Here is a 144179-nt window from a genome sequence, read left to right as displayed (position 1 = left end):
TTCTTTACCAAGTGTGTTTACCTGTGGTCCCCAGGGCAGAGGATCACTTGTAATTGCTTATAGCCTAGACACCCAGCTCATCAGGGCTCCACAGTCCTTAGAGGCAGTGCCCACTTCTGGTTCATACTGGGATCCCACTCGCAGCTCCATCAGTGCACCTTAGTTCACACACTCCAAGCCCTCAGCCGTGCCAGTGCCAGGAACCTCTCATACATGATGTCTGCCCCAGCACCTCAGCTCTTCCAGTCAGTACACTCTGCTGCTCCAGTAGCGGGACCTCATGCGCAGCTCCATCAGTGCACCTCAGTTCTACCACGGCAAAGTCACTTTCTTTCCTATACTGGGACCCCGCTCACATACATTTCCATTACAGCAGCTCAATTCTAATATTCAGTCCCAGTGGCAAGCCAATACTGGACTCAAAAGAGCAAAACACAGCTCAGCCAGTGCACCTCAAGCCTAACATCCAACGCCACTGTTGATGGGAACCACCACAGCTCCACCAGAAACCATCAATTCTAACATTCAGTGCACATTTCTTCTCAGTATTAAGGCTCACGCACTTCAGGTCTCCTCGCCTCTGTGGTACAGAGGCAATGCCCCTCCCATACTGGGCGCCCCTCGCAGCTTCACCAGGGCACCGCCACGGTAACACTCAGCAACACACCAATACTAGGTTCCACACATAGCTCCATTAAAATACCTCAGTTCTGACCTGCCCGTTACTATTCCAGTCCTGCAGCCGACAAACAACTCTGTCAGTGACCCTCAACCCTGACCTGCAGCGCCCCATTATTCCAATACACGGAATTTCCACGCTTTCCATTTCTCACTCCTCACCCGCTGCCTTTCTGTTATTCCAACACTGGGCCAGGACACAGCTCTGCCTATACCCCCAATCTTGATCTGAAGCACCCCAATATTGCTGTATTGGGGGTTCACATATGACTCTACTAATGCACCTCCTGCTGCTCTGCAGTGCCCCCTGCTGTTCCACACTCTGACTTCTGTTTGAGGATGTGGGGGAGCCAATTAAATCTATTCTTAGTTGCCATCTTTATTTGGGAGGGTCTGTTTCACCTATCTCACATCGTTCTTTGCTTTAGTCTGTTTACTCTCAATGTTTTCTTTCTCCCTCACTTTTCTCTTTCCACTTCTTAAAATCCACACATTAACAGTTTCGCTCTTTCTTTCAACTGTTTATTTCTACTCGTCTCTCTTTTTTAATTTCTCTCTTCCTCTTGCTTCCTCCTCTTTCAAACTCACAAAAACTTGGTTATTCCTTCCTTGTTTCATTCGTCTCTTTTTTCTTCACCAGGCGTTCTTTCACGATTTTTTCTCTTCCTTTCATTCTTTCTTTATCTTTATTATTTGCTCCTTCCTTTGACTCGACATGCGTCCTTTCACTTTTTTTTAGATCTTTCGTCCTTCCTTTCTCTGGTGTTTTTCTTATCTTTATCCGTCAATTCACGTTTTAGTATAAATCCCTTTTTTTTGCATCTGTGTATGGAAGCCACAAGTTACTTGTCGGGACCCGAAGTGTCAGTGGTTTTCCCATTCTGTGTCTCTGGGAAATGTGTCAGTAAGTCCATCCCTGGTTCTTTCGCTGCATGTTTCTCTCACCATCTATCTTTTTTTTCTCTAATATTCATTTGTCTCTTTCTTCTCACACCTCTTTCATTATTTTTTCCACTATCTTTCGTTGGTTAGCTTTCTTCCCTTTTTTCTCTTGTCTCACACATTTGCTCTATTTCTTCTCTTAGTTGTGTGTTCATTTTCTCATTCTTTCTTTCCCTTCTTTCTTTTATTTCTTTGCAACCCCTTCTCTTTCTTCCTTTTGTCCGTTGTATTCCTTTTGCTTCTCTTTTTCTGCCCCATCTGCTTTCTCTCCTGTAGGAAGGTAGCCTCTTTCTAACATGGTTACCCCCACTTTGGGGCTGTTTGTGAGTGTATGTCAGTGTATTTTACTGTTTCACTGGGATCCTGCTAGCCAGGGCCCAGTGCCCATAGTAAAAACCCTATGTTGTCAGTGTGTTTTTGCCTGTGTCACTGGGATCCTGCTAGCCAGGACCCCAGTGTTCATAAGTTTGTGGCCTGTATGTGTTCCCTGTGTGGTGCCTAACTGTATCACTGAGGCTCTGCTAACCAGAACCTCAGTGGTTATGCTCTCTCTGCTTTAAAATTTGTCCCTGCAGGCTAGTGACCACTTTCACCAATTTCAATTGGTATACTGGACCCCTCTTATAAGTCCCTAGTATATAGTACCTAGGTACCCAGGGCGTTGGGGTTCCAGGAGATTCATATGGGCTGCAGTATTTCTTTTGCCACCCATACTAAGTGTGAGAGCATCCTTGCACTAGCAAAGGTGCCCAACATAGTTCAGGGCCATTTCCCCGGACTTTGTGAGTGAGGGGAAACCATTACACGCGTGCACTACATATAGATGAATACCTATATGTAGCTTCACAATGGTAACTCCGAATATGGCCATGTAACATGTCTAAGATCATGGAATTGTTCCCCCATTCTAAATCTGGCATTGGGGAGCCAATTCCATGCATCCTGGGGGCTCCACCATTGACCCCCAGTACTGCCAAACCAGCTCTCTGAGGCTTGCACTGCAGCTACAACTGCTGCCACCTCACAGACAGGGTTCTGCCCTCCTGGGGTCTGGGCAGCTCAGTCCGAGGAAGGCATAACATAGCATTTCCTCTGAGACCCTCTCCCTTTGGAAATAGGTGTTACAGGCTGGGGAGGGGTAGCCTCCCCCAGCCTCTGGAAATGCTTTGAAGGGCACAGATGGTGCCCTCCTTGCATAAACCAGTCTACACCAGTTCAGGGACTTGTCCCCTGCTCTAGTGGGAAACTGGACAAGGGAAAGGGTAGTGGTCACTCCCCTCTCCATCACCACCCCAGGGGTGGTGCCCAGAGCTCCTCCAATGTGTCCCAGGCTTCAGCCATCTTGCTTTGCAAGGTCTGGGGGCACTCTGGAGGGCTCTGGGTGGCCAGTGCCAGCAGGTGATGTCAAAGACCCCTCCTGATAGGTCCATACCTGATAAGGTAGCCAATCCCCCTCTTAGGGCTATTTAGGGTCTCTCTTGTGGGTTCTCTTCAGATTCTGCTTGTAAGTTTCACTTCAGGAATCCTCTGCAACAACTTCAGACTCTTCGGACCATGGATCAACCTCAGTCTGCTCCAAGAAACTTTGTCTACAAGAGATACTTTTCTTCAGCAACCTCAGCTCCAAGTCAGCAACTGCAACAGTTTCCATGGTGTGCATGCTCTGGGGACTCCCTGTCTTCATCCTGCACCAGAAGAACCAAATAAATCTCCCATGGAGTGACAGAGTCACTCCCCTGCTCCAAGCAGACACCTTCCAAGACGATGACCCGTACCCTCGGACTCCTCTACGGCGATGAGCGTGCTCCTAAGGACACAGAGGGTGGACATCATCGACATAGACAGTCCTCAATCAATCAAAAAATGTGTAGAGCGCGCTACTCACCCGTCTCAAGGCGCTGGGGGGGGTAGAGAAATCAAAGGGGGGGGCAGGGAGGGTCACAGTTCGAACAACCATGTCTTGAGGCTCTTTCTGAAGAGCAGGAGGTCTTTGGTTTTGCGAAGGTTGGTGGGGAGGGAGTTCTAGGTTTTGGGGGTGAGATAGGAGAAGGACATGCCTCCTGTGGTGGTGCGTAGGATGCGGGGGACTGTGGCTAGGGCGAGGTCGGCTGACCGGAGGTTGCGTGTGGGAGTGTGGAAGTTCACTCTTTCGTTGAGGTAGGTTGGGCTGGTGTTGTGGAGGGATTTGTGTGCGTGGATGAGGATCTTCAATGTGATTCTATTGTCTATGGGGAGCCAGTGAAGGGATTTGAGGTGTGGTGAGATTCGTTCGTGGAGGGTGAGTCCAAGGACGAGGCGTGCGGCTGTGTTCTGGATTCTCTGGAGTTTGCGTTTGAGTGTGGTGCCGGCGTAGAGGGCGTTACCGTAGTCCAGTCTGCAGCTGATGAGTGCGTGGGTGACTGTCTTCCTGGTCTCTGGGGAAATCCATTTGAAGGATTGTTTTAGAGTACGGAGTGTGTGGAAGCAGGAGGAGGTTAGAGCATTGATTTGCTGTGTCATGGAGAGGGAGGGGCCAGGATGATGCAGATGTTGCGTGCGTGGTTTGCGGGGGTGGGTGCGGGACCTAGGGCGGTGGGCCACCAGGAGTCATCCCATGTGGTTTTGTTGGAGCCGAAGATGATGATCTCGGTTTTGTTGGAGTTGAGCTTGAGGTGGTTAGTGGTCATCCAGTTGGCGGTGTCGAGGAGAGCAGCGTGTAGGTTGGTTTTGGCGGTGGTGGGGTTGCGAGTGAGGGAGAGGATGAGTTGTGTGTCATCTGAATAGGAGAGGATAGTGATTCCGTGTGTTTGGAGGATGTTGGCTAGGGGGATCATGTAGATGTTGAAGAGTGTGGGGCTGGGGGAGGAACCCTGGCGGACTCCGCAGGTGATCTTGGTGGAGTTGGATTGGAATGGCGGAAGGCGGACTCTCTGGGTCCGATCGGTGAGGTAGGAGGTGAGCCAGTCTAAGGCTGTGTGGCGAATTCCTATGTTGTGGAGGCATGTGCGGAGTGTGTGGTGGCAGACGGTGTCAAAGGCTGCGGAGAGGTCTAGGAGGATGAGTGCGACGGTCTCGCCTTTGTCGACTTTGGTCCTGATGTCATCAGTGCATGCGATGAGGGCGGTTTCCGTGCTGTGGTTCTTGCAGAACCCGGATTGTGAGGAGTCAAGAGTGTTGTTTGCTTCGAGGAAGTGGGATAGGCGGGCGCTGACTAGTTTCTCAGCAACCTTGGTGGGTAAAGGGAGGAGGGAGATGGGGTGGTAGTTGGAGAGGATCTCCGGGTCGGCTTGGGGTTTTTTGAGGCGAGCGGTGATTTCCGTGTGCTTCCAGGGGTCTGGGTAGGTGGCGGAGTCGAAGGAGGAGTTGATTATGTTGCAGAGTATGGGGGCAATGGTTGGGCTGGCTTTGTTGTAGATGCGATGTGGGCAGGGGTTGGAGGGGGATCCGGAGTGGATGGAGTTCATGGTTTTTTCGGTTTCTTCGTGTGTGGTGGGGTTCCAGGTGGAGAGTGTGGTGGGGGGGTCAAGAGTGGGGGTAGGGTTGGGTGAGTGGGGGGTGTGTGTGTGGTGGGTGTGTGTGGTATGAAGCTGTTGTGGATGTCCAGGATTTTGTGGAGGAAGTGGTTGGAATGGGCGTCACATAGGGGCTGTGTGTGTGAGGGGTCTATGTTGCTGGCTTTGGGTTTGGCAAGTTCATTAATGATGGTGAAGAGTTCTTTGCTGTTTTGAGAGTTGTTGTCAAGGCGTGTCTTGTAGTGATCTCTTTTGGCGGTGCGTATGAGTTGGTGATGGGTGCGAATGGTGGTTTTGAGGGTGAAGAAGTTGGTTGTAGAGGGTTCTAGTCGCCATATTTTCTCAGCTTGGCAGCATTTGTGTTTGGAGTCTTGGAGTTCAGTGGTGAACCATGGGGCTTTCTTGATGTTGCGATGTGTTTTCTGAGGGGGGCTAGTGTGTCTGCGCAGGTGGTGATCCATTTGGGGAGGTTGTGTGCTCTTGTGTTGGGGTCGTTGGTGTGGAGGGGAGGTTGTGGGCCAGTTGGGAGTTTAGTTATTCTGTGGTGATCTAGTCCCACATGCGGTAGGGTGTGGTGTGTTGATGGTAGTGTGTGGGGGGTTTGGTGAAGGAGAAGTGGACGCAGCGGTGGTCAGTCCAGAGGAGTTCGGTGGTGTGGGTGTAGGCTATGTGTTGGCTTGCGGTAAAAATTGAGTCAAGCGTGTGTCCTGCTGAGTGGGTGGGTGCGGTGACCAGTTGTTTGAGTCTGAGATTGGTGAGGTTGTCTATGAGGGAGGTAGAGTTGTGGTCTTGTAGGTTTTCTAAGTGAAAGTTGAAATCACCGAGGAGGATGTAGTCTGTGGAGGTGAGGGCGTGCGAGCTGATGGTGTTGGCGATGGTGTCGCAGAAGGCGGGGCATGGTCCTGGTGGTCTGTAGAGTAGTGTACCTCTGAGGGTGGAGTTGTTGTTAATGAGGATTAGGAAGTGCATGTGTTCTGTGTTGTCGATAGTGTCTTGGGAGCTGGTGGTGACTTTGATGGTGTCCCTTTGTAAGATGGCGATGCCTATGAATTTGTATCCCTTGGGGGTGGCGATGGCTATGTCGGGTTCCAAGGAGGGGTTGGTCCAGGTTTCCGTGAGGAAGGCTATGTCAGGTGAGTGTGATGTGATGAGGTCCCAGAGTTCTACGGCATGTTTGTGAAGGGAGCAGGTGTTGAGGAGCAGGCATTTGAGGCGGTTGTGGTGGGTGGTGTTGGTGTTGTGTGTGAGGGTGTTGTTGTGGGGTGTGTTCTGGTTGTGGGCTGGTGTGCGACGGGGTTGGTTGGTGGGGGCAGAGCGGGTGAGTCTTGCGTTGGGGGTGTTGTGTTTGTTGAAGGTGGGGTCGCTATGGTTGGTGTGTGGTGTGAGGAGCAGGAGAAATGACAGGTGTGGCAGGTGAAGGGGCCATGAGTGTTTGTGGAGTTGGAAAGGGTGCAGGTGGGGCGAGGGCCTGGGTGGAGAGAGTGGAGGGTGAGGGGGGAGTAAGTGTGTCTGAGAGGGCCAGGGGGACTGGCGCTGGGTGTGGTCTTGGCACGGATGGGCACAGCCGCGGCTGCCATAAAAGGAGGGGAGGGTGGGAGTGGCAGCTGGGAGGAGGGAGGGCTTGTCGAATGGGAAGGCTGGGGGGGCGGGGCCGCAGGGGATGCAGCAGCGGGAAAATGCTTTAAGGAAAAGACGGTGAGGAGGAGGAGAGGGGAGGCGGAAGGGGCCACATGGGACTCAGCGGAGGGGAAATGCTTTAAGGAAAAGACAGTGAGGAGGAGGAGGGGGGAGGCGGGAGGGGCCGCAGGGGATGCAGCAGCGGGAAAATGCTTTAAGGAAAAGACGATGAGGAGGAGGAGGAGGGAGGAGGCGGGAGGGGCCGCAGGGGACGCAGCGGTGGGAAAATGTTTTAAGGAAAAGACGGTGAGGAGGAGGAGGGGGGAGGGGACGCAGGGGACGCAGCGGCGGGAAAATGCTTTAAGGAAAAGACGATGAGGAGGAGGAGGGAGGAGGCGGGAGGGGCCGCAGGGGACGCAGCGGTGGGAAAATGCTTTAAGGAAAAGATGGTGAGGAGGAGGCGGGAGGGGCCGCAGGGGACGCAGTGGGGGGAAAATGGAGTAGGAAAAAAGGAAATGGAGGTGGCGCGGATGGCGGAGCGGGGAGCGACCTGCCTGCAGAAGCAGGGTCAAGGGTTGCGAGGGTCCTGAGGTCCTGCTGACGCAATTTGGATGAGGTAAGACCTTGCCTTCCCTGAGAACTATGGTACCCCTGTGTACTGTGTCTTCTTCACCTCCTGAGGCCTCTGTGCAAAATTCCTTCATGCACAGCCTGGCCGAGGTCCCCAGCAGTCCACCCTGAGATGCTCAGCTCACTGAGTTGTTCTCCGGCGATGTGGGACCTTCTTTTGTTGTGCTGCATCAACCGCATTTTGCACCTCCTTTGAACCTGGATCCTGCAGCTTCTGGGGGTGCTGGCTGGCATCCTGAGGGCTCTCTAAGGTGCTGAGAGTACCCTCTCCTCCCTCACACAGAGTTGAGGCCCCCAGGTGCCTCCTGGGTCCATCCAGCGCCATGTTGACGAAAAATACACTGTTGTCATAGCCAATGCTTGTTGGTGACTTCCAACACAAAATCTCATCTGCAACAATCTTCACATCGTGGGACATCCTTTGCATCATGCAGGAACCCGCTGGCATCTTCCTTGGGTGCATTTCTGCAGTCTTTGACTAACTATGGGCTCTTCTTTTGCACCCTCTTCTGGGTTGGCAGGGGCTCCTGTCCTTCCTGGAACTTCTTTCGACTTCTGGACTTGGTCCCCTTCCTTTGCAGGTCTTCAGGTCCAATAATCCAGCAGTTGTTCTTTGCAGACTTGGTTGGTTACTGCAAAATCCCAATCACAAGGTGTAGTATGTCCTAAGGGAAACTTGCAGTACTTTACTCCTGCTTTTCTGGGCCCTGGGGTTGGGTCATTTACTTACCTTTGCTGTATTCTTACTCTCCCAGCCATTCTGCACACACTACACTTGTCTAGGGGGCAATTCGTGATTCATATCCCACTTTTTTAGTATATGGTTTGTGTTGCCCCTAGACTTATTTTCTCCCATTGCATTCTACAGCATTTCCTATTGTTTGCATTGTTCTATGACTATTTACTTGTCTGATTTTGGTGTCTAGTGTATAATACTTACCTCCAGAAGGAGTATTGTCTCTAGGATATTTTTGGTACTGTGTCACCCAAATAAATTCCTTTATTTTTGGTAACACTGAGTATTGTCTTTACTTGTGTATAAGTACTGTGTAACTATAAGTGGTATTGCATGAGCTTTGGATGTCTCCTGGTTCAGCCTAAGCTGCTCTGCTACAGCTACCTCTAGACAGCCTAAGCTGCTAGAACATCACTACATTTACTTACAAGGTATAACCGGACCTGGTGTAAGGTCTAAGTACCCAAGGTACCCACTATAAACCAGGCCAGCCTCCTACATCTCCTGAGGCCTAGTTATCAATGGAGCAACAAGTGCAGTGGCACCGGGGCCCAGAGACCTATGGACCTCACTCAACTCTAATTACTACTGTATTCTCCTACCGAAAATTGCAGTCAACCATTTTCCTTTCTTACTCCAGGGCCTGTGGCACCGTTACTACGCCACTTGTCCTCTCCATCTTTACTCCCGACTCCCTCTTTCCTTTCACCCTCCAGTCCGTCCCTAATGATATTTTTATGATGGTGTTTGGGGAGTTGCATTCTAATGCCAAACGTTTATTTCTGATGAAGCTTTATATGATAATTGTATACGTTTTAAGATAGAGGAAGAAGAAGTAAATGGGAGTGTTTTAGTTAAATGCTGGGCCACAAGAATTATATGGCAGGAGACGACGAAATTATGAGGCACAGTTACCAATTTGTGTGGCAAGAAAAGTCTAGTTATGAATTTACAACGCCAATAGCTCTTACTCAAGAAAATGCGAGACCTATTGCATTGCAAATGCTTGTTGGCTTTAGCAGTGCTTGTTTCTTCAGGTGGTCAGTCTCCGTGAGGGTGCATGTGTTTCCCATCTGTCCCCCTTGTTTTTCCTTCCTTTAGCTACACGCACTACCCTGACCGAGCTCGTATCTAGGATCCCTCTGCTCTGCCTTGCTTCAGTTGCGTGAACTATACTCGTGTGTTGTCAGCAACAGTTGTAACCTTTGTGCCTCTATTGCCTCCTTTTAACAAACTGAGGCCGCTTTGCGTTTTACGCAGGTTTACTCCCTTTACAATGCCCAGCGAGCTCCAGGCTCCAGGGCAGCCCCGTCTTCGCCCTTCGTTCCAGGACATTTCAGGACCTGTGGCCCTTCTCTTACTTGCCTGGAGTCACGCTGCCACCTAGTGTCCGCCTTGACAATTACATTGTTGTAGTTTACTTGTAATACTGGCAAGTTATTAGGCGTCTCTTTAATATTGAAAGACTCTTTCTGTGTGGCTCCTCGCCTTGCACCTGCATTTCTTGTGACATTCTGGCACATTAGTAGTTTACTCTTTCTTAACGCTGGGTGTCCCTTTTCCCGCTTCCTGTTACATAACCCTTTGTACCTGATTTCTTTAAACCGTTTTCTTCCACAACCCGCAGCGCACTTTCTCCCTCCAATGTTTATTTTTTTCTGTTGAGTGTGATTTCTTCAGGTGTTTTTTCCCCGCTTCTTCCTTTCTCCCTCAGCCCTCACATATCATTTTTGAATCTACGTTAATACAATTTCCTCTCCCGTTTCCACTCTTTATCCTGCGTTTTCACCCCAGTTTTTAGCTTCCTGGAACTAAAAATGCGCCCTTCTTGCTTGAGCTCTGCCCTCCGGTCCATCCTTCGTTCGTGTCTCCTCCCGTCCTGGTCCCTTTACCTCCCGCGCGACCATCGGAGTCTGGGCGGAACCTCCGGCGCCCCTGTGTGTACTTCTCGCCCTTCCAGTCTCCACCCCTCTCCACCCCTCTCCACCTCACTCGTTCTAATGAAACAAAACTCCTTCCCAGGCACGGCCCCGCTCCTTTTCTCCAAAGTAAACCTCGCTGTGCGTCCATCGTCTTCTCTCCCAAAGCGCCACTGGAGGCCCATGCTTTGCTGGCAGCGCCTAGAAGCACCATGAATGGAGAGATGTGAGAGACAGACCCGCACCTTATAATTGTAATCTGTTACCACCCTCTACCGCCCGCGCAGGGCCCTCTGTGTGTTGTGAATGCAGCATGGTCTCTGCAGATGTCCACACCGGGGTCTTACTAGCCTGCCTGGGCATGAGTGGGAGGGGATCAGCGATCAGATGGGATCCACTGGATTACAGACATCCTTCTATCAATGTAATCAGAAGAGATCCCGGGGTTGTTTCCGCCTGTGGTTAGCCAGGACCAGCAGGGAGACCTATGTGAGACTCACCTGGTGACCAGCAGTGAGTGGCCACTCTCGTCAGTCGCCCCCGCCAGCCCAGGTGGAGGGTAAGTAGGGTGTCCAGGTGGTGGGTAAGTAGGGTGCCCAGGTGGTGGGTAAGTAGGGTGCCCTGTCGCCCACTCCTGCCCAGGTGGTGGGTAAGCAGGGTGCCCAGGTGGTGGGTAAGTAGGCTGCCCATGTGGTGGGTAAGTAGGGTGCCCTGTTGCCCACGCCAGCCCAGGTGGTGGGTAAGTAGGGTGTCCTGTCGCCCACGCCAGCCCAGGTGGTGGGTAAGTAGGGTGCCCTGTCGCCCACGCCAGGCCAGGTGATGGGTAAGTAGGGTGCCCTGTCGCCCACGCCAGCCCAGGGGGTGGGTAAGTAGGGTGCCCTGTAGGCCCAGGTGGTGGGTAGGTAGGGTGTCCAGGTGGTGGGTAAGTAGAGTGTCCAGGTGGTGGGTAAGTAGGGTACCCTGTCGGCCCAGGTTGTGGGTAAGTAGGGTGTCCAGGTGGTGGGTAAGTAGGTTACCCTGTCGCCCTTCCTGTCCAGGTAGTGGGTAAGTAGGGTGTCCAGGTGGTGGGTAAGTAGGCTGCCCATGTGGTGGGTAAGTAGGGTGCCCTGTCGCCCACGCCAGCCCAGGGGGTGGGTAAGTAGGGTGCGCTGTCGCCCACGCCAGGCCAGGTGGTGGGTAAGTAGGGTGCCCTGTCGCCCACGCCAGGCCAGGTGGTGGGTAAGTAGGGTGCCCTGTCGCCCCCGCCAGCCCAGGGGGTGGGTAAGTAGGGTGCCCTCCTAGGGTACAGACCGTGGCATGGCCTTTAGTGGCACTTCCACAGAAGGCACGGCTTGCAGCATCACTGGTGACTGGGTCAGCCGTGAGCACCTCGGCCATCAGGGCCTTGCCCCAAGAGGTGAGCCGGACCAGTGGTCTCCGCAGCCGGCTCGCCATTGAGCTGAGACCTCCCTCGCTCTAGGAGAGGTCCTCCGGTCACCTACATGGAAACTCAAAGGATGTTCATTGCAGAGCTCTGAGACAGTCACTCGAGAGGAACCTTCTGTCTCTGACCTCCAGTACACATCAGAGGAGGGAGGGCGAAGGACTTGCAGTTTGCACCAAAGGCTTGTAATTATCCCTGCGCTGAGCACCCCCAAGTGGTTCTGAAATAATTGTGGGTCCACCTGTGAGAGCAGCCATTCAGGGACTGGGGTCCGGTTGGGGGGAGGGGGCGAGCTCTTTGCACAGGACATATGATCTGATGAAATGTTAGGTGGGCCAGTGACCAAACCTCTGAGTATTGGCGGTATCGCGCCCCCAACCCTGCCGCTCCCCTTCCAAACCTCTGAGCGCTGGCGGTAACGCCCCCCCCAACCCTGCCGCTCCCCTTCCAAACCTCTGAGCATTGGCGGTATCGCGCCCCCAACCCTGCCGCTCCCCTTTCAAACCTCTGAACATTGGCGGTATCACCCCCCAACCCTGCCGCTCCCCTTCCAAACCTCTGAGCATTGGCGGTATCACCCCCCCAACCCTGCCGCTCCCCTTCCAAACCTCTGAGCATTCGCGGTATCACCCCCCAACCCTGCTGCTCCCCTTCCAAACCTCTGAACATTGGCGGTATCACCCCCCCAACCCTGCCGCTCCCCTTCCAAACCTCTGAACATTGGCGGTATCACCCCCCCAACCCTGCCGCTCCCCTTCCAAACCTCTGAGCATTGGCGGTATCACCCCCCAACCCTGCCGCTCCTGTTCCAAACCTCTGAGCGCTGGCGGTATCGCCCCCCCCAACCCTGCCGCTCCCCTTCCAAACCTCTGAACATTGGCGGTATCACCCCCCAACCCTGCCGCTCCCCTTCCAAACCTCTGAGCTTTGGCGGTATCACCCCCCAACCCTGCCGCTCCCCTTCCAAACCTCTGAGCATTGGCGGTATCACCCCCAACCCTGCCGCTCCCCTTCCAAACCTCTGAACATTGGCGGTATCACCCCCAACCCTGCCGCTCCTGTTCCAAACCTCTGAGTGCTGGCGGTATCGCCCCCCCCAACCCTGCCGCTCCCCTTCCAAACCTCTGAGCGTTGGCGGTATCACCCCCCAACCCTGCCGCTCCCCTTCCAAACCTCTGAGCGTTGGCGGTATCACCCCCCCAACCCTGCCGCTCCCCTTCCAAACCTCTGAGCGTTGGCGGTATCACCCCCCCAACACTGCCGCTCCCCTTCCAAACCTCTGAGCGCTGGCGGTATCGCCCCCCCAACCCTGCCGCTCCCCTTCCAAACCTCTGAACATTGGCGGTATCACCCCCCCAACCCTGCTGCTCCCCTTCCAAACCTCTGAGCATTGGCGGTATCACCCCCCAACCCTGCCGCTCCCCTTCCAAACCTCTGAGCGCTGGCGGTATCACCCCCCCCAACCCTGCCGCTCCCCTTCCAAACCTCTGAGCATTGGCGGTATCACCCCCCAACCCTGCAGCTCCCCTTCCAAACCTCTGAGCGCTGGCGGTATCGCCCCCCTCAACCCTGCCGCTCCCCTTCCAAACCTCTGAACATTGGCGGTAACGCCCCCACAACCCTGCCGCTCCTGTTCCAAACCTCTGAGCGCTGGCGGTATCGGCGCCCCAACCCTGCCGCTCCCCTTCCAAACCTCTGAACATTGGCGGTATCACCCCCCAACCCTGCCGCTCCCCTTCCAAACCTCTGAGCGTTGGCGGTATCGCCCCCACAGCCCTGCCGCTCCCCTTCCAAACCTCTGAGCGTTGGCGGTATCGCCCCCCCAACCCTGCCGCTCCCCTTCCAAACCTCTGAACATTGGCGGTATCACCCCCCCAACCCTGCCGCTCCCCTTCCAAACCTCTGAACATTGGCGGTAACGCCCCCACAACCCTGCCGCTCCTGTTCCAAACCTCTGAGCGCTGGCGGTATCGCCCCCCCAACCCTGCCGCTCCCCTTCCAAACCTCTGAACATTGGCGGTATCCCCCCCCAACCCTGCCGCTCCCCTTCCAAACCTCTGAGCGTTGGCGGTATCACCCCCCCCAACCCTGCGTCTCCCCTTCCAAAGCTCTGAGCGCTGGCGGTATCGCCCCCCCAACCCTGCCGCTCCCGTTCTAAACCTCTGAGCATTGGCGGTATCGCCCCCCCAACCCTGCCGCTCCCCTTCCAAACCTCTGAACATTGGCGGTATCACCCTCCCAACCCTGCCGCTCCCCTTCCAAACCTCTGAGCGTTGGCGGTATCGCCCCCAACCCTGCCGCTCCCCTTCCAAACCTCTAAACATTGGCGGTATCACCCCCCGCTCCCCTTCCAAACCTCTGAGCGTTGGCGGTATCACCCCCCCAACCCTGCCGCTCCCCTTCCAAACCTCTGAACATTGGCGGTATCACCCCCCAACCCTGCAGCTCCCCTTCCAAACCTCTGAACATTGGCGGTATCGCCCCCCCAACCCTGCTGCTCCCCTTCCAAACCTCTGAGCATTGGCGGTATCACCCCCAACCCTGCCCCTCCCCTTCCAAACCTCTGAACATTGGCGGTATCACCCCCCAACCCTGCAGCTCCCCTTCCAAACCTCGGAACATTGGCAGTATCACCCCCAACCCTGCCGCTCCCCTTCCAAACCTCTGAGCGTTTGGCGGTATCACCCCCCCAACCCTGCCGCTCCCCTTCCAAACCTCTGAGCGTTGGCGGTATCACCCCCCAACCCTGCCGCTCCCCTTCCAAACCTCTGAGCATTGGCGGTATCACCCCCCAACATTGCAGCTCCCCTTCTAAACCTCTGGGCATTGGCGGTATCGCCCCCCCAACCCTGCCGCTCCCCTTCCAAACCTCTGAACATTGGCGGTATCACCCCCAACCCTGCCGCTCCCCTTCCAAACCTCTGAGCGTTGGCGGTATCACCCCCAACCCTGCCGCTCCCCTTCCAAACCTCTGAGCGTTGGCGGTATCACCCCCCCAACCCTGCCGCTCCCGTTCTAAACTTCTGGGCATTGGCGGTATCACCCCCCCAACCCTGCAGCTCCCCTTCCAAAGCTCTGAACATTGGCGGTATCGCCCCCCCAACCCTGCAGCTCCCCTTCCAAAGCTCTGAGCATTGGCGGTATCACCCCCCAACCCTGCCGCTCCCCTTCCAAACCTCTGAGCATTGGCGGTATCACCCCCCCAACCCTGCCGCTCCCCTTCCGAACCTCTGAGCGCTGGCGGTATCACCCCCAACCCTGCCGCTCCCCTTCCAAACCTCTGAACATTGGCGGTATCACCCCCCAACCCTGCTGCTCCCCTTCCAAACCTTTGAGCATTGGCGGTATCGCCCCCCCAACCCTGCCGCTCCCCTTCCAAACCTCTGAACATTGGCGGTATCACCCCCCAACCCTGCCGCTCCCCTTCCAAACCTCTGAGCGTTGGCGGTATCACCCCCCCAACCCTGCCGCTCCCCTTCCAAAGCTCTGAGCGTTGGCGGTATCACCCCCCAACCCTGCCGCTCCCCTTCCAAACCTCTGAGCATTGGCGGTATCACTCCCCCAACCCTGCCGCTCCCCTTCCAAACCTCTGAACATTGGCGGTATCACCCCCCCAACCCTGCCGCTCCCCTTCCAAACCTCTGAACATTGGCGGTACCACCCCCCCAACATTGCAGCTCCCCTTCCAAACCTCTGAACATTGGCGGTATCGCCCCCCCAACCCTGCCGCTCCCCTTCCAAACCTCTGAGCATTGGCGGTATCACCCCCCCAACCCTGCCGCTCCCCTTCCAAACCTCTGAGCATTGGCGGTATCACCCCCAAACCCTGCAGCTCCCCTTCCAAACCTCTGAGCGCTGGCGGTATCGCCCCCCCAACCCTGCCGCTCCCCTTCCAAACCTCTGAACATTGGCGGTATCATCCCCCAACCCTGCCGCTCCCCTTCCATACCTCTGAGCATTGGCGGTATCGCCCCCCCAACCCTGCCGCTCCCCTTCCAAACCTCTGAGCGTTGGCGGTATCACCCCCCCAACCCTGCCGCTCCCCTTCCAAACCTCTGAGCGTGGGCGGTAACGCCCCCACAACCCTGCCGCTCCCCTTCCAAACCTCTGAACATTGGCGGTATCACCCCCAACCCTGCCGCTCCCCTTCCAAACCTCTGAGCGTTGGCGGTATCACCCCCAACCCTGCCGCTCCCCTTCCAAACCTCTGAACATTGGCGGTAACGCCCCCACAATCCTGCCGCTCCCCTTCCAAACCTCTGAGCATTGGCGGTATCGCCCCCCCAACCCTGCCGCTCCCCTTCCAAACCTCTGAGCGTGGGCGGTATCGCCCCACCAACCCTGCCGCTCCCCTTCCAAACCTCTGAGCGCTGGCGGTATCGCCCCCACAACCCTGCCGCTCCCCTTCCAAACCTCTGAGCGTGGGCGGTATCACCCCCCCAACCCTGCCGCTCCCCTTCCAAAGCTCTGAGCGTTGGCGGTATCACCCCCCCAACCCTGCCGCTCCCCTTCCAAACCTCTGAACATTGGCGGTATCACCCCCAACCCTGCCGCTCCCCTTCCAAACCTCTGAGCGTTGGCGGTATCACCCCCAACCCTGCCGCTCCCCTTCCAAACCTCTGATCCTTGGCAGTATCACCCCCCCAACCCTGCCACTCCCCTTCCAAACCTCTGAGCATTGGCGGTATCACCCCCCAACATTGCAGCTCCCCTTCCAAACCTCTGGGCGTTGGCGGTATCACCCCCCAACCCTGCAGCTCCCCTTCCAAACCTCTGAACATTGGCGGTATCACCCCCCAACCCTGCCGCTCCCCTTCCAAACCTCTGAACATTGGCGGTATCACCCCCAACCCTGCCGCTCCCCTTCCAAACCTCTGAGCGTTGGCGGTATCACCCCCCCAACCCTGCCGCTCCCCTTCCAAACCTCTGAGCATTGGCGGTATCACCCCCCCAACCCTGCCGCTCCCCTTCCAAACCTCTGAGCGTTGGCGGTATCACCCCCCCAACCCTGCCGCTCCCCTTCCAAACCTCTGAGCATTGGCGGTATCGCCCCCCCAACCGTGCCGCTCCCGTTCTAAACTTCTGGGCATTGGCGGTATCACCCCCCAACCCTGCCGCTCCCCTTCCAAACCTCTGAACATTGGCGGTATCGCCCCCCCAACCCTGCCGCTCCCCTTCCAAACCTCTGAACATTGGCGGTATCGCCCCCAACCCTGCCGCTCCCCTTCCAAACCTCTGAACGTTGGCGGTATCACCCCCCAACCCTGCCGCTCCCCTTCCAAACCTCTGAGCGTTGGCGGTATCACCCCCCCAACCCTGTCGCTCCCCTTCCAAACCTCTGAGCGTTGGCGGTATCACCCCCCCAACCCTGCCGCTCCCCTTCCAAACCTCTGAGCATTGGCGGTATCACCCCCCCAACCCTGCCGCTCCCCTTCCAAACCTCTGAACATTGGCGGTATCGCCCCCCCAACCCTGCAGCTCCCCTTCCAAACCTCTGAACATTGGCGGTATCACCCCCAACCCTGCCGCTCCCCTTCCAAACCTCTGAGTGTTGGCGGTATCACCCCCCCAACCCTTCCACTCCCCTTCCAAACCTCTGAGCATTGGCGGTATCACCCCCCAACTCTGCCGCTCCCCTTCCAAACCTCTGAGCAGTGGCGGTATCACCCCCCAACCCTGCCGCTCCCCTTCCAAACCTCTGAGCATTGGCGGTATCGCCCCCCAACCCTGCCGCTCCCCTTCCAAACCTTTGAGCGTTGGCGGTATCACCCCCCAACCCTGCCACTCCCCTTCCAAACCTCTGAACATTGGCGGTATCGCACCCCCCAACCCTGCCGCTCCCCTTCCAAACCTCTGAGCGCTGGCGGTAACGCCCCCCCAACCCTGCCGCTCCCCTTCCAAACCTCTGAGCGCTGGCGGTATCACCCCCAACCCTGCCGCTCCCCTTCCAAACCTCTGAGCGCTGGCGGTATCGCCCCCCAAACCTGCCGCTCCCCTTCCAAACCTCTGAACATTGGCGGTATCGCCCCCCCAACCCTGCCGCTCCCCTTCCAAACCTCTGAACATTGGCGGTATCGCCCCCCCAACCCTGCCGCTCCCCTTCCAAACCTCTGAGCGTGGGCGGTAACGCCCCCACAACCCTGTCGCTCCCCTTCCAAACCTTTGAGCGTTGGCGGTATCGCCCCCCCAACCCTGCCGCTCCCCTTCCAAACCTCTGAGCGTTGGCGGTATCACCCCCCCAACCCTGCAGCTCCCCTTCCAAACCTCTGAGCGCTGGCGGTATCACCCCCCCAACCCTGCCGCTCCCCTTCCAAACCTCTGAACATTGGCGGTATCGCCCCCAACCCTGCCGCTCCCCTTCCAAACCTCTGAACGTTGGCGGTATCACCCCCAACCCTGCCGCTCCCCTTCCAAACCTCTGAGCGTTGGCGGTATCACCCCCCAACCCTGCCGCTCCCCTTCCAAACCTCTGAACATTGGCGGTATCACCCCCAACCCTGCCGCTCCCCTTCCAAACCTCTGAGCGTTGGCGGTATCACCCCCCCAACCCTGCCGCTCCCCTTCCAAACCTCTGAACATTGGCGGTATCACCCCCAACCCTGCCGCTCCCCTTCCAAACCTCTGAACATTGGCGGTATCACCCCCAACCCTGCCGCTCCCCTTCCAAACCTCTGAGCATTGGCGGTATCGCCCCACCAACCCTGCCGCTCCCCTTCCAAACCTCTGAGCGTTGGCGGTAATGCCCCCACAACCCTGCCGCTCCCCTTCCAAACCTCTGAGCATTGGCGGTATCACCCCCCAACCCTGCCGCTCCCCTTCCAAACCTCTGAGCGTTGGCGGTATCACCCCACCAACCCTGCCGCTCCCCTTCCAAACCTCTGAACATTGGCGGTATCACCCCCCCAACCCTGCCGCTCCCCTTCCAAACCTCTGAACGTTGGCGGTATCACCCCCCAACCCTGCCGCTCCCCTTCCAAACCTCTGAGCGTTGGCGGTATCGCCCCCCCAACCCTGCCGCTCCCCTTCCAAACCTCTGAACGTTGGCGGTATCACCCCCCAACCCTGCCGCTCCCCTTCCAAACCTCTGAGCGTTGGCGGTATCACCCCCCCAACCCTGCCGCTCCCCTTCCAAACCTCTGAGTGAGGGCAGTAACGCCCCCACAACCCTGCAGCTCCCCTGCGAATCGTCTAGTTTTCCACTGGTGCAGGAGCCCCTTTCAGGTGAAAGTGTTTGCGCTGATGTGCAGGAAAGACTTTTGGCACAACACACAGTGCCCTGCTGCCCACCACGCTGGAATCTCTGAGCGGATGAACCTTTGCACAGTTGTTGGGTCTCAGCTAGACAGGACACTCTCTGTCTCTTTGAGGTGTTTTTCTTTTTACACACAGTGGGCTTACAGCCCGCCCATAGCTTTATCATTGGTTTGCTTCCGCGTCGCTCTCAGCTCCTGCGTTCTGGTTTGTGAAGGCAGGTCCTCTCCTTGGGTTTGGCCCTCCCTCTGGAGCATGACCTAGTACCTGCGTCCAGCCGCTGCTCCCGGTTTTGGAGTTACTTTTTTCTTTGTATTGAAGCACTCCATGTAAGTGGTTGTGTTTTCACGCCGCCTCCCATATACCAATACCACTGGTGTAGACCCAACTTTACCGTCTTTGGCAGACGAGTTACTCTGTCACAACGGTGAGGGATACCCTGCTTGCTGAAATATAAATCCCATAGGATATAATGGGATTTATATCTAGGCGGACTGGAAATCTGTTACTGTTGTAACTGGTCCGCCAAGATCTAAATCATCCCTTTAGCCTCACACCTTGTCCCCTTTACAAAGGGAGGACCAGTTCTTCTGCTGTCCTACCACATCATCTTTACAAGCTTCACCCTCCTTCCCGAGCATCCCAGCCCTCCAGCACCGGGACCAGTACCCCAGCTTTCTCCTGAAGCCCGGGTGCCAGTTCTGTTGCCCGTTTGCACTGCAGCGTGTTAGTGCATTAAACATGGGGCTGCCACCCACTTCAAACACCTCTTCTTCATCAAAATCCACAGCCAGTGCTCTCCGCCAGGCCAATCCTCTGTGCTCCCGGTGATATAGTCATGCTGAGCCCAGAAGCTGAGCAAATGCCCACTCTAGCGGCAACCCATCTGAGCTGCTTCTAGGAGCTCGCCGGGGCCAGACTCCCGACTGCAGCAGATCATCCATGGACGGGACGCGCAAGCAGAAGCACACCACTAGCGTGTCGTTATCACGGATGCTCCCCTCCCACAGACTAGCCGCTTCTCCGGTGGGGGGCAGATCCTTCCATTGTCATGTACGAAGAGCATGTCTGCTCCTTCCCCCACGTGCTCTCTAGGCTGCGATTCCTTTCGCTCTTATTAATGCTGTACATTGTCACCTCCACAGCAGGTTTCCTTTCTGTAGGAGACAGATATTTTTGATGTCATATAGTCCCCTTTGTCACGTTCCTTCTGCTGTCCGTTAGCATGCGTCGTAACGAGGGCAGTACCAGGGCCCGATACAAGCAACAAAGCGTGCACCTCTGTCCTGCGTTAGCAGCGATACAGCCATAGCTGAAGTGCATTGGATCCCTTACACTCCTGGGCTTCGGTAGCCGTGCTTGATTTCTGCAGTGTTATAGAGCAAATCCAACCTGAAGGTACCAAAGAGCTTTACATAAGCACCAGTTACATTGCAGAAGGACACATTCATTTCTAGGTCGTGGCTAGACAGTGCATGCGCTGCCTCTTTGAGGTATTTTGTTGACACGCAGTGGGCTTGCAGCCCACCCATAGCTTTATCATTGATCTGCTTCAGCGTTGTTCTGGTTTCTGGAAGAATGCCATACAATATTGCTAAAAGACATTGAAATTGACAAAGCCAATAGCCCTTGTATATGCTGAGACCTATTAGCTTTGCCAATGCATCCACTGAGAGTAGTCTTTCTTCCATGGAAAATGTAAATTCAGTGCCTTTGACGCGCTGTGAGCTTTCTCCCAGAGCTTGGAGCCAGGAGGCATGGTGGTCCAAGACAAGGAACGGTACATCTTATGCCATCAGAAGGCCCACCCTAAAGGGAGCTGTTTACTCAACCTGCAGACCAGTGCCAGAGGCTGTTTGTAGGAAAGTACCAATTTCTTGGCATGTTACCCCCAGTTTTACATGTATGTCAGTATGTTTGTCCCTGTCTCACTGGGATCCTGCTAGCCAGGACCCCAGTGCTCATACTTTGTGGCCTAAATGTGTATACCTATGTGGTGCCTAACTATGTCACTGAGGCTCTGCTAATCAGAACCTCTGTGCTCATGTTCTCTCTGCCTTTAAATTTGTCTCTATAGGCTAGTGACCACTTTCACCAATTCACATTGGCATACTGGAGCACTCTTATAATTCCCTAGTACATGGCACCTAGGTACCCACGGTATTGAAGTTCCAGGAGATCCATATGAGCTGCAGCATTTATTTTGCCACCCATAGGGAGCTCAGACAAACCCATGCACAGGCCTGCCAGTGCAGCCTGAGTGAAATAACGCACACGTTATTTCACAGCCATTTTCATTGCACTTAAGTAACTTATAAGTCACCTATATGTCTAACCATCACTTGCTGAAGGTTAGGTGCAAAGTTACTAAGTGTGAGGACACCCTTGCACTAGCAAAGGTGCCCCCACATAGTTCAGGGCCATTTCCCCGGACTTTGTGAGTGCGGGGACACCATTACACTTGTGCACTACAAATAGGTCAATACCTATATGTAGCTTCACAATGATAACTCCGAATATGGCCATGTAACATGTCTAAGATCATGGAATTGTCCCCCCATTCCAAATCTGGTATTGGGGAGCCAATTCCATGCATCATGGGGGCTCCACTATGGACCCCCAGTATTGCCAAACCAGCTCTCTGGGGGTTTCTCTGCAGCTACAGCTGCTGCCACCTCACAGACAGGGTTCTGCCCTCCTGGGGTCTGAGCAGCCCAGTCCCAGGGAGGCAGAACAAAGCATTTCAACTGAAAGAGGGTGTTACACCTTCTCCCTTTGGAAATAGGTGTCAGGGCTGGGGAGGAGTAGCCTCTCCCAGCCTCTGGAAATGCTTTGAAGGGCACAGATGGTGCCCTCCTTGCATAAGCCAGTCTACACCGGTTCAGGGAACCCCCAGTCCCTGCTCTGGCATGAAACTAGACAAAGGAAAGGGGAGTGACCACTCCCCTGTTCATCACCACCCCAGGGGTGGTGCCCAGAGCTCCTTCAGTGTGTCTCAGACCTCTGCCATCTTGTTTCCAGAGGTATGGGGACACTCTGGAGGCCTCTCAGTGGCCAGTGCCAGAAGGTGACGTCAGAGACCCCTCCTGATAGGTGCATACCTGACTAGGTGGCCAGTCCTCCTCTGAGGGCTATTTAGGGTCTCTCCAGTGGGCTTTTCCTCAGATTACGACTTGCAAGAATTCATCAGGGTTCCTCTGCACTTCTCTCTTCGACTTCTGCCAAGGATCGACCGCTGACTGCTCCAGGGTGCCTGCAAAAGAGCAACAAAGTAGCAAGAAGATTACCAGCAGCATTGTAGCGCCTAATCCTGCTGGCTCGACTGTTTCCTGGTGGTGCATGCTCTGGGGGCTGCCTGCCTTCACCCTGCACTGTAAGCCATGAAGAAATCTCCTGTGGGTCGACGGAATCTTCCCCCTGCTAATGCAGGCAACAAACTTCAGCTTCACCGGTACTCTGGGTCCCCTCTCATCCTGACGAGCGTAGCCCCTGGAACATAGGTGGTGGACCCAAGTGACCCAGACTGTCCAGTGGTCCAACTGTCCAAATTTGGAGGAGGTAAGTCCTTGCCTCCCATCCCCAGACAGTAATCCTGTGTACTGCGTGAACTGCAGCTACAAGGGCTTCTGTGCACATTTCCAAGAAATCCTGCATGCACAGCCGAGCGTACGTCCCCAGCACTCCGTCCTGCGATGCTCAGCTCCCTCCATTGGTCTCAGGTGTTGTGGGACCTCTCTTTGCAGTGTTGAGACGACCACCATGTTCAGACTTCTTGAGCCCGTGTTCAAGGACTTCTGTGGGTGCTTCCTTCTTGTCTGTGGGCTCTCTACGTTGCTGAGGGTCCCCACTGTCTCCTGTCCCAAGTGGCGACATCCTGGTCCTTCCTGGCCCCGGGCAGCACCCTTTTTCTCCAACCGCGACTCTTGCAGCTAGCATGGCTTATTTGCAATATTTTGCCAAGGAAACAACTCTGCATCCTCCAGCACGCCGTGGGACATCTTAAGCACGAAAAAGAACTTCCTACCTCCTGTTGTTGCAAAACCTGCAGCTTCTTCCAACCAGAGGCAGCCATTTTGCACCTTCATCCGGTGTTTAGTGGGCTCCTGCCCCCCTGGACACTTTAGCGACTCATGGACTTGGTCCCCTTCTTTTGCAGGTCTTCAGGTCCAGGAATCCATCTTCAGTGCTCAGCAGCATGTTGTGGTCCTTGCATTATCCTTTATCACGACTTTAGTGTGTTCTTGGGGAAATACTTTACTCCTACTTTCCAGGGTCGTGGGGTGTGGTCTCCTTTACACGCTGAGGGCCTCATTACGACCCTGGCGGCCGGCGGTAAGCTGGCAGTAACAACGCCAACAGGCTGGTGATGTTCCGCCAGCTATTATGACCGTGGCCCAATAGCCACGGCCATACCGCCGGCCCCTCCAACATACCGCCAGGCTTCTGCCTGGCGGTCATAATCCCCAACCGCCAGCCTGTCCACTGCGGTAAACACTGCCATGGAAATACTGGTGGTAAGGGGGACTTGGGGTGCCCCTTGGGCATGGGCAGTGTAGGGGCCCCCAGGCACAGCCCCATTGCGGATTTCACTCCCCGGCACCCGCTGCACATCAACATTGCAGCTGGCTCTATTATGAGCCAGCTGCAATGTTGATGCGGCTTTTCTGCTGGGCCAGCGGACGGAAACACTGTTACCGTCCGCCGGCCCAGAAGAAAAGTCATAATAGGGAGCCAGATATACCGCCAGCACTGGCGGTATACTGGAGCCCGCAGCTTCAGCGGTCTTTGTGAAAGACCGCCGAAGTTGTAATGAGGGCCTTACTGTTAGCAGGATCCCAGTGCACTCCTGTCCAAGTTGCATTCATAAACCAGGCAAAAAGTGGGGGGCGGGGTACTGCAACAAAGAGCCAGTCTCTCACACTTAACATAAGGAAAGACAAAAACATACCCATTTAATGGATGATTTGTACAAAGTGAAACCAAAACCGGAAGCCCTGGCTAAATGAAGGCTTCTTAGCTTAAATTGTGTGAATTTAGGCTTATATTTTATTTCATCAAACCTCCCTTTTCTTCATGATTGCGCATAAGATCACTTTCCAATGCGTGAGATCAGAACCCCATTGGTACAAAGACGATATTGTTGCTCAATAATAATCTGGGCCATGGTCAGGGATACATGACAATTGTCTTGTCTCTTAGCTTAATAATGGTTCATGATAAAAACTATCGGGAAACGTCTGGAACAACGACTCCGGAACAACGATTACGTTGTTAACGCAAGCAGAACCACGCTTGCGTAAACAACGTCTCCCTTTTTCTCTGGCTTAACCACGCATGTGCTGAACAACGCACATGCGTGGTTAAGGCAGAGGAAAAGGGAAAGTGCATCGGGGAGGACGCGGTCAGGCAAGCGGGGCTGGGGCAGGGTTGGCGGTAGTTTTTTAGGGGCGGGTTGGATTAAGGGCTTGGGGCAGGGGTGGGGGTCAGGGTAGTTCGTTTTTTGTGGAGGGATCAGAGTACTTCTGGTTTTTAGGGGCGGGAGATTGAGGCAGTTCTGTTTTTAGGGGTGGGGGGTTGAGGTAATTATTTTTGGGGGTGGAGGGGTCGGTGTACTTTTGTTTTTGTGGGGGGGTAGTTTGGTTTTTGGGGGTGGGGAATCGGAGTAGTTTGGTTTTTGGGGGTGGGGGATCAGGGTAGTTTGGCTTTCGGGGTGAGGGACCAGGGTAGTTAGGTTTTTTTGGAGGTGGGGTTTGGGGTAGTTTGATTTTTGGGGGGTTGGGGTACTTTTGTTTTTGGGGTGGGGTAGTTTGGTTTTTGGGTGTGAGGTGGGGGAATCGGGTAGTTTGTTTTTTGGGGGTGAGGATCGGGGTAGTTTGGTTTTTGGGAGTGGGGGTGGGAGGAACTGGGTAGTTTAGTTTTTATGGGTGGAAGTTTGGTTGTTTTTAGGGTGGGTGGGGGAGGTCGGGTGGGTGTTATCCAGGATAGTTTTGTTTTAGGGTGGGGGGTCGGGGTAGTTTTAGTATTAAGGGTGGGGTACTTCTGGGCCTTAGGGCAGGTGGGGGGGTCGCATGCTAGTACCATGCATGCCGTTCCCACACATGCCTTTACTAGGCATGCTTTTACAACAAAAAATCATTGTAAAGACATTCGTGGTAACAACACAGTTGTTGTTCTGACCGTGTTGTTCAGGCATGTGTGGTTCCGGCATTCGTTGTTCCATCATACATTCAAAACTATCACTTTTAATAAGCACTTCTCAGGGTGGTGCTATAATTAGAAGTATTAACAGCAAAGCTTCCACATGGTAAAGAAATACACTTTTTTTTACTTTTGAAGAGATTGTATCCTATTTTATGTGATGTTTGTTCTATAATTCACACAGAAAACATGTTCAGGGCTCGGCTCGTGCACGGGCTCTAAGAGCCCAGCCAGACCATTAGATCGGCTCCGGCTCTGCTCTCCTTGTTCATTTGTTGCCTCGCCCACCTCTCGGCAGACGGGAAGGCGGATGACACAATCGCCAACTTCTGGCAGTAGCCCTGTTACCGCCCAGCTGTACTGAACCCCATCACCTTAGGACCGCTGTGGGTTGTTTTCAGACCTTACCATCTCATCATCATCATCACCATCGTCACCACCATCACCACCCCTTCCAGCCCCGCCCCCCCGAGCTGCAGGAAGGACTCTGAGAACACAGTTTATTCTTTTATTCCACTTAGAACTTGGCAAATAAAGGGACATCTCCAAAATACCATGAGTACCAATGACAGAGCGAGGTGCGGCACCTGGTGTGAGAAGTGAAGCAGCTTCACAGGTGGGTACTGCGTGCCCAGGAGCGTGGCTTTCATTGGTGCAGCAGGAGCAGTGGCACCAGGGCCCTGAGGAGCCCACTGATCCCTGATTACTGCTGCATTTTACAAACCAAGCATCAGCCAGAGGTCCCACGCTTGCTTGCACTGGGGCCCCTGACACACGGGCTTTGCCACTGCGAGTGCCACCAGTGATGGGTTACAGGGAGTCACGCATAGGTCTGGAAGCCCTCGTGATACCTAAAAGGCAGAGACCCAGAAGTGCACTTTCCTTCCAGGAATTAAGGGTTCACCAAGGGCACTGTCTGACATGTGTCGGACTCTGCCCTCAGACCCACCAGCTTTTCGAAGACTCCAGACTACCTGGAGTTCCCATGACTTTGCCATAGGCCCCCTGGCCCACCCTTACTGAGAACGGAAAAGCACACGGCTCAAGAGTTTACTTCACCACACATGTGCACAGCATAGGATCCCGCACAGCATACGACCGCCTGGGCTTCAGTCCCAGCTATGGCACCCAGCTATGGCACCCACATATGGCACCCAGCTATGGCACCCTCCTATGGTACCCACATATGGCACCCACAGGCAGCATGCAGAGTCCATAGGGTCACCTGTGGTTCAGTCTCAGCTATGGCACCCACATATGGCACGCACATATGGCACCCAGCTATGGCACCCACGTACGGCACCCCCCTATGGCACCCACCTATGGCATCCACCATGGCATCCAAGTATGGCAACCACCTATGGCACCCACAGGCAGCATGCAGAGTCCATAGGATCACCTGTGCTTCACTCCCACCTATGGCACCCACGAATGGCTCCCAGCTATGACACTTACGTATGGCACCCACCTATGGCACGTATGACGTCACTGGAAGCACAAGCTGGGCAGAAGTCTATGACATACACCGCACCTCTGCACATTTAAACAAAAACAAACAATTCTATGCATTTTAAAATAAAGTACTATCAACCGCTGAACAATTTCAAATATTTTTCCATATTTTAAATAAGAATGCACATTTTTAAAACCATATTATTTTTTCATAAAAGTCTAGGCATTTTAACATGTTTTTTGTTATTTTTTTTACAAAACATACGAACATCTCTGTATTGTGTGGACCATAATTCTGTCACTTGACAAAACAAAATCTGTTTTTTTCAATGATATTTATGTTTGCTGAAGGTTAGAGATCTCACTCTAGCTTTAGAAATGTTCCCAATGCTGCCTATTTTTTTTATAAATGATTCTTCATTTGTCTATTTTGTTATACATGATTCTTCATTTGTCTATTTTTTTATACATGATTCTTCATTTGTGTTCGTAGGATTCACATTTTCAGTAACTGTCCCAAAGAAATTCCTTTGAATCTTTCGTCTTTGTTTCAACGATGGCCACAGTTAACTGGCAGAGAATGCCAAGGGGGCTCAGGTGTCATGGAGGAAGGCTCTGACCAATCGGAACTCGTAGATTACTTCCCTGGGGCAATGCCCCGGCTCCTGTTGGGTAACAGATACCACAGTTTAAAGCTGATGCCACTGCTTAAAGATGGCTGCCACTGCTTAAAGATGGCTGCCACTGCTTAAAGATGGCTGTTGCTGCCCAAAGATGGCTGCCACTGCTTAAAGATGGCTGCCACTGCTTAAAGGTGGCTGTTGCTGCCCAAAGATGGCTGCCACTGCTTAAAGATGGCTGCCACTGCTTACAGATTGCTGCAATGCTTCAAGATGGCTGCCATGGATTAAAGCAGATACCAAAACCTAAAAATGTGTGCTGTGGCTTAAAGATGGCTGCCACTGCTTAAAGATGGCTGCCACTGCTTAAAGATGGCTGTTGCTGCCCAAAGATGGCTGCCACTGCTTAAAGATGGCTGCCACTGCTTAAAGATGGCTGCCACTGCTTAAAGGTGGCTGTTGCTGCCCAAAGATGGCTGCCACTGCTTAAAGATGGCTGCCACTGCTTAAAGGTGGCTGTTGCTGCCCAAAGATGGCTGCCACTGCTTAAAGATGGCTGCCACTGCTTAAAGGTGGCTGTTGCTGCCTAAAGATGGCTGCCACTGCTTAAAGATGGCTGCCACTGCTTAAAGATGGCTGCCACTGCTTAAAGGTGGCTGTTGCTGCCCAAAGATGGCTGCCACTGCTTAAAGATGGCTGCCACTGCTTAAAGGTGGCTGTTGCTGCTTAAAGATGGCTGCCACTGCTTAAAGGTGGCTGTTGCTGCCTAAAGATGGCTGCCACTGCTTAAAGATGGCTGCCACTGCTTAAAGGTGGTCATCCTAGTTTTTTGCCCTCGGCTGTGCCCTCGGGGCAGAACTCTCTGAAAATCAAAATGACTAATTTTCCATCCTTTCTAACAATACTTGGGGAATTTATAATTTCCCCCAAATATTCCAGGGATGGGATTGGAACAGTAAATACACATTCTGGAATATACTTGTGGACATTTCTTCTTTCCCCGTATATTCTAGAACTGGAGTTAGAGTAGTAAATCTGAACTTTCAGTGTTCACCACGCCCACTGCTGGCCTGAAGGCGCAGTTGTTAAAGATGGAAGCAAAACGTAAAGATGGCTGCCACAACTAAAAGATGACCACCACAGCATACAAATGGCTGCCAGAGATTAAAAAAGGCTGCTATTGTTTACACATGGCTGCCATGCTTAAAGATTGCTACAACTGCTTAGCTATAGCCACTAAGTTTATAGAAAGGGGCCACAGTTTAATGATGGCTGCCATGGATTACAGGCAGCTGTCACAGCTTAGAGATGGCTGCCATGGTTTACAGGCAGCTGCCACAGCTTGGCTGCCATGGTTTACAGGCAGCTGTCACAGCTTAGAGATGGCTGCCATGGTTTACAGGCAGCTGTCACAGCTTGGCTGCCGTGGTTTACAGGCAGCTGCCACAGCTTAGAGATGGCTGCCATGGTTTACAGGCAGCTGTCACAGCTTGGCTGCCATGGTTTACAGGCAGCTGCCACAGCTTGGCTGCCATGGTTTACAGGCAGCTGTCACAGCTTAAAGATGGTTGCCATGGTTTACAGGCAGCTGTCACAGCTTGGCTGCCATGGTTTACAGGCAGCTGCCACAGCTTAGAGATGGCTGCCATGGTTTACAGGCAGCTGCCACAGCTTAGAGATGGCTGCCATGGTTTACAGGCAGCTGCCACATCTTAGAGATGGTTGCCATGGTTTACAGGCAGCTGCCACAGCTTGGCTGCCATGGTTTACAGGCAGCTGCCACAGCTTGAAGATGGCTGCCATGGTTTACAGGCAGCTGTCACAGCTTGGCTGCCATGGTTTACAGGCAGCTGCCACAGCTTAGAGATGGCTGCCATGGTTTACAGGCAGCTGCCACAGCTTGAAGATGGCTGCCATGGTTTACAGATGGCTAATACAGATAAAAGGTGGCTGCCATGTGCTCTTTGTGAGTGATCTCTCATCTGGCTCTGATGTTTTATGTGAGCTGTCATGACTTTCTCCATTGCCTACAGTTTAGAAGAAAGATACTATAATGATAATAAAAAATACTTGCTAATATAGTTGTTAATATGTTTGTTAATATATTTTAACATCTATGTACAAGTTTATCTACATCATATGTAAGGGGAGACTGCATCCCCCCCCCTTGGCCTCTTCCCAGTTCAGAAGCCTTGATTAATGAGACACAAGACTTTTGGTAACACTCAGGATGGCGCCCTAGAGAGGGTGGAGGTACAGTGCGCCCTGTGCCAGTCAGTGTCTTTGTAGGCTAAAGAGGGTAGGGTTTGTCTGAGCATCCTGGATACTTTACAGTGGCCATGAGATGTCAGAAGAAAAACATCCTTCAGCCCAAAAACATACATTCACGCCCTTACCTACATCTCTGGGCTTGTGACATATGTCTCCTTACTGGGAATTACTGACAAGCTCAAGGAGGCGGCAGGTCCTCTACTCTGAGGGGGGAGGTCCTCAAGGGCTCAAAGAGGCGGGAGGTCTTCAAAGGCTCAAGGAGGCAGGAGGCCCTCAAGGACTCACAGTCTGAGGTCCTCAATGACTCAGAGTCTGAGGTGGGAGGTCCTCAATGACTCAGAGTCTGAGGTGGGAGGTTCTCAAGGACTCACAGTCTGAGATGGGAGGTCCTCAAGGACTCACAGTTTGAGGCGGGAGGTCCTCAAGGACTCAAGGATGTGGGAGGTCTGCAAGGACTCACAGTCTGAGGCGGGAGGTCCTCAAGGACTCACAGTCTGAGGTGGGAGGTCCTCAATGACTCACAGTCTGAGGCGGGAGGTCCTCAAGGAATCAAGGATGTGGGAGGTCCGCAAGGACTCACACTCTGAGGCGGGAGGTCCTCAAGGACTCACAGTCTGAGGCGGGAGGTCCTCAAGGACTCACAGTCTGAGGCGGGAGGTCCTCAAGGACTCAAGGATGTGGGAGGTCTTCAAGGACTCACAGTCTGAAGCAGGAGGTCCTCAAGGACTCACAGTCTGAGGTGGGAGGTCCTCAAGGACTCACAGTCTGAGGCGGGAGGTTCTCAATGACTCACAGTCTGAGGTGGGAGGTTCTCAAGGACTCACAGTCTGAGGTGGGAGGTCCTCAATGACTCACAGTCTGAGGCAGGAGGTCCTCAAGGACTCAAGGATCTGGGAGGTCCTCAAGGACTCACAGTCTGAGGCGGGAGGTCCTCAAGGACTCACAGTCTGAGGCGGGAGGTCCTCAAGGACTCACAGTTTGCTAGAGTGAGGACCCCGGGGGTGGCAGAGGGGTAAGGACAGGGGGGGCAGGATAGACCTATGAAGACCTAGTGTCAACAGCTCTACCACATTAGGGCCAAGCCTCCTGCGTGGTGGACCAAAACCCTGGAACCCTGCCCTGGCCAAGGATGGACTGTGAGAGAAGAGGGGTCGGTGGTGTCATTCCCCAGACTCAAAGTGCTTTGATATCCCAGCGTTAGCGGAGTAGACCACATATAAAATAATACTTATTAAGAGTAGCAATGATTTTGTTTCAAAAAGTCGAGAAAATCTGGTTCTATAACAAAATACCTCTTTGGTGAAAAGCCTTTTGTTTGAAGGGGGAAGAATACAAAAACTGCACCTAAACCCAGGACATAGAGTGCTTGTGATGTTCTGTAGACAACAGCGTCATCAGGGGGAGACGGGGCGGCCTGAGATGTCCTCAACAGTGAGACAGCGTTTCCGACAATGTCAACAGGTGGTCTGTCCTTTGGGATCTTGTGGGTGGAGTTAATGCACCTTGTGATGTCATCTCTAGGGAGACTGGACTCCATGTGAGGTCATCATCAGGCTGGTGAGGCGATCTGTGACGTCATCAGCAGAGTTGAGGCTTCATGTGATGTCAGCAGCACAGGTGGATGGCTTCCTCCCAGCATGCCACACTTCTTGCCCCTGCCCAGGCACTGGGGGAAGATCCAGGACACAGAGGCGTGGCAGGTGCTGTGAGGCTTCCAGGACGTGTCAAGAAGGGGAACCAGGAGGAGGGCTGGGGTGAGACTCATGCGAAGAGCTGCAAGAAAAGACACAGTATTACCACATCAGGGGTCATCACTAAAGAGGTGAATGTCAACCTCCCCGTCCCTCCCCTCCAGCCAGGACACGTCCTAAAAAACAGAAGTGGGGGAACTAGCCCGGTTAGATAGTAAGCAAGTGACATCATGAAGTGCGACATCACAGCATGTCACATCACGGCACGTAGTATCACAGGAAGTGACATCACAGGAAGTGACATCTGATCTTAAGACTTCACACGTTTATCAGATCTATCAAGAGTACATTTAAATGCATTACAAGAGTCACAAATTCGATATTGCATCAGGGTTGTGCCAAAAGTTGTGATGAAACCTGAAAATCAAGGCCTTAACTTATACATTTAGGGGCGTATTTATGAAAAATTCACGCAGCACAGAGCAGCAAGTCACCTCGCTGTGCTGCATGCTAGGGAAAGGGCAGGAATGCACCACATTTAACATAATACCGTGCATTCCTGTCTTTTCCCTGCGCTGTGCAGGATTGTTTCTGGCAGGAAGGAGCACCTTCCAACTTCCTGCACAAGAACAATCCTCTCAGGCATCTTTCTCTTTCTATGTGTGCTGCAGTATGCAGCAGGCACAGAAAAGAGGAAAAAACTAGGACAAATAAAGATATTTCACATGTGTTTTACTGCATTCCCAGGTCTACCAGTCATGGTAAATGTGGGAAGGAGACAAAATGCATGGGCGGATGCCTGGGAGCACCCACGCTTTACTAATGGAACGCTTCCCTAGGGCAGAGGAGCAAGACGCAGTGATTTCTGCTGTGTTGCGTCACTCTAGATTTATCAGGCCATGCGTGCGTGATATATTCTAACATAAGAGTTGCGTCGCTCTTGCGCCCCATTGCTTGGTGCAAGGGAGACACAACTCTTCAATAAATATGTCCTTTATTTTTTAAAAACTCTGTCACAAAGAAATTGGCAACAAGGAGAAACGTGACAAAGGGGGTGATTCTAACATTGGCGGGCGGCGTAAGCCGCCCGCCAATGTTCCCCCGTCAAAATACCGCTCCGCGGTCGCAAGACCGCTGAGGGTATTTTGAGATTTGCCCTGGGCTGGCGGGCGGCCGCCAAAAGGGCGCCCGCCAGCCCAGGGCAAATCTACCTTCCCACGAGGACGCCGGCTCAGAATTGAGCCGGCGTAGTGGGAAGGTGCGACGGGTGCAGTTGCACCCGTCGCGTATTTCAGTGTCTGCTTTGCAGACACTGAAATACTTTGTGGGGCCCTCTTACGGGGGCCCCGCGGCACCCCCTACCGCCATCCTGTTCCTGGCGGGAGACCCGCCAGGAACAGGATGGCGGTAGGGGGTGTCAGAATCCCCATGGCGGCGGAGCGCGCTCCGCAGCCATGGAGGATTCTGTAGGGCAGTGGTAAACCGGCGGGAGACCGCCGGTTTATCCTTTCTGGCCGCGGCTGAACCGCCGCGGTCAGAATGCCCTTAGGAGCACCGCCAGCCTGTTGGCGGTGCTCCCGTGTGACCCCCAAAAAAGTCTCCATTTTAAAATGTCTTCTGCTGCAGGGATCTCTGTGTCCAGTAAATCTCAGGGAATAATAGCAATATAAGATAACTCTGGAGGTTAATGCACTTGCTGGAGAGATCTGGGGTGTGGCTAGTCCCAGTTTTGAGCCAGGTGGCGTGGAGGTGTGACGCATCTCCTGCTGAGCGCATCACCTCACATGCAGATGACCGGTTTTGATTTTATGTTGCTAGGTGAGTGGGTTACGGTTTTTAACACAGAGATCCTTTTGTTACTCGCAGTTCATACAGTGTAATCCCTCTGATCAGCACAGTGAGCCACGATGGACATTTGGCTCGTGCACCTTGTGACCCTCGCGGGTCTTATGTAACGCATCTTGTAGCGTGGTTTACACATATATCATTTATTGCAAGGCACACTGTGTACTTATGCTGTAAAACCCTCCGACACCCTCACTGGGCTGAGTACTGCTGTGAAAGAAACACAGCGAAACAGTGGTATTTAAATTGCTATCTGTGTGAATCCTGGGACAGATTATAGTGCACCTCTCTTATACACAGGGGCTGAACACAGTCAAAAGCATGTCACCCCAAGTACTTGTAAGTGACCACCAGCTGTGTGCCTTTGCCCCCACCACCCCTGCCAGGTGAGAGGCTCCAGGAAGCCCCCAGCCAGGATGCCGGAACAAAAGGAGGCCTGGTGGCCCCTTCATTTAGGCCTTTGTTTTGGGTCCAGCTGGAACTTAAAGTAACAGAGCCCCCGGCCGCCTGCACCCTGCTGCTTGGAAGGGCTGCTGACTGTGTCTGGGTCTGAACCTTACCCCGGGGCAAGGTGAGTAATAAGGCCCAAATCTTGTGAAAATAGTGCATGGTCACCTTCTACCTGCGTGTGGCCGCGACTTGTGCCATGCCTCTACCTCCAACATACTGCCTCACTGAGGCCCCCCTCAGCCCCTCATGGCACCACCCCTCACTGAGGCCCCCCTCAGCCCCTCATAGCACCTCCCCTCACCGAGGCCCCCCTCAGCCCCACCATCGCACTACAGCTCACTGAGGCCCTCCTCAGCCCCTCATAGCACCACCCCTCACTGAGGCACCCCGAGGGCTGTGGTGACATGAGAGCACTCCTCCCTCAGCCTCACCATAGCACTACAGCTCACTGAGACCCCCTCAGCCCTTCATAGCACCACCCCTCACTGAGGCCCCCCGAGGGCTGTGGTGACAAGAGGGCACTCCTCCTTCAGCCCCTCATGGCACCACCCCTCACTGAGGCCCCCGAGGGCTGTGGTGACATGAGAGCACTCCTCCCTCAGCCTCACCATAGCACTACAGCTCACTGAGACCCCCTCAGCCCTTCATAGCACCACCCCTCACTGAGGCCCCCGAGGGCTGTGGTGACAAGAGGGCACCCCTCCCTCAATCGCACCATACCACCACAGCTCACTGAGGCCCCCCTCAGCCCCTCATAGCACCACCCCTCACTGAGCCCCCCCCTCAGCCCCTCATAGCACCACCCCTCACTGAGGCCCCCCTCAGCCCCTCATGGCACCACCCCTCACTGAGGCCCCCCGAGGGCTGTGGTGACAAGAGGGCACTCCTCCTTCAGCCCCTCATGGCACCACCCCTCACTGAGGCCCCCCGAGGGCTGTGGTGACAAGAGGGCACTCCTCCTTCAGCCCCTCATGGCACCACCCCTCACTGAGGCCCCCCTCAGCCCCTCATAGCACCACCCCTCACTGAGGCCCCCCTCAGCCCCTCATAGCACCTCACTGAAGCGCTCGGAGGGCTGCCCTCCGCCCCTCATGGCACCACCCCTCACTGAAGCGCTTGGAAGGCCACAGCAGCACAGGAAAGGACCCACAAGAGACAGGCCGGAGAGATCCGCCATGTGCCCATCATTCATCCTGAATAATAATTTATGGATTATCTCCTGGGAACGACACCCCCCGCAGTGCCAGGCGTCGGCGCGGACCGCTCGGTGAATGTGTGACGAGGGTCGTTGCACCTGCGTCGCCGTCTCGATGCTCTAGCAACCGTATATAGCTCCCAGAGGCCACTTCAAGGAGCTACGCACGCTGGGTCTTCGTGGCACTTACCCTGCCGAGGCCGAAGAAGCATCCTGCGCACATCAGTAGCGCGAAGACCACCGCCACTCCGACGCCGATCCCGATGATGCCCCCGGACCCGAGCCCCGACTCGCTGGGGGGCCTCGAGGTGATCCCTGCGGGGGAGGGAGAGAGGGAGAGGTGAGCTAGACACGGGCCTGGTGATGACTGCACCTTCAGGTGAGCTACCGGGGCCCTCTCCCACCATCATCTACCGGGGCCCTCTCCCACCATCATCTACCGGGGCCCTCTCCCACCATCATCTACCGGGGCCCCCTCCCACCATCATCTACCGGGGCCCTCTCCCACCATCATCTACCGGGGCCCTCCCCCACCATCATCTACCGGGGCCCTCTCCCACCATCATCTACCGGGGCCCTCTCCCACCATCATCTACCGGGGCCCCCTCCCACCATCATCTACCGGGGCCCTCTCCCACCATCATCTACCGGGGCCCTCCCCCACCATCATCTACCGGGGCCCTCTCCCACCATCATCTACCGGGGCCCTCTCCCACCATCATCTACCGGGGCCCTCCCCCACCTTCATCTACCGGGGCCCTCCCCCACCATCATCTACCGGGGCCCTCCCCCACCATCATCTACCGGGGCCCTCTCCCACCATCATCTACCGGGGCCCTCCCCCACCTTCATCTACCGGGTCCTCTCTCCCAACATCTACCGGGCCCTCTCCCACCTTCATCTACCGGGTCCTCTCTCCCAACATCTACCGGGGCCCTCTCTCCCATCATCTACCAGGGCCCTCTCCCACCATCATCTACCGGGGCCCTCTCTCACCATCACCAACCAGTGCCCTCTCTCTTCATCAACAACCAGAGCCCTCTCTCACCATCACCAACCAGTGCCCTCTCTCCTCATCAACAACCAGTGCCCTCTCTCACCATCACCAACCAGTGCCCTCTCTCACCATCACCAACCAGTGCCCTCTCTCTTCATCAACAACCAGAGCCCTCTCTCACCATCACCAACCAGTGCCCTCTCTCCTCATCAACAACCAGTGCCCTCTCTCACCATCACCAACCAGTGCCCTCTCTCACCATCACCAACCAGTGCCCTCTCTCTTCATCAACAACCAGAGCCCTCTCTCACCATCACCAACCAGTGCCCTCTCTCCTCATCAACAACCAGTGCCCTCTCTCACCATCACCAACCAGTGCCCTCTCTCACCATCACCAACCAGTGCCCTCTCTCTTCATCAACAACCAGAGCCCTCTCTCACCATCACCAACCAGTGCCCTCTCTCCTCATCAACAACCAGTGCCCTCTCTCACCATCACCAACCAGTGCCCTCTCTCACCATCACCAACCAGTGCCCTCTCTCTTCATCAACAACCAGAGCCCTCTCTCACCATCACCAACCAGTGCCCTCTCTCCTCACCAACAACCAGTGCCCTCTCTCACCATCACCAACCAGGGCCCTCTCTCACCATCACCAGCCAGTGCCCTCTCCCACCATCACCAACCAGTGCCCTCTCTCCCATCATCTACCGGGGCCCTGTCTCACCATCACCAACCAGTGCCCTCTCTCACCATCACCAGCCAGTGCCCTCTCTCACCATCACCAACCAGTGCCCTCTCCCCCATCATCTACCGGGGCCCTCTCCCACCATCATCTACCGGTGCCCTCTCACCCTTCATCTACCGGGGCCCTCTCCCACCATCATCTACCGGTGCCCTCTCTCCCATCATCTACCGGGCCCTCTCTCCCATCATCTACCGGGGCCCTCTCCCACCATCATCTACCGGGGCCCTCTCTCCCATCACCTACTGGGGCCCTCTCCCACCATCATCTACCAGGCCCTCTCCCACCATCATCTACCGGGCCCTCTCCCCATCATCTACTGGGGCTCTCTCTCCCATCATCTACCGGGGCCCTCTCTCCCATCATCTACCGGGGCCCTCTCCCACCATCATCTACCGGGCCCTCTCTCCCATCATCTACCAGTGCCTCTCCCCCATCCTCTACCGGGGCCCTCTCCCACCATCATCTACCGGTGCCCTCTCTCCCATCATCTACCGGGCCCTCTCTCCCATCATCTACCGGGGCCCTCTCCCACCATCATCTACCGGGGCCCTCTCTCCCATCACCTACTGGGGCCCTCTCCCACCATCATCTACCGGGCCCTCTCCCACCATCATCTACCGGGCCCTCTCTCCCATCATCTACTGGGGCTCTCTCTCCCATCATCTACCGGGGCCCTCTCCCACCATCATCTACCAGGCCCTCTCTCCCATCATCTACCGGGGCCCTCTCTCCCATCATCTACCGGGGCCCTCTCCCACCATCATCTACCAGTGCCCCCTCTCCCATCATCTACCGGTGCCCTCTCTCCCATCATCTACCGGGGCCCTCTCCCACCATCATCTACCGGGGCCCTGTCCCACCATGATCTACCTCTCCCATCATCACCTACCGGGCCCTCTCTCCCATCATCTACTGGGCCCTCTCTCCCATCATCTACCGGGGCCCTCTCTCCCATCATCTACCGGGGCCCTCTCCCACCATCATCTACCGGGCCCTCTCTCCCATCATATACCGGGGCCTCTCCCCCATCCTCTACCGGGGCCCTCTCCCACCATCATCTACCGGGCCCTCTCTCCCATCATCTACCGGGACCTCTCTCCCATCATCTACCAGGGCCCCCTCCCACCATCATCTACCGGGGCCTCTCTCCCATCATCTACCGGGGCCCTCTCTCCCATCATCTACCGGGGCCCTCTCTCACTATCACCAACCAGTGCCTTCTCTCCCATCATCTACCGGGGCCTCTCTCCCACCATCTACCTGGGCCCTCTCTCCCATCACCTACCGGGGCCCTCTCCCCCATCACCTACCAGGGACCTCCCCCACCATCATCTACCGGGGCCCTCTCCCACCATCATCTTCCAGGGCCCTCCCCCCCATCATCTACCGGGCCCTCTCCCACCATCATCTACCGGGCCCTCTCTCCCATTACCTACTGGGGACCTCCCCCACCATCATCTACCGGGGCCCTCTCTCCCATCATCTACCGGGGCCCTCTCTCCCATCATCTACCGGGCCCTCTCCCACCATCATCTACCGGTGCCCTCTCTCCCATCATCTACCGGGGCCCTCTCCCACCATCATTTACGGGGCCCTCTCCCACTATCATCTACCGGGCTCTCTCTCCCATCATCTACCGGGCCCTCTCTCCCATCATCTACCGGGGCCCTCTCCCACCATCATCTACCGGGGCCTCTCTCCCAACATCTACCGAGGCCCTCTCCCACCATCATCTACTGGGGCCCTCTCCCACCATCATCTACCGGGGCCTCTCTCCCATCATCTACCGGGGCCCTCTCCCACCATCACCAACCATAGCCCTCTCTCACCATCACCAACCATTGCCTTCTCCCCCATCATCTACCGGGGCCTCTCTCCCATCATCTACCGGGGCCCTCTCCCACCATCATCTACCGGGGCCCTCTCCCACCATCATCTACCGGGCCCTCTCTCCCATCATCTACCGGGCCCTCTCTCCCATCATCTACCGGGGCCCTCTCTCCCATCATCTACCGGGGCTCTCTCTCCCATCATCTACCAGGGCCCTCTCCCACCATCATCTACCGGGGCCCTCTCCCACCATCATCTACCGGTGCCCTCTCACCAATCATCTACCGGGGCCCTCTCCCACCATCATCTACCGGTGCCCTCTCTCCCATCATCTACCGGGCCCTCTCTCCCATCATCTACCGGGGCCCTCTCTCCCATCATCTACCGGGGCCCTCTCTCCCACCATCATCTACTGGGCCCTCTCTCCCATCATCTACCGGGGCCCTCTCCCACCATCATCTACCAGGCCCTCTCTCCCATCATCTACCGGGGCCCTCTCTCCCATCATCTACCGGGGCCTTCTCCCACCATCATCTACCGGTGCCCTCTCTCCCATCATCTACCGGGGCCCTCTCCCACCATCATCTACCGGGGCCCTCTCCCACCATCATCTACCGGTGCCCTCTCACCCATCATCTACCGGGGCCCTCTCCCACCATCATCTACCGGTGCCCTCTCCCCCATCATCTACCGGGCCCTCTCTCCCATCATCTACCGGGGCCCTCTCCCACCATCATCTACCGGGGCCCTCTCTCCCATCACCTACTGGGGCCCTCTCCCACCATCATCTACCGGGCCCTCTCCCACCATCATCTACCGGGCCCTCTCTCCCATCATCTACTGGGGCTCTCTCTCCCATCATCTACCGGGGCCCTCTCTCCCATCATCTACCGGGGCCCTCTCCCACCATCATCTACCGGGCCCTCTCTCCCATCATATACCAGTGCCTCTCCCCCATCCTCTACCGGGGCCCTCTCCCACCATCATCTACCGGTGCCCTCTCTCCCATCATCTACCGGGCCCTCTCTCCCATCATCTACCGGTGCCCTCTCCCACCATCATCTACCGGGGCCCTCTCTCCCATCCCCTACTGGGGCCCTCTCCCACCTCATCTACCGGGCCCTCTCCCACCATCATCTACCGGGCCCTCTCTCCCATCATCTACTGGGGCTCTCTCTCCCATCATCTACCGGGGCCCTCTCCCACCATCATCTACCAGGCCCTCTCTCCCATCATCTACCGTGGCCCTCTCTCCCATCATCTACCGGGGCCCTCTCCCACCATCATCTACCAGTGCCCTCTCTCCCATCATCTACCGGTGCCCTCTCTCCCATCATCTACCGGGGCCCTCTCCCACCATCATCTACCGGGGCCCTGTCCCACCATGATCTACCTCTCCCATCATCACCTACCGGGCCCTCTCTCCCATCATCTACTGGGCCCTCTCTCCCATCATCTACCGGGGCCCTCTCTCCCATCATCTACCGGGGCCCTCTCCCACCATCATCTACCGGGCCCTCTCTCCCATCATATACCGGTGCCCTCTCTCCCATCATCTACTGGGGCCCTCTCTCACAATCACCAACCAGTGCCTTCTCTCCCATCATCTACCGGGGCCTCTCTCCCACCATCTACCTGGGCCCTCTCTCCCATCACCTACCGTGGCCCTCTCTCCCATCATCTACCGGGGCCCTCTCCCACCATCATCTACTGGGGCCCTCCCCCACCATCATCTACCGGGGCCCTCTCCCACCACCATCTACCGGGGCCCTCCTCCACCATCATCTACCGGGCCCTCTCTCCCATCATCTATCGGGGCCCTCCCCCACCATCATCTACCGGGCCCTCTCTCCCATCATCTACCAGGCCCTCTCTCCCATCACCTACCGGGGCCCTCTACCACCATCATCTACCGGGGCCCTCTCCCACCATCATCTACCGGGCCCTCTCTCCCATCACCTACCGGGGACCTCTCCCACCATCATCTACCGGGCCCTCTCTCCCATCACCTACCAGGGCCCTCTCCCACCATCATCTACTGGGCCCTCTCTCCCATCATCTACCGGGGCCCTTTCCCACCATCATCTACCGGTGCCCTCTCTCCCATCATCTACCGGGGCCCTCTCCCACCATCATCTACCGGGGCCCTCTCCCACCATCATCTACCGGGCCCTCTCTCCCATCATCTACCGGGCCCTCTCTCACCATCATCTACCGGACCCTCTCTCCCATTACCTACCGGGGACCTCCCCCACCATCATCTACCGGGGCCCTCTCTCCCGTCATCTACCGGGGCCCTCTCTCCCATCATCTCCTGGGGCCCTCTCACACCATCATCTACCGGTGCCCTCTCTCCCATCATCTACCGGGGCCCTCTCTCACCATCATCTTCCGGGCTCTCTCTCTCATCATCTACCGGGCCCTCTCGCCCATCATCTACCGGGGCCCTCTCCCACCATCATCTACCGGGGCCTCTCTCCCATCATCTACCGGGGCCCTCTCCCACCATCATCTACCGGGGCCCTCTCCCACCATCATCTACCGGGGCCTCTCTCCCATCATCATCTACCGGGGCCCTCTCCCACCATCATCTACCAGGGCCCTCTCCAACCAAAATCTACCGGGGCCTCTCTCCCATCATCTACCGGGGCCCTCTCCCACCATCATCTACCGGGGCCCTCTCCCACCATCATCTACCGGGGCCTCTCTCTCATCATCTACCGGCGCCCTCTCCCACCATCACCAACCAGTGCCTTTTCTCACCATCACCAACCAGTGCCCTCTCCCCCATCATCTACCGGAGCCTCTCTCCCATCATCTACCGGGGCCCTCTCCCACCATCATCTACCGGGGCCCTCTCCCACCATCATCTACCGGGCCCTCTCTCCCATCATCTACCGGGGCCCTCTCTCCCATCATCTACCGGGGCTCTCTCTCCCATCATCTACCGGGGCCCTCTCCCACCATCATCTACCGGGGCCCTCTCCCACCATCATCTACCGGTGCCCTCTCACCCATCATCTACCGGGGCCCTCTCCCACCATCATCTGCCGGTGCCCTCTCTCCCATCATCTACTGGGCCCTCTCTCCCATCATCTACCGGGCCCTCTCCCACCATCATCTACCGGGGCCCTCTCTCCCATCACCTACCGGGGCCCTCTCCCACCATCATCTACCGGGCCCTCTCCCACCATCATCTACCAGGCCCTCTCTCCCATCATCTACCGGGGCCCCCTCTCCCATCATCTACCGGGGCCCTCTCCCACCATCATCTACCAGTGCCCTCTCTCCCATCATCTACCGGGGCCCTCTCCCACCATCATCTACCCGGGCCCTCTCCCACCGTGATCTACCTCTCCCACCATCATCTACCAGGCCCTCTCCCCCATCATCTACTGGGCCCTCTCTCCCATCACCTACCGGGGCCCTCTCTCCCATCATCTACCGGGCCCTCTCTCCCATCATCTACCGGGGCCTCACAATCACCAACCAGTGCCTTCTCTCCCATCATCTACCGGGGCCTCTCTCCCACCATCTACCTGGGCCCTCTCTCCCATCACCTACCGTGGCCCTCTCTCCCATCATCTACCGGGGCCCTCTCCCACCATCATCTACCAGTGCCCTCTCTCCCATCATCTACCGGTGCCCTCTCTCCCATCATCTACCGGGGCCCTCTCTCCCATTACCTACCGGGGACCTCCCCCACCATCATCTACCGGGGCCCTCTCTCCCATCATCTACCGGGGCCCTCTCTCCCATCATCTACCAGGGCCCTCTCCCACCATCATCTACCGGTGCCCTCTCTCCCATCATCTACCAGTGCCCTCTCTCCTCATCAACAACCAGTGCCCTCTCTCCTCATCAACAACCACTGCCCTATCTCACCAACACCAACCAGTGCCCTCTCTCACCGTCACCAACCAGTGCCCTCTCTGCCATCATCTACCAGTGCCATCTCTCACCATCACTAACCAGTGCCCTCTCTCACCATCACCAACCAGTGCCCTCTCTCCCATCATCTACCGAGGCCCTCTCTCACCATCACTAACCAGTGTCCCCTCTCCTCATCAACAACCCGTGCCCTCTCTCACCATCACCAACAAGTGCCCTCTTTCATCACTAACCAGTGCCCTCTCTTCCATCATCTACCAGTGCCACCTCTCACCATCACTAACCAGTGCCCTCTCTCCCATCATCAACCAGTGCCCACTGTCCTCATCAACAACCAGTGCCCTCTCTCACCATCACTAACCAGCGCCCTCTCTCCTCATCTACAACCAATGCCCTCTCTCACCATCACCAACCAGTGCCCTCTCTCATCACCAACCAGTGCCCTCTCTCACCACCACTAACCAGCGCCCTCTCTCATCACCAACCAGTGCCCTTTCTCCTCATCAACAACCAGTGCCCTCTCTCACCATCACCAACCAGTGCCCTCTCTCATCACTAACCAGTGCCCTCTCTCACCATCACCAACCAGTGCCCTCTCTCCCATCACCAACCAGTGCCCTCTCTCCTCACCAACAACCAGTGCCCTCTCTCACCATCACCAACCAGTGCCCTTTCTCACCATCACCAACCAGTGCCCTCTCTCGCCATCTTCTACTAGTGCCCTCTCGCCCATCACCAACCAGTGCCCTCTCTCACCATCACTAACCAGCGCCCTCTGTCCCATCATCCACTGGGGCCCTCTCTCCCCATCACTAACCAGCTCCCTATCTCCCATCGCCAACCAGTGCCCTCTCTCCCATCACCAATCAGTGCCCTCTCTCACCATTATCTGCAGGGGCCCTCTCTCACCATCACTAACCAGCGTCCTCTGACCCCTCATCCACCGGGCCCTCTCTCACCATCACTAACCAGCGCTCTCTCTCCCCATCACCAACCAGTGCCCTCTCTCACCATCACTCAGAGCCCTCTCCCCCATCACCAATCAGTGCCCTCTCTCACCATCACCAACTAGTGCCCTCTTCACATCCCAAATGACTGCTGAGTATACAGGACTTTGCCAGCTCCGAGCTGGGCCATCTGAGAGTGAGGGAATCAGACACTCCGAGGATGGGATGGTCAGTCTCGCTTCAGTTTAGAGGCGCTCAGCCTTGGCTGTGCTGTCTAGACATTCCCTAGCATGGGTGTGGCACGTCGCAGACTGACAGACTGACCCACAGGTACTTGTCAGTGTCCCGGCCCAGTTCAGGAGGAGGGCTCGATCTGTCCCGGATGGGAGAGGGCGATTCATGCCAGACCGGTGGGGTGGGGGTCAGGGGGGCTGGTGTTAGCATAGGGGCACGTGTGGAGAAGGTGAGAGACCGGACCTGCCTAGCACCGGACATTATGGAACACTCTACAAACATGCCAGCTACATACATGGGTGTAGCGGTTTAATAATGGGTACCCCATCTCACATGTATCCCAGCCCACTCATGCACACGCTACAATCAGGTGAACGAGGGGGCCCAATGATGACATACCAATAACCATGCCTCACTTCCGGGCTGCAGGAATTCCCGCCTAAATGCAAGTTTAGACCTTAGTAATTGTGAATAACATGCAGGAATCTTTGCTCCCCCACCAGTGCTCACATGTTGGCACAAGCGTCTAGAGGCACGTCCCTTCCCAGTGGGCGCTCTGGAAGACCACGAATGACTTACCTAGCGTGGTGAGGGTGGTTGGCCTGGAGCTGCTGGTGGTGACGTTCGTTGGAGTGACTATGGATAAAACGTAGAGTCATAAATGATAGCATCAGTACTTCTTGACTAACAACCCACCTCACCTATTCTCCCCACCCCACACCTGCTCCAACCACCCGCCTTACCTCATGCTGCACAACCCACACCTGCTCCAACCACCCACCTTACCTCATGCTGCCCACCCCACACCTGCTCCAACCACCCACCTTACCTCATGCTGCCCACCCCACACCTGCTCCAACCACCCACCTTACCTCATGCTGCCCACCCCACACCTGCTCCAACCACCACCTTACCTCATGCTGCCTACCCACACCTGCTATAACCACCACCTTACCTCCTGCTGCCCACCCCACACCTGCTATAACCACCACCTTACCTCCTGCTGCCCACCCCATACCTGCTCCAACCACCCACCTTACCTCATGCTGCCCACCCCATACCTGTTCCAACCACCCACCTTACCTCATGCTGCACAACCCACACCTGCTCCAACCACCACCTTACCTCATGCTGCCCACCCCACACCTCCTCCAACCACCACCTTACCTCATGCTGCACACCCCATACCTGCTCTAACCACCACCTTACCACATGCTGCCCACCCACACCTGCTCCAACCACCCACCTTACCTCAAGCTGCCCACCTCATACCTTCTGTAACCACCCACATTACCTCATGCTGCCCACCCCACACCTGCTATAACCACCACCTTACCTCCTGCTGCTCACCCCATACCTGCCCCAACCACCCACCTTACCTCATGCTGCCCACCCCATACCTGCTCCAACCACCCACCTTTACCACATGCTGCGCAACCCACACCTGCTCCAAACACCACCTTACCTCCTGCTGCCCACCCCACTCCTGCTATAACCACCACCTTACCTCCTGCTGCCCACCCCACACCTGCTATAAACACCACCTTACCTCCTGCTGCCCACCCCATACCTGTTATCACCACCACCTTACCTCATGCTGCACACCCCATACCTGCTCTAACCACCACCTTACCACATGCTGCCCACCCACACCTGCTCCAACCTCCCACCTTACCTCAAGCTGCCCACCTCATACCTGCTGAAACCACCCACATTACCTCCTGCTGCCCACCCCACACCTGCTATAACCACCACCTTACCTCCTGCTGCCCACCCCATACCTGTTATCACCACCACCTTACCTCATGCTGCACACCCCATACCTGCTCTAACCACCACCTTACCACATGCTGCCCACCCACACCTGCTCCAAACCACCCACCTTACCTCAAGCTGCCCACCTCATACCTGCTGTAACCACCCACATTACCTCATGCTGCCCACCCCACACCTGCTGTAACCACCACCTTACCTCATTCTGCCTACCTCACACCTGCTCTAACCACCACCTTACCACCCACTCCACACCTGCTATAACCACCACCTTACCTCCTGCTGCCCACCCCACACCTGCTATAACCACCACCTTACCTCCTGCTGCCCCCATACCTGCTATCACCACCACCTTACCATCCACTTCACGCCTGCTATAACCACCCACCTTACCTCAGGCTGCCCACCCATACCTGCTCTAACCACCACCTTACCTCCTGCTGCCCACCCCACACCTGCTATAACCACCACCTTACCTCCTGCTGCCCACCCCACACCTGCTATAACCACCACCTTACCTCCTGCTGCCCACCCCATACCTGCTATCACCACCACCTTACCTCATGCTGCACACCCCATACCTGCTATAACCACCACCTTACCTCATGCTGCCCACCCCACACATGCTCCAACCACCCACCTGACCTCATGCTGCGACCCCACACCTGCTCCAACCACCCACCTTACCCCAGGCTGCCCACCCCATACCTGCTCCAACCACCACCTTACCTCAAGCTGCCCACCCCACACCTGCTCCAACCACCACCTTACCTCCTGCTGCCCACCCACACCTGCTATAACCACACCTTACCCCAAGCTGCTCATTCCACACCTGCTGTAACCACCACCTTACCTCCTGCTGCCCACCCCACACCTGCTGTAACAACCACCTCACCTCATGCTGCCCACTCCACACCTGCTCTAACCACCACCTTACCACCCACTCCACACCTGCTATAACCACCCACCTTACCTCAGGCTGCCCACCCACACCTGCTCTAACCACCACCTTACCTCATGCTGCCCACCCATACCTGCTCTAATCACCCTTACCTCATGGTGCCTACCCCACACCTGCTCTAACCACCCTTACCTCATGCTGCCCACCCCACACCTGCTCTAACCACCCACCTTACCTTATGCTGCCCAAACCACACCTGCTATAACCACCCACATTACCTCATGCTGCCAACCCACATGTGCTCTAACCACCCACATTACCTCAAGTGGCCAACCCCACACCTGCTATAACCACACACATTACCTCCTGCTGCCCACCCCACACCTGCTCTAACCGCCACCTTACCTCATGCTGCCCACCCCACACCTGCTGTCACCACCACCTTACCTCAGGCTGCTCACGCACACCTGCTATACCCACCCACCTTACCTCATGCTGCTCACGCACACCTGCTATAACCACCCACATTACCTCAAGCTGCCCACCCCACACCTGCTCCAATCACCACCTTACCTTTTACTGCCCACCCCACACCTGCTGTAACCACCCACCTTACCTCATGCTGCCCACCCCACACCTGCTATAACCACCCACCTTACCTCATGCTGCCCACCCCATACCTGCTATCACCACCACCTTACCTCATGCTGCCCACCCCACACCTGCTATAGCCACCCACCTTACCTCATGCTGCCCACCCCACACCTGCTCCAACCACCTACCTTACCTCATGCTGCCCACCCCACACCTGCTCTAACCACCACCTTACCTCATGCTGCCCACCCCACACCTGCTATAGCCACCCACCTTACCTCATGCTGCCCACCCCACACCTGCTCCAACCACCTACCTTACCTCATGCTGCCCACCCCACACCTGCTATAGCCACCCACCTTACCTCATGCTGCCCACCCCACACCTGCTCCAACCACCTACCTTACCTTATGCTGCCCACCCCACACCTGCTATAGCCACCCACCTTACCTCATGCTGCCCACCACACACCTGCTCCAACCACCACCTTACCTCATGCTGTCCACCCCACACCTGCTCCAACCACCCACCTTACCTCAAGCTGCCCACCCCACATCTGCTCTAACCACCACCTTACCTCATGGTGCCCACCCCATACCTGCTCCAACCACCTACTTACCTCAAGCTGCCCACACCACACCTGCTCCAACCACCACCATACCTCATGCTGCCCACCCCACACCTGCTCTAACCACCCACCTTACCTCAAGCTGCCCACCCCACATCTGCTCCTACCACCCACCTTACCTCATGCTGCCCACACACATCTGCCCCAATCTCCCACCTTACCTCATGCTGCCCACCCCACACCCGCTCTAACCACCACCTTACCTCATGCTGCCCACCACACATCTGCTCCAACCACCCACCTTACCTCAGGCTGCCCACCCACACCTGCCCCAATCTTCCACCTTACTTCATGCTGCCCACCCCACACCTGCTCCAACCACCCATCTTACCTCAAGCTGCCCACCCCACATCTGCTCTAACCACCACCTTACCTCATGCTGCCCACCCCACACCTGCTCTAACCACCACCTTACCTCAGGCTGCCCACCCCACACCTGCTATAACCACCCATCTTACCTCATGCTGCTCATGCACACCTGCTCTAACCACCACCTTACCTCAGGCTGCCCACCCCACACCTGCTATAACCACCCACCTTACCTCATGCTGCCCACCCACACCTGCTCTAACCATAGGCCCTTTGCTCTAACAACTGATGCTACAGTAACTATACATACTGGTGCACTTGGCTTGTCTCATCCCCTCCCTGGCTATCTTAGTGTTGGCCCTGCTTCCTCGGTCTTCACCGGCTCCCTCAGTCTTGGTCTCCCTCCCTCAGATGTGCCCTTTTCCCTCACTCTACACCACATTTCCTCAGTGTGCACCCTGCTCCCTCAGTCTTAGCCTCCCTCACTCAGATTGTGCCTGCTCCCTCATTCTTGGTCTCCCTCCCTCGGTTAGTGTCAGTGCCCTCTTCCCTCACTCTACACAATCCCTCAGAGTGCACCCTGCTCCCTCAGTCTTGGTCTCCCTCCCTCAGCCTGTGCACTCTTCCCTCACTCTACACAACATTCTCTCAGTGTGCACCCTGCTCCCTCAGCCTCGGTCTCTCTCCCTCGGATACTGCTCTTGTCCCTTACTCTACACATTCCCTCAGTGTGCACTCTGCTCCATCCCTCAGTGTGTGCCCTCTTCCCTTACTCTATACATTCGCTCAGTGTGTACCCTGCTCGCTCAGTCTTGGCCTTCATCAGTTTGTGCCCTCTTCCCTCACTCTACACCACATTCCCTCATTGTGCACCCTGCTCGCTCAGTCTTGGCCTTCCTCAGATTGTGCCCTCTTACCTCACTCTACACCACATTCCCTCATTGTGCACCCTGCTCGCTCAGTCTTGGCCTTCCTCAGATTGTGCCCTCTTACCTCACTCTACACCACATTCCCTCAGTGTGCACCCTGCTCCCACAGTCTTGGTCTCACTATCTCAGTTTGTGCCCTCTTACCTCACACTACACCACATTCCCTCAGGGTGCATCATGCTCCCTCAGTCTTGATCGCCCTCCCTCTGTTTGTGCCCTCTCCCTTCACTCTACACATTCCCTCAGTGTGCGCTCTGCTCCCTCAGTCTTGGCCTCCCTCACTCAGTTTGTGCCCTCTTCCCTCACTGTACACAATCCATCAGTGTGCACCCTGCCCCCTCAGTCTTGGGGGCATATTTATACTCTGTTTGCGCCGAATTAGCGTCGTTTTTTTCGACGCAAATTCGACGCAAAACTAACTCCATATTTATACTTTGGCGTTAGACGCGTCTAGCGCCAAAGTTCATGGAGTTAGCGTCATTTTTTTGCGTGAACACCTTCCTTGCGTTAATGATATGCAAGGTAGGCGTTTCCGTCTTAAAAAATTACTCCGATGCATATGCGTCGTATTTATACTCCCGGGCAAAAATGACGCCCGGGAGTGGGCGGGTCTTAAAAACCCGCATTAGCGCCGGATTTTAACGCCTGGGTCAGGGCAGGCGTTAAGGGACCTGTGGGCTCAGAATGAGCCCAGAGGTGCCCTCCCCTGCCCCCAGGGACACCCCCTGCCACCCTTGCCCACCCCAGGAGGACACCCAAGGATGGAGGGACCCACCCCAGGGACATTAAGGTAAGTTCAGGTAAGTATTTTTTTAAAAAAAATGTTGTGGCATAGGGGGGCCTGATTTGTGCCCCCCTACATGCCACTATGCCCAATGACCATGCCCAGGGGACATATGTCCCCTGGGCATGCCCATTGGGCAAGGGGGCATGACTCCTGTCTTTGCTAAGACAGGAGTCCTGTCAATGGGGGTTGGGCGTCGTAAAAAAATGGCGCAAATCGGGTTGAGGCGATTTTTTTGCCTCAGCCTGACCTGCACCATTTCTGGACGCCCATACTCCATTTTCCCCCTACGCCGGCGCTGCCTGGTGTACGTCGTTTTTTTTCACGCACACCAGGCAGCGCCAGCGGCTAACGCCGGCTAACGTCATTGAATAAATACGGCGCCCGCATGGTGCTTCAGAATGGCGTTAGCCGGCGCTAATTTTTTTTACGCAAAACTGCGTTAGCGCAGTTTTGCGTCAAAAAGTATAAATATGGCCCTTGGTCTCCCTCACTCAGATTGTGCCCTCTTCCGTCACTCTACACCATATTCCCTCAGTGTGCGCTCTGCTCCCTCAGTGTTGGCCTCCCTCACTCAGATTGTGCCCTCTTCCCTCTCTGTACACAATCCCTCAGTGTGCACCCTGCTCCCTCAGTCTTGGTCTACCTCTCTTAGTTTGTGCCCTCTTCCCTCACTCTACACGATATTCCCTCAATGTGCACTCTGCTCCCTCAGTGTTGGCCTCCCTCACTCAGATTGTGCCCTTTACCCTCACTCTACACCACATTTCCTGAGTGTGCACCCTGCTCCCTCAGCCTCGGTCTCGCTCCCTCAGGCAGTGCTCTCGTCCCTTACTCTACACATTTCCTCAGTGTGCACTCTGCTCCCTCAGTCCTGGGCTTCCTCCTTCAGTTTGTGCCCTCTTCCCTCACTCTATACATTCTCTCGGTATGCACCCTGCTCCCTCAGTCTTGGTCTCCCTCACTCAGATTGTGCCCACTTCCCTCACCCTACATCACATTCCCTCATTGTGTGCTCTGTTCCCTCAGTCTTGGCCCCCCTCACTCAGTTTGTGCCCTCTTCCCTCACTGTACACAATCCCTCAGTGTGCACCCTGCTTCCTCAGTCTTGGTCTCCCTCACTCAGATGGTGCCCTCTTCCCTCACCCTACATCACATTCCCTCAGTGTGCGCTCTGCTCCCTAAGTGTTGGCCTCCCTCACTCAGTTTGTGCCCTCTTCCCTCACTGTACACAATCCCTCAGTGTGCACCCTGCTTCCTCAGTCTTGGTCTCCCTCACTCAGATGGTGCCCTCTTCCCTCACCCTACATCACATTCCCTCATTGTGCGCTCTGCTCCCTCAGTCTTGGCCCCTCTCACTCAGTTTGTGCCCTCTTCCCTCACTGTACACAATCCCTCAGTGTGCACCCTGCTTCCTCAGTCTTGGTCTCCCTCACTCAGATGGTGCCCTCTTCCCTCACCCTACATCACATTCCCTCAGTGTGCGCTCTGCTCCCTAAGTGCTGGCCTCCCTCACTCAGATTGTGCCCTCTTCCCTCACTGTACACAATCCCTCAGTGTGCGCTCTGCTCCCTCAGTGTTGGTCTCCCTCCCTTAGTTTGTGCCCTCTTCCCCCACTCTACACCACAATCCCTCAGTGTGCGCTCTGCTCCCTCAGTCCTGGTCTCCCTCCCTCAGTTTGTGCTCTCGTCCCTCACTCTACACCACATTCCCTCAGTGTGCGCTCTGCTCCCTCAATGTTGGTCTCCCTCACTCAAATGGTGCCCTCTTCCATCACCCTACATCACATTCCTTCAGTGTGCGCTCTGCTCCCTCAGTGTTGGCCTCCCTCACTCAGATTGTGCCCTCTTCCCTCACTGTACACAATCCTTAGTGTACACCCTGCTCCCTCAGTCTTGGTCTCCCTCACTCAGATTGTGCCCTCTTCCCTCACTCTACACCACATTCCCTCAGTGTGCGCTCTGCTCCCTCAGTGTTGGCCTCCCTCACTCAGATTGTGCCCTCTTCCCTCTCTGTACACAATCCCTCAGTGTGCACCCTGCTCCCTCAGTCTTGGTCTACCTCTCTTAGTTTGTGCCCTCTTCCCTCACTCTACACGATATTCCCTCAATGTGCACTCTGCTCCCTCAGTGTTGGCCTCCCTCACTCAGATTGTGCCCTTTACCCTCACTCTACACCACATTTCCTGAGTGTGCACCCTGCTCCCTCAGCCTCGGTCTCGCTCCCTCAGGCAGTGCTCTCGTCCCTTACTCTACACATTTCCTCAGTGTGCACTCTGCTCCCTCAGTCCTGGGCTTCCTCCTTCAGTTTGTGCCCTCTTCCCTCACTCTATACATTCTCTCGGTATGCACCCTGCTCCCTCAGTCTTGGTCTCCCTCACTCAGATTGTGCCCACTTCCCTCACCCTACATCACATTCCCTCATTGTGTGCTCTGTTCCCTCAGTCTTGGCCCCCCTCACTCAGTTTGTGCCCTCTTCCCTCACTGTACACAATCCCTCAGTGTGCACCCTGCTTCCTCAGTCTTGGTCTCCCTCACTCAGATGGTGCCCTCTTCCCTCACCCTACATCACATTCCCTCAGTGTGCGCTCTGCTCCCTAAGTGTTGGCCTCCCTCACTCAGTTTGTGCCCTCTTCCCTCACTGTACACAATCCCTCAGTGTGCACCCTGCTTCCTCAGTCTTGGTCTCCCTCACTCAGATGGTGCCCTCTTCCCTCACCCTACATCACATTCCCTCATTGTGCGCTCTGCTCCCTCAGTCTTGGCCCCTCTCACTCAGTTTGTGCCCTCTTCCCTCACTGTACACAATCCCTCAGTGTGCACCCTGCTTCCTCAGTCTTGGTCTCCCTCACTCAGATGGTGCCCTCTTCCCTCACCCTACATCACATTCCCTCAGTGTGCGCTCTGCTCCCTAAGTGCTGGCCTCCCTCACTCAGATTGTGCCCTCTTCCCTCACTGTACACAATCCCTCAGTGTGCGCTCTGCTCCCTCAGTGTTGGTCTCCCTCCCTTAGTTTGTGCCCTCTTCCCCCACTCTACACCACAATCCCTCAGTGTGCGCTCTGCTCCCTCAGTCCTGGTCTCCCTCCCTCAGTTTGTGCTCTCGTCCCTCACTCTACACCACATTCCCTCAGTGTGCGCTCTGCTCCCTCAATGTTGGTCTCCCTCACTCAAATGGTGCCCTCTTCCATCACCCTACATCACATTCCTTCAGTGTGCGCTCTGCTCCCTCAGTGTTGGCCTCCCTCACTCAGATTGTGCCCTCTTCCCTCACTGTACACAATCCTTAGTGTACACCCTGCTCCCTCAGTCTTGGTCTCCCTCACTCAGATTGTGCCCTCTTCCCTCACTCTACACCACATTCCCTCAGTGTGCGCTCTGCTCCCTCAGTCCTGGTCTCCCTCCCTCAGTTTGTGCCTTCTTCCCTCACTGTACACAATCCTTCAATGTGCACCCTGCTTCCTCAGTCTTGGTCTCCTTCCCTCAGCCTGTGCACTCTTCCCTCACTCTACACCACATTCTCTCAGTGTGCGCTCTGCTCCCTCAGTGTTGGACTCCCTCACTCAGATTGTGCCCTCTTCCCTCACTGTACACAATCCCTCAGTGTGCGCTCTGCTCCCTCAGTCTTGGCCCCCCTCACTCAGTTTGTGCCCTCTTCCCTCACTGTACACAAATCCCTCAGTGTGCACCCTGCTTCCTCAGTCTTGGTCTCCCTCACTCAGATTGTGCCCTCTTCCCTCACTCTACACCACATTCCCTCAGTGTGCGCTCTGCTCCGTCAGTCCTGGTCTCCCTCCCTCAGTTTGTGCCTTCTTCCCTCACTGTACACAATCCTTCAGTGTGCACCCTGCTTCCTCAGTCTTGGTCTCCTTCCCTCAGCCTGTGCACTCTTCCCTCACTCTACACCACATTCTCTCAGTGTGCGCTCTGCTCCCTAGGTGTTGGCCTCCCCCACTCAGATTGTGCCCTCTTCCCTCACTGTACACAATCCCTCAGTGTGCACCCTGCTCCCTCAGTCTTGGTCTCCCTCCCTTAGTTTGTGCCGTCTTACCTCACTCTACACCACATTCCCTCAGTGTGAACCCTGCTCCCTCAGCCTTGGTCTCTCTCCCTCAGATAGTGCTCTCGTCGCTTACTCTACACATTCCCTCGGTGTGCACTCTGCTCCCTCTGTCCTGGGTTCCCTCCCTCAGTTTGTGCCCTCTTACCCCACTCCATACATTCTCTCGGTGTGCACCCTGCTCCCTCAGTCTTGGTCTCCCTCACTCAGATTGTGCCCTCGTCCATCACCCTACATCACATTCCCTCAGAGTGCGCTCTGCTCCCTCAGTCTTGGCCTCCCTCACTCAGTTTGTGCCCTCTTCCCTCACTGTACACAATCCCTCAGTGTGCACCCTGCTCCCTCAGTCTTGGTCTCCCTCACTCAGATTGTGCCCTCTTCCCTCACTCTACACCACATTCCCTCAGTGTGCGCTCTGCTCCCTCAGTGTTGGTCTCCCTCCCTTAGTTTGTGCACTCTTCCCTCACTCTACACCACATTCTCTCAGTGTGCGCTCTGCTCCCTCAGTGTTGGACTCCCTCACTCAGATTGTGCCCTCTTCCCTCACTGTACACAATCCCTCAGTGTGCGCTCTGCTCCTCAGTCTTGACCCCCCTCACTCAGTTTGTGCCCTCTTCCCTCACTGTACACAAATCACTCAGTGTGCACCCTGCTTCCTCAGTCTTGGTCTCCCTCACTCAGATGGTGCTCTCTTCCCTCACCCTACATCACATTCCCTCACTGTGCGCTCTGCTCCCTAGGTGTTGGCCTCCCTCACTCAGATTGTGCCCTCTTCCCTCACTGTACACAATCCCTCAGTGTGCACCCTGCTCCCTCAGTCTTGGTCTCCCTCCCTTAGTTTGTGCCGTCTTCCCTCACTCTACACCACATTCCCTCAGTGTGAACCCTGCTCCCTCAGCCTCGTCTCTCTCCCTCAGATAGTGCTCTCGTCGCTTACTCTACACATTCCCTCGGTGTGCACTCTGCTCCCTCAGTCCTGGGTTCCCTCCCTCAGTTTGTGCCCTCTTACCCCACTCAATACATTCTTTCGGTGTGCACCCTGCTCCCTCACTCTTGGTCTCCCTCACTCAGATTGTGCCCTCTTCCATCACCCTACATCACATTCCCTCAGTGTGCGCTCTGCTCCCTCAGTCTTGGCCTTCCTCACTCAGTTTGTGCCCTCTTCCCTCACTGTACACAATCCCTCAGTGTGCACCCTGCTCCCTCACTCTTGGTCTCCCTCACTCAGATTGTGCCCTCTTCCATCACCCTACATCACATTCCCTCAGTGTGCGCTCTGCTCCCTCAGTGTTGGTCTCCCTCCCTTAGTTTGTGCCCTCTTCCCCCACTCTACACGCATTCCCTCAGTGTGCGCTCTGCTCCCTCAGTCCTGGTCTCCCTCCCTCAGTTTGTGCTCTCGCCCCTCACTCTACACCACTTTCCCTCAGTGTGCGCTCTGCTCCCTCAGTGTTGGCCTCCCTCACTCAGATTGTGCCCTCTTCCCTCACTGTACACAATCCCTCAGTGTACACCCTGCTCCCTCAGTCTTGGTCTCCCTCACTCAGATTGTGCCCTCTTCCCTCACTCTACACCACATTCCCTCAGTGTGCGCTCTGCTCCCTCAGTCCTGGTCTCCCTCACTCAGATTGTGCCCTCTTCCCTCACTGTACACAATCCCTCAGTGTGCGCTCTGCTCCCTCAGTCTTGGCCCCCCTCACTCAGTTTGTGCCCTCTTCCCTCACTGTACACAAATCCCTCAGTGTGCACCCTGCTTCCTCAGTCTTGGTCTCCCTCACTCAGATTGTGCCCTCTTCCCTCACTCTACACCACATTCCCTCAGTGTGCGCTCCACTCCCTCAGCGTTGGTCTCCCTCCCTTAGTTTGTGCCCTCTTCCCCCACTCTACACCACATTCCCTCAGTGTGCGCTCTGCTCCCTCAGTCCTGGTCTCCCTCCCTCAGTTTGTGCTCTCGCCCCTCACTCTACACCACTTTCCCTCAGTGTGCGCTCTGCTCCCTCAATGTTGGTCTCCCTCACTCAGATGGTGCCCTCTTCCCTCACCCTACATCACATTCCTTCAGTGTGCGCTCTGCTCCCTCAGTGTTGGCCTCCCTCATTCAGATTGTGCCCTCTTCCCTCACTGTACACAATCCCTCAGTGTACACCCTGCTCCCTCAGTCTTGGTCTCCCTCACTCAGATTGTGCCCTCTTCCCTCACTCTACACCACATTCCCTCAGTGTGCGCTCTGCTCCCTCAGTCCTGGTCTCCCTCCCTCAGTTTGTGCCTTCTTCCCTCACTGTACACAATCCTTCAGTGTGCACCCTGCTTCCTCAGTCTTGGTCTCCTTCCCTCAGCCTGTGCACTCTTCCCTCACTCTACACCACATTCTCTCAGTGTGCGCTCTGCTCCCTCAGTGTTGGACTCCCTCACTCAGATTGTGCCCTCTTTCCTCACTGTACACAATCCCTCAGTGTGCGCTCTGCTCCCTCAGTCTTGGCCCCCTCACTCAATTTGTGCCCTCTTCCCTCACTGTACACAAATCCCTCAGTGTGCACCCTGCTTCCTCAGTGTTGGTCTCCCTCACTCAGATTGTGCCCTCTTCCCTCACTCTACACCACATTCCCTCAGTGTGCGCTCTGATCCCTCAGTCCTGGTCTCCCTCCCTCAGTTTGTGCCTTCTTCCCTCACTGTACACAATCCTTCAGTGTGCACCCTGCTTCCTCAGTCTTGGTCTCCTTCCCTCAGCCTGTGCACTCTTCCCTCACTCTACACCACATTCTCTCAGTGTGCGCTCTGCTCCCTAGGTGTTGGCCTCCCTCACTCAGATTGTGCCCTCTTCCCTCACTGTACACAATCCCTTAGTGTGCACCCTGCTCCCTCAGTCTTGGTCTCCCTCCCTTAGTTTGTGCCGTCTTCCCTCACTCTACACCACATTCCCTCAGTGTGAACCCTGCTCCCTCAGCCTCGGTCTCTCTCCCTCAGCTAGTGCTCTTGTCGCTTACTCTACACATTCCCTCGGTGTGCACTCTGCTCCCTCAGTCCTGGGTTCCCTCCCTTAGTTTGTGTCCTCTTACCCCACTCCATACATTCTCTCGGTGTGCACCCTGCTCCCTCAGTCTTGGTCTCCCTCACTCAGATTGTGCCCTCTTCCATCACCCTATATCACATTCCCTCAGTGTGAGCTCTGCTCCCTCAGTCTTGGCCTCCCTCACTCAGTTTGTGCCCTCTTCCCTCACTGTACACAATCCCTCAGTGTGCACCCTGATCCCTCAATCTTGGTCTCCCTCACTCAGATTGTGCCCTCTTCCCTCACTCTACACCACATTCCCTCAGTGTGCGCTCTGCTCCCTCAGTGTTGGTCTCCCTCCCTTAGTTTGTGCACTCTTCCCTCACTCTACACCACATTCTCTCAGTGTGCGCTCTGCTCCCTCGGTGTTGGACTCCCTCACTCAGATTGTGCCCTCTTCCCTCACTGTACACAATCCCTCAGTGTGCGCTCTGCTCCATCAGTCTTGGCCCCTCTCACTCAGTTTGTGCCCTCTTCCCTCACTGTACACAAATCCCTCTGTGTGCACCCTGCTTCCTCAGTCTTGGTCTCCCTCACTCAGATGGTGCCCTCTTCCCTCACCCTACATCACATTCCCTCAGTGTGCGCTCTGCTCCCTAGGTGTTGGCCTCCCTCACTCAGATTGTGCCCTCTTCCCTCACTGTACACAATCCCTCAGTGTGCACCCTGCTCCCTCAGTCTTGGTCTCCCTCCCTTAGTTTGTGCCGTCTTCCCTCACTCTACACCACATTCCCTCAGTGTGAACCCTGCTCCCTCAGCCTCGGTCTCTCTCCCTCAGATAGTGCTCTCGTCGCTTACTCTACACATTCCCTCGGTGTGCACTCTGCTCCCTCAGTCCTGGGTTCCCTCCCTCAGTTTGTGCCCTCTTACCCCACTCCATACATTCTTTCGGTGTGCACCCTGATCCCTCACTCTTGGTCTCCCTCACTCAGATTGTGCCCTCTTCCCTCACTCTACACCACATTCCCTCAGTGTGCGCTCCGCTCCCTCAGTGTTGGTCTCCCTCCCTTAGTTTGTGCCCTCTTCCCCCACTCTACACCACATTCCCTCAGTGTGCGCTCTGCTCCCTCAGTCCTGGTCTCCCTCCCTCAGTTTGTGCTCTCGTCCCTCACTCTACACCACATTCCCTCAGTGTGCGCTCTGCTCCCTCAGTCCTGGTCTCCCTCCCTCAGTTTGTGCTCTCGTCCCTCACTCTACACCACATTCCCTCAGTGTGCGCTCTGCTCCCTCAATGTTGGTCTCCCTCACTCAGATGGTGCCCTCTTCCCTCACCCTGCATCACATTCCTTCAGTGTGCGCTCTGATCCCTCAGTGTTGGCCTCCCTCACTCAGATTGTGCCCTCTTCCCTCACTGTACACAATCCCTCAGTGTACACCCTGCTCCCTCAGTCTTGGTCTCCCTCACTCAGATTGTGCCCTCTTCCCTCACTCTACACCACATTCCCTCAGTGTGCGCTCTGCTCCCTCAGTCCTGGTCTCCCTCACTCAGATTGTGCCCTCTTCCCTCACTGTACACAATCCCTCAGTGTGCGCTCTGCTCCCTCAGTCTTGGCCCCCCTCACTCAGTTTGTGCCCTCTTCCCTCACTGTACACAAATCCCTCATTGTGCACCCTGCTTCCTCAGTCTTGGTCTCCCTCACTCAGATTGTGCCCTCTTCCCTCACTCTACACCACATTCCCTCAGTGTGCGCTCCACTCCCTCAGCGTTGGTCTCCCTCCCTTAGTTTGTGCCCTCTTCCCCCACTCTACACCACATTCCCTCAGTGTGCGCTCTGCTCCCTCAGTCCTGGTCTCCCTCCCTCAGTTTGTGCTCTCGCCCCTCACTCTACACCACTTTCCCTCAGTGTGCGCTCTGCTCCCTCAATGTTGGTCTCCCTCACTCAGATGGTGCCCTCTTCCCTCACCCTACATCACATTCCTTCAGTGTGCGCTCTGCTCCCTCAGTGTTGGCCTCCCTCATTCAGATTGTGCCCTCTTCCCTCACTGTACACAATCCCTCAGTGTACACCCTGCTCCCTCAGTCTTGGTCTCCCTCACTCAGATTGTGCCCTCTTCCCTCACTCTACACCACATTCCCTCAGTGTGCGCTCTGCTCCCTCAGTCCTGGTCTCCCTCCCTCAGTTTGTGCCTTCTTCCCTCACTGTACACAATCCTTCAGTGTGCACCCTGCTTCCTCAGTCTTGGTCTCCTTCCCTCAGCCTGTGCACTCTTCCCTCACTCTACACCACATTCTCTCAGTGTGCGCTCTGCTCCCTCAGTGTTGGACTCCCTCACTCAGATTGTGCCCTCTTTCCTCACTGTACAAAATCCCTCAGTGTGCGCTCTGCTCCCTCAGTCTTGGCCCCCTCACTCAATTTGTGCCCTCTTCCCTCACTGTACACAAATCCCTCAGTGTGCACCCTGCTTCCTCAGTGTTGGTCTCCCTCACTCAGATTGTGCCCTCTTCCCTCACTCTACACCACATTCCCTCAGTGTGCGCTCTGATCCCTCAGTCCTGGTCTCCCTCCCTCAGTTTGTGCCTTCTTCCCTCACTGTACACAATCCTTCAGTGTGCACCCTGCTTCCTCAGTCTTGGTCTCCTTCCCTCAGCCTGTGCTCTCTTCCCTCACTCTACACCACATTCTCTCAGTGTGCGCTCTGCTCCCTAGGTGTTGGCCTCCCTCACTCAGATTGTGCCCTCTTCCCTCACTGTACACAATCCCTTAGTGTGCACCCTGCTCCCTCAGTCTTGGTCTCCCTCCCTTAGTTTGTGCCGTCTTCCCTCACTCTACACCACATTCCCTCAGTGTGAACCCTGCTCCCTCAGCCTCGGTCTCTCTCCCTCAGCTAGTGCTCTTGTCGCTTACTCTACACATTCCCTCGGTGTGCACTCTGCTCCCTCAGTCCTGGGTTCCCTCCCTTAGTTTGTGTCCTCTTACCCCACTCCATACATTCTCTCGGTGTGCACCCTGCTCCCTCAGTCTTGGTCTCCCTCACTCAGATTGTGCCCTCTTCCATCACCCTATATCACATTCCCTCAGTGTGAGCTCTGCTCCCTCAGTCTTGGCCTCCCTCACTCAGTTTGTGCCCTCTTCCCTCACTGTACACAATCCCTCAGTGTGCACCCTGATCCCTCAATCTTGGTCTCCCTCACTCAGATTGTGCCCTCTTCCCTCACTCTACACCACATTCCCTCAGTGTGCGCTCTGCTCCCTCAGTGTTGGTCTCCCTCCCTTAGTTTGTGCACTCTTCCCTCACTCTACACCACATTCTCTCAGTGTGCGCTCTGCTCCCTCGGTGTTGGACTCCCTCACTCAGATTGTGCCCTCTTCCCTCACTGTACACAATCCCTCAGTGTGCGCTCTGCTCCATCAGTCTTGGCCCCCCTCACTCAGTTTGTGCCCTCTTCCCTCACTGTACACAAATCCCTCAGTGTGCACCCTGCTTCCTCAGTCTTGGTCTCCCTCACTCAGATGGTGCCCTCTTCCCTCACCCTACATCACATTCCCTCAGTGTGCGCTCTGCTCCCTAGGTGTTGGCCTCCCTCACTCAGATTGTGCCCTCTTCCCTCACTGTACACAATCCCTCAGTGTGCACCCTGCTCCCTCAGTCTTGGTCTCCCTCCCTTAGTTTGTGCCGTCTTCCCTCACTCTACACCACATTCCCTCAGTGTGAACCCTGCTCCCTCAGCCTCGGTCTCTCTCCCTCAGATAGTGCTCTCGTCGCTTACTCTACACATTCCCTCGGTGTGCACTCTGCTCCCTCAGTCCTGGGTTCCCTCCCTCAGTTTGTGCCCTCTTACCCCACTCCATACATTCTTTCGGTGTGCACCCTGATCCCTCACTCTTGGTCTCCCTCACTCAGATTGTGCCCTCTTCCCTCACTCTACACCACATTCCCTCAGTGTGCGCTCCGCTCCCTCAGTGTTGGTCTCCCTCCCTTAGTTTGTGCCCTCTTCCCCCACTCTACACCACATTCCCTCAGTGTGCGCTCTGCTCCCTCAGTCCTGGTCTCCCTCCCTCAGTTTGTGCTCTCGTCCCTCACTCTACACCACATTCCCTCAGTGTGCGCTCTGCTCCCTCAATGTTGGTCTCCCTCACTCAGATGGTGCCCTCTTCCCTCACCCTGCATCACATTCCTTCAGTGTGCGCTCTGATCCCTCAGTGTTGGCCTCCCTCACTCAGATTGTGCCCTCTTCCCTCACTGTACACAATCCCTCAGTGTACACCCTGCTCCCTCAGTCTTGGTCTCCCTCACTCAGATTGTGCACTCTTCCCTCACTCTACACCACATTCTTTCAGTGTGCGCTTTGCTCCCTCGGTGTTGGACTCCCTCACTCAGATTGTGCCCTCTTCCCTCACTGTACACAATCCCTCAGTGTGCGCTCTGCTCCCTCAGTCTTGACCCCCCTCACTTAGTTTGTGCCCTCTTCCCTCACTCTACACCACATTCCCTCAGTGTGCGCTCTGAGCCTCAGTCCTGGTCTCCCTCCCTCAGTTTGTGTCTCTTCCCTCACTGTACACAATCCTTCAGTGTGCACCCTGCTTCCTCAGTCTTGGTCTCCATCCCTCAGCCTGTGCACTCTTCCCTCACTCTACACCACATTCTCTCAGTGTGCGCTTTGCTCCCTCGGTGTTGGACTCCCTCACTCAGACTGTGCCCTCTTCCCTCACTGTACACAATCCCTCAGTGTGCGCTCTGCTCCCTCAGTCTTGGCCCCCCTCACTTAGTTTGTGCCCTCTTCCCTCACTCTACACCACATTCCCTCAGTGTGAACCCTGCTCCCTCAGCCTCGGTCTCTCTCCCTCAGATAGTGCTCTCGTCGCTTACTCTACACATTCCCTCGGTGTGCACTCTGCTCGCTCAGTCCTGGGTTCCCTCCCTCAGTTTGTGCCCTCTTACCCCACTCCATACATTCTCTCGGTGTGCACCCTGCTCCCTCAGTCTTGGTCTCCCTCACTCAGATGGTGCCCTCTTCCCTCACCCTACACCACATTCCCTCAGTGTGCGCTCTGCTCCCTCAGTGTTGGCCTCCCTCACTCAGATTGTGCCCTCTTCCCTCACTGTACACAATCCCTCAGTGTACACCCTGCTCCCTCAGTCTTGGTCTCCCTCACTCAGATTGTGCCCTCTTCCCTCACTCTACACCACATTCCCTAAGTGTGCGCTCTGCTCCCTCAGTCCTGGTCTCCCTCACTCATATTGTGCCCTCTTCCCTCACTGTACACAATCCTTCAGTGTGCACCCTGCTTCCTCAGTCTTGGTCTCCCTCACTCAGATGGTGCCCTCTTCCCTCACCCTACATCACATTCCCTCAGTGTGCGCTCTGCTCCCTAAGTCTTGGTCTCCCTCACTCAGATGGTGCCCTCTTCCCTCACCCTACATCACATTCCCTCAGTGTGCGCTCTGCTTCCTCAGTCTTGGTCTCCCTCACTCAGATGGTGCCCTCTTCCCTCACTGTACACAATCCTTCATTGTGCACCCTGCTTCCTCAGTCTTGGTCTCCCTCCCTCAGTTTGTGCCCTCTTCCATCACTGTACACAATCCTTCAGTGTGCACCTTGCTCCCACATGTTCCGGTCTCCTCCCTCAGTTTGTGTCCTCTTCCCTCACTCTACTGCACATTTCCTCAGTGTGTCCCCTCAGCCCCTCACTCCGTGCCCTGCTCCCCGTGTTTTGCGGCTTGAGCCCTCACCTGGGGTTGAGTTGGAGGTGGTGGTCGTGCCGTTCGCTGTTTGAGGGGTCCCACCTGTAAGAAGCACAAGGTCAGACTTGGAATGTGGGGGTGACATTCAGGGCTGCTCACACTTAGAGCTGGGACAGTCATCCGCCCCGTCACACATCCGCACACAGGATAAGGACGTCAGTGGTGCAGCAGGTGCAGTGGCACCGGGGCCAGAGGCATGAGGGGGGCCCTGAACTCTGATTATTTCTCTATTAAACAAGCGCACTGGGCCTCTGTTGCACCAGGACCCAAGACAGGTCGGGCCACCACTCTCCACGATAATGGACAGAAGCACCCTGGGGTCTGTCGCTCCCCCACACTTCCACACTATGGGGTACAGGGATAGGCGCAGGGACGGCCTGTCCTTTAGGGCGGAGGGGCCACCCCCCCCACCTTTTGCCCCCCATGAAGAGTGTCTGTCAGGCTGAGCAAAGGTCAGCCTGACAGACACTCTCCATGTTCAGCTCAGGCAGCCAGGAGCAGACATGTGCGATTTGCGCAGACTCCTGGCTGCCTGAGCTGAACTTTGCTGGGCTGAGGAGATCACAGCTCCTATGGGCGTGACCTCCTCGGCTCAGCAAAGGTGCCTCGAGGCCCTCCTCTGGGTGACGAGGAAAGCGTCACCCACTCACTTCGACCTGGGGACTTCAGGTTTAAGCCCTGAAGCGCCCAGGGTGAGTGTCAATCAGTGACACCTCGTGACAGAGTGGGGTGGGGTGGGGTCAGCAGTCTCACTGACCCCATCCCACTCTGTGACGAGGCTGGGACTGCTGCCTTCCCTCATTGGCTGACCTAAGGTCAGCCAATGAGGGAAGGCAGAAGTCCCAACCCTCCTGGGACCCCTGAGGCTGAAGGTAAGTGTGTGTGTGATCTTTTAAAATGAACGTTTGGTGCATGCGTGTATGTTTGAATGTTGAGTGTTTTTAATGGATGTGCGTGCGTGCTTGTGTGAAAGTGTGAGTGTGCTTCCCGCCCCCTCCGTCCTAAAACTGCCACTGGATAGGCAAACCCAAAGCTGAGCTCACCTTCCTCCCCCACCTGGGGTCAGACTCTGCAGCCAAACGTCGCACATTCCTCTAGTTGTGTTAGACAGTTATAGAGAGGCGCAACCTTGAAACTTAAAGCAGCTTTTAATTATTTCAAGGTGAAGCGGGGAGGGGGGTGGGCAGAATAAGCATCAAACAGAACCGAGAGGTCCTGTCACAATATGGTGGAGCGTAAATCACAGAGGTGCACAAATTGTACAATCAGACAAGAGCAGGCACGTGGCAGCAGAGGAATGACCACTCCAGCCGGATGTCACCCGAACCCTGACCTCTTCACGTGCTTCTGTAAAGGTAATGGGTCTGCACCAATAATGTGACCGCGTTAGGGTTATACCTACTAGAACTGCACATCCCTAAAGTTCATCTGCCTGCACCACTTCTGTAAAGTTTATACATCTGCACCATTAATGAGCTTCTGTAAAGTTTACACATCTGGCACCATTAATGCGCTTCTGTAAAGTTTATATATCTGCACCATTAATGCGCTTCTGTAAAGTTTATACATCTACACCATTAATGTGCTTCTGCAAAGTTTACACATCTGCACCATTAATGAGCTTCTGTAAAGTTTATACATCTGCACCATTAATGCGCTTCTGCAAAGTTTATACATCTGCACCATTAATGTGCTTCTGCAAAGTTTACACATCTGCACCATTAATGAGCTTCTGTAAAGTTTACACATCTGCACCATTAATGTGCTTCTGTAAAGTTTATCTGCCGGCAACGTTAATGCACTTCTGTAAACTTTATACATCTGCACCATTAATGTGCTTCTGTAAAGTTTATACATCTGCACCATTAATGTGCTTCAGTGAAGTTTATCTGCTGGCACCGTTAATGCGCTTCTGTAAAGTTTATACATCTGCACCATTAATGCAATTCTGTAAAGTTTATCTGCTGGCAACGTTAATGCACTTCTGTAAAGTTTATACATCTGCACCATTAGTGTGCTTCTGTAAAGTTTATACATCAGCACCATTAATGAGTTTCTGTAAAGTTTATACATCTGCACCATTAATGCCCTTCTGTAAAGTTTATCTGCTGGCACTGTTAATGCGCTTCTGTAAAGTTTATACATCTGCACCATTAATGCGCTTCTGTGAAGTTTATCTGCTGGCACCGTTAATGCACTTCTGTAAAGTTTATACATCTGCACCATTAATGTGCTTCTGTAAAGTTTATACATCTGCACCATTATTGCGCTTCTGTAAAGTTTATACATCTGCACCATTACTGGGCTTCTGTAAAGTTTATGTGCTGGCAACGTTAAAGCGCTTCTGTAAAGCTTATACATCTGCACCATTAATACGCTTCTGTACAGTTTATGTGCCAGCACCATTAATGCACCTCTGTAAAATCTATACATCTGCACCATTAATGTGCTTCTCTAAAGTTTATGTGCCGGCACCGTTAATGTGCATCTGTAAAGTGTATGTGTCTGCACCTTTAATATGATTCTGTAAAGTTTATGTATCTGCACCTTTAGTGTGCTCATGTACAGTTTATGTGTCTGCACCTTTAATGAGCTTCTGTAAAGTGTATGTGTCTGCACCTTTAATGTGCTTCTGTACAGGTGTGTGTCTGCCCCTTTAACGTGCTTCTGTACAGTTTGTGTGTCTGCACCTTAAATGTGCTTCTGTACAGTTTGTGTGTCTGCACCTTTAATCTGCTTCTTTAAATTTTATATGTCTGCACATTTAATGTGCTTTAATGTGTTTCTGTAAAGTGTGTGTCTGTATCTTTAATGTGTTTCTGTACAATTGTGTGCCTGCACCTTAAATGTGCTTCTGTACAGTTTATGTGTCTGCACCTTTCATATGCTTCTGTAAAGTTGTGTGTCTGTCCCTTTAATGTGCTTCTGTAACGTTTATGTGTCTGCACAATTAATGTGCTTCTGTGAAGTGTATGTGTCTGCCCCTTTAGTGTGCCTATGTACAGTTTGTGTCTGCATGCACGAAAATGCCTCTGATGGCATGGTTACCCCCTAACTTTTTGCCCTTTGTTGATGCCAGCTTTGATTGAAAGTGTGCTGGGACCCTGCTAACCAGGCCCCAGCACCAGTGTTCTTTCCCTAAAATTGTACCTTTGTCTCCACATGTGGCACAGCCCTGGCACTCAGGTAAGTTCCATGTAAAATGTTCCCCTGGTACCAAGGGCCCTGTGGCCAGGGAAGGTCTCTAAGGGCTGCAGCATGTACTATGCCACCATGGGGACCCCTTACTCAGCACATGCACACTGCCTCACAGCTTGTGTGTGCTGGTGGGGAGAAAAAGACTAAGTCGACATGGCACTCCCCTCAGAGTGCCATGCCAACCTCACACTGCCTGTGGCATAGGTAAGCCACCCCTCTAGCAGGCCTTACAGCCCTAAGGCAGGGTGCACTATACCACAGGTGAGGGCATAGCTGCATGGCTGCATGAGCAATATGCCTCTACAGTGTCTAAGCCAATTCTTAGACATTGTAGGTGCAGGGTACCATAAAGAATATATGGTCTGGGAGTTTGACAAACACGAACTCCACAGTTCCATAATGGCTACACTGAGTACTGGGAAGTTTGGTATCAAACTTCTCAACACAATAAATCCACACTGATGCCAGTGTGGGATTTATTGAGAAATGCACATAGAGGGCATCTTAGAGATGCATGCCAGTCCAACTGCTAGTGCCAGGGTGACCAGTCTCTGCCAGCCTGCCACTTCCAGGCTAGTTTCTGGCCACATGGGGTGAGGGCCTTTGCACAATCTGTGGTCGGAAACAAAGCCTGCTCTGGGTGGAGGTGCTTCTCACCTCCCCTTGCAGGAACTGTAACACCTGGCGGTGAGCCTCAAAGGCTCAATCCTGGTGTTACAGTGCCCCAGGGCACTCCAGCTAGTGGAGATGCCCCCCTCTGGACACAGCCCCCACTTTTGGCAGCAATTCTGGAGGAGATAATGAGAAAAACAAGGAGGAGTCACCCTCCAGCCAGGACAGCCCCTAAAGTGTCCAGAGCTGAGGGTACCCTCTCCTTAGAAAATCCTCCATCTTGCTTTGGAGGATTTAGCCCAGTGGGATTACGGATGTGTCCCTCTCCCCAAAGGGAGGAGGCACAAGGAGGGGGTAGCCACCCTCAGGGACAGTAGCCATTGGCTACTGCCCTCCAGCCCTAAACACACCCCTAAATCTAGTATTTAGGGGTGACCCTGAACCCAGGAAATCAGATTCCTGATGACCTAACAAGAAGAAGGACTGCTGACCTGAAAGCCCCGCAGAGAAGAAGGAGACGACAACTGCTTTGATCCCAGCCCTACCGGCTGGACCACCAGGTGACTTTCACGATGTGTCCACCCTAAGACGACCTCCCTGCAGCCCCACTGCGACGCCTGCAGAGAGAATCCAGAGGATCCCCCTGACGGTGACTGCCCGTAACAAGCAACCTGACGCCTGGAAGAAGTACTGCACCTGCAAGTTGTGAAGTCTCAGTAACTCTGGTGCCACAGGTTGTGAGGTCTCAGCAGCTCCAGTGCTACAGCTTGTTGTCTCAGAAGCTTCAGTGCCACAGGTTGTGCAGTCTCAGCAGCTCCAGGGCCACAGGTTGTGAAGTCCCAGCAGCTTTGATGCCTGACTGTCCTTTAAAGAGGGTCCCGCAGACTCCTCAAAGAAGCTCTGGAGGCGGTGCGTACTCCAGTCACCTGGAGGTTGGTTGGAGGGGGTGGTGTGTCTGGCAGAGAAGGGTCCCCTCAAGTCACCTGGAGGTTGGGTGAGGGGTGTCTGGCAGAGAAGGGTCCCCTCAGCAGGCTCGGTGGGCTTCACTCCAGCAGACAGACCTCAAGAGGGTGGACAGGCTGGAATTAAATCATCAAATGCTGTGGATCCTCAGCTGAATATGCCTTTTAGCTTTTGTACCGGAAGTTGTAAAATATCTTCCACACAGATGCCAGCTGAGGTGGCACAGGTTTCAAAGCATCTCTTTCACTGGAACCACAGGTTGTGAAGTCTCAGCAGCTCCGGTGCCACATGTCGTGCACTCAGCAGCTCTGGTGCCACAGCTTGTGAAGTCTCAGCAGCTCCAGTGCCACAGGTTGTGAGGTCCCAGCAGCTTTGATGCCACAGGTTGTGAAGTCTCAGCAGGTCCAGTGCCACAGCTTGTGAAGTTTCAGCAGCTCCAGTGCCACTGGTTGTGAAGTCTCAGCAGCTCCAGTGCCACAGGTTGTGAAGTCTCAGCAGCTCCGGTGCCACAGCTTGTGAAGTCTCAGCAGCTCCAGTGCCACAGCTTGTGAAGTCTCAGCAGTTCAAGTGCCACAGCTTAGTCTCAGCAGCTCCGGTGCCACAGGTTGTGAAGTCTCAGCAGCTTTGGTGCCACAGGTTGTGAAGTCTCAGCAGCTCCGGAGCCACAGGTTGTGAAGTCTCAGCAGCTCTGGTGCTACAGGTTGTGAAGTCCCAGCAGCTCCAGTTCCACAGCTTAGTCTCAGCAGCTCTGGTGCCACAGCTTGTGAAGTCCCAGCAGCTCCGGTGCCACAGCTTGTGAAGTCTCAGCAGCTCTGGTGCCACAGCTTGTGAAGTCCCAGCAGCTCCGGTGCCACAGCTTGTGAAGTCTCAGCAGCTCTGGTGCCACAGCTTGTGAAGTCCCAGCAGCTCTGGCGCCCAGGGGTGCCTGCACCTCTTCTTCGGTGGTTCTCCAGAGGTGCTCGTGAGTCAGCCCTCGCCCCAACCATCCATCCTTCCAATCGGCATCAGGGACTGGTTTCTTCTGGTGTTTTCCTTCCACTGGGAAGTCCCTGGACGTCCGCACGCTGCGGGTGAGGTCACGGGCGGCCCAGATCGTGTCCGAGGAGGAAATCCTTGGGCAGTGGAAGGGATGGAGGCTGGAAACCCACCGCTCCCTTGTTCCGAGGTGGAGGCCCCCGGAGCCCTGGGGCCAGTGCACCGGACAGGGGCCCCCGGAGCCCGTGGGACCAGTGCACCTGACAGGGGTCAGCAGAGCCTTTGGGCCCCTGGAGCCCTGGGGCCAGTGCACCGGAAAGGGGTCAGCAGAGCCTTCGGGCCCCCGGAGCCCTGGGACCAGTGCACGGACAGGGGCCCCTGGAGCCCTGGGACCAGTGGACGGACAGGGGTCAGCAGAGCCTTCAGGCCCCCGGAGCCCTGGGACCAGTGCACGGACAGGGGTCAGCAGAGCCTTCGGGCCCCCAGAGCCCTCGGACCAGTGCACCGGACAGGGGCCCCCGGAGCCCTGGGACCAGTGCACCGGACAGGGGCCCCCAGAGCCCTGGGACCAGTGCACCAGACAGGGGCCCCCGGAGCCCATGGGGCCAGTGCACGGACAGGGGTCAGCAGAGCCTTTGGGCCCCCGGAGCCCTGTGGCCAGTGCACCGGACAGGGGCCCCCGGAGCCCATGGGGCCAGTGCACGGACAGGTGTCAGCAGAGCCTACAGGCCCCCGATGCACTGGTAGGGGGCAACAGAGCCTTCGGGCCCCCGGAGCCCTGGGGCCAGTGCACCGGACAGGGCTCAGCAGAGCCTTCGGGCCCCCGGAGCCCTATGACCAGTGCACTGGACAGGGCTCAGCAGAGGGGTCAGCAGAGCCTTTGGGCCCCCGGAGCCCATGGGGCCAGTGCACGGACAGGGGTCAGCAGAGCCTTCGGGCCCCCGGAGCCCTGGGACCAGTGCACCTGACAGGGGTCAGCAGAGCCTTTGGGCCCCCGGAGCCCTGGGCCCAGTGCACCGGACAGGGGTCAGCAGAGCCTTCGGGCCCCCGGAGCCCTGGGACCAGTGCACCAGACAGGGGCCCCCGGAGCCCATGGGACCAGTGGACGGACAGGGGTCAGCAGAGCCTTTGGGCCCCCGGAGCCCATGGGACCAGTGCACGGACAGGGGTCAGCAGAGCCTTTGGGCCCCCGGGGCCCTGGGACCAGGGCACCGGAGCCTTCGGGCCCCCAGAGCTCTGGGACCAGTGCACCGGACAGGGGTCAGCAGAGCCTTCGGGCCCCCGGAGCCCATGGGACCAGTGCACGGACAGGGGTCAGCAGAGCCTTTGGGCCCCCGGGGTCCTGGGACCAGGGCACCGGAGCCTTCGGGCCCCCAGAGCTCTGGGGCCAGTGCACCGGACAGGGGTCAGCAGAGCCTTCGGGTCCCCGGAGCCCTGGGACCAGTGCACGGACAGGGGTCAGCAGAGCCTTCGGGCCCCCAGAGCCCTGGGGCCAGTGCACCAGACAGGGGCCCCGGACCCCATGGGGCCAGTGCACAGACAGGGGTCAGCAGAGCCTTTGGGCCCCCGGAGCCCTGGGGCCAGTGCACCGGACAGGGGTCCCCGGAGCCCATGGGGCCAGTGCACGGACAGGGGTCAGCAGAGCCTTCGGGCCCCCGGAGCCCTGGGGCCAGTGCACAGGACAGGGCTCAGCAGAGCCTTCGGGCCCCCGGAGCCCTATGACCAGTGCACTGGACAGGGCTCAGCAGAGGGGTCAGCAGAGCCTTCGGGCCCCCGGAGCCCATGGGGCCAGTGCACGGACAGGGGTCAGCAGAGCCTTCGGGCCCCCGGAGCCCTGGGACCAGTGCACCTGACAGGGGTCAGCAGAGCCTTTGGGCCCCCGGAGCCCTGGGACAAGTGCACCGGACAGGGGCCCCCAGAGCCCTGGGACCAGTGCTCCAGACAGGGGCCCCCGGAGCCCATGGGGCCACTGCACGGACAGGGGTCAGCAGAGCCTGCGGGCCCCCGGAGCCCTGGGGCCAGAGCACCGGACAGGGGCCAGCAGAGCCTTCGGGCCCCCGGAGCCCTGGGGCCAGTGCACCGGACAGGGGTCAGCAGAGCCTTCGGGCCCCCGGAGCCCTGGGACCAGTGCACCAGACAGGGGTCCCCGGAGCCCATGGGACCAGTGGACGGACAGGGGTCAGCAGAGCCTTTGGGCCCCCGGAGCCCATGGGACCAGTGCACGGACAGGGGTCAGCAGAGCCTTCGGGCCCCCGGAGCCCATGGGACCAGTGCACGGACAGGGGTCACTACAGCCTTTGGGCCCCCGGGGCCCTGGGACCAGGGCACCGGAGCTTTCGGGCCCCCAGAGCTCTGGGACCAGTGCACCGGACAGGGGTCAGCAGAGCCTTTGGGCCCCCGGAGCCCATGGGACCAGTGCACGGACAGGGGTCAGTACAGCCTTCGGGCCCCCGGGGCCCTGGGACCAGGGCACCAGAGCCTTCAGGCCCCCGGAGCCCATGGGACCAGTGCACGGACAGGGGTCAGCAGAGCCTTTGGGCCCCCGGAGCCCTGGGACCAGTGCGCTGGACAGGGGCCCTTAGAGCCCATGGGGCCAGTGCATTGGACAGGGGTCAACAGAGCCTTTGGGCCCCCGGAGCCCTGGGACCAGTGCACCGGACAGGGGTCAGCAGAGCCTTCGGGCCCCTGGAGCCCTGGGGCCAGTGCACCGGACAGGGGTCAGCAGAGCCTTCGGGCCCCTGGAGCCCTGGGACCAGTGCACGGACAGGGGTCAGCAGAGCCTTTGGGCCCCCGGAGCCCTGGGACCAGTGCACCGGACAGGGGCCCCCGGAGCCCTGGGACCAGTGCACCGGACAGGGGCCCCCGGAGCCCATGGGGCCACTGCACGGACAGGGGTCAGCAGAGCCTTCGGGCCCCCGGAGCCCTAGGGCCAGAGCACCGGACAGGGGCCAACAGAGCCTTCGGGACCCCAGAGCCCTGGGACAAGTGCGCCGGACAGGGGCCCCCAGAGCCCATGGGGCCAGTGCATTGGACAGGGGTCAGCAGAGCCTTCGGGCCCCCGGAGCCCTGGGACCAGTGCACCGGACAGGGGCCCCCGGAGCCCTGGGACCAGTGCACCGGACAGGGGCCCCCGGAGCCCATGGGGCCACTGCACGGACAGGGGTCAGCAGAGCCTTCGGGCCCCCGGAGCCCTGGGGCCAGAGCACCGGACAGGGGCCAACAGAGCCTTCGGGACCCCAGAGCCCTGGGACAAGTGCGCCGGACAGGGGCCCCCAGAGCCCATGGGGCCAGTGCATTGGACAGGGGTCAGCAGAGCCTTCGGGCCCCCGGAGCCCTGGGACCAGTGCACCGGACAGGGGCCAGCAGAGCCTTCGGGCCCCCGGATGCACCGGACAGGGCCCAGCAGAGCCTCCTGCTCTGGCCCCCGAGAGTGACAGCCGCGTGTAGTGTCACAGATCTGGTGTGGGGCGATGGTCAGTCCCGGACAGCGCTGCCGGGGGCGCCTAGACACGGCGTCAAGACTGTGGAGCCCAGCGGGGCGCTCAGGGCCCCGCCCCAGGGGTCTGTGCCCGCATCTAAGGGTCCGTCTCCGCCTCTCCTGCGGGCCTCGGGTATGGGGACATCTCTCCGTGGTTTGGAGACTGAGCTGAACGTGTCTGGGCAGCTAACCCGCAACCTGGGTGAACTGCCCAATACTCAGAGATTTATTTTTACCAAATGTTAGAGAATTTCACAGAATCGTTGGCAAATGGCTTTGACGCCAAATGTTGTCCGTTACTTGTCAATACCAGATTTCAGTAAATATTTACAAGAACACAAAATAGGAAAGTATTCGGTCACTTCATAGATTCAATTCAATTGAGTTCAATTCGGTTGTCTTTTGTGTAGCGCACAGATGCCCGGCCGGCTTCTCAGCGCTGAGAGCACCACCACCATGAGCTACCTGTGTGACCTCCGGGCTACTGCCGGACCTCAGAAGAGATGCAAAGAGACTGCTGGAAGCTGGGGGGTCCACAGACGAGGAACAAGGCACCCAAGCAGCGGCCGCCCTTTCCAGCCCTGTTACCCCTGGGGTCCGCCTGGAGCCCTCGGCCTACACTGAGCACCGGCGACGAGTGACTTCTGCACGGTGAGTGTATCACCCGATGAGTGATGCAAAGCGGTGGAAATTCATTCTCTTCTCAACCTGCGGCCAGTGCAGGGGATCCAGGACTGGACAGGCTGATCGAAGCTCGGGAACTTACTCTCAGTACCTCCCTCAGCCCACCTTACCCTCTCAGTACTCACTCTCAGCCCACCTTACCCTCTCAGTACTCACTCTCAGCCCACCTTACCCTCTCAGTACTCTCCCTCAGCCCACCTTACCCTCTCAGTACTCACTCTCAGCCCACCTTACCCTCTCAGTACTGTCCCTCAGCCTACCTTACCCTCTCAGTACTCACTCTCAGCCCACCTTACTCTCTCAGTACTCACTCTCAGCCCACCTTACCCTCTCAGTACTGTCCCTCAGCCTACCTTACCCTCTCAGTACTGTCCCTCAGCCTACCTTACCCTCTCAGTACTCACTCTCAGCCCACCTTACCCTCTCAGTACTCACTCTCAGCCCACCTTACCCTCTCAGTACTGTCCCTCAGCCTACCTTACCCTCTCAGTACTCACTCTCAGCCCACCTTACCCTCTCAGTACTCTCCATCAGCCCACCTTAACCTCTCAGTACTCTCTGTCAGCCCACCTTACCCTCTCAGTACTCTCCATCAGCCCACCTTACCCTCTCAGTACTCTCCCACAGCCCACCTTACTCTCTCAGTACTCTCCCTCAGCCCACCTAACCCTCTCAGTACTGTCCCTCAGCCTACCTTACCCTCTCAGTACTCACTCTCAGCCCACCTTACCCTCTCAGTACTCTCCGTCAGCCCACCTTAACCTCTCAGTACTCTCCCTCTGCCCACCTTACCCTCTCAGTACTCTCCGTCAGCCCACCTTACCCTCTCAGTACTGTCCCACAGCCCACCTTACCCTCTCAGTACTCTCCGTCAGCCCACCTTACCCTCTCAGAACTCTCCCTCAACCCACCCTACCCTCTCAGAACTCTCCCTCAGCCTACCTTACCCTCTCAGTACTCACTCTCAGCCCACCTTACCCTCTCAGTACTCTCCGTCAGCCCACCTTACCGTCTCAGTACTCTCCGTCAGCCCACCTTACCCTCTCAGAACTCTCCCTCAGCCCACCTCAACCTCTCAGTACTCTCTCTAGGAGGCTGGACTGGCTTGTAGTGAGTACCAAGGGGTACTTACACCTTGCACCAGGTCCAGTTATCCCTTATTAGTGTATAGGGTGTCTAGCAGCTTAGGCTGATAGATAATGGTAGTTTAGCAGAGCAGCTTAGGCTGAACTAGGAGACGTGTGAAGCTACTACAGTACCACAAGTGTCACTTGCACAATATCATAAGAAAACACAATACACAGTTATACTAAAAATAAAGGTACTTTATTTTTATGACAATATGCCAAAGTATCTCAGTGAGTACCCTCAGTATGAGGATAGCAAATATACACAAGATATATGTACACAATAACGAAATATGCAGTAATAGCAATAGAAAACAGTGCAAACAATGTATAGTTACAATAGGATGCAATGGGGAGCACATAGGGATAGGGGCAACACAAACCATATACTCTAGAAGTGGAATGCGAACCACAAATGGACCCCAAACCTATGTGACCTTGTAGAGGGTTGCTGGGACTGTAAGAAAACAGTGAGGGTTAGAAAAATAGCCCACCCCAAGACCCTGAAAAGTGAGTGCAAAGTACACTGAAGTTCCCCAAAGAGCACAGAAGTCATGATAGGGGAATTCTGCAGGAAAGACCAACACCAGCAATGCAACAACGATGGATTTCCAGTCGAGAGTACCTGTGGAACAAGGGGACCAAGTCCAAAAGTCACGATCAAGTCGAGAGTGGGCAGATGCCCAGGAAATGCCAGCTGTGGGTGCAAAGAAGCTGCAACTGGATGGTAGAAGCTGAGGATTCTGCAAGAACGACAAGGGCTAGAAACTTCCCCTTTGGAGGATGGATGTCCCACGTCGTGAAGAGTTGTGCAGAACTGTTTTCCTGAAGAAAGACCACAAACAAGCTTTGCTAGCGGCAAAGCTCACGGTTAGAGTTTTTGGATGCTGCTATGGCCCAGGAGGGACCAGGATGTCACCAATTGCGTGAGGAGACAGAGGGGGTGTCCAGCAAGACAAGGAGCCCTCTCAGAAGCAAGCAGCACCCGGAGAAGTGCCGGAACAGACATTACAAAGTGGAGTGAAACAGTGCTCACCCGAAGTTGCACAAGAGAGTCCCACGCCGCCGGAGGACAACTCAGGAGGTCGTGCAATGCAGGTTAGAGTGCCGTGGATCCAGGCTTGGCTGTGCACAAAGGAAATCCTGGAAAAGTGCACAGGAGCCAGAGTAGCTGCAAAACACGCGGTTCTCAGCAATGCAGTCTGGCGTGGGGAGGCAAGGACTTACCTCCACCAAACTTGGACTGAAGAGTCACTGGACTGTGGGAGTCACTTGGACAGAGTTGCTGAGTTCAAGGGACCTCGCTCGTCGTGCTGAGAGGAGACCCACAGGACCGGTGATGCAGTTCTTTGGTGCCTGCGGTTGCAGGGGGAAGATTCCGTCGACCCACGGGAGATTTCTTCGGAGCTTCTAGTGCAGAGAGGAGGCAGACTACCCCCACAGCATGCACCACCAGGAAAACAGTTGAGAAGGCGTCAGGATCAGCGTTACAAGGTCGCAGTAGTCGTCTTTGCTACTTTGTTGCAGTTTTTCAGGCTTCCAGCGCGGTCAGCAGTCGATTCCTTGGTGAAAGGTGAAGAGAGAGATGCAGAGGAACTCTGATGAGCTCTTGCATTCGTTATCTAAGGAATTCCCCAAAGCAGAGACCCTAAATAGCCAGAAAAGAGGGTTTGGCTACTTAGGAGAGAGGATAGGCTAGCAACACCTGAAGGAGCTTATCAGAAGGAGTCTCTGACGTCACCTGCTGGCACTGGCCACTCAGAGCAGTCCAGTGTGCCAGCAGCACCTCTGTTTCCAAGATGGCAGAGGTCTGGAGCACACTGGAGGAGCTGCGGGCACCTCCCAGGGGAGGTGCAGGTCAGGGGAGTGGTCAATCCCCTTTCCTTTGTCCAGTTTCGCGCCAGAGCAGGGCTGAGGGATCCCTGAACCAGTGCAGACTGGCTTATGCAGAGATGGGCACCATCTGTGCCCATCAAAGCATTTCCAGAGGCTGGGGAAGGCTACTCCTCCCCTGCCTTAACACCTTTTTCCAAAGGGAGAGGGTGTAACACCCTCTCTCTGAGGAAGTCCTTTGTTCTGCCTTCCTGAGACAGGCCTGGCTGGACCCCAGGAGGGCAGAAACCTGTCTGAGGGGTTGGCAGCAGCTGCAGTGAAACCCCGGGAAAGGTAGTTTGGCAGTACCCGGGTCTGTGCTAGAGACCCGTGGGATCATGGGATTGTGCCAACAATGCCAGGATGGCATTGAGGGGGCAATTCCATGATCATAGACATGTTACATGGCCATATTCGGAGTTACCATTGTGAAGCTATACATAGGTAGTGACCTATGTATAGTGCACACGTGTAATGGTGTCCCCGCACTCACAAAGTCCGGGGAATTTGCCCTGAACAATGTGGGAGCACCTTGGCTAGTGCCAGGGTGCCCACACACTGAGGGGCATATTTATAGTCTGTTTGCGCCGAATGTGCGTCAAAATGTTTGACGCACATTTGGCGCAAACACTGCCCCATATTTATACTTTGACGTCCGATGCAGCGAGCGTCAAAGTTCCACCATGTGCGCCATTTTTTGGAAGGGGGAACCTGCCTTGCGTTAATTATATGCAAGGTAGGCATTCCCTTCCAAAAAATGACTTTAAGGCCTGTGCCCCATATTTATACTGTGACGTCATTTTGACGCACAAGAGGGGGCAGGCCTTAAAAAACGGCGCCCAGCCTGATGGGCGCCTTTTTTTAACGCCTGAGTCAGGGCAGGCGTTAAGGGACCTGTGGGCTCAGAAGGAGCCCAGAGGTGCCCTCCCATGCCCCCAGGGACACCCCCTGCCACCCTTGCCCACCCCAGAAGGACACCCAAGGATGGAGGGACCCATCCCAGGGAAGTTGAGGTAAGTTGGGGTAAGTATTTTTTTTCGTATTTTTTTTGTGGCATAGGGGGGCCTGATTTGTGCCCCCCTACATGCCACTATGCCCAATGACCATGCCCAGGGGACATAAGTCCCCTGGGCATGGCCATTGGGCAAGGGGGCATGACTCCTGTCTTTGCTAAGACAGGAGTCATTTCAATGGAGGTTGGGCGTAAAAAAAAATGGCGCAAATCGGGTTGAGGCCAAAATTTTGCCTCAGCCTGACTTGCCCCATTTTTTGACGCCCAAGCTCCATTTTCTCCTACTCCGGCGCTGCCTGGTGTGAGTCATTTTTTTTTACGCACACCAGTCCGCAGCACCGGCTAACGTCATTCAATAAATAAGGCGCCCGCATGGCGCTTTGGAATGGCGTAGGCCGGCGTCAAACAGTATAAATATGGGCCTTAGGGCCATATTTATACTCTGTTTGCGCCGAATGTGCTTCAAAAATTTTGACGCACATTCGCGCAAACACTGCCCCAAATTTATACTTTGACGTCCGACGCAGCGGGCGTCAAAGTTCCACCATGTGCGCCATTTTTTAGAAGGGGGGACCTGCCTTGCGTTGATTATATGCAAGGTAGGCGTTCCCTTCTAAAAAATGACTTTAAGGCCTGTGCGCCTTATTTACACTGTGACGTCATTTTGACGCACAGGAGGGGGCAGGCCTTAAAAAACGGCGCCCATCAGGCTGGGCGCCGTTTTTTAACGCCTGGGTCAGGGCAGGCGTTAAGGGACCTGTGGGCTCGGAAGGAGCCCAGAGGTGCCCTCCCATGCCCTCAGGGGCACCCCCTGCCACCCTTGCCCACCCCAGGAGGACACCCAAGGATGGAGGGACCCATCCCAGGGAAAGAAAGGTAAGTGCAGGTAGGTATTTTTTTTCGTATTTTTTTTGTGGCATAGTGGGGCCTGATTTGTGCCCCCCTACATGCCACTATGCCCAATGACCATGCCCAGGGGACATAAGTCCCCTGGGCATGGCCATTGGGCAAGGGGGCATGACTCCTGTCTTTGCTAAGACAGGAGTCATTTAAATGGGGGTTGGGCGTCGAAAAAAATGGCGCAAATCGGGTTGAGGCCAAAATTTTGCCTCAGCCTGACTTGCCCCATTTTTTGACGCCCAAGCTCCATTTTCCCCTACGCCGGCGCTGGCTGGTGTGAGTCATTTTTTTTGACGCACACCAGTCCGCAGCGCCGGCTAACGTCATTCAATAAATACGGCGCCCGCATGGCGCTTTGGAATGGCGTTAGCCGGCGGTAAATTTTTTGACGCACAACTGCATTGGCGCAGTTGTGCGTCAAAAAGTATAAATATGGGCCTAAGTAACTTAGCACCCAACCTTTACTAGGTAGAGGTTAGACATATAGGTGACTTATAAGTTACTTAAGTGCAGTGAAAAATGGCTGTGAAATAATGTTGGCATTATTTCACTCAGGCTGCAGTGGCAGGCCTGTGTAAGAATTGTCAGAGCTCCCTATGGGTGGCATAAGAAATGCTGCAGCCCATAGGGATCTCCTGGAACCCCAATACCCTGGGTACCTCAGTACCGTATACTAGGGAATTATAAGGGTGTTCCAGTGTGCCAATGTAAATTGGTGAAATTGGTCACTAGCCTGATAGTGACAATTTGGAAAGAAATGAGAGAGCATAAACACTGAGGTTCTGAATAGCAGAGCCTCAGTGAGATAGTTAGTCATAACACAGGTAACACATACAGGGCACACTTATGAGCACTGGGGCCCTGGCTGGCAGGGTCCCAGTGACACACACAACTAAAACAACATATATACAGTGAAATATGGGGGTAACATGCCAGGCAAGATGGTACTTTCCTACACTCTCCCTCAGCCCACCTTACCCTCTCAGTACTCTCCCTCAGCCCACCTTAACCTCTCAGTACTCTCCCTCAGCCCACCTTACCCTCTCAGTACTGTCTCTCAGCCCACCTTACCCTCTCAGTACTCTCCCTCAGCCCACCTTACCCTCTCAGTACCTCCCTCAGCCCACCTTACCCTCTCAGTACTCTCCATCAGCCCACCTTACCCTCTCAGTACTCTCCCTCAGCCCACCTTACCCTCTCAGTACTGTCCCTCAGCCTACCTTACCCTCTTAGTACTCTCCCTCGGCCCACCTTACCCTCTCAGAACTCTCCCTCAGCCCACCCTACCCTCTCAGTACTCTCCCTTAGCCCACCTTACCCTCTCAGTACTCTCCATCAGCCCACCTTACCCTCTCAGTACTCTCTGTCAGCCCACCTTACCCTCTCAGTACTCTCCATCAGCCCCCCTTACCCTCTCAGTACTCTCCCTCAGCCCACCTTACCCTCTCAGTACTGTCCCTCAGCCTACCTTACCCTCTTAGTACTCTCCCTCGGCCCACCTTACCCTCTCAGTACTCTCCCTCAGCCCACCTTACCCTCTCAGTACTCTCCCTTAGCCCACCTTACCCTCTCAGTACTCTCCATCAGCCCACCTTACCCTCTCAGTACTCTCCCTCAGCCCACCTTACCCTCTCAGTACCCTACCTCAGCCCACCTTAACCTCTCAGTGATCTCCATCAGCCTACCTTACCCTCTCAGTACTGTCCCTCAGCCCACCTTACCCTCTCAGTACTCTCCCTCAGCCCACCTTACCCTCTCAGTACTCTCCCTCAGCCCACCTCAACCTCTCAGTACTCTCTGTCAGCCCACTTTACCCTCTCAGTACTCTCCTTCAGCCCACCTTACCCTCTCAGTACTCTCCCACAGCCCACCTTACCCTCTCAGTACTCTCCCTCAGCCCACCTTACCCTCTCAGTACCCTCCCTCAGCCCAGCTTACCCTCTCAGTACTCTCCCTCAGCCCACCTTACCCTCTCAGTACTGTCCCTCAGACTACCTTACCCTCTCAGTACTCTCCCTCAGCCCACCTCAACCTCTCAGTACTCTCCCTTAGCCCACCTTACCCTCTCAGTACTCTACCTCAGCCCACCTCAACCTCTCAGTACTCTCCGTCAGCCCACCTTACCCTCTCAGTACTCTCCCTCAGCCCACCTTATCCTCTCAGTACTCTCCCTCAGCCCACCTCAACCTCTCAGTACTCTCCGTCAGCCCACCTTACCCTCTCAGTACCTTCCCTCAGCCCACCTTACCCTCTCAGTACTCTCCCTCAGCCCACCTTACCCTCTCAGTACTCTCCCTCAGCCCACCTTACCCTCTCAGTACTGTCCCTCAGCCTACCTTTCCCTCTCAGTACTCTCCCTCAGACCACCTCAACCTCTCAGTACTCTCCCTCAGCCCACCTCAACCTCTCAGTACTCTCCCTCAGCCCACCTTACCCTCTCAGTACTCTCCCTCAGCCCACCTCAACCTCTCAGTACTCTCCCTCAGCCCACCTCAACCTCTCAGTACTCTCCCTCAGCCCACCTTACCCTCTCAGTACTCTCCATCAGCCCACCTTACCCTCTCAGTACTGTCCCTCAGCCTACCTTACCCTCTCAGTACTCTCCCTCAGCCCACCTTACCCTCTCAGTACTGTCCCTCAGCCCACCTTACCCTCTCAGTACTCTCCCTCAGCCCACCTTACCCTCTCAGTACTCTCCATCAGCCCAGCTTACCCTCTCAGTACCTCCCTCAGCCCACCTTACCCTCTCAGTACTCTCCGTCAGCCCACCATACCCTCTCAGTACTCTCCGTCAGCCCACCTCAACCTCTCAGCACTCTCCGTCAGCCCACCTTACCCTCTCAGTACTCTCCCTCAGCCCACCTTACCCTCTCAGTACCCTCCCTCAGCCCACCATACCCTCTCAGTACTCTCCGTCAGCCCACCTCAACCTCTCAGCACTCTCCATCAGCCCACCTTACCCTCTCAGCACTCTCCATCAGCCCACCTCAACCTCTCAGTACTCTCCCTCAGCCCCCCTCAACCTCTCAGTACTCTCCATAAGTCCACCTACCCTCTCAGTACTCTCCCTCAGCCCACCTTAACCTCTCAGTACTCTCCCTCAGCCCACCTTACCCTCTCAGTACTCTCCCTCAGCCCACCTTACCCTCTCAGTACTCTCCCTCAGCCCACCTTAACCTCTCAGTACTCTCCATCAGCCCACCTTACCCTCTCAGTACTCTCCCTCAGCCCACCTCAACAATCTCAGTACTCTCCCTCAGCCCACCTCAACCTCTCAGTACTCTCCCTCAGCCCACCTTACCCTCTCAGTACTCTCCCTCAGCCCACCTTACCCTCTCAGTACCCTCCCTCAGCCCACCTCAACCTCTTATAGGCTCGGCCTATATCCATACACACATATATACAGGCTTGGGAGACAAATAATTCAATAAAACACATTAAATATTAAATACGCTATCTAAAATAAAAACAAATTCATCAATGTCATGAGGGTTGTTCATTGGTCAATTATTCTAAACTGAATTTACATACCTGTGGTGCCGGTCACAGTGCCTGTCATTGGTGTGGTTGCGTTGGTCATGCCACTCACTGGTGTAGTTGTATTGGTCATGCTTGTCATTGTTGTGGTGGCATTGGTCATGCCAGTCATTGATGTGGTTGTGTTGGTCATGGCAGTCATTGGTGTAGTTGTATTGGTCATGCTTGTCATTGTTGTGGTGGCGTTGGTCATGCCAGTCATTGGAGTGGTTGTGTTGGTCATGACAGTCATGGGTGTTGTTGTGTTGGTCATGCCACTCACTGGTGTACTTGTATTGGGCATGCTTGTCATTGATGTGGTGGCATTGGTCATGCCATTCACTGGCGTGGTTGTGTTGGTCATGCTTGTCATTGTTGTGGTGACGTTGGTCATGCCAGTCATTGGTGTGGTTGTGTTGGCCATGGCGGTCATGGGTGTAGTTGTATTGGTCATGCTTGTCATTGTTGTGGTGGCGTTGGTCATGCCAGTCATTGTTGTGGTGGCGTTGGTCATGCCAGTCATTGGTGTGGTTGTGTTGGTCATGGCCGTCATTGGTGTAGTTGTATTGGTCATGCTTGTCATTGATGTGGGGGCATTGGTCATGCCACTCATTGGCGTGGTTGTGATGGTCATGCTTGTCATTGTTGTGGTGGCATTGGTCATGCCTGTCATTGGTGTGCTTGTGTTGGTCATGGTTGTGGTGGCGCTGGTCATGGCAGACATTGTGGTTGAGTTGGTACTGCCACTTGTCATTGCATTTGTTGCTGTGGGAGGTGTGGTGGTGTTTGCCAGTTGAGAACCTGCAGTGAGAAATGAAAAATACAGCAAAGGTTTGTAAACATTCATGTTCCTATACATATATAAAGGTACGATTGTACCACTGAACATCGACTACCAGACAATTGTAGAAGAACATTGAGGATAGAAAATCGAAGGACAATACATCGAAGGGTAAGTGCATATAGGTAAGTATAGACTTATTATTGTACTACTGAACATCGAATCCCAGAGAATCGTAGAAGAACACTGAGGATAGAATATCGAAGGACAACACATCGAAAGGTAAGTGCATATAGGTAAGTATAGACTTATTATTGTACTACTGAACATCGACTCCCAGTGAATCGTAGAAGAACACCGAGGATAGAATATCGAAGGACAACACATCGAAAGGTAAGTGCATATAGGTAAGTATAGACTTATGATTGTACTACTGAACATCGACTCCCAGAGAATCGTAGAAGAACACCGAGGATAGAATTTCGAAGGACAATACATCGAAAGGTAAGTGCATATAGGTAAGTATAGACTTATGATTGTACTACTGAACATCGACTCCCAGAGAATAGTAGAAGAACACCGAGGATAGAATATCGAAAGGACAACACATCGAAAGGTAAGTGCATATAGGTAAGTATAGACTTATTATTGTACTACTGAACATCGACTCCCAGAGAATAGTAGAAGAACACCGAGGATAGAATATCGAAGGACAACACATCGAAAGGTAAGTGCATATAGGTAAGTATAGACTTATGATTGTACTACTGAACATCGACTCCCAGAGAATAGTAGAAGAACACCGAGGATAGAATATCGAAGGACAACACATCGAAAGGTAAGTGCATATAGGTAAGTATAGACTTATTATTGTACTACTGAAAATCGACTCCCAGTGAATCGTAGAAGAACACTGAGGATAGAATATCGAAGGACAATACATCGATAGGGAAGTGCATATAGGTAAGTATAGACTTATGATGGTACTACTGAACATCGACTCCCAGAGAATCGTAGAAGAACACTGAGGATAGAATATCGAAGGACAACACATCGAAAGGTAAGTGCATATAGGTAAGTATAGACTTATGATGGTACTACTGAACATCGACTCCCAGAGAATCGTAGAAGAACACTGAGGATAGAATATCGAAGGACAATACATCGAAAGGTAAGTGCATATAGGTAAGTATAGACTTATGATTGCATTACTGAACATCGACTCCCAGAGAATCATGGTACAAGGATCGAGGACAGACTATCAAGGGGCAATATATCAAAAGGTCACTGCATATATGGAACCATAGATATACTACTCCTAACTCCATATCTACGTCACTTGAGGATATATGTACCACGTAGGTATATACATGTGGAGTACGGTATAGAAAATCTCGGCTGGTTTACTTGTCGATATTTTTTTCAATCTTTTGTCCTCAATATTGTGTCCCATCAATATATTTTGGGTGCAAACCTAGATTTACTATAGTGAACTCCACAACTTCGCACCGTCGATATATGTGTATGAACGTTACACAATAAAGTCACGAAGATGTAGAGTTAAGAGCAGTATGTCCACGTGGCGCCCTGATACACATACGTAAATATACACTTATGGGGTGCTAACTATAGTAAACCCATACTTACCTATATATACATATATATTTACCTTCACTGTATTTTAGCAGCAAGATACTTAGAGCTCGGTTTTCAGGGAGTACACCCACCTCTGCATAACGCTTCCTGCTACATTCTTTATTTGACAAAATAAGGACTAAATGCAAAACCACAACAGTTATGAAAACCAGACCGGCTTCTTTGTCGGGGTTACTTTTTACGCCTAATCCTACTGGATTATACAGAGGCTGGGGCTTCGGGTGACCCTAGTATATTGGTGTGTACTCCACTGACTCGTATCAGAGCTCTACTCCTGCCCCTAGCACTCACTGAGTAACTGATACTACGTGCACCTTGCTGTCCTGGAGATCTGCATGCCTCCTACAGTACCAGCGCTGCTCCGGCCCCTAACACTCCCATAGTGACTGATATCACATACTCCTTCTCCCTCGTAGAGATCTGCATGCCTCCTACAGTACCAGCGCTGCTCCGGCCCCTAACACTCCCATAGTGACTGATAGTGACTGATATCACATACTCCTCCCTCGTGGAGATCTGCATACCTCATACAGTAACAGCGCTGCTCCGGCCCCTCACACTCACATAGTGACTGATAGTGACTGATATCACATACTCCTTCTCCCTCGTAGACATCTGCATACTTCCTACAGTACCAGCGCTGCTCCGGCCCCTAACACTCCCATAGTGACTGATAGTGACTGATATCACATACTCCTCCCTCGTAGAGATCTGCATACCTCATACAGTAACAGCGCTGCTCGAGCCACTAACATTCACAAAGTGACTGATATCACATACTCCTTCTCCCTCGTAGAGATCTGCATACCTCATACAGTAACAGCGCTGCTCCGGCCCCTCACACTCACATAGTGACTGATAGTGACTGATATCACATACTCCTTCTCCCTCGTAGACATCTGCATACTTCCTACACTACCAGCGCTGCTCCGGCCCCTAACACTCCCATAGTGACTGAAAGTGACTGATATCACATACTCCTTCACCCTCGTAGAGATCTGCATACCTCATACAGTAACAGCGCTGCTCGAGCCACTAACATTCACATAGTGGCTGATATCACATACTCCTTCTCCCTCGTGCATATCTGCATACCTCCTACAGTACCAGCGCTGCTCCGGCCCCTAACACTCACATAGTGACTGATAGTGACTGATATCACATACTCCTTCTCCCTCGTAGAGATCTGCATACCTCATACAGTAACATCCCTGCACCCGCCCCTAACACTCACATAGTGACTGATATCACATACCCCTTCTCCCTCGTAGAGATCTGCATACCTCATACAGTAACAGCCTGCTCCGGCCCCTAACACTCACATAGTGACTGATATCACATACTCCTTCTCCCTCGTATAGATCTGCATGCCTCCTACAGTAACAGCGCTGCTCCGGCCCCTAACACTCACATAGTGACTGATAGTGACTGATATCATATACTCCTTATCTCTCGTAGAGATCTGCATACCTCATCCGGTAACAGCGCTGCTCGAGCCACTAACATTCACATAGTGACTGATATCACATACTCCTTCTCCCTCGTAGAGATCTGCATACCTCATACAGTAACAGCGCTGCTCCGGCCCCTCACACTCACATAGTGACTGATAGTGACTGATATCACATACTCCTTCTCCCTCGCAGACATCTGCATACCTCCTACAGTACCAGCGCTGCTCCGGCCCCTAACACTCCCATAGTGACTGATAGTGACTGATATCACATACTCCTTCTCCCTCGTAGAGATGTGCATACCTCATACAGTAACAGCGCTGCTCCGGCCCCTAACACTCACATAGTGACTGATATGACATAGTCCTTCTCCCTCGTAGAGATCTGCATGCCTCCTACAGTACCAGCGCTGCTCCGGCCCCTAACACTCCCATAGTGACTGATAGTGACTGATATCACATACTCCTTTTCCCTCGTAGAGATCTGCATACCTCATACAGTAACAGCGCTGCTCCGACCCCTCACACTCATATAGTGACTAATAGTGACTGATATCACACCCTCCTTCTTCCTCGTAGAGATCTACATACCTCATACAGCTCTAGCGCTGCTCCGGCCCCTAACACTCCCATAGTGACTGATGTCACATACTCCTTCTCCCTCGTAGAGATCTGCATTACTCATACAGTATCAGCACTGCTCCTGCCCCTAACACTCACATAGTGACTGATATCACATACTCCTTGTCCCTCGTAGAGATCTGCATACCTCCTACAGTAACAGCGCTGCTCCGGCCCCTAACACTCACATAGTGACTGATTGTGACTGATATCACATACCCCTTCTCCCTCGTAGAGATCTGCATACCTCATACAGTTCTAGCTCTGCTCCGGCTCTAACATTCACATAGTGACTGATATCACATACTCCTCCTTCGTAGAGATCTGCATACCTCATACAGTAACAGCGCTGCTTCTGCCCCTAACATTCACATAGTGACTGATATCACATACTCCTTCTCCCTCGTAGAGATCTGCGTACCTCATACAGTTCTAGCACTGCTCCGACCCCTAACACTCACATAGTGACTGATATCACATACTCCTTCTCCCTCGTAGAGATCTGCATACCTCATACAGTAACAGCGCTGCTCCGGCTCTAACATTCACATAGTGACTGATATCACATACTCCTCCCTCGTAGAGATCTGCATACTTCATACAGTAACAGCGCTGCTCCTGCCCCTAACACTCACATAGTGACTGATATCACATACCCCTTCTCCCGCGTAGAGATCTGCGTACAACATACAGTAACAGCGCTGATCCAGCCCCTAACACTCACATAGTGACTGATAGTGACTGATATCACATACCCCTTCTCCCTCGTGGAGATCTGCATACCTCCTACAGTAACAGCGCTGATCCGGCCCCTAACACTCACATAGTGACTGATTGTGACTGATATCACATACCCCTTCTCCCTCGTAGAGATCTGCATACCTCATACAGTTCTAGCGCTGCTCCGGCTCTAACATTCACATAGTGACTGATATCACATACTCCTCCCTCGTAGAGATCTGCATACCTCATACAGTTCTAGCGCTGCTCCGACCCCTAATACTCACATAGTGACTGATATCACATACTCCTCCCTCATAGAGATCTGCATACCTCTTACAGTAACAGCGCTGCTCCTGCCCCTAACATTCACATAGTGACTGATGTCACATACTCCTTCTCCCTCGTAGAGATCTGCATACTTCCTACAGTACCAGCGCTGCTCCGGCCCCTAACACTCCCATAGTGACTGATAGTGACTGATATCACATACTCCTTCTCCCTCGTAGAGATCTGCATACCTCATACAGTTCTAGCACTGCTCCGGCTCTAACATTCACATAGTGACTGATATCACATACCCCTTCTCCCTCGTAGAGATCTGCATACTTCATAAAGTAACAGCGCTGCTCCTGCTCCTAACACTCACATAGTGAATGATATCACATACTCCTTCTTCCTCGTAGAGATCTGCATACCTCATACAGTTCTAGCTCTGCTCCGGCCCCTAACACTCACATAGTGACTGATATCTCAGACTCCTCCCTCGTAGAAATCTGCATACCTCATACAGTAACAGCGCTGCTCCGGCCCCTAACATTCACATAGTGACTGATATCACTTACTCCATCTTCCTCGTACAGATCTGCGTACCTCATACAGTTCTAGCGCTGCTCCGGCTCTAACATTCACATAGTGACTGATATCACATACTCCTCCCTCGTAGAGATCTGCATACCTCATACAGTAACAGCCTGCTCCGGCCCCTAACACTCACATAGTGACTGATATCACATACTCCTTCTCCCTCGTATAGATCTGCATGCCTCCTACAGTAACAGCGCTGCTCCGGCCCCTAACACTCACATAGTGACTGATAGTGACTGATATCATATACTCCTTATCTCTCGTAGAGATCTGCATACCTCATCCGGTAACAGCGCTGCTCGAGCCACTAACATTCACATAGTGACTGATATCACATACTCCTTCTCCCTCGTAGAGATCTGCATACCTCATACAGTAACAGCGCTGCTCCGGCCCCTCACACTCACATAGTGACTGATAGTGACTGATATCACATACTCCTTCTCCCTCGCAGACATCTGCATACCTCCTACAGTACCAGCGCTGCTCCGGCCCCTAACACTCCCATAGTGACTGATAGTGACTGATATCACATACTCCTTCTCCCTCGTAGAGATGTGCATACCTCATACAGTAACAGCGCTGCTCCGGCCCCTAACACTCACATAGTGACTGATATGACATAGTCCTTCTCCCTCGTAGAGATCTGCATGTCTCCTACAGTACCAGCGCTGCTCCGGCCCCTAACACTCCCATAGTGACTGATAGTGACTGATATCACATACTCCTTTTCCCTCGTAGAGATCTGCATACCTCATACAGTAACAGCGCTGCTCCGACCCCTCACACTCATATAGTGACTAATAGTGACTGATATCACACCCTCCTTCTTCCTCGTAGAGATCTACATACCTCATACAGCTCTAGCGCTGCTCCGGCCCCTAACACTCCCATAGTGACTGATATCACATACTCCTTCTCCCTCGTAGAGATCTGCATTACTCATACAGTATCAGCACTGCTCCTGCCCCTAACACTCACATAGTGACTGATATCACATACTCCTTGTCCCTCGTAGAGATCTGCATACCTCCTACAGTAACAGCGCTGCTCCGGCCCCTAACACTCACATAGTGACTGATTGTGACTGATATCACATACCCCTTCTCCCTCGTAGAGATCTGCATACCTCATACAGTTCTAGCTCTGCTCCGGCTCTAACATTCACATAGTGACTGATATCACATACTCCTCCTTCGTAGAGATCTGCATACCTCATACAGTAACAGCGCTGCTTCTGCCCCTAACATTCACATAGTGACTGATATCACATACTCCTTCTCCCTCGTAGAGATCTGCGTACCTCATACAGTTCTAGCACTGCTCCGACCCCTAACACTCACATAGTGACTGATATCACATACTCCTTCTCCCTCGTAGAGATCTGCATACCTCATACAGTAACAGCGCTGCTCCGGCACTAACATTCACATAGTGACTGATATCACATACTCCTCCCTCGTAGAGATCTGCATACTTCATACAGTAACAGCGCTGCTCCTGCCCCTAACACTCACATAGTGACTGATATCACATACCCCTTCTCCCGCGTAGAGATCTGCGTACAACATACAGTAACAGCGCTGATCCAGCCCCTAACACTCACATAGTGACTGATAGTGACTGATATCACATACCCCTTCTCCCTCGTGGAGATCTGCATACCTCCTACAGTAACAGCGCTGATCCGGCCCCTAACACTCACATAGTGACTGATTGTGACTGATATCACATACCCCTTCTCCCTCGTAGAGATCTGCATACCTCATACAGTTCTAGCGCTGCTCCGGCTCTAACATTCACATAGTGACTGATATCACATACTCCTCCCTCGTAGAGATCTGCATACCTCATACAGTTCTAGCGCTGCTCCGACCCCTAATACTCACATAGTGACTGATATCACATACTCCTCCCTCATAGAGATCTGCATACCTCTTACAGTAACAGCGCTGCTCCTGCCCCTAACATTCACATAGTGACTGATGTCACATACTCCTTCTCCCTCGTAGAGATCTGCATACCTCCTACAGTACCAGCGCTGCTCCGGCCCCTAACACTCCCATAGTGACTGATAGTGACTGATATCACATACTCCTTCTCCCTCGTAGAGATCTGCATACCTCATACAGTTCTAGCACTGCTCCGGCTCTAACATTCACATAGTGACTGATATCACATACCCCTTCTCCCTCGTAGAGATCTGCATACTTCATAAAGTAACAGCGCTGCTCCTGCTCCTAACACTCACATAGTGAATGATATCACATACTCCTTCTTCCTCGTAGAGATCTGCATACCTCATACAGTTCTAGCTCTGCTCCGGCCCCTAACACTCACATAGTGACTGATATCTCAGACTCCTCCCTCGTAGAAATCTGCATACCTCATACAGTAACAGCGCTGCTCCGGCCCCTAACATTCACATAGTGACTGATATCACTTACTCCATCTTCCTCGTACAGATCTGCGTACCTCATACAGTTCTAGCGCTGCTCCGGCTCTAACATTCACATAGTGACTGATATCACATACTCCTCCCTCGTAGAGATCTGCATACTTCATACAGTAACAGCGCTGCTCCGGCCCCTAACACTCCCATAGTGACTGATATCACATACTCCTCCCTCGTAGAGATCTGCATTACTCATACAGTATCAGCACTGCTCCTGCCCCTAACACTCACATAGTGACTGATATCACATACTCCTTGTCCCTCGTAGAGATCTGCATACCTCCTACAGTAACAGCGCTGCTCCGGCCCCTAACACTCACATAGTGACTGATTGTGACTGATATCACATACCCCTTCTCCCTCGTAGAGATCTGCATACCTCATACAGTTCTAGCTCTGCTCCGGCTCTAACATTCACATAGTGACTGATATCACATACTCCTCCTTCGTAGAGATCTGCATACCTCATACAGTAACAGCGCTGCTTCTGCCCCTAACATTCACATAGTGACTGATATCACATACTCCTTCTCCCTCGTAGAGATCTGCGTACCTCATACAGTTCTAGCACTGCTCCGACCCCTAACACTCACATAGTGACTGATATCACATACTCCTTCTCCCTCGTAGAGATCTGCATACCTCATACAGTAACAGCGCTGCTCCGGCTCTAACATTCACATAGTGACTGATATCACATACTCCTCCCTCGTAGAGATCTGCATACTTCATACAGTAACAGCGCTGCTCCGGCCCCTAACACTCCCATAGTGACTGATATCACATACTCCTTCTCCCTCGTAGAGATCTGCATTACTCATACAGTACCAGCACTGCTCCTGCCCCTAACACTCACATAGTGACTGATATCACATACTCCTTGTCCCTCGTAGAGATCTGCATACCTCCTACAGTAACAGCGCTGCTCCGGCCCCTAACACTCACATAGTGACTGATTGTGACTGATATCACATACCCCTTCTCCCTCGTAGAGATCTGCATACCTCATACAGTTCTAGCTCTGCTCCGGCTCTAACATTCACATAGTGACTGATATCACATACTCCTTGTCCCTCGTAGAGATCTGCATACCTCCTACAGTAACAGCGCTGCTCCGGCCCCTAACACTCACATAGTGACTGATTGTGACTGATATCACATACCCCTTCTCCCTCGTAGAGATCTGCATACCTCATACAGTTCTAGCTCTGCTCCGGCTCTAACATTCACATAGTGACTGATATCACATACTCCTCCTTCGTAGAGATCTGCATACCTCATACAGTAACAGCGCTGCTTCTGCCCCTAACATTCACATAGTGACTGATATCACATACTCCTTCTCCCTCGTAGAGATCTGCGTACCTCATACAGTTCTAGCACTGCTCCGACCCCTAACACTCACATAGTGACTGATATCACATACTCCTTCTCCCTCGTAGAGATCTGCATACCTCATACAGTAACAGCGCTGCTCCGGCCCCTAACACTCACATAGTGACTGATAGTGACTGATATCACATACCCCTTCTCCCTCGTAGAGATCTGCATACCTCATACAGTAACAGCGCTGCTCCGGCCCCTAACATTCACATAGTGACTGATATCACATACTCCTTCTTCCTCGTACAGAACTGCGTACATCATACAGTTCTAGCGCTGCTCCGGCTCTAACATTCACATAGTGACTGATATCACATACTCCTCCCTCGTAGAGATCTGCATACTTCATACAGTAACAGCGCTGCTCCTGCCCCTAACACTCACATAGTGACTGATATCACATACCCCTTCTCCCGCGTAGAGATCTGCGTACAACATACAGTAACAGCGCTGATCCAGCCCCTAACACTCACATAGTGACTGATAGTGACTGATATCACATACCCCTTCTCCCTCGTGGAGATCTGCATACCTCTTACAGTAACAGCGCTGATCCGGCCCCTAACACTCACATAGTGACTGATTGTGACTGATATCACATACCCCTTCTCCCTCGTAGAGATCTGCATACCTCATACAGTTCTAGCGCTGCTCCGGCTCTAACATTCACATAGTGACTGATATCACATACTCCTCCCTCGTAGAGATCTGCATACCTCATACAGTTCTAGCGCTGCTCCGACCCCTAATACTCACATAGTGACTGATATCACATACTCCTCCCTCATGGAGATCTGCATACCTCTTACAGTAACAGCGCTGCTCCTGCCCCTAACATTCACATAGTGACTGATGTCACATACTCCTTCTCCCTCGTAGAGATCTGCATACCTCCTACAGTACCAGCGCTGCTCCGGCCCCTAACACTCCCATAGTGACTGATAGTGACTGATATCACATACTCCTTCTCCCTCGTAGAGATCTGCATACCTCATACAGTTCTAGCACTGCTCCGGCTCTAACATTCACATAGTGACTGATATCACATACCCCTTCTCCCTCGTAGAGATCTGCATACTTCATAAAGTAACAGCGCTGCTCCTGCTGCTAACACTCACATAGTGAATGATATCACATACTCCTTCTTCCTCGTAGAGATCTGCATACCTCATACAGTTCTAGCTCTGCTCCGGCCCCTAACACTCACATAGTGACTGATATCTCAGACTCCTCCCTCGTAGAAATCTGCATACCTCATACAGTAACAGCGCTGCTCCGGCCCCTAACATTCACATAGTGACTGATATCACTTACTCCATCTTCCTCGTACAGATCTGCGTACCTCATACAGTTCTAGCGCTGCTCCGGCTCTAACATTCACATAGTGACTGATATCACATACTCCTCCCTCGTAGAGATCTGCATACTTCATACAGTAACAGCGCTGCTCCGGCCCCTAACACTCCCATAGTGACTGATATCACATACTCCTTCTCCCTCGTAGAGATCTGCATTACTCATACAGTATCAGCACTGCTCCTGCCCCTAACACTCACATAGTGACTGATATCACATACTCCTTGTCCCTCGTAGAGATCTGCATACCTCCTACAGTAACAGCGCTGCTCCGGCCCCTAACACTCACATAGTGACTGATTGTGACTGATATCACATACCCCTTCTCCCTCGTAGAGATCTGCATACCTCATACAGTTCTAGCTCTGCTCCGGCTCTAACATTCACATAGTGACTGATATCACATACTCCTCCTTCGTAGAGATCTGCATACCTCATACAGTAACAGCGCTGCTTCTGCCCCTAACATTCACATAGTGACTGATATCACATACTCCTTCTCCCTCGTAGAGATCTGCGTACCTCATACAGTTCTAGCACTGCTCCGACCCCTAACACTCACATAGTGACTGATATCACATACTCCTTCTCCCTCGTAGAGATCTGCATACCTCATACAGTAACAGCGCTGCTCCGGCCCCTAACATTCACATAGTGACTGATATCACATACTCCTTCTTCCTCGTACAGAACTGCGTACCTCATACAGTTCTAGCGCTGCTCCGGCTCTAACATTCACATAGTGACTGATATCACATACTCCTCCCTCGTAGAGATCTGCATACTTCATACAGTAACAGCGCTGCTCCTGCCCCTAACACTCACATAGTGACTGATATCACATACCCCTTCTCCCGCGTAGAGATCTGCGTACAACATACAGTAACAGCGCTGATCCAGCCCCTAACACTCACATAGTGACTGATAGTGACTGATATCACATACCCCTTCTCCCTCGTGGAGATCTGCATACCTCTTACAGTAACAGCGCTGATCCGGCCCCTAACACTCACATAGTGACTGATTGTGACTGATATCACATACCCCTTCTCCCTCGTAGAGATCTCCATACCTCATACAGTTCTAGCGCTGCTCCGGCTCTAACATTCACATAGTGACTGATATCACATACTCCTCCCTCGTAGAGATCTGCATACCTCATACAGTTCTAGCGCTGCTCCGACCCCTAATACTCACATAGTGACTGATATCACATACTCCTCCCTCATGGAGATCTGCATACCTCTTACAGTAACAGCGCTGCTCCTGCCCCTAACATTCACATAGTGACTGATGTCACATACTCCTTCTCCCTCGTAGAGATCTGCATACCTCCTACAGTACCAGCGCTGCTCCGGCCCCTAACACTCCCATAGTGACTGATAGTGACTGATATCACATACTCCTTCTCCCTCGTAGAGATCTGCATACCTCATACAGTTCTAGCACTGCTCCGGCTCTAACATTCACATAGTGACTGATATCACATACCCCTTCTCCCTCGTAGAGATCTGCATACTTCATAAAGTAACAGCGCTGATCCTGCTCCTAACACTCACATAGTGAATGATATCACATACTCCTTCTTCCTCGTAGAGATCTGCATACCTCATACAGTTCTAGCTCTGCTCCGGCCCCTAACACTCACATAGTGACTGATATCTCAGACTCCTCCCTCGTAGAAATCTGCATACCTCATACAGTAACAGCGCTGCTCCGGCCCCTAACATTCACATAGTGACTGATATCACTTACTCCATCTTCCTCGTACAGATCTGCGTACCTCATACAGTTCTAGCGCTGCTCCGGCTCTAACATTCACATAGTGACTGATATCACATACTCCTTCTCTCTCGTAGACATCTGCATACCTCATACAGTAACAGCGCTGCTCAAGCCCCTAACACTCACATAGTGACTGATATCACATACTCCTCCCTCGCAGACATCTGCATACCTCATACAGTAACAGCGCTGCTCAAGCCCCTCACACTCACATCGTGACTGATAGTGACTGATATCACATACTCCTTCTCCCTCATAGAGATCTGCATGCCTCACACAGTTCTAGCGTTCCTCCGGCCCCTAACACTCACATAGTGACTGATATCACATACTCTTTCTCCCTCATAGACATCTGCATACCTCATACAGTAACAGCGCTGCTTCGACCCCTCACACTCACATAGTGACTGATAGTGACTGATGTCACATACCCCTTCTCCCTCGTAGAGATCTGCATACCTCATACAGTTCTAGCACTGCTCCGGCTCTAACATTCACATAGTGACTGATATCACATACCCCTTCTCCCTCGTAGAGATCTGCATACTTCATAAAGTAACAGCGCTGCTCCTGCTCCTAACACTCAAATAGTGAATGATATCACATACTCCTTCTTCCTCGTAGAGATCTGCATACCTCATACAGTTCTAGCTCTGCTCCGGCCCCTAACACTCACATAGTGACTGATATCTCAGACTCCTCCCTCGTAGAAATCTGCATACCTCATACAGTAACAGCGCTGCTCCGGCCCCTAACATTCACATAGTGACTGATATCACTTACTCCATCTTCCTCGTACAGATCTGCGTACCTCATACAGTTCTAGCGCTGCTCCGGCTCTAACATTCACATAGTGACTGATATCACATACTCCTCCCTCGTAGAGATCTGCATACTTCATACAGTAACAGCGCTGCTCCGGCCCCTAACACTCCCATAGTGACTGATATCACATACTCCTTCTCCCTCGTAGAGATCTGCATTACTCATACAGTATCAGCACTGCTCCTGCCCCTAACCCTCACATAGTGACTGATATCACATACTCCTTGTCCCTCGTAGAGATCTGCATACCTCCTACAGTAACAGCGCTGCTCCGGCCCCTAACACTCACATAGTGACTGATTGTGACTGATATCACATACCCCTTCTCCCTCGTAGAGATCTGCATACCTCATACAGTTCTAGCTCTGCTCCGGCTCTAACATTCACATAGTGACTGATATCACATACTCCTCCTTCGTAGAGATCTGCATACCTCATACAGTAACAGCGCTGCTTCTGCCCCTAACATTCACATAGTGACTGATATCACTTACTCCATCTTCCTCGTACAGATCTGCGTACCTCATACAGTTCTAGCGCTGCTCCGGCTCTAACATTCACATAGTGACTGATATCACATACTCCTCCCTCGTAGAGATCTGCATACTTCATACAGTAACAGCGCTGCTCCGGCCCCTAACACTCCCATAGTGACTGATATCACATACTCCTTCTCCCTCGTAGAGATCTGCATTACTCATACAGTATCAGCACTGCTCCTGCCCCTAACACTCACATAGTGACTGATATCACATACTCCTTGTCCCTCGTAGAGATCTGCATACCTCCTACAGTAACAGCGCTGCTCCGGCCCCTAACACTCACATAGTGACTGATTGTGACTGATATCACATACCCCTTCTCCCTCGTAGAGATCTGCATACCTCATACAGTTCTAGCTCTGCTCCGGCTCTAACATTCACATAGTGACTGATATCACATACTCCTCCTTCGTAGAGATCTGCATACCTCATACAGTAACAGCGCTGCTTCTGCCCCTAACATTCACATAGTGACTGATATCACATACTCCTTCTCCCTCGTAGAGATCTGCGTACCTCATACAGTTCTAGCACTGCTCCGACCCCTAACACTCACATAGTGACTGATATCACATACTCCTTCTCCCTCGTAGAGATCTGCATACCTCATACAGTAACAGCGCTGCTCCGGCCCCTAACATTCACATAGTGACTGATATCACATACTCCTTCTTCCTCGTACAGAACTGCGTACCTCATACAGTTCTAGCGCTGCTCCGGCTCTAACATTCACATAGTGACTGATATCACATACTCCTCCCTCGTAGAGATCTGCATACTTCATACAGTAACAGCGCTGCTCCTGCCCCTAACACTCACATAGTGACTGATATCACATACCCCTTCTCCCGCGTAGAGATCTGCGTACAACATACAGTAACAGCGCTGATCCAGCCCCTAACACTCACATAGTGACTGATAGTGACTGATATCACATACCCCTTCTCCCTCGTGGAGATCTGCATACCTCTTACAGTAACAGCGCTGATCCGGCCCCTAACACTCACATAGTGACTGATTGTGACTGATATCACATACCCCTTCTCCCTCGTAGAGATCTGCATACCTCATACAGTTCTAGCGCTGCTCCGGCTCTAACATTCACATAGTGACTGATATCACATACTCCTCCCTCGTAGAGATCTGCATACCTCATACAGTTCTAGCGCTGCTCCGACCCCTAATACTCACATAGTGACTGATATCACATACTCCTCCCTCATAGAGATCTGCATACCTCTTACAGTAACAGCGCTGCTCCTGCCCCTAACATTCACATAGTGACTGATGTCACATACTCCTTCTCCCTCGTAGAGATCTGCATACCTCCTACAGTACCAGCGCTGCTCCGGCCCCTAACACTCCCATAGTGACTGATAGTGACTGATATCACATACTCCTTCTCCCTCGTAGAGATCTGCATACCTCATACAGTTCTAGCACTGCTCCGGCTCTAACATTCACATAGTGACTGATATCACATACCCCTTCTCCCTCGTAGAGATCTGCATACTTCATAAAGTAACAGCGCTGCTCCTGCTCCTAACACTCACATAGTGAATGATATCACATACTCCTTCTTCCTCGTAGAGATCTGCATACCTCATACAGTTCTAGCTCTGCTCCGGCCCCTAACACTCACATAGTGACTGATATCTCAGACTCCTCCCTCGTAGAAATCTGCATACCTCATACAGTAACAGCGCTGCTCCGGCCCCTAACATTCACATAGTGACTGATATCACTTACTCCATCTTCCTCGTACAGATCTGCGTACCTCATACAGTTCTAGCGCTGCTCCGGCTCTAACATTCACATAGTGACTGATATCACATACTCCTTCTCTCTCGTAGACATCTGCATACCTCATACAGTAACAGCGCTGCTCAAGCCCCTAACACTCACATAGTGACTGATATCACATACTCCTCCCTCGCAGACATCTGCATACCTCATACAGTAACAGCGTTGCTCAAGCCCCTCACACTCACATCGTGACTGATAGTGACTGATATCACATACTCCTTCTCCCTCATAGAGATCTGCATGCCTCACACAGTTCTAGCGTTCCTCCGGCCCCTAACACTCACATAGTGACTGATATCACATACTCTTTCTCCCTCATAGACATCTGCATACCTCATACAGTAACAGCGCTGCTTCGACCCCTCACACTCACATAGTGACTGATAGTGACTGATGTCACATACCCCTTCTCCCTCGTAGAGATCTGCATACCTACTACAGTAACCGTGCTGCTCCGGCCCCTAACACTCACATAGTGGCTGATATCACATACTCCTTCTCCCTCGTAGAGATCTGCATACCTCATACGGTTCTAGCACTGCTCCGGCTCTAACATTCACATAGTGACTGATATCACATACCCCTTCTCCCTCGTAGAGATCTGCATACTTCATAAAGTAACAGCGCTGCTCCTGCTCCTAACACTCACATAGTGAATGATATCACATACTCCTTCTCCCTCGTAGAGATCTGCATACCTCATACAGTTCTAGCTCTGCTCCGGACCCTAACACTCACATAGTGACTGATTTCACATACTCCTCCCTCATAGAAATCTGCATACCTCATACAGTAACCGTGCTGCTCCGGCCCCCAACATTCACATAGTGACTGATATCACTTACTCCTTCCTCGTACAGATCTGCGTACCTCATACAGTTCTAGCGGTGCTCCGGCCCTAACATTCACATAGTGACTATATCATATACTCCTTCTCTCTCGTAGACATCTGCATACCTCATACAGTAACAGCGCTGCTCAAGCCCCTAACACTCACATAGTGACTGATATCACATACTCCTCCCTCGCAGACATCTGCATACCTCATACAGTAACAGCGCTGCTCAAGCCCCTCACACTCACATAGTGACTGATAGTGACTGATATCACATACTCCTTCTCCCTCGTAGTGATCTGCATGCCTCACACAGTTCTAGCGTTCCTCTGGCCCCTAACACTCACATAGGGGGTGATTCTAACCCTGGCGGTCGGTGATAAAGTGGCGGCCAACCCGCCAACAGGCTGGCGGTCAAAAAAATGGAATTCTGACCCTGGCGGGAACCGCCAACACAGCCCGCCACTTTAACACTCCGACCGCCACGGCGGGACAAACAAACAGCGCAGCGGTCACCGCCAACAGGCAGGCGGCAGACAATGTACCGCCCACAGTATCATAACTCACCAATCCGCCACCTTTTCCGGGGCGGGAGCCCCGCCGATAAAACACGGCGGAAACAGACTACGAACGGGAAAACGCTCACCTCTACGCACTCCACGAGGAAGGAGGACAGCATGGAACCCGAATTAAACATCCTACCTGCTCTCGTCTACCTGCTCATCTACCACGAGTACGAACGCCGGCGCAGACGACAACGGTGAGTACTGCACCTACGACACAAGGGAGGGGGGAGGAGGAAAGGTTACGGCACACACATATGCGACCCCCACCCCCTCCCCCAAAACTATCCACACACCAGTGCAGAGCAACAACTCACAGTGAACCCCCCCAAACCCCTGTGAAAAATGCAATGACATTATGAAATTCTGAAAAAATATTTATGTACAAAATAGCCTCTGATAACTCATGGTCAAATAGCAAGATAAATTTTAAAAAAACAATTCAATATACATAGCTATGGATAAACCGAGTCAATTAGTCCTGTACATCTAACGAAATACCAAGTGTCCGTGGGCCAAAGTGTTTCAACACAAGGGCAAAGCCCACACAGGAGACCTGAGTCCTTTGGAGAGAACACTGCAGGGGCATCTGATGACAAAACTACAGGCACCTCAGGGGGAAGGGAAGGGGGGGGCACCACAGCCACATGAGTCCACGACGCCAGATCCACGAAGGGGCCACCATGCCCACTGTGCCATCCTGGGGAGTGCAAAGCCACAGTCTCTCAAGTCTCTACAGTGGGTGGATTGCCCACTGTGCCATCCTGGGGAGTGCAAAGCCACAGTCTCTCAAGTCTCTACAGTGGGTGGATTGCCCACTGTGCCATCCTGGGGAGTGCAAAGATACAGTCCATCAGGTGGATTACAGTCTCCACTGGTCAGGGAGGAGGCATGGTGGGCACAGTGAACCGTGAACAGTAGCTCAACCCAGATCCGGCACTGTCATTGTGCCAGTGTTGCTTGAGACGGCGGGGCCCAGCGGAGCGGTGCTTGAGATGAAGGGCCCAGCGGAGCGGTGCTTGAGATGAAGGGCCCAGCGGAGCGGTGCTTGCAGGAAGGGCCCAGCGGAGCGGTGCTTGTGACGGCAGGGCCCAGCGGAGCGGTGCTTGAGATGAAGGGCCCAGCGGAGCGGTGCTTGAGATGAAGGGCCCAGCGGAGCGGTGCTTGCAGGAAGGGCCCAGCGGAGCGGTGCTTGTGACGGCAGGGCCCAGCGGAGCGGTGCTTGAGATGAAGGGCCCAGCGGAGCGGTGCTTGTGACGGCGGGGCCCAGCGGAGCGGTGCTTGAGATGAAGGGCCCAGCGGAGCGGTGCTTGCAGGAAGGGCCCAGCAGAGCGGTGCTTATGACGGCGGGGCCCAGCGGAGCGGTGCTTGAGATGAAGGGCCCAGCGGAGCGGTGCTTGAGATGAAGGGCCCAGCGGAGCGGTGCTTGTGACGGCGGGGCCCAGCGGAGCGGTGCTTGAGATGAAGGGCCCAGCGGAGCGGTGCTTGAGATGAAGGGCCCAGCGGAGCGGTGCTTGCAGGAAGGGCCCAGCGGAGCGGTGCTTGTGACGGCGGGGCCCAGCGGAGCGGTGCTTGAGATGAAGGGCCCAGCGGAGCGGTGCTTGCAGGAAGGGCCCAGCGGAGCGGTGCTTGAGACTGCAGGGCCCAGCGGAGCGGTGCTTGAGATGAAGGGCCCAGCGGAGCAGTGCTTGCAGGAAGGGCCCAGCGGAGCGGTGCTTGAGACGGCGGGGCCCAGCGGAGCGGTGCTTGAGATGAAGGGCCCCGCTCTCTCAGGCACCCCTGGAGCCTCTGAGAGCCCCCTGCGTCCCCTCACTCACAACACCCCACTCTCTCAGGCACCCCTGGAGTTTCCTAGGCCCCTGCTTCCCCTCACTCATAGCACCCCACTCTCTCAGGCACCCCTGGAGCCTCCTAGGCCCCTGCTTCCCCTCACTCACTGCACCCCGCTCTCTCAGGCACCCCTGGAGCCTGCCAGGCCCCTGCTTCCCCTCACTCACTGCACCCCGCTCTCTCAGGCACCCCTGGAGCCTCCCAGGCCCCTGCTTCCCCTCACTCACTGCACCCCGCTCTCTCAGGCACCCCTGGAGTCTCCCAGGCCCCTGTGTCCTCTCACTCACAGCACCCCACTCTCTCAGGCACCCCTGGAGCCTCCCAGGCCCCTGCGTCCCCTCACACCACCCCGCTCTCTCAGGCACCCCTTGAGTCTCCCAGGCCCTTGCTTCCCCTCACTCACAGAACCCCACTCTCTCAGGCACCCCTGGGGCCTCTGAGAGCCCCCTGCGCCCCCTCACTCACAGCACCCCGCTCTCTCAGGCACCCCTGGAGCCTCCCAAGCCCCTGCGTCCCCTCACTCACTGCACCCCGCTCTCTCAGGCACCCCTGGAGCCTCCCAGGCCCCTGCGTCCCCTCACTCACTGCAGCCCGCTCTCTCAGGCACCCCTGGAGCCTCCTAGGCTCCTGCTTCCCCTCACTCACTGCACCCCGCTCTCTCAGGCACCCCTGGAGTCTCCGAGAGCCCCCTGCGTCCCATCACTCACAGCACCCTGCTCTCTCATGCACCCCTGGAGACTCCCAGGCCCCTGCGTCCCCTCACAGCACCCCACTCTCTCAGGCACCCCTGGAGCCTCTGAGAGCCCCCTGTGTCCCCTCACAGCACCCCGCTCTCTCAGGCACCCCTGGAGTCTCTTAGGCCCCCTGCGTCCCCTCACTCACAGCACCCCGCTCTCTCAGGCACCCCTGGCGCCTCCTAGGCCCCTGCGTCCCCTCACTCACTGCACCCCGCTCTCTCAGGCACCCCTGGAGCCTCTGAGAGCCCCCTGCGTCCCCTCACTCACAGCACCCCGCTCTCTCAGGCACCCCTGGAGCCTCCCAGGCCCCTGCGTCCCCTCACAGCACCCCACTCTCTCAGGCACCCCTGGAGCCTCCCAGGCCCCTGCGTCCCCTCACTCACAGCACCCCGCTCTCTCAGGCACCCCAGGAGCCTCCCAGGCCCCTGCGTCCCCTCACTCACTGCACCCCGCTCTCTCAGGCACCCCTGGAGCCCCCTAGGCCCCTGCTTCACCTCACTCACAGCACCCCGCTCTCTCAGGTACCCCTGGAGTCTCCCAGGCCCCTGCGTCCTCTCACTCACAGCACCCCACTCTCTCAGGCACCCCTGGAGCCCCCTAGGCCTCTGCTTCCCCTCACAGCACCCCGCTCTCTCAGGCACCCCTGGAGCCTCCCAGGCCCCTGCGTCCCCTCACTCACTGCACCCCACTCTCTCAGGCACCCCTGGAGCCTCCCAGGCCCCTGCGTCCCCTCACAGCACCCCGCTCTCTCAGGCACCCCTGGAGCCTCCTAGGCCCCTGCTTCCCCTCACTCACAGAACCCCACTCTCTCAGGCACCCCTGGGGCCTCTGAGAGCCCCCTGCGTCCCCTCACTCACAGCACCCCACTCTCTCAGGCACCCCTGGAGCCTCCTAGGCCCCTGCGTCCCCTCACTCACAGCACCCCGCTCTCTCAAGCACCCCTGGAGCCTCTGAGAGCCCCCTGCGTCCCCTCACTCACAGCACCCCGCTCTCTCAGGCACTCCTGGAGCCTCCTAGGCCCCTGCTTCCCCTCACTCATAGCACCCCACTCTCTCAGGCACCCCTGGAGCCTCTGAGAGCCCCCTGCGTCCCCTCACTCACAGCACCCCGCTCTCTCAGGCACCCCTGGAGCCTCCCAGGCCCCTGCGTCCCCTCACTCACAGCACCCCACTCTCTCAGGCACCCCTGGAGCCTCCTAGGCCCCTGCGTCCCCTCACAGCACCCCGCTCTCTCAGGCACCCCTGGAGCCTCCTAGGCCCCTGCTTCCCCTCACTCATAGCTAGGGTGACCACCTGCAATTGAGGCTAATTCTGGACAGGACTGTAAAACATTCAGGACAAAGGGTCAAAATTCAGGAAAAAAATTCAGGACAAAGGGTCAAAATTCAGGACAAAAATTCAAGAACAAACGTCAGTTTTACAGACACACGCAAGAGAGCCCATGCCTCACTATGTTGTCAGTGCATTTATTTACTGTTTTTTATCATAGCACTATTTATTCACTGTTGTCTTTTTGTGATTGCCTCCTGGTGTGCCACATTCAGGTGTCACATTACGTCCTGGTTCAGTAGTAAATTAATGCTCTTCAGTACTGCGGCAAGGCCATCGCCCCTACCCAAATCTACCCAGTGTTTCCTGAAGAGAAAGTAACAGCAACATTTTGATTATGTTTCTGAACATTTTAAAACCCCTGGCAAACAGTTTGAGAAATATTAAGGTAATTAACCTTATGCTAGTTTAAACAAATTGAACAAAAACATCTGGCTTACCCCAACCGCCCATGGACTTTCAACCTAATTTTGTTTTTAAAGAGGCAGATGGTGTGGGCGACAGTCTCACACCTAATGTCAGGATGTGATGTACCCCTAACTTGTCTGTAGTCTCACTGCCCTAGAGTGTATGTTTGGGACTCTACATTTATCTCAGAAATGGGAGCCTGGACTACCAATCAAAGAGAATAAAAGAGGAGGATGAAATTGAGATCAAATGGGAGATCCACGGCAAGTAATTCAAAGGGTTGTTGCTAAAAACTGGATAAATAAAGAAGAGAAGAACAAGTTGGGACAATTCCTACAATCAGACAAGAAGGGTCCACCAGGACTATTCGAAGGTATTGGGTACCTGGGGAGTTGTCTGCACACAGGAGCGAAACAGAAGGGGCACTGTCAAGTGGTTGAACAATCAACACCCATCCACCTTGGCAAACTCTTCTGGTGCAATGGTTCGCTGTTCGTGCTTGTGAAGGGTGAGCAGGGGCCAGACCCCTTGTAAGGTTGTGCAAGGCAATTGCCCGCTTAGTCCATGTCTTTATATGGTTTTGAAATTGAGCAAAAGCTAAACTAGAGATCTGGGTTATCCCTAAGTGTCAAGTACACATAGAATCTTCAAAATATTTGGAATGTAAATTGCACAAACAAAATTTACAAATGTTAATTTTTAATTGGTGTTTCTTTAACATATGGCACTGTTTTTGCCTTTATATACAATTAGATCTCAAATTGAACTGGGAAGCAGTTACATTTTGATACCTAATGATTAATATCTACCATTCTTACACTGATTTCCAGGATGAAAATCTCGGCAGAGCGAACGGTCCCTCCAAGCCCAGTTTGCTTTTGGGTCTTCTCTTCTGCTTTCTGTAAAGGCCATGTGGCACTAGCGAAGATGGTGTGCTACCCCAATGATAGTATTATTTTGCAAACCTTCCCCTGGTCATCCTTCTTCAGACAGGCCACACATCTGATTTGGTCGCTGCGGCGCCATCGGGAGCTCTTTCCACTCTAAAGCTACCCGTGACTGCGGGTGGATTAGGTCTTCTGGACTTAGAATGCTATTATTCAGCTGCACAGGTCCAATGGGTGGCTCACTGGCTTTCTGCCCACCTCCCTGCATGAGATGGGGTTTACCAGTAAAGACTTTTAAGGAGGGCTTAATGCACTGCTCATCGTTTCCTACTGACCATTCTATGGATCACCATCCGGGGTTATCATGCATGGCTTTCTCTTGCCTTGCCAGAACCTGTAAACCTCTGTGAACCTGTCCACAGTGTCATTGACACGAAGAAACCCTGTGCTCCTGTACTACCTTTGCTAAGCCTTCCCACTCGTACAGGATGGCTGTGCTCAGAGCAACTCCATCAGTGGCATGTTGCAGGTGTCTTAAAATTGGGGACTTTTTTTCTGAACAGTGAGCCACTAAATTTCCAAACCCTTGTGGCAGACTACCATCTTCACCCCGGTCAACTCCTTACTTACAACCACCTTAAATAATCATTACATGCACTATTTCATGTCTGCTACCTAGCACTAACCCTACAAGAGGTGTGCCAGAAGCTCTGTACCATAGGAAATGGTGGCAAACTGATGGAATGGGTGTACAGACCTATCCTGCAACATGGAAACCACTCCAGGTCTTCTTGTCATACTACCTAGGTGATTGATATACCAAACCTCTGCAAGATATGGACTAAAATACTGGACTTTCCCAACAAAGTATCCCACAGCTGTCACTTTAAGTAAATTCATAGTGCTTCCTTGTGAATGCATTCTGCCCGTTGCTTGCCATTGGCCTTGTGGTTTGTAACTCACAATTTGTTGCTTTCAATTTGCTGGCTTTATTTGTTTTAGGCTATGCAGCTTGAATTCGTCCCTTCCCTTGTCAAAACCTTATTTACAGTATCCTGCTGAGTGCTCCCTTTCTGTAAAAAGGCCTGTAAATCTTGTTCTTACCTTATCATATTTGCTGTGCATTCAAAGAACACAGTCAAATGTCAGGCTCTGTCTTCGGTGGGAACTTAGGGGGTTATTCTAACTTTGGAGGAGGTGTTAATCCGTCCCAAAAGTGACGGAAAAGTGACGGATTTACCACCAGCCGTATTACGAGTCCATTATATCCTATGGAACTCGTAATACGGCTGGTGGTATATCCGTCACTTTACCGTCACTTTTGGGACGGATTAACACTCCTCCGAAGTTAGAATAACCCCCTTAGTGTTTACTTTCCTTTCTCTGACTTCAAAGTGAGAAGATGTATACGACAATCTTGCTGGATACTGGGGTTAGGAAAGAGTTATTTCTATCACCTGACAACATTTAAATAAACCTCAGAATATATCAGAATTAGAAGTACAAATCAAGCACATTTTTGTTAATTCTGAACTGTGCTGGAAACAAATACCTTTACATGATTAAAACAAATCATTGCATTAGGTGATGCAATTTCCACACATCCTCGTCTGTGCACAGTATAGTTTGATTTGAAAAACTGTATATCTGTGCAAATGTAATGGTCATTTCAATCAAAAAGGTGTCTGTAATGGCAGTGTGTTAGCACACCATCCATACTGCACTCCACTCTGCTCTGCACCACTACACGCCACTGCACCCTAGTCTGTATCACTCTACTTTACTCGACTCCATGCCACTGCACTCTTCTCCATTCGGAACCACTCCACATTATGCCACTGCTCTCTATGCTACTTCACACTATGCTTCTCTCCTCTGTACCACTCTACTCTATGCCACTGCACTTTATGCCTCTCTACACCACTGCACTCTGCTCGTCTGCACGCCATACCACTCCAGTCTAGGCAACACCAATCTAATCCGCACAACTCCACTCTCTGCCACTCTGCAACACTGCACTGTACGCCACTGCACTCTAAGCTAATACACTCTATGCTAATGCACTTTACTCTGTAACACTCAACTCTATGCCCCTGCACTCTACATCAATATACTGTACATCATTCTAATCTACTCTGCACCTCTGCACTCTATGCCACGGCACTCTACACTACTTTACCCTATGCCATCACACTCGATGCCACTTTATGCAACTCCACTGTACCCTGTACCTCTCCACTCTAGGCCACCTCACTCTACTGTGAAATAATCTACTTTATGCCACTGCACTCTACATCAATACACTGTACATCACTATAATCTACTCTGCACCTCTGCACTCTATGCCACTGCACTCTACACTACTTTACTCTATGCCATCACACTCTATGCCACTTTATGCAACTCCACTCTAACCTGCACTTCTCCACTCTAAGCCACCTCACTCTACTGTGAAATAATCTACTTTATGCCACTGCACTCTGTGCCACTGCATTCTATGCCACTGCACTCTACCCTGCACCTCTCTACTCTATGCAACTGCACTCTACTCTGAAACAACCTATTCAACGCCACTGTACTCTATACCACTCTGACCAGTGCACTCTAGTTCAATGCACTCTACACCACTGCAAGGGTGACACTTTGCAACACTGCACTGGCCGCCACTATACTCTACACCACTCTGCTCTGTACTACTGCACTCTGCACCGATATACTCTATTCCACTGCATTCTATGCCACTCTACTCTGCCCAATGCCACTCTATGCAACTGCACTCTACACCAGTGCACTCTAAACAGCTGCACTGTATGCCACTGCCCTTTACTCTGCACCACTGTACTCTACGCCACTGTTCTCTGTACCACTCTACACCACTGCACTGACGCGCTACTCTGCAACTCTGCACTCTACACCACTCTTCTCTATGCCACTGCACTCTAGGCACTCTACTCTACTCTACACCACTCTACAATACTCCACTCTGCACCACTCTACACCACTACACTCTATGCCACATGAGTCTACTCTGCACTCTGACACTGCACCATCCTTTATTACTGCACTCTCTGCAACTCTATTGTATGCCACTCTACTCCACTGCACTCTATGTAACTCTACCCCGGGCCACTCTATGCCACTTCACTCTGCACCAATGCACTCTAAACAACTGCACTGTACGTCACTGCCCTGTACTGTGTACCACTGTACTCTACGCCACTGCTCTCTGTGCCACTCTACTCTACTCTACATCACTGCACTGACACTCTACTCTGCAGCGTTGCACTCTCCACCACCGTACTATACACCAATGTACTATGTACTACTGCATTCTATGCCACTGCACTCTATGCCACTCTACTCTGCATCACTCCACTCTACAGCACGTTTCCCTACTCTGCACCACTCTACACTATTCCACTGCACTCCCTGCAACATGAGTCTACTCTGCAATCTATGCCACTGCACCACTAAACACTACTGCTCTCTCTGCTACTCCATTGTATGCCACTCTACTCCACTGCACTCTATGCCACTCTACTCTGTCCCACGCCACTCCATGCCACTGCACTCTAAACAACTGCACTCTACGCTAACGCACTCTAAACAACTGCACTGTACCCCACTGCACTGTACTTTGCACCACTGGGCTCTACGCCACTGCTCCTATGCCACTCTACTCCACTCCACACAATTATGCTACTAACTTTAAGCCATGCTGAACAGCAGCTACTCTGGTGTATAACATGGCTAATGGCTAAAACACACTAGCAAAGCCAATAACTCTTTCGTAGATGAGACCTATTGGCTTTGCCAATGTTTGTTAGTACTATGAGGTACCGAAGTACCTGAAAGAACTGTGAAAAATACAAAATACATCATAATAAAGGCTGCTACAAAATGCGCAAATAAATTTCGATTAAATAAAAAAAAGTGCTTCTCAAATACAGATTTAAATAATATACAGTTTATACTTAGTACCAAAACTTTTTATAACACTCCATTAAAACTACACACTCCACAGCTCACTTTGGAACACCATTACAAAACCTCTCTAAAAGAAATATTTTTGCCACCAGAAAACGTCAAGTGACTCCTTTTAGTAAAGTCAATGCAGGTTTTCAAGCCCCTTTGTATTTGCAGATTTACCAGTTGGGCATATTTGCATGTCTTTAGGGAAGGAGACCCCCTGGCAAGAAGGTCTGATTCTTATCTGCCCGCCCCTCCCTCAGAGCCCCTCTCTCAGAGCACAGGAGACCCCCTGCCTTTCAGTCCAGCTGGGGAAACTCCTCTGCCAGTAATTTCGCCCTGCCTCCGATGCCCTTTAGGTGAAAGGCTGAAATTACGGACAAATGCCGACGGTTAAGGCTTTCATCACAGACAACGGACAGCAGGGCGAAATTACGGACAGGTGGTCACCCTACTCATAGCACCCCGCTCTCTCAGGCACCCCTGGAGTCTCCCAGGCCCCTGCGTCCCCTCACTCACAGCACCCCGCTCTCTCAGGCACCCCTGGAGTCTCCCAGGCCCCTGCGTCCCCTCACTCACAGCACCCCGCTCTCTCAGGTACCCCTGGAGTCTCCCAGGCCCCTGCGTCCCCTCACTCACTGCACCCCGCTCTCTCAGGCACCCCTGGAGCCTGCCAGGCCCCTGCTTCCCCTCACTCACAGCACCCCGCTCTCTCAGGCACCCCTGGAGCCTCCCAGGCCCCTGCGTCCCCTCACTCACAGCACCCCGCTCTCTCAGGTACCCCTGGAGTCTCCCAGGCCCCTGCGTCCCCTCACTCACTGCACCCCGCTCTCTCAGGCACCCCTGGAGCCTGCCAGGCCCCTGCTTCCCCTCACTCACTGCACCCCGCTCTCTCAGGCACCCCTGGAGCCTCCCAGGCCCCTGCGTCCCCTCACTCACAGCACCCCGCTCTCTCAGGTACCCCTGGAGTCTCCCAGGCCCCTGCGTCCCCTCACTCACTGCACCCCGCTCTCTCAGGCACCCCTGGAGCCTCCCAGGCCCCTGCGTCCCCTCACTCACAGCACCCCGCTCTCTCAGGTACCCCTGGAGTCTCCCAGGCCCCTGCGTCCCCTCACTCACTGCACCCCGCTCTCTCAGGCACCCCTGGAGCCTGCCAGGCCCCTGCTTCCCCTCACTCACTGCACCCCGCTCTCTCAGGCACCCCTGGAGTCTCCCAGGCCCCTGCGTCCCCTCACTCACAGCACCCCGCTCTCTCAGGCACCCCTGGAGCCTCCCAGGCCCCTGCGTCCCCTCACTCACAGCACCCCGCTCTCTCAGGTACCCCTGGAGTCTCCCAGGCCCCTGCGTCCCCTCACTCACAGCACCCCGCTCTCTCAGGCACCCCTGGAGCCTGCCAGGCCCCTGCTTTCCCTCACTCACTGCACCCCGCTCTCTCAGGCACCCCTGGAGTCTCCCAGGCCCCTGCGTCCCCTCACTCACAGCACCCCGCTCTCTCAGGCACCCCTGGAGCCTCCCAGGCCCCTGCGTCCCCTCACTCACAGCACCCCGCTCTCTCAGGCACCCCTGGAGCCTCCCAGGCCCCTGCGTCCCCTCACTCACAGCACCCCGCTCTCTCAGGTACAACTGGAGTCTCCCAGGCCCCTGCGTCCCCTCACTCACAGCACCCCACTCTCTCAGGCACCCCTGGAGCCTCCCAGGCCCCTGCGTCCCCTCACAGCACCCCGCTCTCTCAGGCACCCCTGGAGCCTCCCAGGCCCCTGCGTCCCCTCACTCACAGCACCCCGCTCTCTCAGGCACCCCTGGATCCTCCCAGGCCCCTGCGTCCCCTCACTCACAGCACCCCACTCTCTCAGGCACCCCTGGAACCTCCCAGGCCCCTGCGTCCCCTCACTCACTGCACCCCACTCTCTCAGGCACCCCTGGAGTCTCTTAGGCCTCCTTCTTCCCCTCACTCACAGCACCCCGCTCTCTCAGGCACCCCTGGAGTCTCTTAGGCCTCCTTCTTCCCCTCACTCACAGCACCCCGCTCTCTCAGGCACCCCTGGAGTCTCCCAGGCCCCTGCGTCCCCTCACCCACAGCACCCCACTCTCTCAGGCACCCCTGGAGCCTCCCAGGCCCCTGCGTCCCCTCACAGCACCCCGCTCTCTCAGGTACCCCTGGAGTCTCCCAGGCCCCTGCGTCCCCTCACTCACAGCACCCCGCTCTCTCAGGTACCCCTGGAGCATCTTATGGCCCCTGCGTCCCCTCACTCACAGCACCCCGCTCTCTCAGGCACCCCTGGAGTCTCCCAGGCCCCTGCGTCCCCTCACTCACAGCACCCCACTCTCTCAGGCACCCCTGGAGCCTCCCAAGCCCCTGCGTCCCCTCACAGCACCCCGCTCTCTCAGGTACCCCTGGAGTCTCCCAGGCCCCTGCGTCCCCTCACTCACAGCACCCCGCTCTCTCAGGTACCCCTGGAGCATCTTATGGCCCCTGCTTCCCCTCACTCACAGCACCCCGCTCTCTCAGGTACCCCTGGAGCCTCCCAGGCCCCTGCTTCCCCTCACTCACAGCACCTCGCTCTCTCAGGCACCCCTGGATCCTCCCAGGCCCCTGCGTCCCCTCCCAGCACCCCGCTCTCTCAGGTACCCCTGGAGTCTCCCAGGCCCCTGCGTCCCCTCCCAGCACCCCGCTCTCTCAGGCACCCCTGGAGCCTCCCAGGCCCCTGCGTCCCCTCCCAGCACCCCGCTCTCTCAGGTACCCCTGGAGTCTCCCAGGCCCCTGCGTCCCCTCACTCACAGCACCCCGCTCTCTCAGGTACCCCTGGAGTCTCCCAGGCCCCTGCGTCCCCTCACTCACAGCACCCCGCTCTCTCAGGTACCCCTGGAGTCTCCCAGGCCCCTGCGTCCCCTCACTCACAGCACCCCGCTCTCTCAGGTACCTCTGGAGTCTTGCTTCCCCTCACTCTCAGCACCCCGCTCTCTCGGGCACCCCGGGAGCCTCCTAGGTCCCTGATTCTCCTCACTCACAGCACCCCACTCTCTCAGGCACCCCTGGAGCATCTTATGGCCCCTCCCCCCACCACCCCTATGGTCATGTACATCATCTTGGCCGCCCACTGTCAGGGCCATATTGGGTCAGCCAGGCTCAGCACCCTCCACCCCCATACTAGCCCTGCAGTCAGGTGCTCACACAGTTTCATTGCTCGTGTTCTTGGGGTGCGTGAAGGGCCCAGTTTCTGGGGTGTGCTGCAGTTTGTCCTACTTAAGCCTGAGGCATCGGAGCTTCTTGTGAAACAAAATCTTGGAAACGCCAAACTTCGCAGTTTCTGAAGGTGAATCATGACCGGGCGGGGCTCAAGGTGTCACAGGTGAGGCATCTCTACAAAGCTGGTAGAGTCATAGGTTACCAGGTTCATGCACTAGCTGCAGGGGTGTGCCTGTGAGCTGCAGGTCACATTGCAGTGCTGTAACAATTGTTTCTGGGATTTCATAGCACATCATGTGTAGGAAGTCGATAAGAGGGTCACAGTTACTAAAGCTGATGTGACACCTCAGATGGTTAAAGCTTCTGCTACAGAGATTCATAAACTAGCTTTCACTTTTGAGTACGTTTACGCTTTTTGGTGAGCTTACTACTTTTCAGTATTCACAAACTCTGAGTGTAAGTTACTACTAAAAAAACAATAGTAAGTCCAGCACTACATCTGGTCACCCACTGACATTACTATAAAAGTGTAAATTACTCAGAAGTGTAAGTTACTACAACACGGTAAGTTTCTATAAAAGTGTAAGTTACTCTGGAGTGTGAATTACTCAGAAGTGTAAGTTATTAAAAAGTGTGTTACTCAAAAGTGCTGGTTACTACAAAAGTGTAATTACTCAAAAGTGTAAGTTGCTATGAAAGTCTATGTTACTCAAAGGTGTAAGTTACTACAGCAGTGTAAGTTCTGACAAAAGTGTAAGTTACTATAAAAGTGTAAGTTACTCAAAAGTTTAAGTTACAACAAAACTGTAAGTTACTCCAAGTGTAAGTTACTATAAACGTGTAAGTTAATTAAAGTGTAAGTTATTACAAAAGTGTAATTTGTTCAAGAGTGTAAGTTACTACAACAGTGTAACTCCCTACAAAAATGTAAGTTAAAAAGGGTAAGTTACTCCAAAGTTCAAGTTACTACAAAAATGTAAGTTACTCAAAAGTGCCAGTTAATACAAAAGTGTAAGCTACCCAAAAGTATAAGTTACTACAAACATTAAAGTTACTCAAGAGTGTAAGTTTCTACAACAGTGTAAGTTCTTACAAAAATATAAAAGTGTATGTTACTAAAAAGTTTAAGTTACTACAAAAGTGTAAGTCACTCAAAAGTGTATGTTACTACAAAAATGTACATTACTCAAAGGTGTAAGTTACTAGAACAGTGTAAGTTCCTACAAAAGTGTACTTTACTCAAAAGTGTGAGTCACTACAAAAGGGTAAGTTACTCAAAAGTGTACGTTGCTACAAAAATGTGTCACTCAAAAGTGTAAGTTACTACAAATGTGTGTTACTACAAAGATGTAAGTTGCTATAAAAGTGTGTTACTCAAATGTTTAAGTTATTACAAAAGTGTAAGTTACTCAAAGGTGTGTTACTACAAAAGAGTAAGTTACATAAAAGTGGAAGTTACTACAAACGTATAAGTTACTTCAAAATGTAAGATATTACAAAAGTGTAAGTCACTCAAAAGTATCAGTTACTACAAAAGTGTGAGTTACTACAAGAGTGTGTTACTCAGATGTATAAGTTACTACAAAAGTGTAAATTACTCCGAGGTAAGTTACTACAAAGCCATAAGTTACTACAACAGTGTAGGTTACTAAAAAAGTGTAAGTTATTCAAGAGTGTGAATTACTCAAAAATGTAAGTCACTATAGAAGCTTTTTGCTCAAAAGTACCAGTAACTACAAAAGTATAAATGTTTCAAAAGTGTACGTTATTGCAAAAGTCCAAGTTACTCATGAGTTTAAGTTACTACAACAGTGTAAGTTCCTGTTAGTTCTTCAAAAATGTAAGTTACTATAGAAGTGTGTTTCTCAAAAGTTATTTGAAAGTGAACATTATTACAAAAGTGTAAGCTACTTAAATACATTACTACAACTGTGTAAGTTACTACAGAAATGTAAATTCCCATAAAGTGTAGGTTATTTAGGAGTGTGAATTTCTCAAAGGTGTAAGTTACTACAGAAGTGTAAGTTACTCAAAAGTGCCAGTTAATACAAAAGTGTAAGCTACCCAAAAGTATGTTAGTACAAAAGTTTCAAGTTACTCAAGAGTGTAAGTTACTACAACAGTATAAGTTCTTACAAAAATATGTTGCTATAAAAGCCTGAGGGACTCAAAAGTTTAAGTCACTACAAAAGTGTAAGTAACTCAAAAGTGTAAGTCACTACAAAAGGGTAAGTTACTCAAAAGTGTAAGTTACTACAAAAACATGTTACTCAAATGTGTAACTTACTACAAAAGTGTGTAACTAAAAAGGTGTAAGTTACTATGAAAGCTTGTTTCTCAAACATTTAAGATACTAGAAAAGTGTAAGTTACTCAAAAGTGTAAGTCACTACAAAAGGGTAAGTTATTACAAAAGTGTTACTTACTCAAAAGTGTGTTACTACAAAAGTATGAGTTACTATATGAGTGTGTTACTCAAAAGTTTAAGTTACTACAAAAGGGTAAGTTGCTCAAAATTGTAAGTTACTACAAAAGTGTAAATTACTCAAAATTATAAGTTACTACAAAGGTGTAAGTTACTCAAAATTGTAAGTTGCTACAAAAGTGTCAGTTACTCAAAGGTAAGTTACTACAAAAGTATAAGTTTCTACAAAAGTGTAAGTTACTCAAAAGTGTAAGTTACTCAAAAGTACAGTTTGTGACTCTGTCCCACAGAGTCACATCTGGAATATATAAGTCAGTAGATTAATTCACTCACTGCAGAGGTCTTTGTGTATTATACCTCACTGCTTCAATTCGTCTTTAGAAAACGCATTAGGTTAGTGCTTCTTTTGCACTGGTCTCTGTGTTACTTAGAGATCAACGTTCATGTTCCTATTTACATAGCTCTGCAGATCAGCACATTAACTATTTTCTGTGAGCAGCACACTTCCAGAAGGCATGAAAACAGCATTTATTAAACCCATTTCAGAGAAACAGACTCTGATCCAACAGTCCCAGTTATCATCTATCTGCAGTGACCCGTGATTGCAAAGCCTGTGGACAATCCTGACCTTTCCACAAGTTCCCATAAGATTGCTTTTTGGGTTGATGCACCTACTCAACCCATCTGTATCCTGCTGACCACAGGTCAGAAATGACTTTCTTGTGTCTCAAATCACCTTTGTTTGAGTTGCAGTGATAACGTCGCCCATTTTTCAAGCTCCTAGAGACAGTCCAGTTTTTGAAGCACCTTGTACGAGTGATATGTTTTGAAATATTTGAGTTTCTGCCAAAATGTTTTGTGTTTAGGTATTATCGAGTCCAATACCTCGTGGACCCCAGGCCTACAGTAGTTGCACTTGGCTTAAGATGCACACACTACACAACACACTTGGGATACTATTCGGCAGTGGCCACGGATCACCATACGCCCTTTTATTTACCTCCTCTGGTCACACCTGGCCCTCGGAGTGAGAAACTGCAACATTTCAAGGTAGAGGCCGGGTGGCACTCCACAGCCATCGCAGCTTTTATTAAACTGCTATAGTTCTTCAGCTGTCCATTATTTATGACCAATCATGTTCTCTCAGTCTCTGGCAGGGAGCACAGATTGGGTGGAGGTTATATCACTGACACCAGGTGCTGCGTTCACTCCGTCTTCCGTGCTGGGCATATCTCGAGGTCCCCCGCCCAGGGACATAGACGACCTTTCTTCACTTTGAGTGGGTACCAGGTTAGTGGTAGTGCATCTGAGGATACCAGGGCTTCCAGAGAGAGCGTCTTCTGTCTGTGACACTGGCATGGGAAGGTCATCTTGGCCGATGTCATCTTCCCTGCTGACTTTTTGTCCTGGTGCATTAGCAAAGTCATCAGAGTCAGAACGCTTTTTAAACCAAGACACTTTTCGCACCACCCTGTGGTCTCCTCACTGCACGGTAACCATGGTGCGATGGATTTTCACTTTTTACCAGACGTCCCATTCGTGGAGGGTGCAGAACTTCCATCCTGGGTATCTGTCACTCATAATGACTTTGGCCCTCATTCTGACCTTGGCGGGCGGCGGAGGCCGCCCGCCAAAGTCCCGCCGTCAGGTTACCGTTCCGCGGTCGAAAGACCGCGGCGGTAATTCTGACTTTCCCGCTGGGCTGGCGGGCGGTCTCCTTCAGACCGCCAGCCAGCCCAGCGGGAAAGAGGCTTCCACGATGAAGCCGGCTCGGAATCGAGCCGGCGGAGTGGAAGCTGTGCGACGGGTGCAGTTGCACCCGTCGCGTATTTCACTGTCTGCGCAGCAGACAGTGAAATACATGTAGGGGCCCTCTTACGGGGGCCCCTGCAATGCCCATGCCAGTGGCATGGGCACTGCAGGGGCCCCCAGGGGCCCCGCGACCCCCCCTACCGCCATCCGGATCTCGGCGGTCCGACCGCCGGGATCTGGATGGCGGTAGGGGGGGTCGGAATCCCCGCGGCGGTGCAGCAAGCTGCGCCGCCGCGGAGGATTCAATGGGGCCGCGGTACACTGGCGGGACCCCGCCAGTGGTGCCGGTCCGACCGCGGCTTTACCGCCGCGGTCGGAATCCCCATTGGAGCACCGCCGGCTTGTCGGCGGTGCTCCCGCGGTCCTCCGCCCTGGCGGTCAAAGACCGCCAGGGTCAGAATGAGGGCCTTTGTCTCCTACTTGGAGGGATGAGGCCTTCGCCCCATGTCTCAGGCTGGCCTTATCGTTGGAGTTCTTTCTTTTCTCCAGAGTGACCTGTACATCTAGCACTGCCAGCATCTGTTCCGCACCTGCTGGAATGCCATCCCTTGTAATACTTTGAAAACATTAAGTCCACCGGGGCACAGTTGGTGATAATATGTGGGACCTGCCGAACGGCCCTCAGAAACCGACGCAGGCCGCACTCTGCGGCCACTACTTGATTAGCGCCAATCCTAAGAGCTCGGTTTAGAGTTCTCATAAACCTTTCCACCTCCCCATTAGCTTGAGGCCACTGAGGGGATATTTTCTGGTGTCGGTTAGCCAAAGAAAATAGGTAGTCTTGGGACTCCTGTACCTGGAACAGCGGACAGTAGTCAGACTTTATTTCTTCATGTAGGCCCATCAGTGCAAATATCTTCCGCATTAAAGGCTTTACCTTAGAAAAGGACATTGACTGCATTATTTCCACAATGAAGAATTTGGAGTGGGCGTCCAGAAGTACGACTGTCAGCCCCGCATCTGGGAAACTTCCAAAGTCCATACTTATCTTGGACCAGGGCTTCAAGCTGGGCTCCCTGGTATGCGCAGGAGCTGGAGGTGAGTCCCCTCGAGTGATGGTGCATGAATGGCAACTACGCATTCTTTCTTTGACTTGGGTATTCATTCCAGGGAACCACACCTTGCTGCATAGCCTGGCTTTTGTTTTTACCACACCCTGGTCCCTGGTGAGCCCGATTGATCATTCCTGCCCACGGATTCTGAGGCTTCACTAATTGTGGTTCTCATAGCAGCAGGCCCTCTGAGCTTTCGCTTAGCTCGTTCCACACCCTCTATCATTGCTGCTTTGCAGTTTGCTCGACATTTGTTAGTGAACTGGATCCATCGAGGAACCTCTGCCTCTGCCTCTGGGAGATACTTTTATCTTTCTTAGTCACCTCTTGATATCCTAGATGGTGAGTACCTTCGGGCATGATTCGTACACAATCATTTGTACAAAATATTCAGCTCCATTATCCTCTTCAGTGCACTGATGATCTTCTACATGCGGGGGGGTGTTGATATGTAATCATCTGGGTTGTTAATCTCTGGTTGATAGACAACTTCAAAAGAGTAGGGTTGCAGCTGCATGGCCTATCTCTCAATCCTCAGGGGTGCTACCCAGGCTGACCCAGAGAATAGTGGTGTGAGTGGTTTATGATCTGTGACCCCCTGGAACAGCGTCGGCACAGATATAGATGAAGGTGGCAGCACACCCATCTGATGGCCAAGGCTTCTCGCTCAATTTGAGCGTATTGGGTCTTGGTGTCTTAGAATGCTCGGCTAGAATAAGCAACTGGGACCTACACTCTGTTGGTTCTTTCTTGCAGAAGTACCATCCCTAGCCCTACTGGGCTGGCATCGACTACCAACTCCGTGTTTGCTGCAGGTCGAAATATGCCATTGTGGCATCTCCAAGGAGGACTTCTTTGATGCCCCACATAGCTCTCTTAGCCTCTGGGCCCCATTCCCATGGTGCAATTGCCTTGGTTAGTGTCTGGAGAAAGTCTGATAGCATGGCCAGGTTAGGGTGGAACCTTTCATAATATATAGCCATCTCAAGAAAAGCCCTCACTTCTATTGGATTCTGGGGTATCGAAGCATTCCTCATTGCATCTGCTTTCTTGGGGTCCACCTTCAGGCTATCAGAAGAGAATAGGTAGCTGAATAACTCAACAGAGTTCTGGTTGAACAAACACTTCCATTGCTGTAACGTCAGGCCACAGTTTGAGAGTCAATGAAGGGCAGCCCTCAGCTTCACATGGTGCCCTTTGAGGCTTTCTGAGAAGATTAGTACATCATCACTAATGTTTAGTACTCCTGTCAGTCCAAAGTGGGTCTCTCCGATGATGTTTTGGAATACCTCCATGGCTGAGGAGATGCCAAAATCTAGCCGGCGGTATTGCCTAAGACCTACATGTGTGGACTTGAGGCTTCACAGTAGTTGCACTCTGCTCAAGATGCAGACATTGCACAGCACACTTGGGATTCTATTCGGCACTGGCCACGAAGAACCGTTCACCACTTCATGTATCTCCCCCGGCTGTGCCTGGCCCTCGAAGTGAGAACCTGCATCATGTCATGGCAGTGGCAGGTGGTACAATGAGATCCTTTCATAAACGTTGTCACCTACCCCTCCTGCTTCCCTTCTCCAAGCCTGGGCATGTTTCTATTGAAACACGGTATGAGCATGAACAAGGTGTGCTGCTGGCTGGGGGACCAGAGGAGACCCCAAAACAGGAGACATATCAGCGTAAATCTTTAGAAGACCTTGGTGCAAGGCTTTTGGGCTAAGAGAAGTCTGAATGCACACCTTAAAAACACCTCAGTAGCAGACACAAACACTCAGGGGTGGCCAGTGATGCTGCTAAAAAAAAACCAAGGTAAATAAAAGGCGTTTGTTTGGAGGACGTGAACCTTTCACTCCGATCAGCAATTGTACACTGTGGCCCAGATGTGCAGCCCTGTCACACTAGAGGTGGGCGAGCCAAGCCAGAGCCGAGCCAAGGGTGGAGCTCGGCCCGAGCCCATGCATGAACTGGGCGAGCCAAGCCAGAGCCGAGCCAGGGGTGGAGCTCGGCCCGAGCCCATGCATGAGCTGGGCGAGCCAAGCCAGAGCCGAGCCAAGGGTGGAGCTCGGCCCGAGCCCATGCATGAGCCGCGTCCTGAACATGTTTACAATGTAAGTCAGACCACAAGCCTCACGTAACATATGACGAGGTTTCTTCCAAACTCTAAAAACTGCATTCCTGTAACATGGGGAGGGCCTGACAGTAATACATCAGATTATAGCACTGCTCCGAGAAGCCCTTATTAAAAGTGATAGTTTTTAAACATGAACTTAGAATAGGTCCTGCCCCCACCCTGGCGCTGATGCCATTAGTGAATTGAGGCGACTAAGTTGTCAAGTGCACCCTCCATATGGCCCAGATTGATATAGGTAGAACAACATCATAGCCCATTAAATTAAATATAATATTGTTGTACAGCCAGTGTGGAACTGGGAGCAAATCTAGACCCAGTCACCCCCAAAAAATGCCCCCCATTCATCCTTTTGCAAAACATTTGTTGTTAATCAGTGTCACTGGGTTAATTTTTTAGATCTACTGGGTAAAAGAAGGACCCGCCAATCACCAGTTTCATAAAGGGACGATCGTTCAACTCAGAATTTTTGGGAAAAATCAAGAGTCTCTGGATGAAACTAAGAGACTCACCTGCCAAGGTGGAGAAACAATTTTGCAGATCCTCCCTGCGCTCGAGTATCAGACTATAACAGCCCACATTTGACCCACATGCATGGGCCCATCACTCAGCGCCCAGCTGCCCATCTTCCCAAAGTCTATAGCTCGTAGGATGAACTCACATATCTGAATATGCTTTCATATGTGGTGATGCAGAAAAGGGAGGATGGGAAATAAAATATTTGTCTAAGATCACATATTTTGGTTAAGTGGAGAAGCCGGAATTCAGGAGGACCTTGAGCTGAGACAGAGCCAGGCTTCAAGCTCGACCCTGGCCCGAGCTTCCAGAGGCTCGCCCACCTATGTCACGCAATGCAGCACGGCACCAAAAGGCGCTGGGCTGTGTTGAGTGAGAGGGAGAGAGCAGGAAAGCACCGTACCTACAGAGATATTGCACTACCCTGCTCTCTCCCCAGCGCTGGCACAGAACCATGCTGCCAAGCGCCACGCCCAGTGTAAAGGGCAGTGACATTCTGATGCCCTCACCACAGGACATAGATCCCTATGTGGTGTGTTCCCTATGGTCTAGTGACCCCTGCTGGTGGCACCCTAGGTGGGTGCCTAGAAGGACCTTGCTGTAATGTCTGGGACAGAGGGCCAGCAGCCACCCAGACATTCAACACATGCACTGGAGAAGGGGGAAGGTACACTGCAGAGGATGAGGGGGAAGGAGGGAGTGTGGGGGAGGAGCTACCCATGCAGCAGGCCTTGAATTCAGAAAGTGCAGCATCTATATTTGGAAGCTCGGGGCCTGAGTCACACAGGTAAAGTTAGTCCAAAAGTCTCACTTAGACCAAAAGTCTAACTTTACTACTTTTCAGTAGTCACAAAGGTAAAGGTAGGTCAAAAGCTTAACTTTGCTATCAGTAAAGTTACTAGTAGTAACTTACTTTTGTGACTACCGAACAGTAGTAAAGATAGACGTTTGGTCTAAGTTTAACATTTTGGTCTAACTTTACCTTTGTGAATTGGGTCCTTTGACGCTAGATGTGTCCAGACCTCCCCTTGCAGAGCAGCTCAGCGCTTTTCTTCCATAGGAAGAAGAGAAGACGAAAAATTGGAATATTTCCAGGTTTACCGTGAATGTCTGGGTCTGGAAAGTTCCTGTAAGGATGAAGGAAGGCATACTCTTCCTCAGCAAGAGACACGAGTGTCTGGTCCTGTCCATAGCAGCCTGTTGTAATGTCTCTCCCAGGACTGGGAGCACACAGGTGTTCCTGGAACAGATAGACCTGCGCCTGCCTTGGGGAACACCACTGGACCAGTGGCAGATGGACATTACTTCAGTCATCCCATGAGTAGCTCCTTCCCAGGGTCTGGAAGTCAGGAGGGCCTCCTGGTCTGAGAGAGCTGAAGATGCTGCAGAGGGTTCCAGGACCAGATGTAGCTGGACACTTCGGTGTGGACCTGAACTCATCTTGGAGGAACCCCTGGAAACTGCTGATTGGTGTTTGAAGAACCAGCACTAAAGATGTGCAGCACCACTTTTATTGTACCCCGTAGCACTCCCTTAGCACCCCCTAATCTAGATACGATGCACCATGGTGGTAGCTAGGGAACTAGCATCAGAATTTTTGGCGCTAGTTCGGATCTTTGCAGGATTAGCATTAAAAATGTTGACGCTAATCCTGCAAAGACCATTAATGCCCATTGTAAATAATGGTGTGCCTCCATTTAACGCCTGCTCTGAACAGGCGTTAAAAGTGCTGAAAAAAATGACGCAAGAAATCTCATATTTCTTTGCACTATTTTTCCAGCCCCCCTAATGGGGGAACGCCCCCTTTGCATGCATTATGCCTGGCGCAGGCATAATGTAGCGCAAAGGGTTACAACGTGCCGCAATGCATGCATTGTGCCACTTTGTAAATTTAGTGTGGTGATTTTGGCCTAGTTGGGCCACAAAGAAAAATGCCGCTAATTTGGCGCAAGGAGAAGCTAGGGGCTCTTAAATCTGCCCCTTAGTTTTATCACCTACTTTTTAAACAAGAACGTTTGCTGCTACAAGTGTTGTGAACTGTTTGTAGGTCACACCCTCACCCTTCTTGAACAAGTTGCATTGCAGGCATTACTTTTAGTGCTAAAAAAGAAAAACACGTTTTTAAATAAGTACACCAATCAGGTTTTCAGTGAGTTCTGATCCATGCCCTTTAATTGTTCTGATAATTTATTTATTAAATTCTACTTTGTTTGGATCTTTTACATTCTTTGTCTTCTTAACAACATTTCTGTTTTGGTACTTGAAGGTATTTCCAGCCCTGACAAGTTCCCTAGGTCCAAATGTGATGTGCTGCCTAGTGTTGACGCAGGCGCCCTTGACACTGGTGTGAAGGTGTCTGTGTTGTCAGCAGACACCTTCCTGCACAAAAACAATCCCGAGAGGTTTTTTCCTTTTCCTCTGTGTGCTTCAGAATGCCTCACACATAGAAAGAGCAAAAGCGAGGAGAGATAAAGATACTTCTCCTCATTGCGCCTCCCTTAGGGAGCGTACGATTTTTACGCATTCCCGGGTTTACAATGCTTTGTAAATCTGGGAATGTGTCAAAAACCAATGAGTTTCGTCTGGGAAAACACCCCGCAATGCACATGGAATGCCTCTTTGACATAGATTAAGGCACTGCCTTGCCATACACCATATCTATGAGGCCATGAAAAGCCATGCAAAGTGGCTTTGCGTGGCCTTGTAAATATTGGCCTGCACAATGCACTGCAGGCGCGTCACAAGAAGTGACGCATCAGCGATGCACAGGGCTTGTAAATAAGCCCCTTAGTGTGTAATTTGAAACCTAAGATAACTGACTGCAGCACACAGCACCATGTCAGTCTCATCAGCACCACAGAGGGGTTTGTAACCTGTTGTGACAGATGAAGCTTCAGCGCAACAGGGGGATAAAAATACTTTTAAATACTAGACACCCGCAGTAGCAGGTTGAAATGGTGGAAGTGTAGTACAAGGCACTATATAAAACACAAATAATTAGCTCTGCTGTAGTTTACCCACAGCTGCTTTACAAAGCATAGCGGCTGAAGTGGAGGAAGACAGGATGAAGAGAGTGTGAAATCTCTCGGCGACAGCGAGGGAAGCTGATTCATTGCCCAGGACGACACAGTGTGCGTGTGAGGATGCCAGGATTCAATGTGTACCATTCTGGAGCACCGTTACCCTATGCACCTCATCTTCCTTTGCCCTCACGGTCACAACCTGTGGCTAGAAAATTCCTGGGCGCGTGAAGGTTTTCCAACTGTGCTTCTGAAGGGGTGAGTGAGAGTGTGATGGGAGCTGGGTCCCAGTGGGGGGGTCGGGTGGAGTGGCTGTGGCCAGAGTTTCGCACTGGGCACTATAACTTTGAATGTCAATGTATCAATTTGGCCTGTTTTATGGCCTGATGGCACAATTATTACTGTTAATTTCCCAGGTATTACCACAAGCGAGTGTTATGCACTGCATTTACCACAATGCATCAGGACTAATTCTGTGCTGGTATGCCAGGCAGGGTCTCCCTCCTCTTATGTTAGTACCACTAACAATGCCTGCACCAAGCACCAATGCATGCAGTCACCCATACCGTGCAAAATATATATACAGTTTGTCTTTACAAGTTCAAAACTGCCCCAATTTCCAAACACGGACCACTTTTTTACATTTATGAATCAGTAATTAGAGAAGCTTTTATTTTGGTGCCTGGGCCTATTTTCTGTCCCCGTCCATTGCTGCCTCCGTTCTGGGTTTATGGTTAAAAAAAAAAAATACCCCTTTATTCGCTGGGCCTCAGTGCCACTGCATTCGGTGCACTATTGCCAGCTACGACCCTCCTCTTCACTGTCTCTAACACGCAGTTGCTTTGAGAGCCCGTACAGACCTCATAAAGGATCAACATGGTGTCTTCATCTTACTTTCAGTCTGCACTCACTGGCCCAGCAGCAGTGCTTAATCTGCAATAAGTTAGGTGCCAGGGCCCGCAGAAGATAATACTAACTTTTAAAGTATATTGATTTATTAATCGACTGTTGTTGTGCTCATTCCTAAATTGAACAAACAGCACCACCATGTGGCAGACTGTCATAAGTGTTGCTGTTGTCAATGAAGTGCTGGTGCTGAGTACCGAAAACCACCAGGTCAAATTAAGCAGTGCCAGCAGTTAAGCCTCAGAAGTTGTTGGCTTGGATTTCCCGCCACCCTCCTCCTGTGATTCTATGTTTTAGTGCAGCTAAGAGTGATGTGTGCTTGTGTTTGTCTAAATCCAGCTTAACTAGTCATCATATTGCTCAGCTTGGAGAACTGGTCAGATTAACAGCAGAACCAACATGCAGACAGAGCTCGTGTGTGTCAGGGCTCAGCACGCATACCAGTACTGTGATGGTGCCAAATGTAACTATTTATCGAGAGATCTTAAAGTGCAGTGTGTCGCCTTTCAGTTACTTCAAAAGATCAAAGTGACAGGAAATACCAGTGCGTGCAGTGGTTGTACTGGTGACCATGCCAATGCTGGACATCATGGGTGCAAAGGTGGGCGTGGCCATGCTAGTGCTGGACATCATGGGTGCAGTGGTGGGCGTGGGTATGCTAGTGCTGGACATCATGGGTGCAGTGGTGGGCGTGGCCGCGCTAGTGCTGGACATCATGGGTGCAGTGGTGGGCGTGGCCGCGCTAGTGCTGGACATCATGGGTGCAGAGGTGGGCGTGGCCGTGCTAGTGCTGGACATCATGGGTGCAGTGGTGGGCGTGGCCATGCTAGTGCTGGACATCATGGGTGCAGTGGTGGGCGTGGGTATGCTAGTGCTGGACATCATGGGTGCAGTGGTGGGCGTGGCCATGCTAGTGCTGGACATCATGGGTGCAGTGGTGGGCGTGGGTATGCTAGTGCTGGACATCATGGGTGCAGTGGTGGGCGTGGCCGCGCTAGTGCTGGACATCATGGGTGCAGTGGTGGGCGTGGCCGCGCTAGTGCTGGACATCATGGGTGCAGTGGTGGGCGTGGCCATGCTAGTGCTGGACATCATGGGTGCGGTTGCAGTGGTGGGCGTGGCCGTGCTGGTTACCATGGTTACAGTACTGGTTGTTGTAGGGGGGACGTCTGCATGGAAATGGAAGCAAAGAGATCTGTCATCAGGGCAGGTGCCCAGCAGGAGGTGAGCACCGGGGCCTGGGCTCTCATGTGCAGGGGCAGAGGAGGTCTTACCCCCCAGGGCAATGCTTCCTCAGAGACCCTCACTGGTGCAGAGCAATCATTTAAAGGTTTTAACAGGAGCGGCACGAGGCAACTAACACGGCTCATACCGGAAGAGGCGTAGTCTGCCCCCTCCCCAGCCCCTCACACTGCCACACACCCACAGACTTCTTAGCGCTAGAGAGGTGTCAACACAAGATCTGGCGCTGAGGCGTAGTCTGCCCCCTCCCCAGCCCCTCACAATCCCACACACCCACAGACTTCTTAGCGCTACAGAGGTGTGAACACACGACCTGGCGCTGAGGCATAGTCTGTCCCCCCCACCCCCACCCCAGCCCCTTACACTCCCACAGACTTCTTAGCGCTACAGAGGTGTCAACACAAGACCTGGCGCTGAGGCATAGTCTGTCCCCCCCACCCCCACCCCAGCCCCTCACACTCCCACAGACTTCTTAGCGCTACAGAGGTGTCAACACCAGACCTGGCGCTGAGGCATAGTCTGTCCCCCCCACCCCCACCCCAGCCCCTCACACACCCACAGACTTCTTAGCGCTACACAGGTGTCAACACAAGACCTGGCGCTGAGGCATAGTCTGCCCTCTCCCAGCCCCTCACACACCCACAGACTTCTTAGCGCTAGAAAGGTATCAACACCAGACGTGGCTCTAAGGCATAGTCTACCCCCTCCCAGCCCCTCACACTCTCACACACCCACAGACTTCTTAGCGCTACAGAGATGTCAACACAAAACTCAATGACCCGCGCGCTGTCCCTCGTGGCCCACAAAGTGGTTTCTGCCTGGGCAGTAGAATCCTTTTAGTTTCCCCTTCAAACTGAAGGCGGGGCGGTGTCTCCCCCATCCCATTGGGGGGTTTGCACTTTTCTTTGTTCTCGCTGTACCCCCAGTGGCCGGACGTCCCCGGGGGCTCCTCCCTCTCCCTTGAGGGGGAATGCCATATGTCCTTTGTTGGATTGCCGCTGAGGCGGCTTTGAAAAATAATTTCCGGGTCCCCGGCAGCGGTTAATGCGCCGGACCCTGATGCCCCCTACGGGGGTGGTCCTTTGCCCAAACCAACCCTGCACTCCAGGGGCTCTGTCGAACGTTGTGTGTGTGGAGGGGGCTTGGGATCAGTCTGGACTGACGCCTTCATCCACTGACCGCTTCACATGCTCTGTAGAGATGCCCCCGGACACGTAGGTAAGAGGTCGGTATTTATTGAGGGCAAGCCCTCTACACCCAGCGTCCTCTCTCTCCACCCCAACTCCAGCAACTGATGCCCCCCGTTCCCTTCCCCCGGTCTCCCCGACCCCAGGGCATTCTGTCACCCCAGCACAGGTCACTGGGACACCAAGGAACAATCACCCCCAGGCCCTGACCTCACGGGTCCCTCATTCCGTTGTCACAGCCCCCCCACTGCTGGACCACGCGAGAGAGGGGCCCGGGGGGCTCGGGGGGTGGTGGGGGCTCCACCATACCCTGGGTGAGTTCACCCTACACAACACCTGGCAAGGGGCACCTGTACCCATTCTCCACATCCCGAGGGGCGATGGGTGAACCGGCCCTGGCCTGTGAGCGCCCCACGCCAGCCACGTCCTTGTCGTAGGTCGGGCTTCACACAAGGCTGCGAGGCCCCCGGCAGCGCCCGGCGACAAGACTCACAACCTTTCAAACCCCCCCAGAGCCTCCCACAACCCTCCGACGTGCGCAGCGGCGCGCCAGGAGGGATCCTGGAGAAGGCCACGGCACCACAGCGCCTAGAGGTCCACAGCGCCTAGAGGCGGCCCTGCCCTTGAGCAGCGCTCACCCCAACTACGGGCCAATCTCCTGGCCAACATATTAGGATTCTTTCCCGCAAATGACTCTTAATTTCGCGAGGAGGAGTCATTACGTAATCATTGTTAATTCAGTGTTAAAGAGTAATACGGAATTACTGAAATCACCCCCATTACTCCAGCTAATTACAGTTCCGCCCAGGCCCACCTAAGACCAGATATGCAACATCAAAGTTGTGGTGAGGAACACTTCATCTACCAGACTGATCTTTCAAGGCTTCGGCAGCGCCTTGAAGAACCTTAGCGTGGCATAACATGCTACATGAGCCGTCCCCAACCCAGCTTCCTTTCCTAGCAGTTGTTGGATTTGTGCTGGTCTTTCACCCTGTACAGCGCTCCACTGCCTTTTGACTAACTTTGCAGTACAGAAATACCATATACATAGATGCATACATACGTACAAGCATACATATGCACACATACACATCTACTTACATGCATACATAGATACATACATATGTACACACATACCTACATAGACATATACATATACATACATGCATACATACCTACATAGATACATATGTACATACCAACATACATACATAGATACATGCATACATACACACACATGCACCCAAATACACCTATATACATACATGCATACATACCTATATGCATACATACATATATATATATATATATACATATACCTACATATATGTATACATACATATATAAATACTGTAGGAAAGTACCATCTTGCCTGGGATGTTACCCCCATTTTTACCTGTGTGTCAGTTTGTTTTTGCCTGTGTCACTGGGATCCTGCTAGCCAGGACCCCAGTGCTCATAGTTGTGGCCTGAATGTGTTCCCTGTGTGATGCCTAACTGTCTCACCGAGGCTCTGCTAACCAGATAACGAATGCAAGAGCTCACCAGAGTTCCTCTGCATCTCCCTCTTCGACTTCTGCCAAGGATCGACCGCTGACTGCTCCAGGACGCCTGCAAAACTGCAACAAAGTAGCAAGAAGACTACCAGTGACATTGTAGCACCTAATCCTGCCGGCTTTCTCGACTGTTTCCTGGTGGTGCCTGCTCTGAGGGCTGTCTGCCTTCACCCTGCACTGGTAGCCAAGAAGAAATCTCCTGTGGGTAGACGGAATCTTCCCCCTGCTAACGCAGGCACCAAACTTCTGCTTCACCGGTCATCTGGGTCCCCTCTCATCTTGACGAGCCTGGTCCCTGGAACACAGGCCCTGGGTCCAAGTGTCTCCCACAGTCCAGTGGCCCTTCTGTCCAAATTTGGTGGAGGCAAGTCCTTACCTCCCCACGCCAGACAGCAAACCTGTGAACTGCGTGATTTGCAGCTGCTCCGGCTTCTGTGCACTTTTCCAAGGATTCCTTTGTGCACAGCCTAGCCTGGGTCCCCAGCACTCCGTCCTGCAGTGCTCAAGCCGCTAAGTTGGACTCCGACGTCGTGGGACCCTCCTTTTGTGACTCTGAGTTCACAGATCTTCTAAGTACCTGCTCCGGTACTTCTGCGGGTGCTGCCTGCTTCTACAGGGGCTCTCTGAGTTGCTGAGCGCCCCCTCTGTCTCCTCCTCCAGGGGACAACATCCTGGTCCTTCCTGGTCCCCAGCAGCATCCAAAATCCTCCACGACGACCCTTGCAGCTAGCAAGGCTTGTTTGCAGTATTTCTGCGTGGAAACACTTTTGCAACATCCAGCACGCCGGCGGACATCTTTCATCCAAAGGAGAAGTTCCTAGCCCTTTTTGTTGTTGCAGAATCTTTGGCTTCTTCCACCCAGAGGCAGCCTTCTTGCACCTTCATCCGGGGTTTCCTGGGCTCCTGCCCCCCCTGGACACTATCGTGACTCTTGGACTTGGTCCCCTTGCCTTGCAGGTCCTCCGGTCCAGGAATCCGTCTTCAGTGCTTTGCTGGTGTTTGTGGTTCTTACAGAATCCCCATATCACGACTATTGTGTTCTTGGACACCCTGAATGTTTTCTCACAGTCCCAGCGACCCTCTACAAGCTCCCATAGGTCTGGGGTCCATTCGTGATTCGCATTCCACTTTTGTAATATATGGTTTGTGTTGCCCCAAGACCTATGTTCACCTATTGCATCCTATTGTAATTCTGCACTGTTTGCATTACTTTTCTTACTACTACTTACCTGTTTTGGGTTTGTGCACATATAACTTGTGTATATTACATACCTTCTAACTGAGGGTACTCACTGAGATACTTGTGGCACGTTGTCATAAAAATAAAGAACCTTTATTTTTAGTAACTCTGAATATTCTGTTTTCTTATGATTTTGTGCTATATGATATAAGTGGTATAGTAGGAGCTTTGCATGTCTCCTAGTTCAGCCTAAGCTGCTTTGCCATAGCTACCTCTATCAGCCTAAGCTGCTAGAAACACCTCTATTATACTAATAAGGGATAACTGGACCTGGCACAAGGTGTAAGTACCACAAGGTACCCACTATAAGCCAGGCCAACCTCCTACAATGAGTGCGAGTGTGAGAGCAATAACTCATGCATGAGTGCAAGTGTGAGAGCAATAACTCATGCATGAGTGTAAGTGTGAGAGCAATTACTCATGCATGATATGCATGAGTGCAATGTGAGAGCAATAACTCATGCATGAGTGCAAGTGTGAGAGCAATAAGTCATGCATGAGTGCAAGTGTGAGACCAATAACTCATACATGATTGCAAGTGTGAGAGCAATAACTCATGCATGAGTGCAAGTGTGAGCAATTACTCATGCATGATATGCATGAGTGCAAGTGTGAGAGCAATAACTCATGCATGAGTGCAAGTGTGAGAGCAATAACTAACGCATGAGTGCAAGTGTGAGAGCAATTACTCATGCACGAGTGAAAGTGTTTTGGAGTCCATGCCGAGGAAAGTGCCGGCATGGAGACAAGTAAGAAGATGAACTTTGTTGAAGTGTTTGTTCCGAACACCAAAATACGCTCTAGCGTAGTGGAGTGTACTCGACCGCATTACTCCTACAGTTTTCTATCTAAAACGCCACATTCATGCCGTCAGCACATTTGGGAGGAGCATCTTTCTTGCCACCACTGCTCGGGTTGCTTTGTGTATACATGAGGAATAAAACTAACTAGTGACTCAAATCATCTTTCCTGCCTCAATCTGACATAATCTGTCATCACATGTTGTCATATACCCACTCGATTCCTGAGCTGCATCATAACGGGACAAGCATTCAATACAAGGAAGGATCTGCTGCCAACCAACTTCCGGAAGCTAAACCCCACAAAGAGTGAATTCTTCCTCTTTGCCAACAGCACTAAAGAACCTCAGATTCAAGCCCAGATCTCCAGTTTAAATCAGAGTCAACTGGTCGAATGAATAACTCAACAGCAACTGCACCAGTTTGGAATGAGTGAAAAGATGTGCTACACTGCTTCTCACTCGAGGAAGTGAGCACCGTCCACCCGCAAGTCCCAAATAATCACAGACTCTAAGCAGTGACATCCTACAGTGTGAACCATACAACAGGTGAACAGAAAGTCATGCATTTTGCCAATAGCACCACTTGACACCCATATTGTCAATCTTCAAAGGAAAACTTTATTGTAGTCCTTCTGGGATGATATCTGACTCACATCACTCCTTCTCTGCGGCTGGTAGGTCCTCTCTTCCTATAAGGTCTCAGGGTTGCTGGCCTCATGCCAGAACCAGCAGAAGACACTGAATTGTGAACACAAAACAGACTGAGGGCCTGATTTCCATCTTGGCGAGCGGGGTCACTCTGTCATAAACGTGACGGATATCCTTCTGCTGTGTTACGATTCTATTATAGCCGACGGAGATTGTAATATGGTGGACGGGATATCCTTCACATTAGTGACAGTAACTAATCCGCAGACACAGTAACAGGACCTGAGTGACGCCCATTCACTGGGATCATAAAATGCACATCTAGCTGTACATCTCCTCCTGTATTGTGCTTCGAAGCGCTGCATCCCATAACACCATAACCACACCTCAGCGGTCATCACGCACGGCATGGATACATTTCCCACGTAAGCTCAAAACAAGACGCTGTCCAGCGCCTTAAGACGCTCACAGACATTTACGGTGCTTTATAAATCCCGATTGAGTGATTGACTGATTGATCGATGTGAGCAAGCACTTCAGCCGCTCGCACTGGTATAGTCAGTACTGTGCAGTAAGTGCTACACAAACACCACAATGCACAGCACACAGGCCCAGCAGCTTGGAGAGGCTCCTTCTGAGGCTGTTTCCAGTGTGCACCCTGTATCAGAGGAACTCTGTACCTGGGACACACATAACGTGCCTACTGTTTACTCACAGTTACCCCTGGCAAACAGCCATTTTCTGCTACAGGCTTCCTTCTGGTCAATATTAGAACAGGCCTCCCAGGGCACCCCTCAGAACTCTTTGTAAAACCTTTGGTTTTCCACCTGATGTAAAATGCACTGTTCAACCCCCTACTTAACCTGTTCTTGGGGTAGGAGTCCTGTTAAGTGGTTTGAGGTCGCACCCTAGTTTCCACAGCTGCGCTTGGTTGACGCCATAGGAACAGGTAGAGACGAGGCCCCAGCAATGGTGACCGCCACTCTCAGTAGGGGCTTCTCACTCCTCCTTCCTAGGGTGGCCCACTGATGAACTGGTTAGCGCCAACACACTGCCCATGGTGGCCAAACTCTTTCTAAGGTCTGTTAACCCCATTTCCTTGGGTAACAACCTGACGAGTCGATCTCTTACTTGGGGCCGCATTTAAGAAAAGTGTCTCTGCAGCCCGTGCACCCAGTACAGCGCCACTTTTCTTCGCCCTTTAGCGCTCCTCCTAACGCCACCACGTGTACGCCATATCTAAGATACGGCGCACCATGGCAGTAGTTAGGGAAAGTAGCGTCAACATTTTTGATGCTAGTGAAGAGGTTTTCAGGATTAGTGTCAAAAATGTTGACGCTAATCTTGCAAAGATCATTGAGGTCCATTGTAACCAATGGGAGCCTCCTTTTAACACCTCCTCTGAGAAGGCGTTAAAAGTGCAGAAAAATATGACGCAAAGAAATCTCTTAGATTTATTTGTGACATTTTTTAGGCCCCCTCAATGGGGTAACTCCCCCTTTGCATACATTATGCCTGGTGGGGGCATAATGTAGCGCAAAGGGTTACAAAATGGCACAATGCAACCATTGTGCCAGTTTGAAAATTTGGTGTGCCAATTTTGGCCTCGTTGGGCCACATTAGCATAAAAAAAATGATGCTATTGTGGTGCAAGGAGGCAATAGGGGTTCTTAAATCTGCCCCTTAGATCTCAAGCATGGTCACCCTCACTCTCAGTAAGGGCATGCCAGCCCCCCAGCCACCTTCTTAGGGTGAGACGCCAATGACGCAGTGTCACGCACCAGCCATGTCACTGTCAGGACATGGAATTGTAATTTAATTTGTATAGCGCTTACTACTCTGACGAGGCGCCGAAGTGCTTTTCGGCGAGTAGCAATCTACTCTGGAACCCCAAAGGATTACTGGTGGATTAGTGTAAGAAATATAAGTTAATTTGAGCCGTGGCCATGTGAGTACATGTTAGGTTTTATAGGATTATGGAGGGATGGAGGAGGGAAGAGTCTAGAAAGTGGTATCTGGGAGATCATAGAGTAAGATAAGGTTTGGGATGAGTAAAAGGAGGGATGGAGGACGGAAGAGTCTGTAGAAAGGGATTAGGGAGATCATAGTAGTAAAATGAGGTTTGGGATGAGTGAAAGGAGAGATGCATGAGGGAGAATTTAGTAGGGTTATTTGGAGATCCTAGTAGTAAACTGAGGTTTGGGGTGAGCCAGGAGGGGTGGCAGGAAGGAAGAGTCCAGGAAGGGTTATTTGGAGATACTAGTAGTAAAAGGAGGTTTGGAGTGAGCCAGGAGGGGTAGAGGAGGGAAGAGTCCAGGAAGGGTTATTTGGAGATCCTAGTAGTAGAATGAGGTTTGGGGTGAGCCAGGATGAGTGGGCGGAGGATAGAGTCTACAAAGGGTTATTTTGGAGATCCTAGTAGCAAGCTGAGGTTTGGGATGAACCAGGAGGGGTGGGAGGAGAAAAGAGTCTATCAAGGGTTATTTAGAGAGCCTAGTAGTAAACTGAGGTTTGGGGTGAGCCAGGAGGGGTGGTAGGATGGAAGAGTCTAGCAGGGTTATTTGGAGATCCTAGTAGTAGAATGAGGTTTGGGGTGAGCCAGGAGGGGTGGGAGGATGGAAGAGTCTAGCAGGGTTATTTGGAGATCCTAGTAGTAGAATGAGGTTTGCGGTGAGCCAGTACAGGTGGAAGGAGGGAAGAGTCTATCAAGGGTTATTTAGAGAGCCTAGTAGTAAACTGAGGTTTGGGGTGAGCCAGGAGGGGTGGGAGGATGGAAGAGTCTAGCAGGGTTATTTGGAGATCCTAGTAGTAGAATGAGGTTTGGGGTGAGCCAGGAGGGGTGGGAGGATGGAAGAGTCTAGCAGGGTTATTTGGAGATCCTAGTAGTAGAATGAGGTTTGGGGTGAGCCAGTACAGGTGGAAGGAGGGAAGAGTCTAGGAAGGGTTGTTTGGAGATCCTAGTAGTAAACTGAGGTTTGGGGTGAGCCAGGACGGGTGGGAGGAGGGAAGAGTCCAGGAAGGGTTATTTGGAGATCCTCCTAGTAAACTGAGGTTTGGGGTGAGCCAGGAGGAGTGGGAGGAGGGAAGAGTCTAGGAAGGGTTATTTCGAGATCCTAGTAGTAAAGTGAGGTTTGGGTGAGCCAGGAGCAGTGGGATTAGGGAAGAGTCTAGGAAGGTTATTGTGGAGATCCTAGTAGTAAACTGAGGTTTCGCGTGAGCCAGGACGGGTGGTAGGAGGAAAGAGTCTAGGAAGGGTTATTTGGAGAGCCTAGTAGTAAACTGAGGTTTAGGGTGAGCCAGGAGGGGTGGGAGGAGGGAAGTGTCTATCAAGGGTTATTTGGAGATCCTAGTAGTAGAATGAGGTTTGGGGTGAGCCAGGATGGGCGGGAGGAGGGAAGAGTCTAGGAAGGGTTATTTTGGAGATCCTTGTAATAAACCGAGGTTTGGGGTGAGCCACGAGGGGTAGAGGAGAGAAGAGTCTATGAAGGGTTATTTTGAAGATCCTTGTAATAAACCGAGGTTTGGGGTGAGCCAGGAGGGGTAGAGGAGGGAAGAGTAGTAAACTGAGGTTTGGGGTGAGCCAGGAGAAGTGGGAGGAGGGAAGAGTCTAGGAAGGGTTATTTGGAGATCCTAGTAGTAAACTGAGGTTTTGCGTGAGCCAGGACAGGTGGTAGGAGGGAAGAGTCTAGGAAGGGTTATTTGGAAATCCTAGTAGTAAACTGAGGTTTGGGGTGAGCGAGGGGGGGTGGGAGGAGGGAAGATTCTAGGAAGGGTTATTTGGAGATACTAGTAGTAAACTGAGGTTTGGGGTGAGCCAGGAGGGGTAGAGGAGAGAAGAGTCCAGGAAGGGTTATTTGGAGATCCTAGTAGTAAACTGAGGTTTGGGGTGAGTCAGAGAGTAGAGATAGAAGACAGACTGAGAGAGGTACAGGGTGAGACAGAGTAGTCAGGGTCCCCCTTCCCCCTTCTAGGGTGAGACATCACTGCCCCAGTGCCACCCAGGCTCCAGCGATCGTGACCCTCAGTCTCTGTAAGGGCATGTCGCCCACACTCCCTACCTCCCTTGGGTGACACACTAATCAGCTGGTTTCACCCAGGCACCAAGTTTTTCAAGTTTGGGTGGTTCATTCGCTACAATTTTCATGTCACCTTCCCATTAGATAATCTTACTATCTGTGAAATAACTAATCATTCATGTTTCACAATTGCCTTGATTTGCATACGAATTCTAAGGATAGCCACAAGGCGTTGACCTCAGAGTAGGATGGCATCACTAGAATTTATCTTGGATAAGGTGCTTACCCATACCGCTGGCTGCCTTCTCATCCGATCTCACCAAGTCTTTTGGAAGCAGCAGGATTCATACCTCACCCAACATCTCTGCAGAAAGGGATCTCATTTTTTAATGCTAAGGTGGAGCTAAGGTGGCCTTTTCCCCGTGCCATATTTACAAAGTGCTGCAATGCAAGCATTGCTCCACTCTGTAACCCTTTGCGCTACACTATGCCTGCCCTGTATGCAAAGGTGGCGTTCCCCGTTAGGAGGCCTGGAAAAATGGCGCAAAGAAATCTAAGAGATTTCTTTGCAACATTGTTTTTGGCATTTTTAACATCTGCTCAGAGCAGTCGTTAATAGGGGGCAACCATTCGTTACAATGGGCCCCTATGTACTCTTCCAAAATGTTGGCGCTAACCCTGAACAGTATGTCAATAGCATAAAAAAATGTTATGCTATTGCCCCCTACCCTGCGCCATGGTGCGCTCAATCTTTATACAATGCACTCATGGTGGCAGTAGAGGGGCACTGAGGGGAGCAAGAAATCCTTAAATCTGCCCAGAGTATCTTTCCAGCCTTAGACACAAGGGGGCATATTTAGAAGCCCCTGGCGCCGCCTGGTGCCACACTAGGGTCATTTTCTTTGCACTCATGTGGCTTTAAGGAGGCCATTTCCCCATGCCATATTTACAAAGTGGCCCAATGCACGCCCAATAAATGCATTTACAAGAAAGTTACGCATCAGCTTTGATGCGCTACTTTTCCTGCGCCCCCCCGGAGCCCCACGAATGCCACCATATGTGCACCATGTTTACAATACGTCACACCATGGCTCACGTTAGGGCAATAGCATCAGCATTTATGACACTATTGTGCTTTTCAGGATTAGCACCATAAATTGTGGTGCTAATCCTACAAAGTAAAGGGAGGCCCATTGAAAGTAACGGCACGCCATTTTAACGCCTGTGACGCTAAAAATGGCACAGTGAAATGTTCTAAATTTCTCTGCAACCTTTTTACCTGCCACCCTGTGTGCGAACGCCCCCGTGGTGCAGGCAAAATGTGGCGCAAAGGATCACAAAGTGGCGCAATACATGCATTGGGCCACCTTAGCGTAAAACAAATGAGGCTAGTGTGGCAGGAGGAGGCGCTATGGGCTTGTGAATAGACCCCTTAGAAGGGCAGCGCTTGGAAGGCGGTGATTGGCCATCCAGGCTCCCAACCATGCAACAATCTCTTGGTGGCCTCAGGGTCACACTCCCCCTGTAGCTTTTACAAAAGCCTCAAAACAACGTCTGATAAGCCCCTCTAACTCCTGCTGGAGACCTTTTACAGACCTACCTGGAGACACACCACATCCCTTCTCTAAAAGGGAGTGCCCACAGTTACACAATCACCATCCATCTCTCTCAGAGACTGTCCCCAGACCCACCAAGGACCAGGAGAGACACCACAACCCTTCTCTCTCAGAGACTGTCCACAGAGCCACCAATGACCAGTAGAGACACCACATCCCTTTTCTATCAGAGACTGTCCACAAACCCCACATCACCATCCCTCTCTATCAGCGACTGTCCACAGAGCCACCAATGACCAGGAGACACACCACACCCCTTCTCTAAAAGGGGGTGCCCACAGTTACACAATCACCATCCCTCTCTATCAGCGACTGTCCACAGAGCCACCAATGACCAGGAGACACACCACAACCCTTCTCTAAAAGGGGGTGCCCACAGTTACACAATCACCATCCATCTCTCTCAGAGACTGTCCACAGAGCCACCAATGACCAGCAGAGACACCACATCCCTTCTCTAAAAGGGAGTGCCCACAGTTACACAATCACCATCCATCTCTCCCAGAGACTGTCCCCAGACCCACCAAGGACCAGGAGAGACACCACAACCCTTCTCTCTCAGAGACTGTCCACAGAGCCACCAATGACCAGGAGACACACCACATCTCTTCTGTAAAAGGGAGTGCCCACAGTTACACAATCACCATCCATCTCTCCCAGAGACTGTCCACAGAGCCACCAATGACCAGGAGAGACACCACACCCCTTCTCTAAAAGGGGGTGCCCACAGTTACACAATCACCATCCCTCTCTATCAGCGACTGTCCACAGAGCCACCAATGACCAGGAGACACACCACAACCCTTCTCTAAAAGGGGGTGCCCACAGTTACACAATCACCATCCATCTTTCTCAGAGACTGTCCACAGAGCCACCAATGACCAGTAGAGACACCACAACCCTTCTCTAAAAGGGAGTGCCCACAGTTACACAATCACCATCCCTCTCTATCAGCGACTGTCCACAGAGCCACCAATGACCAGGAGACACACCACATCCCTTCTGTAAAAGGGGGTGCCCACAGTTACACAATCACCATCCATCTCTCCCAGAGACTGTCCACAGAGCCACCAATGACCAGGAGACACACCACATCCCTTCTGTTAAAGGGGGTGCCCACAGTTACACAATCACCATCCATCTCTCCCAGAGACTGTCCACAGAGCCACCAATGACCAGGAGACGCACCACATCCCTTCTGTAAAAGGGAGTGCCCACAGTTACACAATCACCATCCATCTCTATCAGAGACTATCCACAGAGCCACCAATGACCAGGAGACGCACCACATCCCTTTTCTATCAGAGACTGTCCACAAACCCCACATCACCATCCTTCTCTATCAGAGACTGTCCACAGAGCCACCAATGACCAGGAGACGCACCACATCCCTTCTGTAAAAGGGGGTGCCCACAGTTACACAATCACCATCCATCTCTCTCAGAGACTGTCCACAGAGCCACCAATGACCATGAGACGCACCACATCCCTTTTCTATCAGAGACTGTCCACAAACCCCACATCACCATCCCTCTCTATCAGAGACTGTCCACAGAGCCACCAATGACCAGTAGAGACACCACATCCCTTCTGTAAAAGGGAGTGCCCACAGTTACACAATCACCATCCATCTCTCCCAGAGACTGTCCACAGAGCCACCAATGACCAGGAGACGCACCACATCCCTTCTGTAAAAGGGAGTGCCCACAGTTACACAATCACCATCCATCTCTCTCAGAGACTGTCCACAGAGCCACCAATGACCATAAGACGCACCACATCCCTTTTCTATCAGAGACTGTCCACAAACCCCACATCACCATCCCTCTCTATCAGAGACTGTCCACAGAGCCACCAATGACCAGTAGAGACACCACATCCCTTCTGTAAAAGGGAGTGCCCACAGTTACACAATCACCATCCATCTCTTTCAGAGACTGTCCACAGAGCCACCAATGACCAGGAGACACACCACATCCCTTCTGTAAAAGGGGGTGCCCACAGTTACACAATAACCATCCATCTCTCTCAGAGACTGTCCACAGAGCCACCAATGACCAGGAGACACACCACATCCCTTTTCTATCAGAGACTGTCCACAAACCCCACATCACCATCCCTCTCTATCAGCGACTGTCCACAGAGCCACCAATGACCAGGAGACACACCACACCCCTTCTCTAAAAGGGGGTGCCCACAGTTACACAATCACCATCCATCTCTCTCAGAGACTGTCCACAGAGCCACCAATGACCAGCAGAGACACCACATCCCTTCTCTAAAAGGGAGTGCCCACAGTTACACAATCACCATCCATCTCTCTCAGAGACTGTTCATAGAGCCACCAATGACCAGTAGAGACACCACATCCCTTCTGTAAAAGGGAGTGCCCACAGTTACACAATCACCATCCCTCTCTATCAGAGACTATCCACAGAGCCACCAATGACCAGGAGACGCACCACATCCCTTTTCTATCAGAGACTGTCCACAAACCCCACATCACCATCCCTCTCTATCAGAGACTGTCCACAGAGCCACCAATGACCAGGAGACGCACCACATCCCTTCTGTAAAAGGGGGTGCCCACAGTTACACAATCACCATCCATCTCTCTCAGAGACTGTCCACAGAGCCACCAATGACCAGGAGACGCACCACATCCCTTTTCTATCAGAGACTGTCCACAAACCCCACATCACCATCCCTCTCTATCAGCGACTGTCCACAGAGCCACCAATGACCAGGAGACACACCACACCCCTTCTCTAAAAGGGGGTGCCCACAGTTACACAATCACCATCCCTCTCTATCAGCGACTGTCCACAGAGCCACCAATGACCAGGAGACACACCACAACCCTTCTCTAAAAGGGGGTGCCCACAGTTACACAATCACCATCCATCTTTCTCAGAGACTGTCCACAGAGCCACCAATGACCAGTAGAGACACCACAACCCTTCTCTAAAAGGGAGTGCCCACAGTTACACAATCACCATCCATCTCTCCCAGAGACTGTCCACAGAGCCACCAATGACCAGGAGAGATACCACATCCCTTCTCTAAAAGGGAGTGCCCACAGTTACACAATCACCATCCATCTCTCTCAGAGACTGTCCACAGAGCCACCAATGACCAGTAGAGACACCACATCCCTTCTGTAAAAGGGAGTGCCCACAGTTACGCAATCACCATCCATCTCTCCCAGAGACTGTCCACAGAGCCACCAATGACCAGGAGAGACACCACATCCCTTCTCTAAAAGGGAGTGCCCACAGTTACACAATCACCATCCATCTCTCTCAGAGACTGTCCACAGAGCCACCAATGACCAGTAGAAACACCACATCCCTTTTCTATCAGAGACTGTCCACAAACCCCACATCACCATCCCTCTCTATCAGAGACTGTCCACAGAGCCACCAATGACCAGGAGACACACCACAACCCTTCTCTAAAAGGGGGTGCCCACAGTTACACAATCCATCTCTCTCAGAGATTGCTCACAGACCCACCTGGCATTGGCAGACACAACAAGCCTTCTATAACACAGACTGTCTACAGACCCACCCCCACAGTCCTTCTCTCTGTAAGGGTGACGACAACTCCTCCTGCATCTGAACGCACACCATATCCCTTGTCTGCCACACACTGTTCACCGACCCTACATCATCCTCCTTCTTTATCAGAGGCTGTCCACAGACCTCCTTCTTTATCAGAGACTGTCCACAGACCCTACATCTCCCTACCACAGACCCTACATCTCCCTCCTTCTTTATCAGAAGCGGTACACAGATCCTACATCACCCTCCTTCTTTTTCAGAGACTGTCCACAGACCCTACACCACCCTCCTTCTTTTTCAGAGACTGTCCACAGACCCTACATCTCCCTCCTTCTTTATCAGAGACTTTCCACAGACCCTACATCTCCCTCTCACAGACCCTGCATCACCCGCTTTCTTTATCACAGACTGTCCACAAACCCTGCACCATCCTCCTTCTTTATCAGAGACTGTCCACAGGACCTACATCTCCCTCCCACAGACCCTACATATCCCTCCTTCTTTATCAGAGACTGTCCACAGATCCCCTTGGCTGCTGGGGTACACAACCCTTCTCTATCAGAGACTGTCCACAGACCCCACATCACCATCCCTCTCTATCAGAGACTGTCCACAGAGCCACCAATGACCAGGAGAGACACCACAACCCTTCTCTATCAGAGAATGTCCACAGACCCACCACGGACCAGGAGAGACACAACAACCCTTCTCTATCAGAGACTGTCCACAGACCCACCAATGACCAGGAGAGACACCACAACCCTTCTCTATCAGAGATGATCAGAGACTGTCCACAGACCCACCAAGGACAAGGAGAGACAACACAACCCTTCTCTATCAGAGACTGTCCACAGACCCACCACGGACCAGGAGAGACACCAAACCCTTCTCTATCAGAGACTGTCCACAATCCCACCAAGGACCAGGAGAGACACCACAACCCTTCTCTATCAGAGACTGTCCCCAGACCCACCAAGGACCAGGAGAGACACCACAACCCTTCTCTTTCAGAGACTGTCCACAGACCCACCAAGGACCAGGTGAGACACCACCACTCTTCTCTATCAGAGACTGTCCACAGACCCTCCCCTGCCCTCCCTCTCTATCAGAGACTGTCCACAGAGCCACCAATGACCAGGAGAGACACCACATCCCTTCTCTAAAAGGGAGTGCCCACAGTTACACAATCACCATCCATCTCTCTCAGAGACTGTCCCCAGACCCACCAAGGACCAGGAGAGACACCACAACCCTTCTCTATCAGAGACTGTCCACAGACCCACCAATGACCAGGAGAGACAACATAACCCTTCTCTATCAGAGACTGTCCAGAGACCCACCCCCACCCTCCTTCTCTATCATAGCATCCACAGACCCACCCTCCCTCTCTATCAGAGACGGTCCACAGACCCACCAAGACCAGGAGAGACACGACAACCCTTCTCTTTCAGAGACTGTCCACAGACCCTACACAATCCTCCTTCTTTATCAGAGACTGTCCACAGGACCTACATCTCCCTCCACAGCCCCCACATCTCCCTCCTTCTTTATCAGAGGCTGTCCACAGACCTCCTTCTTTATCAGAGACTGTCCACAGACCCTACATCTCCCTCCCACAGACCCCACAGCTCCCTCCTTCTTTATCAGAGACTGTCCACAGATCCCCCTGGCTGCTGGGGTACACAACCCTTCTCTATCAGAGACTTTCCACAGACCCCACATCACCATCACTCTCTATCAGAGACTGTCCACGGAGCCACCAATGACCAGGAGAGATACCACAACCCTTCCCTATCAGAGAATGTCCACAGACCCACCACGGACCAGGAGAGACACCACAACCCTTCTCTATCAGAGACTGTCCACAGACCCACCAATGACCAGGAGAGACACCACAACCCTTCTCTATCAGAGACGATCAGAGACTGTCCACAGACCCACCACTGACCAGGAGAGACACGACAACCCTTCTCTATCAGAGACTGTCCACAGACCCACCAAGGACCAGGAGAGACACCAAAACCCTTCTCTTTCAGAGACTGTCCACAGACCCCCCCAAGGACCAGGAGAGACACCACCACCCTTCTCTATCAGAGACTGTCCACAGACCCACCAATGACCAGGAGAGACACCACAACCCTTCTCTATCAGAGACTGTCCAGAGACCCACCCCCCTCTCTATCAGAGACAGTCCACAGACCCACCAAGACCAGGAGAGACACCACCACCCTTCGCTATCAGAGACTGTCCACAGACCCTTCCCCACCCTCCCTCTCTATCAGAGACTATCCACAGACCCACCACGGACCAGGAGAGACACCACAAACCTTCTCTATCAGAGACTGTCCACAGACCCACCAAGGACCAGGAGAGATACCACAACTCTTCTCTATCAGAGACTGTCCACAGACCCTCCCCCACCCTCCCTCTCTATCAGAGACTGTCCACAGACCCACCACGGACCAGGAGAGACACCACAACCCTTCTCTATCAGAGACTGTCCACAGCCCCACCACGGACCAGGAGAGACACCACAACTCTTCTCTTTCAGAGACTGTCCCCAGACCCACCAAGGACTAGGAGAGACACCACAACCCCTCTCTTTCAGAGACTGTCCACAGACCCACCAATGACCAGGAGAGACACCACAACCCTTCTCTATCAGAGACTGTCCACAGACCCACCACGGACCAGGAGAGACACCACAACTCTTCTCTATCAGAGACTGTCCCCAGACCCACCAAGGACCAGGAGAGATATCACAACCCTTCTCTTTCAGAGACTGTCCACAGACCCACCAATGACCAGGAGAGACACCACAACCCTTCTCTATCAGAGACTGTCCACAGACCCACCAAGGACCAGGAGAGATATCACAACCCTTCTCTTTCAGAGACTGTCCACAGACCCACCAATGACCAGGAGAGACACCACAACCCTTCTCTATCAGAGACTGTCCACAGACCCACCAAGGACCAGGAGAGACACCACAACCCTTCTCTATCAGAGACTGCCCACAGACCCACCAATGACCAGGAGAGACACCACCAGTCTTCTCTATCATAGACTGTCCACAGACCCTCCCCCACCCTCCCTCTCTATCAGAGACTATCCACAGACCCACCTGGAACCTGCAGATATACGAAGAGCAGCAGGAGCGCCCTGGAGAGGGGCACCAGTGGATGTCTCCGGCTGGACGTCATGTTGGTTCTTCTCCAGACCCCGGCGCGGTCTGACCCCTGGTTATCCACAGACCCTGGTCCTTGATCTCCTGGACAGCTGAAGACACAGACCACCCGAGCTGCAGGGATGCCTCGACCCTTGTCTCGTCCGAGTACCCGGTGAAGGCTTTGAGGATCACCGGCTCCGCAGCGCCTGGAGTCTGCTCCTGTTCCCAGAATGTGCCTTCTGCAGGGCCGACGCTGCTGTTGATCTTGCAGTTATCCGACGTGTAACTTTCTCTTGTGTAAGCAGCGGTGCTGTTTTAACAGGTGTCCTGTTTCCGAGGTCACGCCCACTAGTGCACAGAGACCTGTCTGGAGTGACCCGGGAGGGGCTCTGGGGTGACAGTGAAGGAAGAGAGAGGGGAGGGAGGGATCGTACCTCCTGAGGTGGGGTGTGACTCAGGAGGGAGTGATGGAAGGGAGTGGGGGAGGGATGCTACCTGCTGAGGCGAGTGTGACTCAGGAGAGCGTGATGGAAGGGAGAATGGAGGGAGTGATGCTACCTGCTGAGGTGAGTGAGCCTCAGGAGGGAGTGATGGAAGGGAGAGGGGAGGGATGTTACCTGATGAGGTGAGTGGGCCTCAAGGGGGAGTAATGGAAGGGAGAGGGGAGGGAGGGATGTTACCTGCTGAGGTGAGTGAGCCTCAGAGGGTAGTGATGGAAGGGAGAGGGAAGGGTGGGATGTTACCTGCTGAGGTGAGTGAGCCTCAGAGGGTAGTAATGGAAGGGAGAGGGGAGGGAGTGATGCTACCTGCTGAGGTGAGTGAGCCTCAGAGGGGGTGGGGGAGGAGCTGGGGGGCAGTGATGGAAGGGAGAGGGGAGGGATGGATGTTACCTGCTAAGGTGAGTGAGCCTCAGGAGGAAGTGATGGAAGGGAGAGGGGAGGGTGGGGTGCTACCTGCTGAGGTGAGTGAGCCTCGGGGGGGGGGGGGCGGGTGGGGAGAGGAGCTGGGGGGGCAGTGATGCAAGGGAGAGGGGAGGGAGGGATGTTACCTGCTGAGGTGAGTGAGCCTCAGGAGGGAGTGATGGAAGGGAGATGGAAGTGAGGGTTGATACCTGCCGAGGTGAGTGAGCCTCAGGGGGGAGTGATGGAAGTGAGAGGGGAGGGAGGGATGCTACCTGTTGAGGTGAGTGAGCTTCAGGGGGGAGTGATGGAAGGGAGGGGGGAGTAATGCTATATGCTGAGGTGAGGAGGGGCAGAGCTGAGAGGGGGCAGAGGTGAGGGGGCCGTGAGGCGCCCCTTACCACCATCACAGGTCTTCGTTTAATAGTCGTCCATCCATCTAGTCATCCACCCCCAAAGGCCCAATCACAACTCATCCTTCCCCATAAATCATCCCTTCACATGCTTCTAATTTCAAACTTCCTCATTCACGCTTTCCTCCAGGTCCCACACCTCTCGTGAATCCATTCACCCATGAATCCATCTCCCAACTCCTGCCCCTCCACCGGTTCATTCACCTCTCCCATGCAGCCCCCCATGCGCTGCTCGCCTTCATTCACACGAGCCGTCCACCCCACCAGCACCCTGTATCCACATTAATGTTACTGAAGGGATACTTCCATCTATACATTCATCCATTCTACGCAAGCCTTCTGTTGCTAGGGTATGTCTGCCATATCATTACACCCGTCATTCCGTCCACCCACCCACCCACCTATCTATCTATCTATCTATCTATCTATCTATCTATCTATCTATCTATCTATCTATCTATCTATCTATCTATCTATCTATCTATCTATCTATCTATCTATCTATCTGTCTGTCTGTCTGTCTGTCTGTCTATCTATCTATCTATCTATCTATCTATCTATCTATCTATCTATCTATCTATCTATCTATCCGTCTGTCCGACCGCCCGCCTATCCATCCATCCGCACTCCTCCTACATCAGCTTATGTGTTCATTCATCCCTCCCTCCCAGCTACCCTGACTATCCATGCCCACACCCGCCCTTCTCATCTTCTCATTTAGATATTTATCAATCTCTTCATTCCTCTATTCATCCAACCACTCCGTCCCATCTCCTTTCTTTATCATTCTGACGTTTGTCATTTCCTCTATACATCTCCTTCTAGTCCCTCTCATTTACATACCAATCTATCCATTCATCCATTGTACCACCTCCACGCTCCTCCACACACCTCCTTCTCAACCCTCTCATTTAGACATCAATCTATCTATTCATCCATTGTACCGCCTACGGTTCCTCCATACACCCCTCTTTCAATCATTCCATCCATCCATCCGCACATGCGTCCGCCCATCCATCCATCCATCCATCCGCCTGCCGTCCGCACATGCGTCCGTCCATTCATCCATCCGCCTGCCGTCCGCACATGCGTCCGTCCATCCATCTATCCGCCTGCCGTCCGCCCATCCATCCATTCATCCATCCGTTCTTCTGTCCGCCCGCCCGTCCATTCATCCCACCATCCGCCTGCCGTCCGCACATGCGTCCGTCCATTCATCCATCCGCCTGCCGTCCGCCCATCCATCCATCCATTCATCCATCCGTTCTTCTGTCCGCCCGCCCGTCCATTCATCCCACCATCCGTCCATAATCCCGTCCATCCATCCATCCATCTGTCCGTCCGTCCATCCATCCATCCTTCTGTCCGTCCATCCATCCATTTCTTTCCCTTATATATCCACCTACCACTACCGCAATGACACCCACCCACCCTCCCTTCACTGACCACATTCAGTGACATTGCATCAGTAATCAAAGAAGCCCTGAGAAGGGAAGGGGCTTGGACTATGTAAGGGAAGACATTTAAATGAAACAGGAAAACACTGGCACCTATCAAATGCTGTTAAATAAAACAAACAAAAAAAAAACATTACAGGAGGCAGTCTAGCAAAAAATGTAACATTTCAGCATCACACAAGTTCAAACTCTCAACAGGCAGTAACGCATGTTGATTACTGCAGCAGAACACTTAAAAACATTGCTGTCTGCACAGCTTTCCAACCAACAAAAGTCAGGCACTGTGACAAAGAGTGACAGTGCGACAGGGAGCATACTGACACCGGCACAGGAAACACACTTACCCCGAGACAGGAAACACACTGACACCGGGACAGGAAGCATACTGACACCGGCACAGGAAACACACTTACCCCGGGC

General features: G+C 53.2%; 1 protein-coding gene across 1 annotated transcript; it reads right to left on the bottom strand.

Annotated features, from left to right (window-relative positions):
• Window positions 1-25379: 25379 nt before the first annotated feature.
• On the bottom strand, window positions 25380-141349 carry LOC138301448 (uncharacterized). Its single transcript, XM_069241948.1, has 6 exons — window positions 140946-141349; window positions 80115-80900; window positions 61751-61804; window positions 43635-43691; window positions 34600-34724; window positions 25380-31001 (listed from the first exon to the last, which is right to left on the bottom strand). Exons 1-6 carry the CDS (start codon window positions 141022-141024, stop codon window positions 30990-30992), a joined length of 1113 nt encoding a protein of 370 aa, XP_069098049.1. The 5' UTR covers window positions 141025-141349; the 3' UTR covers window positions 25380-30989.
• Between the last annotated feature and the right edge of the window lie 2830 nt (window positions 141350-144179).

Source organism: Pleurodeles waltl, chromosome 6 (assembly GCF_031143425.1).
Source record: "Pleurodeles waltl isolate 20211129_DDA chromosome 6, aPleWal1.hap1.20221129, whole genome shotgun sequence".
NCBI classification, from domain to species: Eukaryota; Metazoa; Chordata; class Amphibia; order Caudata; family Salamandridae; genus Pleurodeles; species Pleurodeles waltl.
This window is presented reverse-complemented; position numbering and strand designations above follow the sequence as displayed.

Coding starts and splice junctions, on each gene's coding strand:
- LOC138301448 (XM_069241948.1), bottom strand. CDS start 141,024: ATGACGTCCAGCCGGAGACATCCACTGGTGCCCCTCTCCAGGGCGCTC. Junction 43,692..61,750: donor CACCTCCAACTCAACCCCAG/GTGAGGGCTCAA, acceptor TTTTATCCATAG/TCACTCCAACGAACGTCACC. Junction 34,725..43,634: donor AACCACCCTCACCACGCTAG/GTAAGTCATTCG, acceptor CCTCCCCCGCAG/GGATCACCTCGAGGCCCCCC.